General features: G+C 39.3%; 3 protein-coding genes across 10 annotated transcripts; 1 reads left to right on the forward strand and 2 right to left on the reverse strand.

Annotated features, from left to right (window-relative positions):
* Window positions 1-470: 470 nt before the first annotated feature.
* Window positions 471-28,576, reverse strand: LOC134540603 (apolipoprotein D-like). Of its 5 annotated transcripts, none has more exons than XM_063383435.1 (7): window positions 27,803-28,576; window positions 15,373-15,478; window positions 6,144-6,268; window positions 4,054-4,184; window positions 2,783-2,871; window positions 1,199-1,291; window positions 471-740 (listed from the first exon to the last, which is right to left on the reverse strand). In XM_063383435.1, exons 3-7 carry the CDS (start codon window positions 6,258-6,260, stop codon window positions 613-615), a joined length of 558 nt encoding a protein of 185 aa, XP_063239505.1. In that variant the 5' UTR covers window positions 6,261-6,268; window positions 15,373-15,478; window positions 27,803-28,576; the 3' UTR covers window positions 471-612. The 5 variants fall into 5 exon arrangements, with proteins under 5 accessions (XP_063239505.1, XP_063239506.1, XP_063239508.1 ...); XM_063383436.1 differs by having other exon boundaries at window positions 26,944-28,523; XM_063383438.1 differs by lacking the exon at window positions 27,803-28,576 and having other exon boundaries at window positions 6,144-6,263; window positions 15,373-15,480.
* A 3,166-nt stretch (window positions 28,577-31,742) lies between these two features.
* Window positions 31,743-45,728, reverse strand: LOC134540551 (lazarillo protein-like). Of its 2 annotated transcripts, none has more exons than XM_063383365.1 (6): window positions 45,601-45,728; window positions 42,041-42,174; window positions 40,007-40,134; window positions 38,354-38,442; window positions 34,618-34,710; window positions 31,743-32,085 (listed from the first exon to the last, which is right to left on the reverse strand). In XM_063383365.1, exons 2-6 carry the CDS (start codon window positions 42,167-42,169, stop codon window positions 31,952-31,954), a joined length of 573 nt encoding a protein of 190 aa, XP_063239435.1. In that variant the 5' UTR covers window positions 42,170-42,174; window positions 45,601-45,728; the 3' UTR covers window positions 31,743-31,951. The 2 variants fall into 2 exon arrangements, with proteins under 2 accessions (XP_063239435.1, XP_063239433.1); XM_063383363.1 differs by having other exon boundaries at window positions 42,041-42,195.
* Window positions 45,729-53,259: 7,531 nt separating this feature from the next.
* On the forward strand, window positions 53,260-118,581 carry LOC134540552 (uncharacterized). 3 transcript variants are annotated; one of them, XM_063383367.1, is made up of 16 exons: window positions 53,292-53,351; window positions 61,368-62,033; window positions 62,630-62,678; window positions 62,771-62,948; window positions 63,109-63,175; window positions 71,583-78,752; window positions 85,060-85,134; window positions 88,201-88,338; window positions 89,039-89,103; window positions 89,376-89,960; window positions 94,137-94,269; window positions 98,060-98,190; window positions 100,131-100,268; window positions 101,245-101,718; window positions 108,968-109,621; window positions 118,451-118,581. In XM_063383367.1, exons 6-15 carry the CDS (start codon window positions 76,151-76,153, stop codon window positions 109,613-109,615), a joined length of 4,989 nt encoding a protein of 1,662 aa, XP_063239437.1. In that variant the 5' UTR covers window positions 53,292-53,351; window positions 61,368-62,033; window positions 62,630-62,678; window positions 62,771-62,948; window positions 63,109-63,175; window positions 71,583-76,150; the 3' UTR covers window positions 109,616-109,621; window positions 118,451-118,581. The 3 variants fall into 3 exon arrangements, with proteins under 3 accessions (XP_063239436.1, XP_063239438.1, XP_063239437.1); XM_063383366.1 differs by lacking the exon at window positions 61,368-62,033 and having other exon boundaries at window positions 53,260-53,351; XM_063383368.1 differs by lacking the exon at window positions 61,368-62,033 and having other exon boundaries at window positions 53,277-53,351; window positions 88,201-88,275.
* The last annotated feature ends 2,997 nt before the right edge of the window (window positions 118,582-121,578 follow it).

Consider the following 121,578-nt stretch of genomic DNA (forward strand, 5'->3'; position numbering starts at 1 on the left):
TGTTTTTTCCTTCATCATTCCATCCATTGTGGAGACCTTTAACTTCAAACCGTTATATTATTAGTATTTATATTATGTGGGTGTAACAACAAAACACTGTGGGTTGTTTGATGACCCACTGCATACACTGGCCCCAGGAACAATAATATACTACTGAACGGAAATATTGTTGAGATAAAAACTATTTAAAAAAACTGCAAAAAAATAATCAACCTTAAAAGATTTTTTTTTTAATGCAGGCATTGTTTTGTAATTCACACGAACATACACTTATAGCCAAACATTTCTTCATTCTCATCGTAAATTACAATTTCGCATGAAAGTGTTTTGATGATGGTCAAACAAGTGAACTGTAATTTCCTCTGTGATCAACCGAGCAAGAGCTATTTTTGGAAGGGCGGGGGGGGGGGGGGGGGGGTGCGGAAAGAGAGCTTTGGGGAAGAAAAGATGAAACATTTTAACATCTGCACTTCAAGCAAATTGGGTATTTATAAAACGGAAAGAAATATAAGATATGAAGCCTCCTAAAATACAACAGAACATCGAACATGTTCCATCAGAACGTCATTTTGTGTTCGGATTGTTTGACTGGTTTCTTCCTCGTGGCCCTGGCTAGCTGCAGGTCTGGGGAGTGAGCTCCAAGGGAAGGTCAGTCAGGTTGTTGCTGGCGATGACCTGTTTCACCGTCTGCAGCGCCGACTCGCTGGGGGACTTGTGTCTGGTCAGCACCCACGCGAACTCTGCAACAGTCCTCGCTAAGGTCAGCCCCGGTACAATCCTGCGTGCTCACGTTTCACGATTCACCACAGATTCAACCAATAATACCCGCAGGCTTTCAGGCCCATTGTCTGAAGTTGCTCGGCTTCTGGGTTGTAGCCGTGTCCTTGGCGAATAACTCACCGACGTTTCGGTCGACAGTGCAGTCGCCATCATCAGGGAGCAGTTATCTAATACTACTCCCACCTAAAGTCTGATGATGGTGACTGCAATTTCGACTGAAATGTCGGTGAGTTATTCGCCAAGGACACGGCTACAACCCGGAAGCCAAGCTATACTTCAGACAATGGCCGTGAAAGCCTGCGAAAATTATACACGTGGAAATTTAATATTAAGATATATTTACTAGTTCGTAATTTCATGCACCCGTGTGGGAGGCCAAGGTGCTTGTCCCACGAGCAGGAGCTAGTGTCGCACTTACGTATGCTCCTCAAGGCCAGGTTCTCGCAGGACCACACCACGGCGTAGCTGGTGTAGTCCGTGGACAGCACCCAGTACGGCGCCTCTATGCCCCCTGGGAACAAACGTTGAGGGAGAGATAACCTTGGCACTCACCGGTAGCAACAACCCCTCACACTGCAACGTATAACAGGATGAGAAGTCAGCGTGAGTGCCCGTTACAAAAGTCACGAAAAAACAACTGAACTAAAGGACTGGTCAAAATAGTCATGAGAATGTTTAGAAATAAGCTGCAACTGTGATAAATTCATTAAACATTAATTTTACAGCTTCCTTTTACTAGCTGGGTATTTTTTTTGCACCTTTACTTCAGTTTAAAGTCTCATATTATTATTAAAAAAAAGGAGGCTTCCTGTCTATATGATGTGGAAACTATTTCAAAGATTTTTTTTTAACATAAAAGTCATGTTCCTGCAAATGATCTATTTCGTATTATGGTTACTTTCACTTATTATGGGTGTAAATAAACCTGTGATATAAAAATGTTAAAATAAAATTTTGTTTGAAAATTGCTAAACATGTTCTGGATTGTTTAATTATTATTTGTAGACATCCTGAAAATATCAGAGGAGAATGTAACCAATGTAGGGTTTGTGTTGTATCTCTAATATAGTGGTCCTTGGCAAATGATATAGGTCATATTTGATAGCCTTCCACACAAAATATTTTTGACTAAAATTCCGAGCTTTATCAAAAATTTCACGAAGCTGTAATAAGTGATCGCTTCTAACAACATTTAAGCAGTAGCAATTTAAAAAAATGGTCATAATATTTTCATGCTAGAAGATTTTTAATGAAGGTAATAAATATTAAAACCAGTGATTTTGAAAAATTTTGAAATATGTTTTACAAAAGACAAATGTTTAGTTATGAATTGTAAGATGACTATGACATTAAACCTGTTTCCTTCAAGATTACTTCTTTCAATTTTTACCATTCTTCCTTAGTTGCTGGTGATTAGTTATCCGATATTGTTCCTTGAAGACAGTGGTCATCTTCCCCAAACTGGTTTTGAGCAAAAAGCTATGTATGGTCTGTGTCAAGTAACTCGCCTGAAATTCAACATGTTTCCAAAGTAGTACCAGTAGTAGCCATTTCCAAACTGTAAGCATCACACGATGTTTGTTTACGAGCACCGTTGACAGAACGACAGTGGTAGAAGGATTCGTAGACCATAGGTACTACTTTCGGTAAGTGTCGAGTTGGAGACAGACTACCACAGTGCGGGTTGCTGCTACTGACCTTCAGATAACCCCATCAACATCATAGGGATTATAGCGAGATCCGAGACCAATTGGAAAGCTGTAATGCGATTTGCAGAGGACGTCCTGAAGGCCAAAAAAACAGCAACGGCGGGCGCTTAACAGCATATCTAGGGCCAGACTGAATAATGCGAAAGCGGTTTCTGGTCTGGCCCCCTTCCCACGGTAAGAGCAGTAATAGGTTGTTTTTAAGTGGGTAAAAATCCCACACTACCAACAACTTCCATTTTCATCTTCGTTGGTATATTTTTGAAGATTTTTCAACATCTATATAAAAAACTGACCTTCAGACGGAAAGACGACCTTGAGCTTGGCCTCGCCCACGCTGCTGTCCAAGGACGCAGAGCCGAAAATGTCCTTGGGCTTGCCGGAGCTGGAACAAGGACACCAACAGAGGATCATTGACGCAGCTGAGCGTTTACCTGGGAACCGGTTACCCAAGGTACCCAAGGTACCCAACGAGTGGACAAAACACATGCTACAAATGATGGGGGTCAGTTCTTTCAAACCATTTGGGTTCTATTAAGGCAGAAGTTCTGTTGAATACCGACCGGACAAACGAACAGCATTGTTTTTGAAGTGAATAAGTCTTCAAAATTGCTTCCGTAGTGGGAGGCAATTCAAAAAAACTAATGACAACAAAATCGGGGGATACAGTTTGACGTTGCAGCTACATATATATAATCTCCATTCAAAATTTAATTACACCACTGAATAGCTAAAGGATCAAATAATTCGTTAAGCTAAGTGAGGACTGTGACGCCATCCCGCACGGTGGAGGGGGAATCACCGCCATTTTGAGGTTATTTTGCTGCATTTTGAGATTTACATTTAGTATATACCTTTGTCTCGAAGTAGCTATGACGTTCGTTTGAGTTTCAATCGTCAGCTCTCGTCAAAATCTATCAATTGCATATATAAAACATTAGTGTAAAATAGTTACAGTGAATATTTATGGTGTTAAAATAAAAAACTGTAATAAAATAATATATGATGTCTGCCTATACACGACAAAAATTGTATTCACGTACAACACACAGCCGTTCCATGACCCAGTAACACCCCATTTTTTAAGCTAGGCTTAACGCCTTGTCGACGACGAGGTCACAGAGTAGCCTTCCAGAGGTTCGAATCTCATTCCGGCCATTCATATTTCTGTTTTCCTTGTCTCCCCGACATGACTCCCTGGTTAAACGATGGGATGGTACCTAGCGATAAGCCTAGGGCAGATTCCTTATATGATATCCTCCAAATTAATATTTTAGTGCTACCATATCGAATGACCTCATTGTCAAAAATATAGCAGCTCAGTTTAAAAAAAAAAAAGTTATCATAGTTAACAACAAACACTTATGAAGCTTCAGTATTCAAAGATGTTGGAAAATAAATGGGCCATGGCTTACCATAAGGAAACCATTCCATCATTTACTTGGAGTTATATCGGTAAATCATGAGAAATCGAAGTCTGTATGGATGGACATCTATTGGAACCTGTGTCCATGAGTTATAGATCAGATTCCTGTTGGTGGGGACGTCGCACTGCACCGGGGCTCACCTGGAGTCCACCTGCCTGTTGTGGACCTCCACGGTGCCGTTGCTCCTCAGGGTGTAGTTGGCCGTCGAGCATATGCCCCCCGCCTCGAACGACACGTCCACTTTCTGGTGCTCGTACCACAGGCCCAGGTACTGCAACACGCCACGCCACAGGAATCAAGTGCAGGTGCACTGGGCCAATATAACCAGAACATGCAGGCATCGTCATGTGCTGCTGTACGCAAAGTGTTTCAAAGTACTTTAGACGGTGATGGATCACAACTGGACCAGAACAAGTCACCATACAACTCATGCTCAGAACTCAACCGGTGAAAGCACCAGAGGGCGGTGAGTGCTGTGTTATGAAATGACGACAATCAAGAAAAAATAAATGGAAGGACAGGACACACTCCATCAATATTATACCCTTCACATTGAGCTTATAATGGTAACCATATAAACTCAGTTGTTATTTCGCTCTTGAAGATGGCTTCAACAGGGTATGCCGGATGTGGCTTCAACCCAGAAACCAAGCATAGTTAGTGACTAAGGCCTATGATATAAATAATCCTTGTTTTACATTTTATTAAATTTCAGATTATTATTTATTAACACGAACAATCTGTCCATACATATGAAGTAGTTTTCCCATTTTTTTGGAATGTTTCTTATAAAAATGTACAGTTTTTCTGCGATAGCAATGCAACTTTGCACACTTGTCCTTCAAAAAACGAAAAAGGTCACTGTCTATACGAGATTTCTAGAAAACCACCTCCATCACCCATTCCAGTAAATACCCCGTAAAATACAATTTCGGTTCATCATGATCAAATTTCGCTTCTGCATTGTTGACGCTTTCTTCGTCATCATTGCAATGGCTGTTTCATTGTCGGTGCATCTGCGTCTTTTGACAACGGCTATAATTGCATTTTTACCCTTCGGCTTCAAGCGAGTGCTGTTTCCCATCTGACTTATGTTCGCTTTGTCAAAAAGGCACGTTGTGAACATGTACCAGCTTGGAAACGCGATGTTTTTTCACATGGAACAACTATACGTAGCTTGTTGAAAATTTGGCACTCTGTCTAAATAATTTCTACTGTCTTTCAAAAAAATTATCTCCGTCCCACTGAAGGGAAAAAAAAAACCTTTTTCACGATGATTAAAGCCCGGGAAACACCGGTTACATCAGCCAGTAACGTTATAAAGGATGATTCAGAGTTTAGAAAAAATTTGGCTGCAGTTTTATCGCGAAAACATAAAGTGAAAATATTCATGCGACTTATTTATTCATGTGCTTCTCAGAGCTGCTATATGCCTTTAAATGTGGAAAAAACAACGTTTTTATTTTTACAAACAATAGAGAATATATTTGGATTGAACACTGACTTTATGGATAATGCTTAATTGGGAGAATTTCTAGAACCAAAGAAAAACTGGTTGCTTTTTTAAAAGTAACGGAGGTAACAGTATGTTTAAATTATTTCAATGAAATCATTTCCTGGGGCTGTAGACCTTTTAACTTCGATATGTTCTCTATTATTCTCAATTAGTAGTTTTCAGTTCCAACTTCAAGAGCTTATATCAATTTTCAGACCAAACGTCATAAATATGTTTGCAAATTATTTTTAGTAATGAATCTGAAACCAGAGATTTCAGTCAGATTTTGACTAATACATTTTTGTTTGGTTTTAAGGCGATAAGGCCTCGCACATCTTGCAATTGAAAATATTTTTTACACCACTTGCAATAAAGCTACCGTGCTAAGTTTTTTTGGCTTTACATGGTGTAAGACTTAGCTCTGGCTACTTGTTGAAGTCATCACTTGCGGACTGTTGTGATTATCATGACAGTTGTAGTCACCCCCGTGAAATAATATGCTATTTCCTCACGGCGCTTACAGACTAGAGCCTGTTAGTAAAAATGGGTTTGCAACGAGGTATAGAAGGTCTGGTGAATATGATTTATGTCGTGACATGTCAACAATTGCAATAAATAGTTGAAAATTAGAATTATAACATAAAGATGGAAAAATCCAAAATGGCTGGGGTCTAATCCCTCCTCAATAATACTCTTAAATGGTGTAAGAGATTTATAACGTCCGTTTTATTTTACCTTTGCCACGTTGAAGTTCTGCACTACGGACAAGTTCTGGCACCTGTGGTTCAGAAACACCTGTCCATTTGCCACTGCTGCCGTAGCGGCCACCAGCACTAGGAGAATACCACTCATCTTCTACTCTGAAACAAGTAGACATTCACTCTACCTGATCTAGGTACCACTGTGGCTATACAATAGTCACCAAGGCACAAAGTACAGTTCCTATCCTACTGTCCATACAGTATCATCACTACGAGGAGACCACATATCTTCCTCTTTGGAACAAGTAGACACTCATGATACCTACTGTACCACTGTGGCTATAATCGAAGAAGTGTCACAATTAGTCTGCAAGACACGAGGTACAGTTCTGATCCAAGCATCCGTGCATCACAAGGACATCAACTTGGCTGTTTATTCGACCAAAAGTAAGAAGATCACAAGCGAGATATTTCATGGAGATTATTCCAAAGCTTTTATGTGGTAAATTCAAAACTCTATACGTTAAAAAATTTGCACAAATCTTCATTCTGCCAGAACAAAGAAGTATTTCCATTATTTAAGACTAAATGTCTGTGTCGTGTGCCATCAAGATCACCTCAGAAAATTTAAAGTAAACACCAATAGGATTTAACGATTTGTGACTTGGTATCGGAAGAGAATTCGCAGGGCCAAAGCTAATATATGTTATTTGTGTCCTTTAACACCAGCGCGATATTTTCCATGCTATTTTGCCAGTTTCTCACAGCCACGCAACTACTTCGTTTTTGTTTGAGAACTAGTGTTGAAGCGTCACGTCTGTTGTGTTTCCGCGCGCCTCCAACACGAGACAATGTCAGGGAAGCCTACTTTTCACAGACGAGACAGCCAAACGCCCGATCGTGCATCTTCAGGTTTTTTTTTGTTCATTGTAAAAGTTTAGGTTAGCTACATTATAAATACTTTAAAACATTGTGGACGGTTGATTTGGTTAGGATAGCTACATTAAAGATACTGTGAAATCATGTAAACGGTTTCCTAGCCCTGGATAGCTACATATTAAAAAGTTATTTGCTAAGCAACCATAAAATGATTTTACAGTATTTTTTAATGTAGCTGTACTTACCTAATATAACCAACCATCCACAATGTTTTAAAGTATTTATAATGTAGCTAACCTATCCTAATCTACTGCAAAATTTAATGCCACACCGGTTTATACAATGAGATAGAACGGGGGGGGGGGGGGGGAAACCGCGAGCATGAACTTCGGGGAACTTCGGGTGTGGCTCTCTCGTCTGTGAAATGAAGGCTTCCCGACAATGTCATGGCAAGCATTGCGCTGGAGTTCGCGTCCAGGGTAATCTAGCCGCGAGTGTGGCGCGCGCGTGCAGTGTAATTAATCCCTGCGGCAGCCACCTGCGTGTCTGGAGCGGGAAAGAGGTGTGACAGGCTCTCTACACTAGGCGTGAACTAACAGAAAAGTTGCGAAAGACAGGTTTGACTAGGGACTGGAAAAATTCGCGTGTTCAATGACCTCCAGGATAGACTCCACGATCATGTGCACACTCGGGCAAACCTCGCCTGTTCATTGGCTGCTGACTCGTGAGGCGTCTCAACTGGGAGACTCGTGATTCGACACTGCTTTGACTGAGGGTATATAATTGGCCCACAGTCCTCTGTAGTTTCAAGATTCACATACACGCCTGTGTAAAGATTTTGCTCTACGACTAAATACGTTTACAAATTCAGTTAGAAGTCCGAAATAGATTATTGCACTCTGAATGGTCTTAAATTTGCCCTCTGCCATTTGCTACAATTTTTTTTTAAATTTAAATGGTACTAACGTTATTAGACGTTCGTTAACTTTTTTGACGTGACAACATCTAATAAATCGATGAACGTCGGCTGCACGCACGAAAAAGTGTCCCGTTACGCACATTGTCCCGTTACGCGGTGTCACATTACGCTCATTGTACACTTGCGCCGCGTCTATCTCTCTTCCACTAGATTGGAATAACCAACCATCGATTTGACTTTTTCGAGGCACATTAAACTTGAAACACTCCCATTCGTTTCCTACTTTTCCTATCATCGTCCTATCCTTAACAGAATAACACAGATTGGAAGAAGTTAAATAGCAAACATGTATAAAAGTTATAGTTAAAATATCTCTTCGTTAAAGTAATAAACATATTTGAATTAATGAGTGCAAATAAAAGTAAATTTATGAATTAAATTGTAGATTTCATTTCACTCCTTCTTTGTATCCATACAAAATAGTGATAATTCAATTAAAATGATTCAATTTATTCATAAAAGTATGCAATCATTTCATCAATGTTTTGTTATGACGTTGTCACGTTAAACTATCGTCCGTAAACCGACTTTACAGACAACCAATTTGTTTAAAATTAATTCTTCATATATAAAGTATTGATGTATGACATATTGGCGCTCGGTATACGGCATTTGGTAGAAGTAATTTCCTGGATGGAACGGAAGTCGCAAAGAACGGTGCTGCTATATGTGGTGGATGGAGCTAACCAAAGTTCACAAAGCCAAAGGAACTTTTATAATATGAAATTTTTAGTGATTTTTAAAAGCTGGGCAGAATTTTAATAAAATTATTTGATGAAAATCTTGTCCAAAGCCGGGGGTTTAGAATTTTCACAAGTATTAACCGTTTTAATCGGAGTCATATGATTAAATAATTTTAAATTCCGGTCTGAAATAATATGATTCAGTAATCGACGTAACTGCACCGGTAGCGAATTCTAGCGGCGGGTGCGAAAATTGCTTGTGATTCGCGTCAAGAAATTTAGTTGAAAACACAATTCCCGTATATATTTATCATGCACGGTATTATTTTAAAATTTCTGCTGTAAATTTCGTGTCCGGATTTTGTATTATAAGCAGTGTTGTTAAAAGTATTCGGAAAAAGTAATCGGGCTCAATTACAATTACTGCAGTGATAATGTAACTAATTACAAGTACAAATTACTTTACATTGAAGTAATCAGTAAAATTACAATTACAATTACAATTACTTTCCGCTACCATTTTAAAACTGACCTACGATTCAATTTTTTTTACACTTTGTTACATTAATAAACATACATATATGTGATGTTAAAAAATGATTTCATGTAATGATTAAATTTATTATCTTTAATTAAATGAATAATACTTGAGGACAAACTTGTTAGAATAACATCAAAAGACTTCATACCAGTAGCTACCTGTAATAAAAGTAACACTCTTTAAATTTTGGAATTGACCTTACAAAACAAAATCATTTTAAAGTTCTCATCAGATAGATTCCCTCTCTTGATGGCAAAAACATCTTTACCAACACTAAAAAGTCGCTCAACCGGAGCACTTGACGGCAGCGATGTGTTAAATTTTAAAAATGGAGATTTTAGGATAGTGTAATGTTGGAGACACTGCAAGTCACTTTGGCTCTTCATTTTTGATCATAGATGTTGTGCATACGATCGTAGCACTACAAGCGTAAAATTATAAACTTTACTAATACAAAAGTTGACGCCACTCCCGCTGCCTGTTTTAGTTTTTTAATTAAATATTAACGTTGTAAAAGATCTCAGGGGTTTTAACGGGGGTTCGGCCTCGTGGCTGCAGGCAGGAGCGCGTCTCGGTTCGGAAATTACCTGGGCTGTTCAGGCCACCCAGGACGCCTTGTAAATGAATGGTAAACGAGTTACAGGACACTGCACTTTATTCAGTATTGATACACTCATTCGTCGCGAGACTGGCCGCGTCCGTTGTCGGACCGCTGTGACACGCGTATCCCTGTACGTAACGGCGCGTGCGACCAAGATAGATTGCAAAGTTATATCGACAAGCTGAAACAGTGGATTCTCGTCCCTATGAAAGGTTTGGCAGATAAACACGAAATTGGTGTTGCCACAACTTAGGCTGGCTGGTAAATACTTAGAAAAGTTCCTATGTTCAGGATTGTTTGCAGTCTAGCCTGCTACGAAATATTAACGTCTCTGAAATTACGTGGACACGCCAGCTGGAGACGTACACGTAAAAGTCTCTTAGAAATGAAAGTTATTTAGATAAAACACACGTTACAAATTACACGTTTAGAATGATGATAATTAAAAGGCGAAAGTTAGTCAGTATTATTCTCAACACTTATTACGGAGGATCTACGACGATGACAATTAATTGGCTAATGAGCCGAAAATTGCGTACCACTACTACGCGGTCCTTAAACTGGACATGGAATTACGTATGAAAATAAAGTTCCCTGATGGGAAGAATTTAATAAGTTAAGAGTCGCACGAAATATCGTGCGACTGGGTTGGGGTCGGCGCCGAGCAGATTAAAAGATTTACAAAACTTACACTATTGCTGAAATGTTGAAGAGATGCTAAAGCTGATGGCCCGACGTTCGCGGAGCGCCCGACCCCTGCGAGCTCCCAACGGTAACTAAGCTCGAGGCCGCCCTGCGGCCTCGCGCCTAACCACGTGAAACGCGGGAAAACCGACCCGGCCAGTTTTGGACTTAAAGACAAGTTACACAATATATGCTTATAAAACCATTAGACATAATTTCCCTTACATGAATCCTCTTTTAAATTGTTATTAATTTAGTTGTTTTAATTTGACAAAAAATAATTATATAATTAATTAGGCGCATTGCAACACCCGGCCGGGCGCTGACGTCGCTTTGGTGTTCGTCGCGGCGCACTTTCACACACTCGGCGGACATCACGCTCGGGCGTGTTCGATGCACTTAGGAGCAAGTGTTGTTGTGGCATTACGACCTTTGCGGACCAGAGGGAGCACCGGCGGTTGGCGTCAAAGTGTATGATCTTCTTGTTCTTAAGTGTATTCATTATTCGTTCCGAGAATAAAAGTAACGGCAAGTAAATATAAAGTATCGATTACCTTAATGTATCGATTACAATTAATGTTATGTATTCCGATTACAAGTACTAATTACATTTTTTAAATGTAATTCGTTACAAGTATAAATTACTTGAAAAGTAATCGTTACAAGTAATCCGATTACTTGTAATTCGTTACTTAACAACACTGATTATAAGTGTACTTTCAACATTAGAGCACATGAATTTGCTCGTTACTGAGGTTAGATGTTACTCATCTCTGGCGATGACTGAAAGACTCCCTCACTTTTTTTTAAATTTAAGATTTTTCGAAAAGTAAGACTGCGTCCTTCTCTGATGCCGCCATTAACGGGGGATCCTTCAATTTCAAGGCTACATTCAGTGAGAAACTACCCATAAATAGAAACATAAATTCTTTCAACGTTAACACAATCAGTCATATCGAATAACAAATATTTTTCGGCGGTAATATATATATTTTTTGTATTTACAAAAAAAAATTTACACTACATTTTCAGGAAATTTTACATTTTTACACGCAAAGATAATCATTTGGCAGCAGTAGGCAAGCATACGAGTATAAGGATGATGGGTCGCTAAGCAAAATGCCGTCGTTACTTTTCACTAAAATATATGCACCACAGGGATGCATGTAAGGACACATGCTATTCTTCCTTTCACGAAGTACTGCATCGGAAATGCTGTAAGGATCATTGCGACTATTCCAACAGTCAGCAACAATGGCTGACATCTTTTAAGACGCATTTTTCAATGTTACTTTTTGACGTGACAACATCTAATAAATCGATGAACGCCGGCTGCACGCACGAAAAAGTCTTCCGTTACGCCCATTGTCCCGTTTCGCTGTGTCCCGTTACGCTCAATATTTATAATGCTCTTTGCTAACCTGAACCTCCTAGCATTGCTGCAGAGTCCGTGGCGCAAATATATTATTTTTGACTGCATCTTGGTGTTGGGTAAGCCATTTTCCTTCACATCATCCTTGAAACACTCCCATTCGTTTCCTACTTTTCCTATCATCGTCCTATCCTTAACAGAATAACACAGATTGGAAGTAGTTAAATAGCAAACATGTATTAAAGTTATAATAAAATAATCTCTTCGTTAAAGTAATAAACATATTTGAATTAATGAGTGCAAATAAAAGTAAATTTATCAATTAAATTGTAGATTTCATTTCACTCCTTCTTTGTATCCATACAAAATAGTGGTAATTCAATAAAAATTATTCAATTTTATTCATAAACGCATGCAATAATTTCATCAATGTTTTGTTATGACGTTCTCACGTTAAACTATCGTCCGTAAACCAACTTTACAGACAACCAATTTTTGTATTTACAAATTTTTTTACACTACATTTTCAGGAAATTTTGCATTTTTACACGCAAAGATAATCATTTGGCAGTAGTAGGCAAGCATACGAGTATAAGGATGATGGGTCGCTAAGCAAAATACCGTCGTTACTTGTCACTAAAATATAGCGCTACAAGGATGCATGTAAGGACACATGCTTTTCTTCCTTTCACAAAGTACTGCATCGAAAAATTCTGTAAGGCTCATTGCGACTATTCCGACTGTCAACAAAAATGGCTGACATCTTTTAAGACGCATTTTTCAATGTTACATACTTTTTAGGCGAAAGTATCGTTAGGGAGTTATTCCGAAAGAGAAGTGTATGTAATGTAAAGCGACTTCAGTCTCAGTTATTATACAACATTCATCTCCACAGGAACGATAGCGCAGAACACCTAGGTGCAATCTTAAATAAACACCACTTAACTAAGCGCATGAGAGTCCAATGGTCGTTTACTTCCGCGTTTCCACTTATTTTATTTTCCACCGCACGAGATAACGCTACCTATGTCAAGGCCCGCTTATCTTTTTATAGTTTTGAAATCAAAGTTCATCAGATATTGTTCATAAATCTTAAGATCTTTACGTTCGGTTTATTTTATTTTTAGTTTCGTTACCAACGAGTCCATTATATACGGTTGCGTAATTTACAACAAAGGGCGTGAAATCAGGGAAGGGATCAAGCATTGCACATAATGGAAATAAAGTTTTCCTTATTATAAATATTAATATAATATAATTAATTTTTATTTATTTAATAATTTAATATGCAATATTATACATATTATATTAAATGTATAATAATAAATTTCTATATAATTAATATTGTAAATATATATTTTTTCATCAGATACCCTTTAGTGAAAACAATTTAAATATTTTCAGGAAAAAAATTGATATAATAAATCCGTACATTTAAATTTTCGTGGTGGAATTCTCGTGGTTACTATAACGTACCTATTCCCTTGCAATTATAGCCCGACATGTGTTCCCACTTAGTCTATATTTAATGCCGCTTTGCACACGTGTTACTGTAAGCATGTATTTCACACAAACTTGATATGGGTGTTTAATGTATTTGATAACATTAATATATATATTTGCGTTTATGACTTTTTTTTAACGAAATCATCAAACAAGTATTAAAACTAATTAAATACAAAACAAAATACAGAATTTAAATTTTTCTGTAAACTGAGTTATAAAAGTTTACTACTCTCCGATATTATAATGCGAAAACCATTTTTTTAAAATTAAATTTTAAAGAAAACTTAGTCATGACAAATAATATAATGGTCATACTGAACTCCCTCCTTCACGGAATGCTGGTTACGACACTACAAGAGTCCGTCTGCCAATGTTGTTCTGTTTGCTGTAGGTATTTGTAAAACAACTTGACTGTTCGCAAGCAAACGTCACGCGTTGCTATGCAAGTGAAAGATGGGAAATAAGCACCATATAGGTACGTATTTTCGAGACTTGTTTAATTTCAGAACATTACATCCTTTAAGGGCCCTTTAGCCCTAAGGACACTTAGATAGTGCGTCGTGTAAGGTTAGGCCTCGCGTATCTTGCAATTTTAAATATTTTGATACCACTTGCGATGAAACTTCTATGATTGATTATGGGTTTGTTTTGTTTGACGTGGCAAAATTAGCTTCGGCTGCTCGTGGAAGTCAAAACTTGTGAACTGGCGTGGTTATCATGACAGATGCAGTCACCCGCGTGAAGTATTAAGTTGTTTTCTCGCGGCGCTTACAGACTAAAGCCTGTAAGTAAATACTTGGTTGCAACAGGGAGATATTGTTTAAGCCTTGACATGCCTAAAAAATTGGTATGAACTGTTAAAAATTAGAAATATAGTAAACATATGAAGAAAAATAAAATGGCGCGGGCCAATCCCTCTTAAACTTCCAATTAGTTTCAGACTCGCTGATGGAAACTTTCGTGAAAAGGACGATTTGCTCCTGTTCTTATGCATCATTGCGGCTTCGAAGCATTTGTTTTCTCTAGCTGTAAAAAAAAAATAACTATTGTCTGTCGCTCAACCAACCAACGACTGTTTAATTATAAACTCAAAGGATAAAAAAAAATTAGCAATTTTCTTGAATACACACGGTTAAAAATTTTCACATTAAATTTACGATAAACACTGGTTACAATAAATTTATCCAGGGATCTTCATAAATTTACGGGTATGAGGTTAGTTGTCTTTGAACATGACTTCACAATTATTATTTTTTATGTAATACTAGCAAAATATATTTTAAAAAAACACTTGTTAAAAGTCCTGCAGACACACTCTTGTTTCTTCTACGTGTGTGTCTGACCTAAAAACAGCACTCGAAATCGAAAAATGGCCTAGTTCCTACGAACATTCGTTTATTTGAGGTGAATTCTTTGTTGAAAAGTCCGGATATTTTTGCTGTAATTTCTAACAGTGTGTCTAAAGAATTAGGATATCCTTTCACGGCTAGTTTCTCACTGAATACTACCTATAAAAGATCCTCTATTAGGGCTGCATCAATAAAGAACACGTCCCAACTAAGCTATTCGGAAACAGCATAAAGCTGTATGGCCACAGTCCCCAGGCTGCCACCAATTGTCCATCACAGGGGAATCCCTCAGTGCGGGGGAGGTACAAGCCTTTTAAGGGGCTCTTGTCCTCCCATTTTGTAGTCATTAAGAGTTCGAGTTGGAAGAGCGGGAAAGCCCCCCACCCCTCCCCCTCCCCCGGGCCAACTTGTATTTTATTTGTCTTCTGGCATGCACAAGGCATCCCCAATATTCATAGATATTACGACTCAAAATGACAGCATGCACAAATGCATGCATTTAACATTGTGGCTGCATTTGCTGAGGGATGTATAGGGTTGTGTGTGCTATGGACGCAGCCCTGTGTGTCACCACACTTGCCCCTGGTGTCCTTTTGTTTTACCTCCCACCTCCTTCCCTGTCTGCAGGGGTAGGGAGGGGATGTATGTGGGTTGATTGGTAGCACTCACCTGTCGGTTGTCTTCTCTGGAACTGCCCTCAGCTGACGCCTGGGAGGGTCTTATATAGCGCTCGTCAACATGACTGGCTCAATCTCCTGTCAGCGGCTCTTCACACCTGCGTTACGTAAGGATCCATCTTTGCCCCCTTCCCCCCAAACACACCCACGGTCAACAGACTCGCGGCTCTAGAATCTCTTTAGATTACACCGAGTAGATTCTCTGCCTACTCGTGAGGGTGCGCTTGTGTAGCTACTGCTGCTACTACTACTACTACTACTACTACTACTACTACTACTACTACTGCTACTACTACTACTACTACTACTGCTACTACTACTACTACTACTACTGCTACTACTGCTACTACTACTACTACTACTACTACTGATACTACTGCTACTACTACTACTAATACTACTACTACTACTACTAATACTACTACTACTACTACTACTACTACTACTACTACTACTACTACTACCACCGCGACGATAAAACTACTCAGAGCGAGTCAACCAATTTCATTCTTGAATCACCGTGCCATCTAAATGATTTATTTGTGTTCATTTCTGTTGTTTAAAATAAAACGTTGGGATATTATAAGAATGTCGTTGGCGGTTACCAAATACCCCCTTAAAGGATCATTTGGCCTAGCAGATAACTGAAAATACCTTCGCAAATACATCGGCCTCTTTTATCGACCTTCTAAATAGTTGAAAGGTAATTTGTAAATGTCGTCTAAACAAGCCGTTTTTTTAAGGACAATCCATTCCTAATTCGTGGCATCTCATGGACTTGCGGTGCTATCTTCAGTTGGAATGCGACACGAGTCAATAGTTGTGTACAACTCATATGGTACCTAAGTACATTAAATTTTATATTTTTCATGGAATTTAAACTTAGCCTACAAATTTTGTAATTCTATATGGGAATTTAAAGTTATTGGGTGGTTCACATTTAATAGTTTGAGCCATCCGGTCCTCGTGTGTTCACATGTTGCAAATACACGTACTTATAATCCGAAACTCGAGCATGAACAGTTCTTTAAAATACTGCCGTGCACGATAAATAAACGAAAATTAGAGTTTTCAACCAAAATTTCTTGACGCGTACAACACCTAGTTTCCACCCCGGCCGCTAGAATTAGCTGCCAGAGCAGCTACACCGACTAGAAAATAATTTGATTAGCGGAACGAAGTTTTAAATACGTTTCCTTTTTGGCTTTTTGAATTTTGTTTCGCGCCATCCACCACAGACGGCCTTTTTCGTGGTAACAAATTTCCGTTCCATGCGACTTACGTCGCATTCACGCAAATTACTTTAACCAAATGCAGAATACCAAGCGCTAGGATGTTACACATCAAACAATTTTTATGTGGGTGTCTCTCGGTGATGTAGGAAGAGACTTCGACCACCATACAGCCGGCCGAGAAGCCTAAGATTTACATCAAGTTCTGTCCCTGCCCGAACACGCCCGAACATTCACCTTCGGCCAACCTCGGGATTTGTTTTATTTTTGCGCAGGAAAAATTAATTGAAATATTAAAAGTGGTCGGTTAGGTTAGCTACATTAAAACACTTTAAAACACTATGGACGGTTAGTTAGGTTAGTATAGCTACATTAAAATAAACAGAGAAATATAAATATATATAAATAAACCCCCGAGGTTGGCCGAAGGTGAATATTCGGGCGTGTTCGGGCAGGTACAGAACTTGATGTACATCTTAGGGCGCCCCACAGCCGGCCATCTCCTGGTAGCTGCCAACCCGAGAACAGCATGGGCCCACCTTGATCACCGGAGATAATCGAATCTCCCCGAACCGAGAGCGGATCGATTCAGATTCTCCATTGGGAAGAGGGCGGGTCATGTCGTTGGCTCGCTCGTTTCGTAATCGAGAGCCTCTTGTACTCGGTTCTGGAACTTTGGAGCCTTGCCCACGCCTCCACAGCTACTTCGAATACTCTGTGAGGTGTTCAGTGGCCGTCTCATGGGGGAAGCGGTTGGGGTGACCTCCACGTCCGAGAATCCCTTATAGGATTAAATAAAACTTTATACATAAACATAAATTATTTACTACATAACTTTCATAATGAATTCCTAAGACATCAGAAAAGCATTAAAATAAATTTCCAAAATTTAGTACTCGCCATTTCAATGGGAAGTATTCAATGCCTAATTCATCATTCTTCCCGGTCACTTAACCCCCCTGCGCTTCTAAATCCACCGTAAACAAATAATAATAATAATAATTTGAAGCTGTTTCCTCCAGTTATTGAAACATTTTCTAAAAAATCTTACGTTCAGGAGATTTTAAATTTTGTGTTTTTTTCCTTCAAATTTTCATTACATTACCGTATAAAAACACTAACATCTGAGGATACACCAAATTATACTGCACCACGCGAAACTTCCAAGCAATTTTGTTTTTAATTTTTAAAGAGGTTTCAAAGTGTGTTAATATCAGTTCAAAAATTTGAAAATCAGGAAGAACGAATTTAATTTTAATGTGAACATTTCCTATTTTTATTTACTAACTATGGTTAGTCATTGCCTCTCCTCCATAGAAATTTCAATTTGAAGAAATATTTTTAACATTTAAGCATGTGTCTCTAATGCTACTAGATATCTATGTGATTGCCATGTTATTTGATAGCTGAATATATAAATATAACATCTATTAAATTAAGTTTACTTAAAATTTAACATATTGTAGAATTTATATTTTGTAAATCCAATAATGTTAAAAAAATTCACAGCATATATATATATTATTTATATTATATATTCGTGCAGCACAGGGGCGCAACAAATAAATTTCTAAAGGGGGGGCAATAAACCTTATAAAGAATCATCGATCCCCCCTATTGAAGCGGGGGGTGGGGGGGGTCCTTCCCCGGGAAAATTTGTATTTCAAGGTGGAAAATGGTGCTATTTAAGCAATTTTATTATATAAAAATTGGTTACACAGCACTTTCTTTGCCCCCGTTTGCCCCCACTTCAAGGTTTCAGAGGGGGGGAGGGGGAATACCCTTGCCCCCCTTGTTGTTGGGCCCCTGGTGCAGCATATAATTTCAATTTGTTTTGTGTTTTTTACCACCGAAAAAAAGGGGGGGCTTTATTTCTGCATTTAATTTCGAAATGCTCATGCTATTATAGATTTTGTTCTGTAAATACTCATATTTTTGAAGATATACTTCTTTAGGCGCATTATGAAAAACGATGAGAGTGTGAGAGTGAATTTTCACGATCTGCGCGCTTCATGCAACGAAATTTCCACAGGAAGAATAAAGGGCTACATACAAAAAAAAAGGCTACGTACAAATAAAAATTATTGATGTGCTGTTAAATATTATACCTTATTGATTGATATCATTAAAATATTTCTTTAATGAGAATATTAGCAATAGAAATTGTGTTATTAACTTTTTCAAGTGTAATTATATAATTGAGATTATCTTTCATTATGTCAGCATTTGAAAAACACAATTAAATAAACAATACAATGAAGTAAAATAAATTTAATTGTATAATATCTTTTTGGGCTTTTTAAACATAGTCTATTTATATAACAGCCTAGTTTTATATAACTACAAAGTTACATAACGCTTTTACATAAACCTTTATATAATGGCGCGGTTTTTCATTGGGAATTAGCCGTAAACAGTTCAATATTCAGCTTCCAAATATGTTGAGTGTTTCGTATCATTCTTATCTTATCTCCTTCAGGGATACAAAAGAATAGCATTATTCACGTATAGTTGAAGTACTAGAACGGGTGACTTCAGAGAAAATTTTTTTCAGGGCGAAGCAATTTACAAATTATGGATTTACGACACATGGTTACAGTTAAAACACTTACGACTTTACTAGATACTCGCCTTTCGATGTTCACAACTCAAACAAAGTTTGAGATAATATGTATATTTGTAAACTGTCAAACGAAGGCTGGTATTTAAAACGTTTTGCAGCTTCTTTGCAGCATGTAGGGTAAGACGAGGTTGTTATCCCACCCTCTTCCTTTATGAAGAAGGAAAACAAGGACTCTAAATTACAGCAAAGTGAGTACTTTGTACCAAGAACACAGATTTATTAACATAAATTATAAATAGAGTTTAAATGACGAATAACTAAGTTTGGAAAATTATGGGGAAAGACGTGCCACGATCTTCATGCATTCCTGTATTGAGGTGTGAAATCGCACAATATATTATCATTAGGCACTTTTATTAAAATTAAAATATGAGATTTCGTATTCACAAAATATCAATGCTATGTATGTTTTTACAATTAGTAGCTTTTAAATGACAACATTAACAGCCGACAGCCAACCAATTAAACGTTCTCATTAAAATGATAATCAATGCCAGCTAGTATTTAAAATTTTAAATGATCTGATAAAATCGATAAAACCCATAAAAGAAACTGAAATGTATTTTACACGAAATAATCAAATCCACAGATCATATTATTGGTTACTTTAGTGGCTACACTAAGCATATTATTAGTTACTTTAGTGGCTACACTAAGCATATTATTGGTTACTTTAGTGGCTACACTAAACATATTATTGGTTACTTTAGTGGCTACACTAAGCATATTATTGGTTACTTTAGTGGCTACACTAAGCATATTATTGGTTACTTTAGTGGCTACACAAAGTGTATTATTGGTTACTTTAGTGGCTACACTAAGCGTATTATCGGTTACTTTAGTGGCTACACTAAGTGTATTAGTTGTTTCTTTAGTGGCTACACTAAGCATATTATTGGTTACTTTAGTGGCTACACTAAGCATATTATTGGTTGCTTTAGTGGCTACACTAAGCATATTATTGGTTACTTTAGTGGCTACACTAAGTGTATTATTGGTTACTTTAGTGGCTACACTAAGCGTATTATTGGTTACTTTAGTGGCTGCACTGAGATGCCGGAACTACACGTGACACTGGACTTCATACACATAAAGAATGTAAGTAAACTCCACCGCCTGAGCTTGCGGTTCTGACAAGAGCCGCTACTCGCCTAAAATGGTAACTCGTTTGCCGAGTTAAACCTCTTCCTCAACTCGCCCGACGAGTGTCTCTGCTCGTCCTTGCAACTCAATCTGTTGTCAGCCAACCACCAACACGACCCGACACCCGAAGCGACAAGACAGGTAGCGAGCTCTAAGGGTCCGCCTCCCGAGACGTTCACTCGTCCATCCCCCCCAGTACCCAACACTGTAGATACAAGCTGTGCCAGTACGTGCCCACACTGTACGCCAATCCCAGCTGGAGTACCCATAACCTCTCGGCAACTGACAGCGTGACTCAGTGGAGGTGACGCCGTCAACCTGTATCACTTCAAACACTTCCGCCCGCTACCAGGTGAAGAGACAAGTATGTCCGGTAGCTCGTGGTAAACACTTCGCACTCGGATATCTTGTATCACTTCAAACACTTCCGCCCGCTACCAGGTGAAGTGACAGGTATGTCCGGTAGCTCGTGGTAAACACTTCGCACTCGGATATCTTGTATCACTTCAAACACTTCCGCCCGCTACCAGGTGAAGAGACAAGTATGTCCGGTAGCTCGTGGTAAACACTTCGCACTCGGATATCTTGTATCACTTCAAACACTTCCGCCCGCTACCAGGTGAAGTGACAGGTATGTCCGGTAGCTCGTGATAAACACTTCGCACTCGGATATCTTGTATCACTTCAAACACTTCCGCCCGCTACCAGGTGAAGAGACAAGTATGTCCGGTAGCTCGTGGTAAACACTTCGCACTCGGATATCTTGTATCACTTCAAACACTTCCGCCCGCTACCAGGTGAAGAGACAAGTATGTCCGGTAGCTCGTGGTAAACACTTCGCACTCGGATATCTTGTATCACTTCAAACACTTCCGCCCGCTACCAGGTGAAGAGACAAGTATGTCCGGTAGCTCGTGGTAAACACTTCGCACTCGGATATCTTGTATCACTTCAAACACTTCCGCCCGCTACCAGGTGAAGAGACAAGTATGTCCGGTAGCTCGTGGTAAACACTTCGCACTCGGATATCTTGTATCACTTCAAACACTTCCGCCTGCTACCAGGTGAAGAGACAAGTATGTCCGGTAGCTCGTGGTAAACACTTCGCACTCGGATATCTTGTATCACTTCAAACACTTCCGCCCGCTACCAGGTGAAGTGACAGGTATGTCCGGTAGCTCGTGATAAACACTTCGCACTCGGATATCTTGTATCACTTCAAAAACTTCCACCCGCTACCAGGTGAAGTGACAAGTATGTCCGGTAGCTCGTGGTAAACACTTCGCACTCGGATATCTTGTATCACTTCATAAACTTCCACCCGCCACCAGGTGAAGTGACAAGTATGTCCGGTAGCTCGTGGTAAACACTTCGCACTCGGATATCTTGTATCACTTCAAAAACTTCCACCCGCTACCAGGTGAAGAGACAAGTATGTCCAGTAGCTCGTGGTTAACACTTCGCACTCGGATATCTTGTATCACTTCATAAACTTCCACCCGCCACCAGGTGAAGTGACAAGTATGTCCGGTAGCTCGTGGTAAACACTTCGCACTCGGATATCTTGTATCACTTCAAACACTTCCGCCCGCTACCAGGTGAAGTGACAGGTATGTCCGGTAGCTCGTGATAAACACTTCGCACTCGGATATCTTGTATCACTTCAAACACTTCCGCCCGCTACCAGGTGAAGTGACAGGTATGTCCGGTAGCTCGTGATAAACACTTCGCACTCGGATATCTTGTATCACTTCAAAAACTTCCACCCGCTACCAGGTGAAGAGACAAGTATGTCCAGTAGCTCGTGGTAAACACTTCGCACTCGGATATCTTGTATCACTTCAAACACTTCCGCCCGTTACCAGGTGAAGAGACAAGTATGTCCGGTAGCTCGTGGTAAACACTTCGCACTCGGATATCTTGTATCACTTCATAAACTTCCACCCGCCACCAGGTGAAGTGACAAGTATGTCCGGTAGCTCGTGGTAAACACTTCGCACTCGGATATCCAAGTCCCCGATTCAATTTACTCTTGTAAAAGTTTGGTAATGGTCAATTGAAACATAAGTATATAACAATCACGTCCGCCTCTTTAATCACACAGTCACCGTGAGTCAACCTGTAAATTGCCCGATAGAAGCATGTAAGTGTTATAAGTTTTGAGTGTAAGGGAATTTTTGTCTGACACTATCTCTAAAGTAAATCCGATGTAATCTTGTTCTTTCCCCGAAGTCCCCTTGGATGAATGCTTAGTGGAATATCTTCGGTGCACATATTTTGTACATGGCTGGTTGCATCGTGTGTTGCACTTTCATTCTAAGGCTCCTTTATATATACTTATATTTAATATTTCGCAAAGTTGTACTTCATGTCCGTTTGCCCTGGGTGGCTGGGTGTAGGTAAGCAGTTGTGTGCTTAGCATAGGCGTGCGCACGGTAGGTGCCACAGGTGCCTTGGCACCACCATTAGGGTTAACGTTATTTTATTTTTTACGAGCAGAAATAATAAATACTTACAAAAAACCGTATTATTTCCAAAAAAAAAAAAAAAATTGTTTTCCAATCGTGTCGAGTTACAGATATGTGCTCATAACACTATCAGTATATCAATTATCAATCGAACCAACTATACACACGGAAACAAGCCAGGTGCAATTACTTGTGTTGTACACGCGGGCCGCGGCTACGAAACTTCTGAAATGTAAATACTTCTCCTAGTTCTCCTCGAATTACATAGAATGCGCGCTCGGTGTCCACTGTTCACTCCACTCGGCAGGCGCACGGAATAATAGCCGCCGTCCGCCAGGTAGCACTACTGTGTAGTGTTTACTCTTACTGTTTACTCATCAGTTTACTGTTCTAATGAGTACACGAGTACAGCCTGTGTTTGTTACGTGGATCACTCATTAATTAATTATCATTTTATTTTCACTAGTTGACAGTTGTTATAGTTCGTTAATTGCTGTATATATCTGTCTGTAGGATGTATAAATAGGTGATTAAAATTAAAAAGCCGGATCCCGAAAAGGATTACTCGATGACTTATATGCCGTAAAACGGGGTGTCTTTAGCCACCCTGAGGTGACTTTATACCACATAAAGAAAAAAGTTTAAATTCAACTAATTTAATACTTATTATGTTAATTCATATTTATTATTTATGTGTTCGATAGATACACAAACTATTAAGTGAAAAATATGTATGAGTCCCAATAATTATATTTTTTTATGTTGGTAATACTGCTTGTTTACTTACTTGTTACATTGCATGGAATTTTTTTTTTATCTGAAACTTTTATCTGCCGTTTAACCTAGTTATAATGCTGTGGGCTTGGTAAGTGTTTAATTCCATTATTTATTTGTTTGACTTAAGGTTTTAGTAACACATTTTCATTTATTCTTTCATTTGTTTGTCATACTAGCCTTTTACCAAAAATATGTCTTTAAAATAGCTATTTGGGGTGTCTTTGTCCTGAGACAAAGTCACCCCATACTGATAATATTTTAATTGGATTTTTAAAAAAATATTTTTTTGTGTAATGTGTGCATTCTACATGAACAATAACTTTATTATTTCATTATTTCCTACTTTACTGTTGCAGAAGAAGCGACACCATCATAAAATGCCACGTGTGTACAAAAAAAGGTGGGAAGTAGGAACTACTGCAACTACACCTCAGAGACACTTGAAAAATACCTTCATGCAGTGAGAAATGGCACTGTCAGCCAACGAAAAGCCTAAAGAATGTACAAAATTCCTATAGCCAAATTAAAAAATAAATTAAAGAACAAGCACGGAAGAACTGCGGGGGGTCAGAAAGTTTTTTCTGACAATGAGGAGGAAATTTTTGTTCAACACCTGATTAAATTGTCAGAATTTGGTTTCCCTGTGACTGAAGATGATTTCCGACAAATGGTCAAGCAGTACATAAACAAGAAGGGGGCAAATATTTCTTGCTTTAAAGACAACACACCAGGGGCAGATTGGGTAAAGCGATTCTTAAGGGATCACCATGAGGTCAGCGTTCGAATAGCTCAGAATGTAAAGAGTGCAAGGGCAGGTGTTTCAGCCGAAACATTATCAAATTACATTGACCATTTGAAGCAGGAGATAGATGGTGTTCCACCATCTAATATCTGGAATTATGATGAGTCCAACCTTACCGACAATCCTGGAAACAAAAAAGCCATTTGCAGGAGGGGCATGAAGTACCCTGATCGAGTTTGCAACTTCAGCAAAACATCAACATCAGTGATGTTTTGTGGGAGTGCAGAGGGAAAGCTGCTACCTCCATACATAGTTTTTAAAGCTGAACACATGTTGTCATCCTGGATTGTTGATGGTCCAAGTGGAGCAAGATACAACCGGTCAAAATCTGGTTGGTTTGATTCGACAATTTTCGAGGATTGGTTTCAGTCATTGTTTCTTCCTGCTGTGAGGCACTTACAAGGACCCCTATTTCTTGTTGGTGACAACCTTTCTTCACACATCAGCATGGATGTTTTGAAGATTTGTGAAGAGAAAAATATCAAATTCATATGTTTGCCCCCCAATGCAACACATATTACGCAACCACTTGACGTGGCTGTGTTTGCCCCGATGAAGCGTACCTGGCGCAAGATTTTATCGGAGTGGCGGGAGACGTTAGAAGGACACAAATACGCCACTATTCCCAAAGAAAAATTACCAGCACTGCTGAAGAAACTGATGCTACATTTGGAGGTGAGTATTGCAGCAAACCTTCAAGCAGGCTTTGAGAAATGTGGCATTTACCCACTCAGCAAGCAGAAGTTGCTTGAAAGGCTTCCAAATCCTGATGTTGTAGACCCTGATTTGATAGGTGCTGCTTACATGGAATCACTTGAGTCCAACAGGAAGGAGATAATTGGTGATGCACCTCGCCAGAGAAGAAGGAAGCTCACTATAACTCCTGGACGAAGAATTAGTGTCGTTGATGTACTACCTTCTGTTTCAGCACCACCACAACCATCCACATCACAGAAGAGAAGAGCTCAGCGACTCATCTCTGAAGACTCATCAGATGAAGACTCTATAATGGTCATGAATTCGTGTTTTGGCATTTATTCTTCTGAAGATGATTCCAATGACTCTACTCCGCAACAAAAGGAGATAACACAGCAGCAAAATATTGAAGACATTTGTGCAATTTATGACTTTGTGATCGTGCTGTACAATGGCAACAAGTACCCTGGCAAGATTGTGCAATTTGACAACGATGGTCCCACAGTCCTATGCCTTGAAAAGGGGAATACATCATGGCATTGGCCACAACACAAAGATGAGATGCACTACAACTGGGATAGCGTTTCGAAGAAAATACCACCACCAAAACCAGTCTCAAAAAGGAGGAATAATATGTTCTTGGTTCCCTAACTTGATATTTTTGAGTGAAATTTTCTTCTTCTGAATATGGCATTCTTTATTCGCTGTGTTATTCATTCTGATGTGTTATTTATGTTGGTATAATTTATCAGCTTTTTTTTTTTTAAATTGTCAGTGTCTTTGAAAAATTTGCTGAAAACCTACAATTATGTCATTAAAAGTTATAATTATTATGTATTCTTGCCTCACAAACATGTTTACTTAGGTTAATAAACATTGTTTTACCAACTGAAAGGGTCATTTGTCTCACATGTAAGTTTTCAATTGTTGGGATAAAGTCACCCCACCTCAAGGTGACTTTATCCCATTATTTAAAAAATTAATAAAGTTAAGGGGAAAAATTTAAAAAAAGGAAATACACTGTGAAATCGATTCCTCAGAATTCCTACTGTAAGAATAAAATGTTACTTTAAATATATTATTATTATTAGTATTATTATTATTTCATACATTTATTTTAAAAATAAAGAAAGAAGTGGCAAAAAACGAGCCAAAGTCACCCCGCTTTAGGCTCGGGTCCGTGAATGATAGGGCTGTTGTGTAATCTGGCACCACCACTACTGAAGTCCTGCGCACGCCTATGGTGCTTAGCCTTGAAATTGTAATCAAGCTGCATTCATATTGTTACAGCCTATCTGGGGAGAACCGTGTTCGTAAGGGATAGACCAATAAAGTTTAATTACAGTTTTATTAATTACCAATATATACATTACTAATAAATAATTGTACTTAAAAATGCCCTATCACCAATCACTGGCTCTTAAAAATGTATATTTGCAAGTCACTCAATGTCTGTCAAGTTCGCACTCCTTACTGGAGCTAGGCTTCACAAGTTATTCCCGGGCAGAGCCCAGCCTAGCCTCACCACCTCCACCTCCTAGGTATGAACCCGTTAGGGTATACCAGGAGCACTACTTTTATCTTACTAACCATCCGGACACACACCGACTTTAGTGCGTGCCATGGATGGTTTTGCCAAATGAATGGCGTAAAATACCATTCTGTGGACCTTTAACGGAAATAACTTATCCGTTCTGTGTTCACCGCCGTGCCAGCAGCCAGAATAAAACTTTGTCAAGAGTTGCATGAAATCCCTTTTCCCTGTTGTGTCCACACATAAAATGTACACGGCGGTGGTTGTTATAAAACTTTGCTTACATACCACGTGAGATCTCTTGCATGCCACTGTGACAAGACGGTTGCCTGTACCTGTCACAGCGACATGTAAGGGCGCTTATCTCACCGCCATTCGGGTGTTTATTCTCTTCCATCTTGTCTTATTTTTAAAACCATTCTTAGTCCTTCAGTCACATCTACAGCATAATTCCATCACCTGCTGTCTGTTTCCGTTCATTCCATTCTGTTACTAACTTCTTTGTCCATCAATAAAGAAGCTCCTTCTGATTGTCTTTAATGTAAAAACAGCCACAGAAGTTGTCACTTATAAAATCATCTTGTTTCTTGTCGTGTTTCGTGGTAAGCTGGACCGCATTGAGGATTAGCTATTGTCTCTTAACGAGCTTGTGTTGCCCCCCGTGTAGAGGAAACAAGGGAGATCATTAGAGCGACACATGAAAACTGTGTTGTGAGAGTAGCAAATTGTATTAACATGAATAAAGAATGCAACAGAACAATAAACATGCTAATACGACACACTCAGATTGTTTTCTAGTGGGATTATTCTTTCTCGGATTTGTCACACCTGAATACGACTTCTGGCTGTCAACACACAAATAGGGCATATGTCAACAATTAGCATTACACAAAAAATGACCGCGTATTTGACTGATACAAAAGAATAGAAAATCTCTGGAGTTCTTTATCTCTCTTTCTTCTAGACACCAATAGCGAGTCACAATATACATTATATAAGAAAAATTACAAAAGAATATTGACTTGGTTTTCCCAATATATTGTTGTGTTTTAACAGTTTTAGTTTCAAAGACATCTGGTGACTTATAACAAAATCCACGTGTGATAGAGCCCTCGTGCTACTGGGTCCAATACGGCCGGACACTCACTTCAACACTCGGTGGGTCGTCCTTTCCCGGGCGTTGCTAGCCGAGTCACCACTGCAGGTAGCGCACTGGCCATTCAGCGCCCTCCTACCCTAATGACGCCGTGGATGGACTTCGTCGGTGCGCTGTTGTCTCGGAACCGGAAGTTCCCTTGAGGACCGCGAAGAGAGTTGCGAAGGACAGGCCACGAATACCCTGGGCTGGGATGTCGAGCTGTCCGCCCCTGGCACAAACCTTCTAGTGTCTCGAAAGTTCAAACTGCACACTCATATATGATGTGCGTGTGAATACTGGTGTACTCCAGTCTAAAGTTGGTAGTTGTCTCTCACTTCCCTCGGTTTGCCTGTCTCTGTCTGACCACACCGTCATCCACACGCACTTGCCTGTATCATTACCCACTGTTATTGTCCGTCTCTGTCTCGGACACACTATTACCAAGGGCCCTCCTCAACAACTTTCCCAACGAGTCTCTTGGTTGCCACACAGGCGACACTCTACTCGCTGTTGAATACCTCGGCACTAGTCTTTGCGTTTAGGCATTACTCCTCTGCGAATTGGGCTAAGTCCAACTGACGTCAAAATGACTTAAGTCCAGCTTACCCATCGTGGAGGCCAAGTCCCATTACAGGCTTAGGTGTTTGTTCGGGTAGAGTGACGGTCTTCTAGGTGGTCCAGGCAGGGTGGCGGCAGGTCTCCTTGTGGCGGTGCAGCGCTTCCGCTGGTCGCTGAAGCGCCGATGTCGGGGGTTTATATACCACTTGCTTCGCCTTCCCGTATGTTCTCCGACCATCCAGAAGCTCGCGGTCACTCCTTCGCTCTGGATGGTCGGAGGGGAGGGAGGTCGTGTGATCAGTCACGTGGTTACCCCTTCCACTGCGCGGCTCTGGCGGGGGCGCGATCACGTGAAGCGCCTGTTGGGCTGTACCCCTGCTACACATGGGTGTAGCGCGGGTGGCAGTCACATCAGGTGCAAGTGTCACTTCATGTGTAACCACTTCGTTGGAGTATGCTTAGCTACCACAACATTTGTAGCCATTAAAAGGCTTTGTATGGTCGAACACGAAACGACCGTAGGTTCTCTCGCTTTCTTCTTGACTTCATTGAAGTCGATGGTAATCCTGGTTCTCAAAGTTTGTGCGCAGTAGGTGCTTTAATTCTTCACTTCTAAGGGAATATTAGTTCTTGCTAGAAGATGTTGATCTAAGATGGCCATGTTCGGGAAGTTAATACGATCCCCATCATCCAAACTGCGCACAATCTCAGGTGTAGCATCATTTTGGATGTCCCTTTCATCCAAGAATGCTAGTCTCAAGTCAAACTCCAATTGATTGTAGACTGAGCTAGGCTCAACAGTGGTTCGCCCCTCACCTCGCGCCTGTCCTCACACACACACAGTCTCGCGCCGCTCAGTCGCACTCTCACGATCCTGTCGCTCCGCGTCGCGCTACTTTCGAGCGGGTCTCTCACTCTCTTCGTCGATGTCGCACTTCCCTTCACTCTCGGAACTCTCGGAACTCTCGGAACTCTCGGAACTCTCGGGACTCCCTCGGAGGCCAGTGCCGCTGCTTACTTGGGGCGCCCTTCTCATAACCGACGAGAGCGGACGTGACTAAGCTAGTGAACTAAATTGTTTTTATTCACTCTCTAGTAATCAAATGTACCGACCAGTTCCTGCAGATTTTATGTGAAGTCATCAAACAGAATGGTATGTTTAAAGAGTTAACTCAGTCCGTGTTGGGGCATGCTTGCCCTTCGCACGTGCGTGAGGGGTGCAAGGTTGAGTTTGTTCACAGATTTTAGGACTCTCATGAGACCATGATTAGTTGCATTAACTCTTATCATGGACCACTCCCAAGTTTTACAGTTGGGATTAGTTTGAAGTGATTTAGTAGAAATGTTTTGGGAAGTTTGTTTCTCATGACAGGCCAGCACTAAGAGTATGCGTCGGCTCTTCAGATACTGGGAGAACTCGGAGCCCTAGCTAGTGAAGTTGAGAACAGATTGCTTGCCACGTGGGATTGCGCATATCACTTTCCTGTAACTTCGGCTCATTTATGAGCACCGGGCGTGGCAGCTCAACAGTTAAAGCGGATCAGAGTTGCTTCGACTTCGAATTTGCAGTCCATAACACACGTTATGGTTTGGGGGGGGGGGGGGTGGACGAAGCCCAGCCTAGTGCACCAGTTCCGGATGATAAGAGGCAGCATCCAGCGAAGCTCTTGGATGTTAGACAGGTGCAGCCCGGGGTGTGTTGTGTCAACTTCAGCTGGCACAGACACCTCGCTTTGGACTGCCTCCAACCGATGGTACCAGTTGCACATCGTCGGTGTTTTCGATATAACTTTCCCGGGCAGGATCGGGTGTCATATCCAGGAGAACGTGTTTGTTACGCTCATGTAAGTGGTGTACACAGCACTTGCACCAAAAATACACTCACTTTTTACAAAGTTGAGGTCAACTATATTTATGGTCGGGAATGGCCTGCGCTTATGGATACGGGTTCCTTTCATAGTGTCGTCAATTGGCAGCTATATGAAAGTTTGATTGGGGATTTTCTGCATCTTCACCACTCTTTGTCACTCGACTATGAGTGTGCGTGGTGAATAGAAAAGTGTTAGAGACCGAAGTTTCAGTTTGTCTGCACCTGAAAATAGGACGATATTTTGTTGAGCTTTGCCTTTGAGTTGTCTCTGCCCTAAGGACGATGATCATCCTGGGTTTGAACTTTTTAAGTCGGATCTATTGTGCAATGGATGCTGCCAAGTGTTGCTTACGGTTACACGTCGCCCTTGGAAAGACCATACCTTTGTGTGCAAATGCCAGTCTGTTTTCTATGAACTCTCCTGATGGTAGATCGAGGCTGCTCAATTAAGTGTTATGATCGAAATGTATGCAGATATGTTAACAAAGAATCTGTGGAAGTGTAACTTGCTCTCGTACGGATTCCATGTTGGATGATTTTCTGGTTAAGGTTTCTCACCACCACTAGCCTCTGCCTAAACTTAAAATCATGTGTGCAATCATCGACTTCTTGTTGCATAACGGAGTTATTTCTCCATTTACATCGGAGTACAGGATGCCGACCTTCCTTATGGCGAGAAAGGAGCTGGGTGAATTCAGATTGGTGCATTCTTACACACGTCAACTAGCTTATTATATTTGACCTGTTCCTGATGCCCACAGTAGAGAGCTCTTTCCAAAATCTGGGAATGCTCAATTTTTTTCTATCCACCAGTGTCACGTTCAATCTGACTGCAGAGATTTTTTTTTTGTTTGTCTTTTCTACTCCCTGGAGCCACCATGTGTATAATCATGTACTTCTCCAACTTTCCTTTGGCTCCCAAGCTTTGTCTCGAGTCTTGTACCATGTCTTAGGTGATTTGAAATTTCAATTTGTGTTTAATTATATTGATGACATAATTGTCTACAGCAACATGTGTGACGAGCACTTGAACCATCATAGACGAGAGTTTGACAGACTATCTAATCATTCCATTAGCAGATCGAAATTTTAAAATTTCACAATGAAATGCTCCAATAAAAGCGAGAAAAAAAATTGAAAATATACTAAAGCCTGGATTTGGACCTGAATTTTGACAAAGCGATTTTTATTAAAATACTGCCCATCTTGTTAAATTCTAAACTATCAATACAATCAGGTTTCCCTTTGTATTTGTGAACTTTGGTTTGCACTATCCTCCACAAATAGCAGCTCAGTGGTTATATCTATTCGTTTCATGTGACTTCCATTCCATTCACGAAATTTATCCAACGAATGGACGTAAACTGAGAGCTAAAATGTTTACACTTCAAAATTAAACTGTGTACATTAAAATATTAAAATAAAATTGGGTTATCATCTAAAATAATAATAATAATAGTGGAATTCCTTTTCCGTTTCTTAAGTAAAGGTTAAATATACTGAGTAACAAAACAACAAACATTATTTTAAGTAAATTTTATTTTGTCTTTGTACAAATGAGAAGCTTTTCATCACTGTGTTGTGTTATGCATGAGTGTTAACATGTTAACGGAAGGCGGAGCAGGAAAGGAAAGGTCTTTGTCGTTCTTCTGCACGCATACCTGGGACTGCGCGACTGGTTGTGGTGTCGAGGTCGTGTTTGGACTGGGAAGCGAGTCTTCGACGGGGCCCTAGTTGCCGTGGCAGTTCTGCGGCGTGCGGTTGTACGGGAGGCTGCTGAGGCCCCGGGACTGCAGCACCTGGTCCACGGCCCACAGCACGCCAGCGCTGGGCTCCTTCTGGCGCGTCAGCACCCACGAGAACTCTGCGGCACCCACAACCCTCACACACTCAACCCTGCCCCAGGACACACATGCTTGGCTTGCATGACGCTCTACCACTGCCTGTGTCAAGCAACTTCTTTTTTTCTTTTTTCTTTTTTGACGTGCCAACGTCTAATAAATCGATGAACGCCGGCTCCACGCACGAAAAAGTGTCCCATAACGCACATTGTCCCGTTATGCTGTGTCCCATTACGCTCATTGTACGCTTACGCCGCATCTATCTCTCTTCCACACCAATTTTTTTAAAGTGAAACTTCTTTACTGAGGGGGCAACAATCTTCGAGCATTACGAAAATTCCGATCGCACGAGGGGAATAGTCAGGTGCGTGGTGGGGGAACCGGTAGAGCTGGAGAGTGTGTCAGCGGCGACGCCACTCCAACGCATGCGCTAGCGGTCGAATGGGAATACGGCAAGGGGGGGAATAGGTATGTAGCGGAGCATGCTGTATGCTGGTTGTAACGGCCGGAAGAGGAGATAGCAGGGGAGAGAGAGAAATGACGCAGCAGTGATGATACATAATTCTTGTAATGCTGCTTGTGTTTGTCTACTTTTCATTTTTCGTAACGGCTGAAGATTGACGCTGCCATATTTCTTATTTTATTCAAATAACCTACAATTAACTTATTCGTGTGGAAGAAAGTTATTGAATTAGGCAATCGAGTTTATTCATTATCATTCATTTTTATGTGGATAGTTTGATCGAAAGTGAAAATAATTTATCTCTACCTATACCTAAAAGGAAAGAAGTTTTACTTCTGTCGTGCGTGGACCCCGTCCGATCAATTTTTTTTATTTTACACGGTTTGTCTTGGTAAAAATTCAAGATTGCAAACTATACTTTGTAAAACTCTAACACTGACAGACAACGCACAGCTTAAATCGGTAGGTTAGAAGAAAGAAATTTTGCATAGGAGTTCCTTATATAACGTAGGCGAGCAATAAGAACATATTTTTCAAAATTATTTATCTAAGGGGGTTTAATAGGGGATGAAAGTTTAGGAAATCCCATATCGGGCACAATGTAAATGTTTTGTCTTAGGAAACATATTGTGTTCTTCGGTGCTGTCGTCGTTGTGTTATCCATTATACCTGTTTATATTTTTACGTTCGTGTGTTTGCTGCGTTGTACAGGGTCTGTTGTATGACTGCAATTACTGTTCTTGTTGAAAATGTCTCGTCGTTGTTAACCCACTGCGTTCGTATGTGCTGTTATTTATTCATGACTAAATTCCTCTTAAAGAATTATTGTGCTGTCTTATTGTATTGTGCTGTGTTAGTTTCTGCTGGCGTCGTGTTGCCCGTTATGCCCTGTTTTAGTTTCACTGACATCAGCTGGCTTAGGCTTGTTCTCTTATTTTGCATTCTTGAAGTTTTTTTTTTCCATGACAGACTGTGTAAAACTGTAATGACGTATGTCCAAAACATCTTATTAAATCGTGATTCCCCATTGCACGAACCATTCAAAGAACGTGTCAAGTAACTGAACTTGGATTTGAGAAACTTCTCGAAATTTCTGCAAACGGTCTACGTACCCTTGTGTTCCGGTTTTTGTTTGGTCAACAGTATTTGCAAAAACAATTTTAGGTGATTAACAGTTTTTGTAAAGCCCGTTACACAATGGCACAGAAACAGAGCTGGATCACGTAAACGGAGACATATATACCGGAACGTTTCACTATTGTAACAAATATAAACTGCTGAGATTTCATTTCAAAGTAATGAAGTATTAATTTAATTTAAACAATATATTGTTCTTCGAGATAATAGCACGGGGAGAATTTACATTCATAATAAAATCAAACTATAAGGTAACAATAGAAAACTATACATTCTTGTACTTTAAACAATTTTTAACTTATTTAGAACATGAACTTAAATGGCTACCATCGCAGCCAAATACTCGGCTTCTATTGGTCGCACAGAGTAACGTAAATGCAATAGTTGAGCATTGGCGAGCTGATCCGTACGGGTCAGTCTCCGTCTGCGTGCTGTCGTGGAAACTCTGTTCCGTGAGATCCGTCTACGTTTACGTGATCCGTCTCCCGTTTCCACGCCATTGTAGAATGGACCTGAGCTATACGGTGATAATTCGTGAGGCATCTTTGTGCCCAGCTGATGGTATGTGCCATGTATGTAGAGTATCCAAAAAAAAAAAAGTGGGGGGTTGTCCGTAATGTCTGTTTACGGACGATAATTTTACGTTACAACGTCATAAGAAAACATTGATGGATAATTGCATACTTTTTAATTTTCAAATATTATTTAAAGTTTTTGCAAATTTTATTTAACCTGTTTGATATTATAGAAGATTTTCTCGCACGGAGGTTGGCCGGTTCTTGCACGCTCGGCTCAGGCGGAACGTGACAATTATTCGTGCGTGCAGCCGGCGTTCATCGATTTACTATAAGACGTTATCACGTCAAAAAAAAAAAGGGTGTTAGTTAAGTGTTCACGTTGCGCAGACAGTTTCAAAGGATTTCCGAAAGCGCGTTTGAGTAAAGCGGGTACTTACGCATGCTGGTGGAGCCCAGATCTAGGCAAGACCACACTACGGTGTAGTTGGCGTAGTCCGTGGAGAGGACCAAGTACGGGCGCCAGACGTTACCTGCGACACAACCAGTCCATCCTCAGTCGGAGGGGGTTGGCCAAAAATGCCGGGTAAGAATCCGAACCCAGTATTATTGCGAACACTATTTCGTAGCGATACAGATGTTTTCATGTGAATTTCGTGCAATTTTATGTGAATATTTCTGTTCCAATTACAAAAATTAAAAAAATTGGTTGTCTGTAAAGTAGGTTTACGGACGATAGTTTAACGTGACAACGTCATAACAAAACATTGATGAAATTATTGCATACTTTTATGAATAAAATTGAATCGTTTTTATTGAATTATCACTATTTTGTATGGATACAAAGAAGGAGTGAAATGAAATCTACAATTTAATTGATAAATGTATTTTTATTTGCACTCATTAATTCAAATATGTTTATTACTTTAACGAAGAGATTATTTTAACTATAACTTTTCTACATGTTTGCTATTTAACTTCTTCCAATCTGTGTTATTCTGTTAAGGATAGGACGATGATAGGAAAAGTAGGAAACGAATGGGAGTGTTTCAAGTTTAATGTGCCTCGAAAAAGTCAAATCGATGGTTTTTCCAATCGAGTGGAAGAGGGATATATGCGGCGCAAGCGTACAATGAGTGTAACGGGACACAGCGTAACGGGACAATGTGCGTTACGGGACACTTTTTCGTGCGTGCAGCCGGCGTTCGTCGATTTATTAGACGTTGTCACGTCAAAAAAAATACTGTGTACCGAATAGAACGAACTTCTCGTATGTTAACCGGTGACTGCCTGAAATTGGAGCATTTGACCTCCACGGCGCTGCTATCGGCCAATGGCGTGCTGCCTGATGCTCGGGAAATTAAAGTTGGCACGATACTGTGTGCAGTTGTAACTTTGCAGGCTTGCAACCCGGACACATATGTTTTTTTTTCTTTTCTTTTATATTGCTTATTTTGACATTGCCCAACCATTGTAGGCCTGTGAGAATTCTAGATTATTTTTTATGCAAATCGAATATAAAATCGAATGTTTAAATTACTCGCAAAGTCGTATCGAATTGAGAATATTGTTGGCAAAGTGGTATTACGCTTATTTTAAAAAATACAGGATTGAAGTAAAAATAATAATAATCGTTTAACGTTTGTAATGTTTGACCAAGTTTTTAACCGATTTGGCCGTATATATAATATCATTAAATAAAAATTATTAAATAACCATGCTTTCTATTGATTTCTTTAAGCAACCAACTTGGTTCTACATGAGCTAATCTTGGGCTTCCAATGATTTGAAACTTTGCAGCAAACGCGATGCTTCACATCAAAACAGAAACTTGAAATGAAATGAAATAGAACATTTCCAGGCGAAGTCAAATGCTAAATATATAAACTCTTGAGTTGACTATGGTTTTGGGGTCTGTGGACCATGAAACAAAAAACTATATAAAAATTTTACTGAAGTCGCACCATAGTAATGGCTACACTAAGTAGTATTTCTTCGAAATATGCCTAAAAGAGCATCGATTATTTCGTTTAGTTGAAGTTTCACGCATGCCTACCTATCATAGAACAATGAGTAAGATATAGAAGTGCTAAACTTTCAGTGGAAACTGAAACCATGTTTTGCGCGAAATGTGGTGCTGTTGGGTGGGCCTGTAACTACTATCAAAACTACTTGACTACTTATTGCTTAGTTAATGGAAATTAAAAGTTTTTTTTCCCTAACCTAACTAATAACTAAGTGTATTTGGGAGAGGTCTGGGTAGGGAAGACTCTAAGTGCATCTCAGGCCAAAGCCCATACGCTCTAAGCATGCAGGTTGTGAACCATGCAGGAGAGGTAGCATGCATCATGTGCTAGGAGGGGCATTGGTAAGCCATGGCAACGTTTTAGCCATGACTAACTTCCCTCACTGACTATTCTAGATTAAAAATTAGCTATGTTGGGCCCAGGTAAAACCTGCATAGACACAAGGAAAACCCTGGGCATTGACATGCGGGATGCAAAATTTCATGCATTAATTACAAGCAGGTTGGTTACAGGAAACAGAAGGATGATTCTGGAAGAAGGTGCGTGAAGTCGAGTTCCCGAGCACGTGGGTTCAAGTTCCTCCCGTGATCCCGCCAAAGAAACAAATTTTAAATAAAACCTTAGACGGTAACCCAGTATCACAGACATCCACACACAAACTCTTATTTCACGACAAGAGGTAGTGGGTGGCACTCCGCGGCCTGGATATGAAAATTAAATAAGAAATACAATTTAATAATTTAAACAGGAGATTTACCAAGAATTTAAAATTTAAATTATAAATAAGCCTAAGTAGCCGCACCGGCCACAATCTCCCCGGCAGAAAAAAACTGAGCTCAATGGCAATCATCCTAAGCAAAAAGAAACAAAGTTTATCTTTACAGCAATCAACTTGTGTAAAATCAGAACATGATCACAGGAAAATACTCAAAAACACTATAAGAATCACAAGATAGAACAAAAGACAGAAACATTGGCTTTCACAAATAAGTTAACTAACTGCAAGTAAACAAAGTAGGTCAGTCCAAAGAAATACTAAGGGATACAAACTTGCCGCTAATACTGAAAACACTTAACTAGTAGCCTAAATAAAAGGCAGCTAAATTAGTCACTTTACATTCTCCTTACATATGGTTTCAAATGGCTAATGTGTGCTTTGCGTACTCTACTAACATTATCTCCTTCCTGCAGCAGCACCGTTACTGGTCCCAAAAACTTAAGTATGGTATAAGGGCCCCCAAAACTTTTTTCTAGTTTAGCTGATTTGAAAGTAGCTTTATTACTTTGAGCAAACTCTCGACATAGAACTTCATCTCCTATCACATATGGATTGGGTTTCCTATCTTTATTATATTGTTTACTTATTTTCCGACGGTATTTTTCCAAATTCTCAGCGGTTTCTTTCCATCTACCTTCTAACAGCCTATAGGACTACTGACCTTCAAACAGTCCGCTTCGACCCCCCCAGCAATTCAAGAGGGGATGTGGGATGCTCCTGCACAATAAAAGTTCTGCTGGCATAAACTTAGTGCCACTATGTAGAGTCATATTGAAACCCATATTCAAAAGAGGTATTTTACTGTCCCACGTCCTTTGCTCACGCTGATGAAATATAGTCAGGGCTGTCTTAACATTCTTATTCAAGCGCTCGACTAAATTTGGATTAGGATAGTACGAACTTGTAGTGAGGTGTTTTATGCCCCAATTCAAGCACATGGTATTGAATATTTTTCCTACAAAATAACTAGCATTATCTGTCACAATTTGCTCCGCCCTCCAAACTTACCCCACACTCACTCCTGTAAGGATTTCACAATATGTTGCGCTTTCATGTGTCTTAAAGTTAGCAGCAAACAAAACCTTGTGAAGCCGTCTACCAAAATCAAAAGGCAATTATTTCCCGAAACAGAGCGAGGTAAAGGTCCAAAAATATCAATATAAACCCTTTCCCATGGCCTTTGTAATCGTTCAACTGAATATTCCCCCACTTTACTGTTATGGGGTTGTTTAACGCTGTTGCTGTTGTTTATTTTTATTTGACCGCCCACAGAGTGTCGGGGACGGAGTCTTTCCTTGCTCGCAGTGGACGGAAGGGCTTCACTAAGCAAACAGTCTGAGCAGCTGTGAAGAGAGATGAGGGCAGGCTGACCTGAGACGGGGAAGGACGTCATCAACTTGCCCTCTCCGGCGGTGCTGTTCAGTCGAGCCGAACCCACCACTTCGTTCTTTTCTCCAGTTCTGGAACAGCGTTCGAGCACTCTTGTGAACTAGTCCCTTCCGGAATTTAAAAGGAAAAAAAAATAATGGGGTGTGGCTGTGTCTTGGACACGATTGGGTGTTGTACGTGAATACATGTAGGTAACAGCAAATATTTTCTACACAAAATATAAAATATGCTATTTTTTATTTTAATGCCATATATTCACTGTAACTATTTTACACTAAAGTTTTATATAAGCAATCGATAGATTTTGACGAGAGCTGACGATTGAAACTCGATGGAACATCGTAGCTTCTCCGAGTCAAAAGTTATACTTAATATAAAATCTCGAAATGCAGCATAAATGACCTCAAAATGGCGGCGCTTCCCACTCTACCGCGCGCTATGCGTCACAGTCCTCACTTGGTGTAACGAATTCTTTGATCCTTTAGCTGTCCAGTGGTGTAATTAAATTTTGGGATGGAGATGATAGATATGTAGCTGCAACACCAAACTGTATCCCCCGATTTTGTTATCATTCGTTTTTTTTTTTTAAATTGCCTTCCACTATGGAAGCAATTTTAAAGACGTATTGACGTAAAAAAAACATGCGCGCGAAAACAGAATTAGAAAATGACACCAATTCAGCTACATAAGGTTCCAAAGATATATTTTCGGACATATTATTGTAATCCTTAGTAGGCAACATCAGTGTATTTCCTCCATATTACAACAGCCGTCATACACAGAAACGGTAGGAATTGTGTTCCCAGGTACAGTCTGTATTTCAAACCAGTTTGCACATGTGCAAGTATGTCTTTCATCCGAACTTGACATGTTTGTTTCGTGCATTTATTAACGTCTTGACGAAATCAAACAATTGACTTTGAGAACCGACATATTAAAACAATTAAATAAAAGTAAACAAAATAAAAAATGTCCAGTTTTTTCTCAAACAAAATTATAACTTAAAAATTGTATGTGTAAATGTTAGAGTAGTACTGAAATACTACTATTTCCTGAGATTTTAAAGTGACAAAGAATTTTCATTTAAAAATTTCAAAAATTCAATTTGATAGTTTTACTGTGTATTTATTATCTGCTGTTTTTACTGCGTATTACCTGCTTCTTTTACCGCGCATTATCTGCTGCTTTTACTGAGTATTATGTGCTACTTTTACTGTGTATTATCTGCTGCTTTTACCGTGTATTTTGTTTGCTACTTTTACTGCGTATTATCTGTTGCTTTTACCGCGCATTATCTGCTACTTTTACTGAATAGCATGTGCTACTTTTACTGCGTATTATCTTCTGCTTTTACCGCGCATTATCTGCTGGTTTTACTGGTATCATGTGCTACTTTTACTCCGTATTATCTGCTGCTTTAACCATGTATTTTTTTGCTACTTGTACTGCGTATTATCTGCTGCTTTTACCGCGCATTATCTGCTGCTTTTAATTTTTACTAAGTATCATGTGCTACTTTTACTGCGTATTATCTGCTGCTTTAACTGTGTATATATTTTTTTGCTAGTATTAGGTACTGCATATTAGCTGCTACATTTACGCTCTCGTGTTGTTTGCTCAGTGCTGGTGTCTCACCGCGGGTCGTACTCTGTGTTGCGGACTACGACGCCGCCCGTCTGGCCGACATAGTACTCGGCGGTGTTGCAGACGCCCGTCGCCTTGCTGAAGTTGAGCTTCTGGTACTCGTACCACTTGCCCAGGTACTGCAACACACCACACGCCGTCCAGCCGCACGTGCACGCAGTGCCACCAAGTACAGTTGCCGTTCCTGTTACGTTACTATCCATGTGTAACATCTTTGCTTTCTGTGCGCGCCTTTTTCGGCGAGAGTAAATTGGGAAGCCCAAGATGTACATCAAGTTCTGTCCCTGCCCGAACACGCCCGAATATTCACCTTCGGCCAACCTCCGGTTTATTAATGTAGCTATACTAACCTAACTAATCGTCCATAGTGTTTTAAAGTTTTCTAATGTAGCTAACCTAACCGACCACTTTTAATATTTGAATTCATTTTTACCTGCGCAAAAATAAAACAAATCCCGAGGTTGGCCGAAGGTGAATATTCGGGCGTGTTCGGGCAGAGGCAGAACTTGATGGACATCTTAGGCTTCTCGAGTAAATTCGGGAATGGCACGAAATTTGCGTGGAACGGAAGTGTGTAATCACGGTGCTGCCATCTGAGGCGGACGGCGTGAACCAAAGTTCACAAATACAAATGGAAGCCTCACAGTGTTGACTGTTTACAGTGTTGACTTTTAACAGGATGGGCAAGATCTAATGAAATTACTTTTTTTAAATGTTATTATTGAAAATCAGAACCAAAGTAGAGGTTCATTATTATTTCAATTCGTTTTCGCTTTTATCGGAGCCGTTTCATTTATAGTTGAACCTTTTGCCCTGAAAATAGAATGATTTGATAGTCAACGTAGTTGATCCGACAGCGAGTTATAGTGGCGAATGCGGAATCTATGTGTGATTGGTAGGGACCTGAAAAATTTGCGGTTTCGATGACCTCCAGGATACTCTACACAGTCCTCTGTACACTCGGGAAAATAACGCCAGTTCGTTGGCTGCCGACTCGTGAGTCGTCTCAACTGGCATTGCCCATGATTCGTTACTTCTTCGGTTGAGGGTTTCTCATTGGGCCAGAGTCACCCAGACGAAAAGTGAGCCAATAGCAAAAGCAGCTTAAAGGTATACATGTATGAATTTCAGACTATCGCGAAATGAATCTGCGAATTTTTCCGGTCTCTTAGTGATTGGCGTCAAAAAAATGTAGTTTAAAACACAATTTTCATATATTTATCACCACTCGGCATTATTTTTTTTTTAAGAATTCTACATTACATTTTGTGTTTAAGTTACGTATTATCAGGGGCGTAGGAACCGGGGAGGACAGGGGGGACGTGTCCCCCTGAACTTTTTGGGTGGAGGGGACTGTCCCCCCCCAACTTTCTAGACCGTGATATTTTTATTTTATAATATTATTCTGCCCAACTTTATTTGTAATTTCTTCAATCTCAAATTTTATCTTAAGGAAACAATAATAATTTTAACATCGATGTATCCAATGGTTAAATACAAAAACTGCTTAAAAAGCGCTATTTTGCACTTTTAAATCAAAATTTTCCGGTGGAGGAATGGGTTTACATGACATCAAAATCATTATTTGTCCCCCCCCCCCCCCCCAACTTTATGAACACAGCTACGCCAATGCGTATTATAAGTAGAGACCTGTAAAATTTGCGATTTCAAATCCCTAAAGGATAGACTCCATGATCCTCGATGCACTCGTGCAAATTACATCTGCTGATTGGTTACCGACTCGTAACACCTGTTGACTGGAATGATCGTGATTCGCTAATTCTTCTGTTAAAGATTTCTCATTGGCCCAGAGTCCTTCAGATAAACTGTGGCCCAAATCACTGAAGCAAAATAATGTCAAAATTATATGGACTATCCTATCGCGAAATGAATTCGCGAATTTTACAGGTCTCTAATTATAAGTGTATGTGCAACATGAAAACACGTGAATTTTGCTCATTACCGAGGTTAGATGTTGCACATCGCTGGCGAGTACTGAAAGACTTGTAAGCAATAGATAGATACCAATTTGAAGTTGAAGTTGTGGACGACCTGGTGCTGGGGACAGCTGCCGGCGACAGACACTTGCGCCCAGACCACGGGCCTCGCCGCAGCCAATAGCAGAAGAGGAACCAGCACACTAGCCAATGCCATCGCAACTAGACAGCACACGAGGAGTACTGTCATATGTCAACACACACACAACACACATTGCTAGAGACTGGAAAAATTCGCACTTTGGATGACCTCCAGGATGGACCCCACCATCCCCTACACACTCGGGCAAATGCCACCTGCTCATTGGCTACTGACTCGTGTCACCTGTCAACTGGGACGCTTGCGAATCGATACTTATTTGGTTGAATTTTTTTTCATTGGCTCAAAGTCCTTCAGATAAACTGTGAGCCAATCAGAGAAGCAATTTTAAGGTACAGTTGTTTGGATTCTATCATATCGTGAAATGAATCCGCGAATTTTTCCGGTCTCTACACATTGTTCCCTGTTTTAAAACAACAAAAAAAAAAACTCACGAGGGTTTCGATTCTCCAAGGGGTTATTTGCAGTTGTGGGTTTCTGACTCGAAGATGAATGTCGGACTGAAGATAGAAACACTCGCCATCTTCCGAAACGTCAAAAGTTTCTCGTTCAAGTAAACTTTCTGCGCTCGTCTGCGCTGACATTCTGCGCATGCGCGTGTGTATCTGTCACTGTGTTAGTTTGTGCTGTATTTACTGATTCGATTAGGTATATAGCATGTCAATGCTGTTCATGTTCTTTCGTCTTTGGCTTTGTAATTTGTCTCGACTCTGTGTTGTTGTTTATGTAGTATTCCACTTAAAGAATTTTCTCCATGATCTAAGTCTTCTTTGTTTACCGAATAACTGGAGACACGGAAATGTCACTGATATTTTTACATCAGGCTAAAATTCACGATAGTAGGTCTACGTGTAGAAATGTGGAAATCACTCGGATTATTCGGTCGCAAGGTAGAGTGAAAACACGAATGACTTTGCCTTTCTTTGATGATTGGCTCACAATTCCCTCGAAACTGCCCTCTACGACTGTGAGCCAGTCAGCAACTAGCTAGCAGTAGACTGGCTGAATCACGTAGACCTACTCCACAGAAAGGGAGTGTCTGCAGAAAGTAATCAGCCAATATAGGAAAGCATATTTGTGCAGAGTGTATATAGGATTGTGAAGATTAGACTGATGGTGCCAAAAGAATCCGTGAAATTTCCGCCACACTATTCGATCCGATGTTGTTCCTCTTTACTCGTTCTTTTTTGCTCGTTTAGAAAAGTTTATCTGAGACGACAAATCTAATTCAGTGACGCTAGTACAATATTCACACACATGGTGGAATTGGTTATGTATGTATGTACCTAATTGAAATAATGGACACATGAGGTTTGTTTGACTCAAGGTATCTCGTGCTCCTCGGGACTTGAAAGAGTTGGGAGCAAGTTGACCTGAGGGCAATAAGAGTCGGTAACTTTTAATACACGAAGAAAACGCTATTTGTTGTAAAACAATGATGGCGGAAAATATAGCAGACATCGTGAGAAATTTGTTTGGAAACGAAAATTCATCTGAAGATGAATACCATATATTACCATATATTAGACTACAAATTATGAGAGAGCTTGATGAAGGTAAAAAATATAAATATTGCTTTTTGACTTTAAACCGCCTGTTATGTATTAGCTAACCTGTACTAGGAAACGATTGCAAATCTTTTGATTGTTAAATAAAGGACGCCGAATAAGTTATATTGAAATGTTTTTCCGCTTCAATGTCGTCATCTATTAAAATATTACCGTCATCACCAAATGTAGCTTGATAACATATTGACTCCATCGTCAAAGTCGCGCCAAAACAACCAGCAGACGACTTGCCCTCGCAACTCTTCATCGAGAGGAGGAGCATCGAGAGCATGACCTGAGTGACCTGAGAGCAACTTGCCCCCGCGAGTAGAACGACCATCCGCCATGCTGCTTCCGGAAAAGGGCGCCCCGAGAGTTGACAGGTCAAAAATAGACCTCGAGTCAAACAAACCTATGGCTACGATTTGACTTAAAAATGGTAACATTTAACCTCATAACCTAGAATCCGTACACAATTCATAATCGAGGATATTTAACTTTAATATATTAATAGGCTACTAGATCATGTAATGCTAATCCATCATCCATTTCAAGCCACCAAACTTGCTTTCCAGTAAGAAAATATATTCATAAACCATAAATAATTATTATTAATGTAGTATAATAGCAAAAGTTAACCAGAAACACATTAGAATAATCAATTTCCGAAATCTTAAAACAAAATAAACATTTTAATAAGAGTTTTTTTTCTTGCAATGTTTTATCAGTATTTTTATCATTTATTAACATTATGCTAGTAATTTAGTATTTCCTTTTCTACTGTGCTCTAATAGGTGCTTCCCTTAATTTATATATATATATATCTATATATATATCTGTTAGGTCTTAAGTCATCATATGGTTCGCACAAAACCGTCAAAATTCCTACACGACAATCATAAACCATCCCACTAGTATACATAGTCATATGTTAAGTATATGACTAATTCTTAATTCATAATTCTTGTTTCTTAGTCGTAAACCCACCTTTACAACTGTCTCGTTGTTGTCAGCCCACTGTTTGTGCTGTGATGCAACAGTTGTACATATAGAAAACTTTGAGACGTATTAATTTGTATATTTGTTTTAGCAACATATTAGCTGATTGTTTGCACACAATGGTTTGCAGGAAGTGCAAAACTATATTAACTGGTGTACAATGGTGAAGAGATGCAGTGCAGGTAATACTGCGCAGTAACAGGAGTAGAACTGGAGTTAAGAGCGGTATTCCAAGACATTCGAGTAAGGTAGCGAATAAGCACTACCTTGTTGGGATACAACCGTAACTTAAATCGCGGACCGTATTACAGAACGTGCCCTTTAACCCAATCCCTGTTATGTAATGAAAAAGCAACCATTTTAATAAACTGTGCCCTGCGCAAGGCCAGAAACTGATTTCAACGCATTCTGGCGGACGTTTGGCAACCATCGATACATTTGCTGCGCCAAATATCCTACAGATAGCAGCACTATCGTGTGAATTAAATGGGGTAAATTTAATTTTCTCAAGAACTTTTAAAGTTGCGATTATTTGTTTTTAGAAACGTTAAAGTATACAAAATGTATTCCAGGATAGTTTCGCTTTTATAAAGTTTAATTTGGCACATCAACACGCTTGGTACATCTCCTGATGATCACAAAAATGACCATGTACGAGTTAATGGCGCCAGATATGGTTCAGCCATCTGGACGAAATCGACGAAAAAAAGTGAGCTCTGAGCATGCGCGTAATTTGGGCAACATAACTGCAACTGATAGGACACCAAAATCTGTTGCCCGTGTCCTATCGTGCACTAGGAATATGTTTAGGGAAAAGGTGTTGCATACCCAACACCTAAACCCTTATTTTTGTGTCTTGGAATATCGGCCTTAAGTGTCTTGCCAACAGAGGAAATAGTCAAGTGGCCAATGCAAGTTGAAAAAATGACCAAGTTCTCTTACCTGCTTGTTCCTTCCCTTCAGAGATAGACTATCGTTCTGTAATGGAAGGTTGAGCTTCTGAGAGCTTTACAGCTCGTTTATATAGTAGATGTTGGTTGCACCACAAAATGGATGGCAGTTCCAAGCATGTACTCTCATCCCGGTGAGTGCAGTTATATAAGTGTTATGTAAACGATGTTGGCATGAGTTCTTCGCTCGCTTATCTCGCTCTGACCACAGACTGATATATCTCACTGTCATGCCTGAGCAAATGCCAAGGCACCTCGCTTGTTATGGACACAAGGAACGTCTTCATACATTGCCACGAATCCGTGCATCAAGGAAACAAGTGGTCACAGGAAGGCTAAATTCCTCAGTGACAATCGAACCAAATTGCGAAAATCTTCAGCGTATAGAAGTGGCATAGTACTGCATTATATTTACCGGTTAGTTTTTGTTGGGTGTATCTGTATTTGAAGAAAATTTTCAACTCGAGCAATACCCTTTTCATCAATGGTGTATTCACAGAAATGTTACGAAATCCTAGATAAAGATAGGTTCGGGAGTTTAAATTTCCTTGATTGACAATAACGGATTTGATGCACCAAACTGATAACCTTAAACTTGTTACTTCACCATTACCATTAAAAAACTCTGCGGCCAAGAGCGAAAAAAAGCAAAATATTAGTATTACATCTTCTGACTTGGCCTTTTAATTTAATGCCCCAACCGTGCCCCGAGGTCACTTTTCTTAGGGCAGCCAACCGTGAACGTCTCTGGTCAGCGACTCTCCTGACTTACGCGAGAATTATAAGACCGCCGATAAATCATTTGGAATGTAGTCTACTACAGTAAAGGCCTCAAGTGCCGATTTACTATTTATAGCTTTTAGTCTGCCCTAAGTAGTCGCAAGTTAATTTTTTTTTCTTCTTCCAACTTTCTTCGTATCCATAATGGTTTCCAAAGCCAACCGTGTGCTACCGCGTCGGTCTACGAGGCGGCAGCCAGGCAGCTGAATTCTCCCCGCAGTGGTGAGTGTTTTTAATGTTTTTACCCCTTTTCCACCAATCCCGGTGGCGAATTCCGCCACCCTACCTAATGCCTGCATCAGAGGTAATTCGTACCGAATGTCCTTTGTTGCAGTGCGGGTTCGAGAACACCTCTGGAACCAAGTTCATCCTAGAACATCCCACATCGAGATTTTGGCCCAGCAGTTTCACAACACTCGGTGAAATGCCTTCGTCATTTTGCTATCTCTCTCTTCTCATCGTCTGCAGCTCGCTATGCTTGACCGCCAATATATATCAAGTCTACCTACCACCCATGCCACTTTATATAAGTTTTAATTTTTTAATTTTTTTTATTGTTTTATTTCATATTTCAGAACTTTAAATTTTTAATTTCAAGTGCTATCCAATGCAACGAAATTTTTTTGTGTAATTATATGTTAACCTTCATAAGTAACCCTGTTGAGGCCCGGGCCGATTGTCAATTGTTTTTCACCTTTTTTAATAATGTTGTCTTAAATTTGTAATATGCAAACCATATAACAATTATGAAAGCACTGTCAACATAAAATAGAAAATAAATTTTGAATCAGAATAAATCGAATAGCTCGCCAACCAAACCTCGACTTCTCATTTATAAGCCTTACGATCCTCTCCGTCATCTGTAAGTCCACAGGGGCGGTAATAAATCTTGTTCACCCTCCTTAGTGCCCCTCTGAAGTATTATTGACATATTTTTATTATAAGTTTATCTTTTCAGTACGTTTCCAAATTTTTGTATCTTAGAATAGTGTCTATAAGAAATTACTTAATAGTAATTAGTGCACAAAGGAGAGGTGTAACAAGGTCTCGACAATTGGAGGTTCTCCTCCATGAACTTACGCTATGTGGTCATATTTTAATTTTTTTCCTAACCTAACTAAAACTAAGTGTGTGTGGGAGGATTCTGGGAGGGAGACTAAGCGCGTCCCAGGCCGAAGCCTATATGCTCTAATTATGCAGGGTGTTAGCCATGCAGGAGAGGTAGCATGCATCATGTGCTAGGAGGGGATTGGCCAGCCATGGCAGCGATTGGCAGCATGACTAACTCCCATCACTGACTATTCTAAAATAAAAATTGATGATTTGTGCCCAGGTAAAACCTGCATAGACACAATGAAAACCCTGGGCACAGTCGTGCGGGGTGCAAAGGTCATGCATTAATATCAGGCAGGTTGAATACAGGAAACAGAAGAATGTATCTGGAAGAAGAGTTGTACAGAGTAGAAAAGAGTCTACCATGCAGGGGGTTGGGGGCATGGACATTGCTGTCCGCATTGGTTTGGGAGGTACTGGTTGTTTCGGGGGCGACTTTTTGTCGTTTTCCATTGGTCTTGGTCACGGGCGGACGGGAGCTCATGACGCATCGCACACTCTGTCCAGGAGGGGGAGTGTTGGGTAGGGGAGGGGGAGACAATGTCAGCCACCCTCCCCTCCCTGCATAAGCGCGCGGGAAGAAGACGTCAAACCGTCGCATCGTGACGTCAGCACGTCGTAGTTACGTCACCGCGAGGCGTGCAAATTTTCGGCAAAAAATGTTTTTTTTTTTTTTTTTTACGTGAATACGTCTTTAAAATTGCTTCCATAGTGGAATGCAATACAAAAAATGAATGATAACAAAATTGGAGGATACAGTTTGGTGTTGCAGCTACATATCTATCATTTCCATCCAAAATGTATTTATGCCACTGGATAGCTAAAGGATCAAAGAATTCGTTATGCTAAGTGAGGACTCTGACGCATCGCGCGCGGTGGAGGGGGAAGCGCCGCCATTTTGAGGTCATTTTGCTCCATTTCGAGATCTCCATTTAGTATAACTTTTGACTCGGAGAAGCGACGACGTTCGTTTGATTTCAATCGTCAGCTCTCGTAAAAAAAATTCGTTTGCATGTATAAAACATTAGCGTTAAATAGTTATAGTGAATATACATGGTGTTAAAATTAAAAATAGAAAATAGTCAAAAATATATAATGTCGGCCTACACACGACTTCTTAGTGTTTAAACATGATTATAACATACATAAAATGGAGTATTTTATATTTTGTATAGAAAATATTACCTGTTACGTACACGTATTCACGTACAATTCACGGCCGTGTCCATGACACAGCCGCACCCCATTTTTTTTTAAGTGAAACTTCTTTATGGCCGATTAGATGACGTTAGAGGACAATAAAATTTTGAAATATAGGTAGTTGGTGCACTCGATGACGCAGAGCGGGGCGCTGGATGGCACACTCACATTATAGCATACTTGCGCTCAGTCGTACACCGACGTTTCACGTGTAACACAATTTTATTATTTTTAACTTCCCTTTATTGCCGAGAATCCTTGTGATCATCCAAGGCGAGTTCGTAATAACCGCTTTTCCATCCAGACTCGACCTGCAGGTCTCACGTCTCGTCGACACAGATGGATACATTACAAGCCAGGGAAGTTACCGAGGGATGGTAAGGGACTGCCCCAGCATTCGTCCAGAGTTTTTTCTGGACATCAAGAAAAGTCGCAGTCAACAATAGATGTCCGGTTAGCAAGTCCAACGTCATGCGCGATGCTCAGCTAGCTGACTTTCCTTAAGGGTGTGTGTGTGTCTGCCGGTCACGAAAACCACGAGAAATTCACCAAAAAAAAAAAAAGTAACGAGGCTGAAGTTCTGGTCGCAAAATTCACGGAACTCCAACTTCCACCAGCCTTTTTGCTAACTTGTGTGTTTTGTTTTTACGTCTCACTTCAGCTTGTAGTCGCACATGAAATTTAAATATTTGGAGGTTGTCCATTTGAATCGTGTGGAAATTACCTCTGAAACAGGTTTTAGCTTCTAAACATAAACAGGATGTGTACAAACACCTGGTGAACCTATATAAGGACCTTTAAATAAAAAAAGTATCTAAAAGCTTTATTTGAGGGTTATTTTTTGAATATAATTGTTTTATATAAAACCAAAACTAAACATAAGCAAATACCAATACACACAATATTCTACGATTTTCAGCAACCTACCAATTTTTAACTTGGAAACCTTTTAACCTTTCCAGAGTTATTACCACATTATTTTAGTGGAAAGTCTCCAACTATTGAGTAATGTGTGGCTATAAACTGAATTAAGAACGCACATGTATATACATATATATATATATATATATATATATATATATATATATATATATATAGATGCCGTCCCCGCTGCCTGATTTCTGAATTAATGAAATTAGAATTTTAACTCGAGGGCGGGGTTCTTTGCCTCGTGGCTACAGGCAGGGACGCGTCGACAAAGGACTCCCCGGGCTGTTTAGGCCACCCAGGATGTCGTGACGATGTCGTGACGATTAAAAGGAAACACTGCCCTCGAATGGCGGCACTGGTTAGTGTCTTACAGAAACAGTAAAATACCCAACCCGGGTGGTGCAGGCTATCCTGAGACTAGTGGTGTGTGGGTTGGCGGTGTTTGACATGTTGGAGAAATAATTTTAAGAGCTCGCCGGATGGCGGAGCAGCTGAAATACAAGACTAAATAATTAAACTGACTGCAAATTACCGTAGAGAATTGAGAAGTTACAGGTACACGTGGCAGACGTTTCCGCACTAGCTCGCCCTTGACACAAGCGGACACCACATGTGGCTGATAGCCGAAACTAGCCCTAGGATTACCACTGTATGACTACTCCCGACCGGGAAGTGCTCTGAGGAGCGAAATGAATCCGTTAAAATGTAGAGGTCAGGTTGGATTGGAAATAATTACCAGAGTTCCGTTCTTGCTAAGGTGTAGCGGGCACGAGTGCTGGGCGCGGACGCGGCTGTATCGATGTCACGGAAAACTCGCACGCAGCTGCTACACAGCCCAGAAACTCCGTCGTTGTTAAAATGTCAGTGAACGGTTTTAGCTACAGAGCAGCCCCGCGTGGGCAAAGTCCAAACTCCTAGCGGATCTGTTAAGGCGTGAAGCACAGTTCCATCGACGTGGTACCCTTACGAAGGGAAATGACGTAGAATACGAAAAATGCTCATGGGTGAGCCAAAATCAACTAGTTAAGGACCGTGCGAAATCTCGCACAGTCGGTTAGGGCCGGCCGTGGAACGGATGAAAACGGATTTAGAAACTTTACCTATTGAACACTACATGCTAGTTTTGGCGCGAAGGTGAAGGCTCCACGTGCGCAGGGCTGCTGGCCCTGATGCGTGCTTGACTGCGACTGCCTCCACTCCCCGACAACCCGGCCAGGGAGGTCTCGACTTCCCGTGGAAAGTTACGGAGCGCGGGAAGATGGTGACAGCCAGCGTTATAACACAAAAGCACCTGGATCAACATGAATTAATTAGTTAGAGTTTTTAAGGAAATAAAAAGTTTTAGTTTTTCTCTAAATTAAAATTAAATGTGCACTATGTTTTGATGGCGCAACACCACACCTGGCTGGGCGCGTCGCACAACACAGCCGGCCGTGACTAGTGTCACGACATTCGGCGCACTGCCCTAACTCACCCTACATGGCATGCGAGGGTGTGTTCGTTGCACATGTCCTAGTCAGGTGTTGAGGACACACAACAGCCTGTGCAACCAGAGGGAGCATTGACATGCGTCTATATATATATATATATATATATATATATATATATATATATATATATATATATATATATATAAGAGTCACAAAATTCCCGAAAAAAATTCCTAAATGGACTGCAATGGGACTGGAAGTCACGAAACTTAATTCCCAACAGTCGTTCGCTTATTATATATATATATATATAATAAGCGAACGACTGTTGGGAATTAAGTTTCGTGACTTCCAGTCCCATTGCAGTCCATTTAGGAATTTTTTTCGGGAATTTTGTGACTCTTGTGACTTTTGTAGCACATAGACACCTCGATATATATATTGGCACATTCCAATGAATAATGAATGTTTTCCGAATACTTAATAAAACTATTTAAATCTTACAAGACAATGCACAATTTAAACCGGTGGGTCTAGAATAGAGTTGCCAACTGTCCCGTATTGTACGGGATTTCCCGTATTCTGTGACTAAAAGAATTATCCCGTACGTAGGCAGTACGGGACGTGATATTTCCCGTATCTTGTTTAAAGTTCAATTCACACACCTGCATAAAATTGAAAAAGTATTTTCCTGCCTCCGCCGCACCACCTGTTATATGTATTGCGACATTGCGAGGCTCCGTTCACTCCACAGTTCACTGGCCACCAAACAGTTCATGTTGACGCCGACAGGTAGCATCACTCGTCCGCGCTTAGTCTGTTATGTTTATGTTGATATTGTGTTGAGTTGAAAACGGATAGTTATCTTTATTATCATATCTTTATATATTAAATTCATCACTCAAAAAATTATTAGGCCAATACAAAAAATTTTAACATTTCAACCAGGTGCATAATTTATTTTCAGATACAAAAACTGCTAAAATAGCACCAATTTGCATCTAGAAATTCAAATTTTTCCGGGGGAGGACCCTCGGACTCCCCGCTCTATTAGGTGGGGTTCAGTGTCCCTTATGGTCAGGGTAAAATAGTTGGCAACCCTAGTCTAGAAGCATGACATTTCGCACTGGAGTTCCTTATATGTATAACATAGATGAGCACTAAGAAAGTATTTTTTGAAAGTTTGCATGGATGTTTGTCAATTTTGAAGTTAAAAAATGGAAAATGGTGTTTAGGCTTCTGTTTCTAAATAAAAGTAATTTGTATCAGCATTTTTGGTGATTCACCAAAAATTAGGATCAAATAATTTCCCATCGGACTAGTATATAATAATGATTCTGTGGTGTAAAAAGTGTTAAATGGTAGTGAAAATGTCCTGAAATAGGTTCACTAGATATTTGTTATCGTATACACCCGGTACAAAGATATGGAAACACACACACAAAACCCCATACCTTTTTTTTTTTCTGTAGCTGTACGAACCTGATATTATTTGAAATTAAATTATAACCGCGTAATGGAAAATAAACTTCAATTTAAGTGTTTTAGTGCAATAAACCTCGAATCCCCTCGTCATTAAAACAACTTTGCTGATGAATAGACCCGTGAATTATGCCGTGTTTTCCGGAGACAGGTTAGAATCCAAAAACGTATGCATTGTGAAGGTTATTGATTGCTGCCACATTTTGGTTTCTCTTCTTACCGCACGTAACTGGGTAAGATGATTTGTTAGGTATTTGTAACTGGCTTCTTTTTCTTCAAAGCGAGACAAATAACTTGGACCCCAATCATGGGGCTCATTCATTTGCAGTCTTACGAGGCCTGCCTGTGTCCATAAAAGAATGTTTGAGACTATTTACAAAAAAAATCTGTTCTCCCTCCACTATAGCTCGACATGCCTACACAAAAAAAAACAGCAGGGATTGTGTTACTAAGTAGTCAAATTTATATTCCGGTTAGCACATGTTTTTGTAAGCATTTCTTTCATACAAACTTTGACATGGACGTTTCATGTATTTAATAACATTAATATATATAAATTGTTTTAACAAATTATTCAAATAATTGACATAAGAACAAAGTATTAAAACATTTCAATATAAATTTTTATATACCGTCAAATGGGGTTACTTGGGACTTCAGTTGTACTTGAAACAGTTTGGAAGTTTGGACCCATAGTCTATAGTCTCTATAAATGTATACTATCATCTTTGAGATTGCGCCAAAAAACGATAAACAACACATGTAATGTCGTATTTTGGATTTTTAAACATTTTCATGAAACATTAAGGTAGGTGTATATGTTATGTAATATTATCCAAGTGTGGCTTTTCTTCTAATATAATTGGTTTAAATACTTAGTTAACAAAAGCTTAAACAATGTTATTTATGATCTTGATATAATTACTTACACCTCTCTTAGGGCCGGTTTTATGACCCCCGGCTAAATCTTCAGGTTAGCTAGCCTAAAGGTTAGGCTAGCCTCCGGTTAACGAACGAGGGGTGTATTATGACCAGGGCTGCCACTCTGATATTCATGAAAAACCTAGATAACCTACAAAAAAAACAAGACGGGTAAAAAACCCAGATGCGTCTAAAATGCTATCGTTGAAAAAGTTTGCGTACTAATTCAAAAATATAAACATAACTGGTTTTAATATAAAACAATTAATTACCTTACAAGACTGAAAACGGTTAAATACAACCAATACAAGAAAATTACACTGCAGCAAAATGGCTGTATAAATAATTCTTGGACCAGCACATATCATAAAAAAACCTACAAATATATACATGACAAAACATATACCATCACTGCATTCTTTAAACCGGTAATTGTTTTTATAAAACTGCATCATGAACGTTAGTCTTTATTCAGAGTCTGATTCTACAAGATTGGTTTGAAGGTTAATTGTTGCATTGGTTTTGTGTTCTGCAAGCCTCTTTGAAGAATGTGTCTAATTTAATATTCGACTTAGCTTCTTGAAAACTAGTTTTTTGTTTATATTGTTACGATCGTGCTTGGCTGCAGTGCTTGGCATCGCCGCGCTCGTTCGGCCTGTCTGCGCCCCCTTCTACCCGCATCCTATCCCTGGTATCTCGTGTCATACTATCTCGCGACATCCTGACCGTCGCAGCGCGCACCTGCCTCAGATCGAGTTACTTAAAAGAGGCCGCACTGCGGAATAAAAGGACTCAGACATGTTTATCGGCACGTTTTGTGGGAACCCGATGCTTGTTGCGTTTATTGGCGTTCTTTGAGCAGACACCGCGTCCTTCGACAGGACTCACGACGCGTTTCTGGACATTTCGACGGTGAAGGTTGCGCGATATCTCGGAGACATTCCCGATTGTTCTGGACGGGAACCCAAGGGCTATAAAAGGAGGTTGGGCCGACCTTCGAGTCAGTCTGAGTCGGAGACTGAGCGAGTTCTCCCGCGGCGGAGATCCGGGCGATAGTGCCGCGGGTGCGGCAGAGTGGTGAAGTCCTTGGACGAAGGTTCCAGGGCAGGGAGTGAGGGAGTTGTGGAGTCGGGAGTTTTCCCGCGGCGGAGTTTCTGGGCGATAGAGTCGCGGGCGCGGCGGAGTCCCGAACGAAGTTGCGAGCGAGGAGTCGAGTGGGATCTCGGTGAAGAGGAAGTGAGTCTCGGCGGCGGCGGAGTGCGGCGACGGATTCCCGCGGCGGAGACCCACGAGGGGTGCTGCGGCGAGAGTTGCGCCAGAGGTGCGGCCCAGCGAGGTGTATGGAACGAGTGACTGGGGAATAGACATTTCTTTAAGTGTAGTTAATTATTTGCCATCTTAGAAGATTAATTGTAAGTGACAAGTAGTGGTAATAAATAAAACTGTGTGTGATAAAAATCTTTAATTGGGCTATCCTTAACGAACCCGCAGGTAAAACGTAACAATATGTTTTTTTTCTGTGTGAAACGCATAGACTTGTTTGCATTTATCAAACAGATATTGCAACAGATACAGTAGCTACTAGGTACCTTTATTATTGTTTTAGGTATAAAAATAATTAAAATTATAAAAAACCTAGAATTGTTGGAATTCATTATTTAAAAACCCAGAAACCCAAACACCATCGGAAAAACCCAGATCTGGGTGGAAAAACCCATGAGTGGCAGCCCTGATTAAGACCCATACTTAGCCTGCGGTTGGTTAACCGGAACCTGACGAAGCGTGTGGTGTAATAATGGGTGTGTGTTGGTAATGAAATAAACCAGAATTTGGTAACTTTTGTTGCAAGACAGTTTTTTTTTTTTAGTAGAATGTTAGTCAGCTGTTTGTATTGTGAATCGTAATGTTTACAGCTGCAGTAAAGAAATATGCCGCGAACTTTATCTTGCAACAGATATAATTAAATTAACCAAAAACTACTTCGACGTCAAACCTGCTTTGTATTAAACCATAAAATTACAATTTAAGATTCAAAACCGTGTTTTTTCAACTTTACTCTTGTATTGAAACTCATGATTTAGTTAAGTTATATATTAAGCCAAAACTAACAAAGTAATTCTATACAAACAAATAAATAAGGATGAAATTTTTGCTAGAGAACACTTATTTCTTTCATAAATTTCTTTCATAATCATATAATATAGACCCTGTTTCGGGAAAATACTTGTCGATTTTCATTTCACTGGTGTAGGTTTCATTTTTGTACTAATAGTTTCGTTTCACCTATCCAAATTAATCCGATCCTGATGGAATTAGTTTGTGGTACAGGATGATTCACTGGGGAAATAATTATGATTGTAAAATGTATACGAAAGAAATACATTTTTACAAGACCTGACATAATTTGTTTGTATCGTGATATGTTAGGTATGTTGTGTTATGTACAGGATTTTTCAACATTCTAAATTAAAACAGCAAGTATAATGTAAAACAAGACCAACATATAAAGGGTCATGCCGATAGGATCAAGGGATAAACTTGGATACAGGAAACAGAATAATTCCAGTGCTGTTTTCGTTTTGCACTTGCGTGGCAGGTAGATAATAAGTAGCTAAAGGTTTGTAAGATAGGGAAGGGATAATTGGGTAACATTTATTTTCACATTCAATTGTATTCATTGAATTAGAACCACATCTGAAGTCGTATGAAGTGCATTTCATTCCCGGCATATGTCCACTGTATTACGAATAAAAATTCACAGATACAACTTCCACGAAAACACGCATTTTATAGGTAATAATAACCCTCGTTTTGCAATTTTAAAATTCACTAATTTACACATATTCTTAAGCAGGAACATTTAAGTTTATATACATTGCATACGTTTATGTACTTCGTGATCAATTAAAGTCAAATAATAATACACGACTCGACGAGAATAGAAAAGCGTGACTACACTTTCATGTCATGTAAATTTTAATAAAACTTTGACGAATACGGCGAAGCATTTTATATTTAGTAATAAATTATTCCATCGCATCCTGCAAATATTCAATAGAATTCCTCAAATAGTCATTATAACTATCAACAACTAACCTCTCCTGATACATCGCCATTTTATTTTCTGTCGCTTAGCCTCCGGTTAAGCAGCTAGCGGCCGGTTTATCCACCCGCTAGGTTAGCCGGGACTTTAACTGGAAGGTAGACGTTAACAGGGAGTCATAAAACAGAAATTAGAGCTAGCCTGCGGTTAAATTTTAGCAGGAGGTTTAGCCGGGCGTCATAAAACCGGCCCTTAGCAAGCCAGGACATGTATTAGCTATCGTTTTACTGTCAACTTGAGAAAATAAAATACTCACTAAATAAATGTTTGTTAATATGTGGTTGGGCGATATTTGCTAAAAAAAATTGTAAAATTCCGAAAATACTTTTATTCTATGCTTTTTAACTTCCTCTTTTCATAAAACCCGGCAGAGATAAGAAATTCCAAATACTTAAGGAGATATCGCCATTCTTATTTTGCAATACAAGATCTGTGGAATCATTCGACCGTTGCAATTTTTTATTTTGCAGTGTGTTCGTGAATGCGTGATTAATTAAAATAGTCGATTAGGTCAGGTCAGTTACATTATAAATACCAAATATTGTAGAAGAACAATGTAGGAAACTCAGGCCATTTAACATGGCGAGCGCTGGCGACACAGGACTGCAGCGATCCTAGCGGCTTGTCCTGCAGAACGCCCGCGAAATTCAAATTTCCGTTTATTATAATGTGCGATTTCGGCACATTTTTTCTCTCGTCTTTTGAAAACTTGTCATCGCGAAATGAATGTACCATCCTTGTATTTGTATTAAAACAGTGTTTCATAACCAGAACACGTTTTTTTTACAATCTTCAAAGATTTATTGACTATAAGATCTGAAAAATGATGTAATTTCAAACATATCAGATAAACTAAAGGACACATATGAGACAGCATTTAACAATCAAATATACACTATATCGTTTTCTTCGTAAATATTCCGTGAAAAAATTAAAAACAGGTAATTTCCTAAGGAAGAGTTCATCTGGAAAAAAAAATTAAAAATATACAAAAAAAAATTAAGATACTTGTTCCAAAAACAAAAGTGAGAATTCTCAATATCGCTAGTTTTACCTAACAATTTACAAAAATTAAAGTAACTTAAATGTAGCTAACACAATGTAAGAAACTGTTCAAAAAAAATTTACGGTATAATAAATGTAGCTAACCTAACCAACTATTTTAGTTCTTTTTAATGTAGCAAACAAAATTTTCACAACTGTTGAAATAAGTAAAACCTGATGAACTCTTGAAATATAGCAGTTATGTACAGTTAAGTCATTAAATAGAATGAGAAGAACTAAAAAATACCATTTTTAAAATTTTTAGAATTTTTTTTTTAACAAGCATCTGCTTCAAACATAAAATATCTTAAAAATGCTTTCAAAATTGGTTTACATTGCAACAAAAAAAATTTAAGAGCACAATCTTGTAGATATGTAATCATAATATCTTTCTTTAAACTTTTTGGTTATCTCATTTGTTTTAGTTTCCACAGTGATTCTATATAGTTAAAACAATGGGAAGGGAATTGCTTAAAACAATTTGACAAACCCTTACCTCTTGCCATTTTTAACATTAAAAAATTGAACATACATTTCCTCACGTTGTTTACTCTCATGTTCCACTTGTAACTCTGTTTGACCTACGGGATTTGAGTTAGGTACCTGTGTCTGCTAGTAGCCTAGTCATAAGGGCTGACTTTGAACTGAACGTCTCAAGTGTAAAACCTAATATAGTATAAATAAATTATCGTAGACCACAGGATAGTTTAAAAAGTAGCTATCTTGGCAGCACCCCTTATGGGCACATAAATAACCTTCAAAAACGCACTTTTAATAGTAAATTCAGGGATGCGTCTAGAATGCAAGGAACGTAGTTTCCTTTCCTTTTTTTTATTTCGTCAGGAGTCTTCCTGTCTGAAAGTTACCCAATTTACAGGATTTGTGCTGTACCCAGCCTAACCTAACCAACCATTCAGATAAACTACACTATATACTGTAAATGTAGCAAACCTAAAAAATTGTTCAAAGATTTAAAAATTAACATATATTTGTTCTTAACCTTGTGATGGCAGGTTAGGGTTATGCAAATCCTCTTTCTTGAAATGGTCAGAGCAAATGCGTCTGGATTTAAAATGACCAGGTCCATTCTTTCTGAGCATAACATTCAAGTCTCTTCGCTTGCACTTCAACACCCACTGTTTGCACCTTGAGAAATATTAAGAAGATTATTCAATAACTAGGTAGGTATACAGTATAAAAATATATGGTACACCTATCAATAAGTGAAAATTTTTAAACCATACAAAGGTTATCATGGTTATGAAGTAGTGGAGTGGGTTGCTTACAGTGTTTCGTCCTTCGGAAATCTAAAAAACAACTTCGAACAGTTAGCAACATCGTAATTGTTGCAACCAAACATTGAACAAATTTTTCCAGCCATAATAAATAACAACTACTGAAGAAAACTTTTAAAATACGTGAAATAAAAATTGCTAAAATAACATTGTCCCAAATGTGCTTATGCTGTAGGACCAGGCCATGCCAATAGAATGCGCTGCACAACGTGTCGCCTTTTTTTGGCGACTTTCCTATATTGTTCTTCTACAATATTTGTAAATACTTCCAAACTAAGCGGACATTAAAAATAATATGAATTAATTTTAATGGTTGTTTAGTTTAGAGTATTTATAATATAACTGACCTGACCTAACAAACCAGGACAAAGGCTGAACAGTAGGAACTCACATAATTTTTTTTTTTGTTTATTACTTGTACAACAATATCCAAATAACAAAAATAAAACATTAAAATTTGAAATGTTAAAAACACACCTAAGTTCACGTGACAACATTCTCCAATTAAAAAAAAATGTATACTCGTAAACAAGAAACAATGTTAAATGCCGCATGAATGCACAGGTATCGTGATGAAAATTAAAAAATTTGATATCTCCTAAAGTATTTGGAATTTCTTATCCCCGCCGGGTTTTTATGAAAAGAGGAAGTTAAAAATCATAGAATAAAAGTATTTTCGGAATTTAAAATTTTTTTTAGCAAATATTGCCCAACTACATATTTGCCAATAAATGTGTGTTTTTGGGGTTACTTGGGACCAGAGATAAGTAAATTGACCAGATGGAACATAAACATATTGTTTGGGTGAGGGGTTTGAAGTCAGGAGGGGAAAGTTGAGGGGGAAGGTCCCCCATATTGCTTAGTGAATAACATCTTTGATTTCGCCATTTGATTACATTGCGAGTAGTTGAAAGTTTGTTAATTTATGTACTATTAATTTGGTTTTTGAGTGTTGTAGGTGAATATGTTGTAACTTCTCAAAAGTTTGGTTGTTTTAGAAGTGGAATGTGTGATTTTGAACCAGTGTGACAATCTATAAAGCATGATATATTAATATATTATGGCATCGTGATTTGCATATGGTTGTGTGAACAGAAGTTCTAGGAAAACTGAGACCCAGTTACTGAAGGAAAAGCATAAGAAGATAAACTTTCTCAGGTAAATTGTGTTTGATTATTTTAGTTAAATACTATTTTTATCGGCTCTATTAGTTGCTATCTATATTATATTTAAGATGGAATAGACAATGTCGCAATTCCGTAGGCCCAAATGTAATCAGGCGGTATTGAAAAAGCAGTGTTATGCATCAAATGTCAATAACTGTTGGATGGACCTTCCACTATTTTTTTACCGTAAGCGGAGATACAAAATTCATAATACTTTTGAGAAATTGATGTTAATATGAAACTGTACAGGACCCGTTAAGTAAGGCGCAAACTGACATTTTTTGCTATTCTGTGTAGTTAGGTAAGTGTTATCCGGCATACTTTTCAAGTATGCTAACGTTTCTTAATTTGGTGTAAAAACACATTACTTGAATTTCAGCTTGTTTTTACATTAATATTATTACGATGCTTAAATCACGACGTTGCTGTATTCTTGTAGCTGTAGGTAGGTAGCCATTTCTTGTTTGCGAGTATCAAATGTTTTTTCTTGTAATTGGAGAATGTTGTCATGTGAACGTGAGCCAATAGGTGATTACGTATTCATTAATTAAAAATGGTGGCAGCATGTATGCATGTTTTGGACAACTTATATTTAAAAAGGTCAATTAACTACATTATAAATACTTAAAAACACTGCGGACGGTTATTTAGGTTAGTATAGCTACATTAAAAATACTGTGTAATCATGTTTAGGAATTTCTAATTTAATACGTAGCTATCCTGACCTAACAAATCATTCACACAATCTCCCAATTTTTATTAAATGTAGCTATACTAACCTAATTAACCGTCCAAAATCATTATTTTAATGGTTTTAGAAGTATAACAACATGTGTGTGTTTGTTGTTTAAAACAGCTGTTCATGTAAACAATTTCTCAGCTACATAGGTGCCATATTGCTTAGTGAATGCCAGCTTCAAGAAGTATCGGTTATGTTCCATCTGGTCCATTTAATTATCTCTGCTTGGGACACTGTCCCAAGTTATGCTGGTTTCATTTTCTGTTCAAATCAATGCAACAACATCGACTGAAAGCAAATATATTGTGTTTGAGTCGCATATGATAATAATATGAGTGCCTAAATTTTGAACTCGTTACTGCATCTTCACTTGTGTCAATGTGGTTGTTTCAGTGCAGATTTGTATAACAAATAGTACTGATATTGGTAGTAATATGAAAAATTGCACTTTTACTATTTGGCACGTAGCTTCACAATCAAGTAAGGTGTTAAAATTAATTATTTCGGGTGGAAGGCCATTAACATACCTACTAGCAATTTATGTTTTTTGTTAAAGGTCCAATCTGATGCCACTGCAGTACGTTCGGCAGGTTGGGGCCCGAAAATACCATTATTTTTCGGATGATAATTTACAGCATGCTTTAAATGACATTAGAAACAATGAATTATCCTTAAGGGAAGCTGCAGCTAAGTATGGTGTACCGAAGAGCACCCTTTCTCATAAACTTACGGGAAAAAATATGAAGAAATATGGCCGCCCATGTGTACTTTCATTAGCTGAAGAAGAAACATTAACTCACGTCTTACTCAAAACAGCAGATCTGGGTTTTCCGATGTCAGAATATGACACGAGACTGCTTGTCAAAAGTTACCTCGACAAGGCCGGCGTGAAAGAGCCTAGATTCCAAAATTACATGCCTGGTGTTGACCCGGGTTGAAACATTTCTAAAGAGGCAATCCGAGCAGCTGAAAGTGAGGATGAGTGAAAATATTAAGCGAGCCAGGACTGCTGTGGATCAGGAGACAATCAAAGAGTACTTTTCAGAGCTGGAGGTGACACTGAGGGACATTCCCAGTGAAGCTATCATGAACTATGATGAGCCAAACTTGTGTGACGATCCGGGAAGAATGAAAGTTATCGTTAGACGAACCTGCAAACACCCAGAACGTTCAGTAGACTCTTCCAAGTGTAGTGTGTCAACTGAAGTATAAATTAAATGCAGTATGTATTATTGTGACATTTCAAAGCAAGGATGGTAGAGATTATATGTTGTAGCCCTCAAAGAAAATTTATGGGCATTATAGTTACCCCTGTTACCTACCTCCTTTTCCTATTCCACTGTATGGGAAGTAAAGTTTCATTAACTTGTATGATTTATGATGGTTTAATTCAGTTATTTCGAACTTATATCTGAAGGCTCTATCTCACATGTCTGTTTGGTTGGTTCATTTTCTTGTCAGTACTGTTATTTGAGGTCTGTTCTGCTTAATTTATACCTTAAACCTCCTTTGCATTGGGTGTCGGGTTACAAAAATTTCTCACAATTATTTACTAAACGTTATTTTCAAGCTATAAAAGGTCAAGCAAGTGTCATTAAATTTGAACACTTACGTGACTTTAGGCAGTTATCAGATAATGTTTATTAAACATCTTTTGAGAAAATTTGAAACCAAACATTAAATTATAGAGAGGTATAGGATTATAAGATAACTTGAGGCATGTGAGCCCAAGCCACAAGTAAAATTTGGCAACATTTTTTTTTTTTTTTCTGTTATGGCTTCAGTGTACTGATGCTATAATTATATTTTCATTTTCAGGTGAACTTTGTATACAAACTTGAAATGGATGAAAGTAGCCCTGGAAAAGGTAAGGAAAGCTGGCAGTAGTTTTTTTTTAAGGTATATGATGACTTACATTAAGTTAACAATATTTTTAACTTGTTTTTTATTTCTCCCCAGATACTGCAAAGTCAGTTTCAGATGCTTTAATGGAAAATGAAAAATTTACCCAGATGCAGGCATATTTGCCTCTTCTTGAAATGATGATAAATATGCTGGAGGCAGAAGAAAGTGAAAACCATATTCCTCTGCAACTGATGAAAATTAGATATATAAAAACCCTTATACTGGAAAAGAAGTAAGTACCAAAGCTACATATAGTAAATAGGTAGTCAGTTATTGAATTCATTTTTGGTTTTTATTGAATTTTTATCTATACCTATGTTAATTATCAAAGTAATTAATTATAGTTGCTCCAATGTAATTTAAATGTTTTTTAAATCATTAATATTTTCCAGATTGACAACAGTTGATTCATTACGAAAATGTGAAGGCTTCATGAGAATTTATTGGCAAAAATATCAGGTAAGAATTTGATAGGATTGAAACCTAAATGTATTTAAAGTAGATGTATTTTTATAGTTTTTTTCTAAAACAAAGAAAAAGTGAACTGCTCGAAACCAATTTTTTTCAAAAATTTCACACTTTTCTTTACTATTTTAGTTTATTTTTGTATATGAATTTAAGTTTAGATCATAAAATACTACAATTTATTTTGAGTTTAAACATTAAACCTTTGTAACTCTTGATAGTAGATAATATTTAATATCTCATAAGTTAAAATATAGTTTTTTTTGGCAGTGTTGAGATTAAATCATATGGAGTTTCTAGTACTAGTGTGTTTTAAAAGTTGTTGAGCAATGTTGAGCAGCCAATCCATTCTCATAGTATTAGTTAACATAAGACATTAAAAAATCATAGCTTTAATTGTTTGTTTTTTGTACTAAATGGTAAAATGAATGGTACTAATTTTCATCACGTATATTTGTTGCACGAATCGAAAATAATTATTCAGAGGAATTTGTAACTGAGGACAGTAAAAAAAAAAAAAATTACTGTGGTTTTGAAACCCTACACCAAGTTTACAAAGAGCAGATAGGAAGAAAGGCTTTTCAATATGTAGTATTAAAGAATAGGATGTACAAGAGTACAAACAAGCCTGCATATTTTATTATGACTCATTGTTAATTTTACTGTATGATTTTATAAATTATAACTGTTAGTAGCTGCATAGTTACTTCTAAAGGTCCTGGTGAGAGAATCAGCCCTGTTTGTAGTTTGATTGTTGGCTCTGCTTACTCGTGGTGGTTGTAACAATTTTTGAAACCAAATTTTCTTGTGTAATTCCACACAAAAGTGCGTATAATAAGGGATCGGATGGGAAAGAAGTGTGGAAAACAAGTGTTTAAAGTTTTTTTTTGTCTACAGTAAAAAGTCTGTTAAAACTATATTGACATTCAGTAATCCAGCGTCGGACTGGGCCGGAAGGGCCCGGGTGGCTGACCACAAGCCGGGGGCCCGAGATTAAGTTATGGTAGATGGGATACTATCGGAAAATACTGAGATAAACAAAATATATAATTTAATTATCAACGATGTAATAAATTATTAGGTACGGACAATAGCACATCAGGTTACCCACTACCAGTATAAAAGGACCTCCCTTAATAGGCGAGTTTCATATATTGAGGCCTTACTTAAGGCGCTCGAGTTTAAAGTCGGAGATCGCAGAAGGGAGTACCAACTAAATGCAGTGAGAAGTACGGTCCCTAGGCAAAAAAGAATGACCTGGATAATAATTGAAAACATCACTGCCTGTTTACTATTTAATATTTCCGCTTGGCATCGGCTTGGTACATTGAAATACAGAACCATTTACACAAATCTGCAGAAGATCTAGATCTCGCATTAAAGAAAAGGACATCTGAAGTAATCACATATTATAAACACTATATTACGGGTAATTTTACAAATATTTAGAAAGCATTAGTTTTTCCCTAACAGGTCCGTTGATTACAATCCTGGATGACGTAATTGTCAATAACTGTTGTTTAGGCACAATTCCCAATGCTTTGGTCAAACCGGACTCTCGTTTCGACGTAATTATGCGAGTCTCACATCCCGCACCACAGCAACGTGTTAAGTCTGGCTTGCAGTTTACGTAAATTCTCACGTAGCGTAAAAAGGAGAAGTAGAGTTTATTTCGCCACATTACGATTCAAGAAACTAGCAAGATAATGAATTTGAGTTTATGATCAGTCAAGTCTCTCTGCTCATTGTTTTTCCTTGAAAAACCAACCCGGTGTCCGGCTGTTAATAGCGGTTGCGTCGAGACTTACTTGTAGTTGCGCAGCATGGTGGACGATAACCCGGGCTGGGCACTCGTCGATGCGTAGGTGAATGGAACAGCCTTTCCATTTTAGCAGCGGCGCAACAAGCCTGCACCCGCGAGCCGAAGTCGACTCCACCAGCCGCCAGCACCGTCTCCCCGCTCGCCAGCCGCAGACCGTCGCAGGTTAACGCGTCACCATGACGTCATAAGGCTCAGCGCGCCGCGCGGTGTTGGCTCGCGGAAACACACACAAGCGCAGCGCCGCGAATGTCCGTAATGCTTTTGTTTTAATCGATCTTCAAGACGAAAATGAACCAAGTGCCAAACAATCTATCATAACATATTATATAATTAATTACCAAATTAAAAGGACGTTAAAACAAACAAATAATAAAAGTAAAGTTAATGGAGGCGTGGCAAACGCCTCAATATCTCGAGCTCAGTTCAAGGTCAAAGTATAATAACCTGATAGATATTCCAATAATTATTAATTATATTAAACACACATTTAAGAAAGGCGTTCTTTGAAAATCATTTGACACAAGAGACTGATATTAATTATATAGTCTCTCCTCTACCATTAATGGGCTGTAGGTTATTTTATTTTCCTAGTATTTAATACACATGTACATTACCTACAACGTACCTTTAAATATTGTTTTTGTTTTTAAATTACACTTACATAAAATAAAACCATTGAGTGCTTGGTTACTTTGGCAATGATGTCCTATTATTGGCGTTTGTATTATGTAGAACACAATTCAAACATGTTGGATATCTCAATCAATAATATAATAAAATAATAAGTATAACAAATAATATATAAAGCTAGCCAAATCAACATTTTTTTAAAGAGGAGAACTTTCAGCTAAGCAGTTAATTACTCGATTGTAAAAGCTGCTGTTCTCGTCATCCTTGATTAGATCCGATTCTGTGTTTAATATAATCAACGAATCCAACAGTTCTTGCCCAAGTAGAAAGCGAATTCTCGTTTTAATGCGCTTCAACGCTGAAAATCGTCTCTCACAAGTCACCTGCGTGAATGAAATTGTGAGAATTATACAATATGCAACATATAAGGTGGTGTACGTGCTGATATGCATGTTATACTGCGATAAAAGTTTACATGCACATGGTATGCAACTTCGACAGACGTCCAAACCACTTCTGGAAAAACACAAGGCGTCCTTTTCTGTTTGGTCTAAGTCTAAGTCATCTTCGTCGTCTTCTTCACTTTGTTAATCTGAGTCTTGCTTATGTTGCCTGGGTGAAATGTGCTTATCCCAAAGAGTTTTAGACAATTCATTAAAATTATTTGCAAAAGATTTCAGTTCTTTTGACAGCAACTCTCGATGGACATTTGCAATTGATGTGAGAGACTTGAGTGCGTCATTAGGAATCCCATTTTAGTTGATTTTATTGAAGTTTTTCGGGTCCAAACAAGCAGCATCTTACATTAAATCTTCGATGCAAATGAATTTTTCGTTTATTTTAACTAAAGCTGTATTAATAATGACTTTGTAGACAGAAATAGAATAGAATCTCTTTGGGTCTGTAGCCAATAATGTAGCTTCATCTTGGCATAACTCATCATGTTTCATCGGTTTTTTAGATATTCTTCGTAACGGCAACGTGGTTTGTGTGTCGAGATCAATGTTTTCGGCGTGCATCAAGTCTTGAACATCGGATGCAAATAAACTTGCAACTTTGAAAACATCATCGAAAGTATCTAAATTTCTTCGTAAATTCATATCTAAATATTTGATTAATCCCCAAGCTTTAAGATAATCCAATGTAGGGGTTTGGAGATATTGGCTTACTGGAGTTGATAGGTCAAACATTTTCTTGAATGTAAAGGCTGTCAGGATAGTTCCAAATTTCAAAAAGGAATCCATCAATGCCTTTTCTTGGAACGAAACCTTTGGCTCGAACTCCGTGCTCGAAGATATGGCACTTAAAGTTTTTATTAACGCGACATATCAAGTTTTCTCCATAATAGTGGTCAAGGCTTTGTCTTTAGCCCACCATCTTGTTTTTCCAATATTCTGTAATCGTCTCAATTTGTCTTGTCCAGTTGTTAATTCTGAAATTTTGTCCACCCATAGAGATGAGCGCTTAAATGATTCATGAATGAGTACACTGGCAGACTCCAAGAGCCCAAACAAATTCTTTACTTCAGTACAGCTTGACGTCGTGCCTCCTAGCACTAAGTTTAGAACATGTGCATAACAATGTGTGAAAATTAATTTTGGCACTTCTTCCTTCAATTTTGCTTGAAGACCATTATACCCGCCTGCCATATTTCCGGTGCCATCAAATGACACGCTAATAAGATCTTGCAAATCTAAGCCTATCTGGGTTACTGCATTGCTTACAAGAGCTCGGTAATCTTCTCCTGTTGATTTCCGGACAGGGACCATGCTGAGCATCCGTTCTTGTGGGATCCCATTCTTAAAATAGCGTACGCAAATTGCAGCCTGGTCAACAACGCTAACATCCTGACAAGAATCCACATTGAGGCAAAAAGATTTCGCCACCTGGTTTTCTATAACGATTTCTTGTTTAACTTGACGCGCACATATATTTATTAATTTATTTATAGAGGTTTTTGACAAAAAGGTAACAAGCCTACCTTGACCCTTACCTTTTCCTGAGTCTTTTCTTTTTTTTTTACTTTCAGTAATTGCCTCGGATATGTGGGCCTTAAGAACTTCGACAACAGGACAACTAAATTTAAAAAGTTTCCGTTATTCTGTTTCTGGTTGTCGTCAGCGATATCCGTTAATGAGTACAAGGCCTCACTGTTTCCACGATAAGCAATGCCTTGTTTAGATATAAATAGTATTATATAAATTATTCTTTTCAGGACCAGACGCCTATTGGAAATCTCTTGCATATTCTTTCGCGTGAGATGTTTTTCCACATTTCCCCCCCCCCCCCCCCTTTTTTTTTTTGCTGTAAGCAAGCGACCACGGCTAATTGATGACTGGATTTCCTCGTGTTTGACGAGTTGCTCATAAATATATTTTTTGGACGGAGTAACAGCATCAATAAATAGACTTCCTTTTCCTCCTCCTCCTTTTTTTTTTTTGTGTCGTCAGACGCAAAACACATGCAGGCAGTACAAAATAGCTTATTTAATTCAAGAGAATAAGAGACAGATTCTCGTCGAATTAAAGTTCCTGTTGGTAACTTTCGGTAGTAAACCCGATTTCCATCAAAAGGCAAACTGTTTTTATCACCTGAAGGTTGGTTAGGGTGAACAGATAAGAAACTTATTTTCTCAGCAGTCGTAGCATTTTTTCTTGGCGGAGCAAATTCAGAAAGTTTTTGAATTTTACTGTAATCATCGTCTGTAAATGTAAGTGGCTTTAGCGCAACGCTATCGATATTTGCACTAGCTCCGGTATCGCTAGAAATTGAAGTAATCATGTCTTTAAGATTAGAAATGCATGCATTTGCTTCTTGAGATGCTGTGTCCTGCGTGGTTAGTATCGGTACAGAAGCCGCTGCCATGCTCTGTTCTGAACTACTTGCATGCGAAACTGAATCCAATTTTTCGTCTGACTCAAATATTGATGATGAGGGTCCTATAAAAATAAAATATTGTATATACATATTTGATAGCTATACACATTCGCAAAAAATCATTGAAAACAGTTGCGTGGTTTCGGAAATTTAATAAAAATCCGCCTTTTTTCCTCTACAACAATACGAGTAAAGGGAGCCTCTTTACAAAAGTTCAGCTATCTAGGTCCGAGGGTTTGGGCTGAGCATTAATGAGTTAATCAGCCAGGACTTATGTACATAATATATTAAGAGTTCAAAAAATGAGCATTATCTAAAATATTCCGTACCTATCTGTAGCTTAAAATTCATACAACTGAAAAAAATATATAAAAAGACGTAACTTTGGCTTAAAACAGGTAATTTTGACAGATTTTAGAATATAAAAAAGGAATTAAAAAGTGAAACTACAGGTAAAACCAGCAAATATGTAAAGATTTGTTAAATTAGGAAAGAAAACAACTGTATTAAATTAAATCTATTAACCTGGTTGTGTTTGGCTCCGATTTTGAGGATCTTCAAGCTCTTGAGATGTAGACGTGAAGGAAAGCCTGGATTGCTTTGGATTCGAAGCCGCTGTTTGTAATTCGATCTTTCTTTTATTTTTCCGTTTCTCGGAACCAGATTAGTGTTTATATGCCGCTGAATGTGACTGAAACCATCAAGTATATCAATTTGAGTAAGTAATACATATATAATATTAGACGTGTACAAAGGCTCCAAAGTAACATTTTTTCAGAAGGCAATTAAAAAAATATGCAACTTACCTTTTCCATTGTAATGGACAGTTCAGTTTTTTGATGTATTAAGTGTTTAACATAATATAAGGAGAGTTAAAACAAAATACACGAATCACACATGAAAACATAAAAAAACATCAATAAATTCCAAAATAATTACTTAATATTATGAAATTGCACTAACTAAAGTATCGGCGATAACGGCAATACAAACAGACAAAACAATGGAATACAATGCCTGGAGTCAGGGGCGCGCGTCGGGGATTCCCCAACCACAAGATTCTTTACTTGCGTAATGCGTTCCATTTCATCAGAAATATGAGATGATAGTGATAAAACACGTTACGTTCGTTAATTGTTATTTATAAATGTTGCAGTACCGAATCTATCAAGTTTTTAAGAACATCAAAAAATTTAATTTCGTTTTTTTTGATATCTATGAAACAATGTAAAATGTAATGCATTACACTATAATGATACACGTCTAAATAAGTTGATTCGATCAAAAGTTATAGCCGTTAAAAAAAAAAAAATCAAAACTAGTTTCAGGGGGTGGCTTGCTCAGGTTCAACCATTTTTAGAATTTTTCTATTTCATTTCTCTCTAATTGTATGAACAAACTATCTGATCTAGTGTTACATTGAGGTCGCAAGAGCTGGGACCCAGCCTATCCTACTGTTGCCGCAAGCCGCGCAAGCCAGGCCCGTGGGGGCCCGCGCAGGCTGGGGCCCGGCTGGCAAGTGCCACCTCGACTATATGGCCAGTCCGACGCTGCAGTAATCTATCACAGTGATTAATCTGTCAAGGTCGTCCTAAACTTGCCAGATTTAAGCCCTTTGACTATGATAATAGTGATGATGCTATTTGCTTGACACAGGTGAATACAAGATAAGTTTGTTTTAATTTATGGTAGGTTCCACAATTTCTGTCGGAAATGCTTTTGTATAAATAAGTCTTTAAATGGGAAAATTGGCCCCATGGGCCGTTGAAGTGTGTGTGTGTGTGTGTGTGTGTGTGTTAATGCATTCCAAATGACAGACCATTGTTTACTTTTGTAGAGTTTGAAACCATAGATAATATGTGTACTTAATAAATATTACAGTAGCTTAAATTTTATAGATTCTGTATTTGAATGCTTTTATCTGCCTAGTGGCAAGGGCTCAAAAAGTTTATATTCTGACAACATTCTTTTGAAAACCAAGGAAATTGCTAGAATGATTACTTACAGTAACACTGGCAGCTTAGTTAGAGATAGTGGAAGTACAAGAACTTATTGGTGCTGTCGTTTAGAATCTTGTTTCTGTTCTCTCGGGAAAAGTGGAAGAGCATACCACTGGGCTATTTGAGCTTATTTGGTTTAAAATTGTTTGAGGTAAAGTAAGCATTAACTATGGAATCTGAAATTACGACGACGGAATGCAAATGCTTTTGTAAAACTCCTTCTAACGGAAAGATCTGAAAAGTGATGGCACGGGAATGGTTGGAATGTAGTCGCCAGTCACAAAGGTGAAGATGCACTTGGTGAAAGCAGATGGGTCTACCGTGAGCACAGGGCAGCATTTAGAAGAGAAGAAAGGGGGAAACTACCCCTGGTTTCTTATTCCATCGGGCCTAGTCCTACGAAAATTATTTGAAATTTATTTTATATGTTTTATTTGAAAAATGTGTCTAATCATGCAATAAATAGAGTGTAAGTTTAGGTAATTTTAATTGATGGCAGAAATTTTTTATTCTTGAACATCTTGGGTTTTTGTTTTAATAAGAACATATAACGGTATTGTGATGGCTTTAAGCTAAAATTATTAACGAGGTTTCAATTTTTTTTTCCCGTGTCTTTATGACTTATAGTGCAGCATTGTTATAAATAATTAATATTATAGTACTTTCATCATTAAATAAGTTTTTTTTAAATTATTCTTACGTTAAAATTTTACTTTTCATATTTGAACATCCAATCTTAAGAGTACCTATGTATGGCTTGCTTATTCTCAGCAGCAGCAAAAATTTTGTTATTGGTTACAAATCATATTGGTCGGAGATAGGGCTTACACAAGAAATTTTGTTAAAATATCAAAAGAATTCTTGTGTTTTACGGAGTGAATTAATACCAGTCTAAGAGGGGTATGAACTAGTAGTTAGCATCTCTAGTTATAAAGTTTTTTTGTGTTTGTAGATGTTTGATGTGAATGATTGCAGAGTTAGTCTGTGTATACTGATTTTTTGATTGATTAAAAATTTTTTTGAATAAGTACAAGTTTTCGGGGGGGGAAATGGGATTCTTGTTTTGTTTCAGGGCCAGTTAGGAGAAATTCCTGACATGGTTTTTGAAGATAAGTCTTCACAATCCAATTCCACAAAGAAAGATCCTAATAATGTACCAGATGTGCCACATAAAATTCCCAACATGTGTGTGCAGGCTCCAGTATTTCGGGGTGATTGTATGACTCAGCCAACAGCGATGTTTAACATGCAGCCGAAGATGCCTGAGCCTTTGCTCCAAAGAATAGATTATTGCCATGGTATACAACCACCTGTGCCATACCCTCCGGATATAACACATCCAGGGAGGTCTTTTCCTGTCAGCAATGTCAATCCTCATGTGCCAATGGTTACTCAGCGTCAGATGTTTCATCAGCAACACACCAACAATATTACTGTACCTAGGAGTATGGAGATTTCTGGATACGTCAGGCCTAATTTGCATAAAGTTGTCCCCACTGGTCCTGCTTTCAACAACAGGCCTGTTGCACAAAATATTCATGCACCAGTTTCAAATAGACCCAATTCAAATCCTCAAGAAAATTCACATAATGCAAGGAAGAAAGTTTTAAACAATTGGATGGAAGATCCAAGAAATGCCTCTAAACTGCCATCACAGATGTCAGGAAGATCAAAGTATTCACAAAGTTCTTGTAAATTTCAGAGACCTCTTAATAACACATTTCATAATTCACAACACAAAAGTGGCGATAAATCATCAGCTGACAGAAGAAAACAAGATGAACAAAGAAGAAATTATTCATCTGAAAAATCATCAAATAATGATTCAAAAAAATCTAGAGAACATGAAAAGGATTCTGCCAAGAGCAAAAATGAAAGCCATTCTGTGGCAAAATGGGGTGCAATTCCTAACTCTCCAGCCCCAAATAAGAGTCTGTATGGTGCGATTATAGTATCCAAAGATGGAAAGGGAAAAGACAAGCATCAAAAATTAAAAATACCAAAGCTAAAAAAGACTGAAAGCTCAGAATTAACTGTGGATGAGAGTAAGAGTAGTTGTGATAAAGGTGAGGATGATGTAACTCATCGTCTTGAAATGCTATTTGAAAAAAAATTATCTGATGAACTAAAGAAAAAAATATTGAAGGTGTTCACCAGCTCAATCGGAATAGATCTTGAAGAAATAGTTCGTGATCCTAACAAGAAAACTGAAAACAATGAAGTCAAGGGTAAGGATGCTGGTACAGTGAGTAAATGTGAAGCTAAGGAACTTCACAAAAAGAGTTCAAGCATGATAAAGACCGCCGAGAGAAAGGTAAAGAAATTTGTTATAAGTAGCTCTGATGAAGACGTAAAAGAAGTTTCTGTTAAGGAGAGCACTAGTGAGAAAACAAGTGTTGCCCTTGATCAAGCTGCAAGCAAGAAGAGTGAACTTAAGAAGCAACCATTGGTATTGAGTTCTTCTGATAGCTCATGTGATGAAAAAACAGAAAGGTCTTTTGTGGGTAAACTATCGAAACGAGTTGAAGGAATTAAAATGAAGCCAAAAATCTCTAAAAATAAGTTGGTGGATCCAAACATTTCCAAAACGAGTGATGCTGTTGGGGTTGATAAAGAAGTGAAACAAAGCAATTCTGTAGAAATTTGTAAAGATGATAGTATAAAAGAAAACATCAAGACTGCCTTAAGTAAATTATCTGAAGAGACAGAAAATGCTGTTAAAGATACGAAAAGAGTAAGAAGTTCAAGTGAGAGTAGTGTAGTAAATAAAAAATTAGATTATGCTGAATGTGAGATTGGAAGTGCATCTACGTTAAAGAAAACCAAGAAATCAAAGGGCAGTGTAAGAGATACAAATGGTGATTGCTTAAATGAAGAACCAGTTGATTCGGCCAACATTAATGTGAAGAAATCAAGTAAAGATAATGAAAAACCAAATAAGAGGACTTCTGATGCACTGGATATTATTAAGAGTAGTGAGGAATTAGTTGCAAAGAAAAGCAAAATATCAAAAACAGATACCCAGGTAATTAAAAAACCACAAGAAGTAGCTGATGATCTTTCACAGAAAGATTCCAAAAAGATGACTGAAAAGAAGCTACTGAAAAAATCAGTATTGGATGCCACTGACAGTTCAGATTATGTTTATGAAAGATCTTCTAGCTTCAATGAAAAAGTAGCTCTTCCAAAGAAGGCAGTTAGTAAAATTACTGAAGGAAAAGATAGCAGTGATAGTTCGGCAGAAGAATCAGTTGATTCTTCATACAGCATTAAGACTCGAAGAAAGGGAAATGTAAGGACTACGAGAAATAGTCTCGATAGTTCAGAAGGTGAAATAACAGGAAAATTACATTCAAAGATATTAAAAAAGAAGTTATTGGTGAGAAAGAAGAACAAATCTCTAATAGATGATAGTTCGGAAGATGAGAGACTCGAAGAGGAAGAGAAAAAGAAACTGAAGAGAAATAAACGTATGAATGGTCGACATGCTGCAATAACTGAAAAATCTGGCTTAAAGCTTAGAAAGCTTGAAGAAAATAATTCAGAAGTTTCTGATGGAATTTCCTCAGTAAGGAGGTCTAATCATTCAAGTGGCTCTAAAGTCAGCAAATCAGTTCTTGGAAGTAAGACTAATCCTCTCATAGATGATGATAGTTCTGGTAATGAAATTAGTGAAAATAATAATAGAGCACATGCTTTACTTTCAAAGCACTCGAAAAAGTCAAGTTTGCCAATTTCTGATGAAGATATTGGTGAAAATGAACCAGATGGAACCAGACATAGAATAGCTAATAAAATATCTAAGAAGCACGTTATTGAGTCGGAATCAGATGATAGTGGTGATTACAGGTTTTCAGGTAGATCTAAAAAACTGAGTGGCAAAGAAAATAAAACCTTGTCAGAAAATAAAGAGCTTAAACAAAATAAAAAGAATGCAAGAAGGAGAAATGCTCTTGAAATGCTCCAAGATGATATTAGGGAAAACATAGGTAATGAAGTTGCTTTGGTATTTGGACAAAGAAATTGTAAATTAAAATCACAATGTGATAGAAGTGATGATGTGGTAGAAGTGGAAGAAGAAAAAAGAAGAGTTAGCAAGAAAAAACAAACAAGCAGTAGAAATGATTCAAGAAAGTTATCTGTGTCCATAAAAAATTCATCAGAAGAAAGTGATTCTGATGATTGTAACAGTGAATTAGAAAAACATAATTTGTTGAAATGTGGGGAAAATATCACTAAAGTTAAAATTTCAAAAGGAAAAGAATATAATAAATTCACATCTAAAAAGCTGAGGATTTTAGCAAGAAGACCATACAAGAAAACAAGTCAAGGAATTGCTTTTTCACAGTTGAACTTCACAGATTCTTTCTATTTCTGTAAAAATAAGCCAGGGAAGCCAAAAAATTCAAGAATTAATTTGCAAGATGTGAATGGCAAGTTGTGGAGTAGAGTGTTCAAGCTTGGAATGAATTTCCAAATGGATTCAGATGCAAATGACATACCAAATTCAGAGGAGAAAGTTAACAAATTTGAAAACAATAAATCAATTGTTACACATGGTAGTGAAATGATATCAGAAGTGAAAGAAACAATTTCCATAAGTAATACAGACTCAAAAACAGCACTGGGAGTTGTAACAGTTGGTAAAGTAAAGAGTAACTTAGAAAGTAGTTCAGACTCTTCTAAAGCAGAATCAAGTGCTGAAACAATTGAAAAAGGGAATAGCGGTGAGGAAAGTAATAAAGACTGTTCTAGAGCAGAATCAGCTATAGTAACAATTGATAGAGTGAATAGAAATGTGGAAAATTCTGCAGAATCTCAAGACAAGCTTCCTGATCTAAAAGTGTCTAAAGAAAGTTCAAGTTTACACAATAAAAATGAAAATGATAATTGCCTAACAGAGGAGAAGGAAAAAAAATTGGTTGAATGTGAACCACAACAGGACGGCTCAGTCCATGCAGATCAGTTGGATGAATCCGAGGAAGTGAGGGATGATTCTGTAGAAGGGGAATCTCCCGATGGCAATTCATGTTTATTGAATTTGGTTGATGAATGTGATGATACGGATAGTAACATATCTGTATGTGATGATTCAGATGCCAGTGAGAAGGGATCAGAAATTTCACTGCTGGAAGGTGAAAGACTTGTTAAGAAGTGTGCATCAAAGAAATCCAAACTTGGGAGGATGACAAGAGTTAAGAGGAAGAAAAAGTCAGTAACAGGCAGAATGGTGTGTTTAAGAAAAAGGTCAAAATAAGCAAACAATCAAATGAATTGGCAAATGTTTATCAAGAGCGTGCGGTTGAGTCACCGGCTTTGACGAAAGAAAAATCACTTGACGAAAAAGTTGACAATGATGATTTGGCAGATCCTTCATATACAATTGACGGGCGAGCCAAGTATGACTGCAAATATTGTAATTTTTCTGGTGTAAAAATTGTTTCGCATTACAAACAAAGCCATCCAGGTAAAGAGGTTTGTATTTCACGCATTTCAAATACTCTAGCACTAAAGGCAAAAAGTGAGTCTCTAAATGATGTTAATCAAGAACAGGATGAGGAGGCAACAGAAAACACTAATGTTAGAAGACTGAAGAGAACTTTTGTTTGTCGAATTTGCCATCAGTTTTCAGAGTATATTATGGATTTTTACTATCACCTTACAACTCACACAGGTGAGTATGACTTTGAATGTGACTCATGTTCATATTGTAGTAGCAATATTTTAGGTGTTAGAAATCATAATTTACTGCATCACAATGGGTTTTCAAGGACGGTAGCTTTAAATAGGGGCCCTTCACATATTGCAAAATTTATGTATGGCTATTTGTGTTCAGTCTGTAACTTTCTTCAGCTTTTAAAAGAAAATGTTGAGAAACATATGGCTTTGCGGCATCAGAAAGATGAGAGTGCTAAAATTTTTCGTATCAACATGTCCATTCCTCTTGAAGAAAGCACCAAAGAAGTTACGTCTGGAAATAAGTGTTCGTCCGATACCCTCAGGATTGCAGATGAGCAGGAAAGTCACAATGAAACACACAACAAATCAATCGAAGATGTTGCTGAAGACTCTGTTAATAATGTTAGTACAAACATGGAAAAGCCCATATCAGGAAGTCAGTCCAAGAGGATAACATCCGAGAATGTTCCTGCTTCTATGAATCCAGTGGTGGTTTTGAAAGATACTAAACGTTTAATTAAGAAAGGAAGAAACAGTTCTGGTCCTAAAGCAGTGGACGCAGTGACAGAGCATGTATCTCAAGATGAAGGCTCAGTAGATGAAAGGAACGCAGCCAGGGAAGAGAATGCAATGGAAGAAGATGATATTGCAGATGATGCAAGCAAGGCTGAAGTGTGCGAAAACCAAACTGATCTGAATGATGTGCAAAAGTTACCAAGTGAGATGACTGTCAATCAAGTAACAACTGCAGAAAGTTCTGCAAAAAGTGTAGATGTATCTGCTGACTCTAATTCCAATTCAAATGAAAGTTTTGATGCGGAAACATCGTCTACTGCACGTGCAGAGGATTTTATTACCGAAGTGGCTGAAACTCCCCAGCAACCTGTAGATGAGGCAACAAGTGTTAACTCAGATTCAGCAGAAAATCCGGGACCACAGGAAGATACAAACATTTCATCTCAAGCTGTTGAGAGTGAGTTGCAAGATAGCTGTGTATCGGCTACAGCAGTGGAAGGCGTTGCTCCTGATACTAACAGGGCAGTTACCGACAAGGACAGTACAGAAAAGGTTGGGCAGTTTCTGGGAATGGATGTAATTGCTCCAGGGAAAACTGGTGATAAATCACCAGAAATAAGAGAGACTGTTCCATTCAAGCGTAGTAGCTCACTACTGGAAAGAATTGAATTCTTGTGTGCCCAGAGCAATGCAAGTGAAAAACAAATTGAAGCCAACCCTGTGAACAAACTTGCCAAGACAGACTCAAGCAAAGCAAAGAAAAAATTGGCTGAAAATGCAGAGAGGTCTAGTATTACCACAAGAGCTTCTACCACGGCACAGAAACAAGTGTCTTGTTTAGAAAATTCTGACGTAAGTAGAGTTGCAGTTGAAAATGATGGAGCATTAATAAGATACTCCTTAAGTGCAAAACCAGTTTCATCTGCGTATTTGGAATCTGTTGTCCCTAGTGAAAGAAATGATAGTGTCTCAAGAGATCATCCGAGAGCAGATACAAGTGATAACCTTGCAGATAATTCAGAATCAGCAACTGCCAATCCACCTGAACATAATTATCAGGCTGTAGTTTCACCTTTGTTAGGCATGGATACTATAGCTATAAAGCAAGACAACTTAGAGCCCGGAGACATTGGAACAGAGGGATCGGATTCTGGCGGACTGGAGCTGTACGATATTACTAGCATGCCGGATCCATCAGTTTCGTCCATATGCATCGGTCCGATGGAAGCGAAGAACGAAGGGGGAAGGATACTGTTCTGTTGCCGCATCAGCGGGTGCCATTTCCAGTGTTCTCAAGTGGTCAAGTTTGCGTGCCACTACAACACGGAGCACGACAAGGCCTGGGACGGCTTCTGTGTGTTGTGCGGCGAAGTCATCGACGGCATAGCGCCTTACTGTCTGGAGCAAGCAGTGGAGCATCTTCTTTCGTTCCACCTCACCTCCAAGCTGAAGCAAAAGAATCTCTCCGGCAAGGGTAAGGCGAAGACGAGGCGCCCGTCTGCCACGCAAAGAACGAACAAAGTCGTAAGAAGCAGCTGCGCCGATAGCACGACGGCCGGTGTCACCACGACCACGGCCTCTTCGGTCGTCGCGACCAGCGCCTGTGTCACGGCCAGCAACGTGACGTATCCCAGCAGCAGTCCCTCCACTAGTGCTACCGCCGTCCCGGCGACCGGCGGCAGTAGTTTTGCCGACACCCAAGCAGTTGCGGACTTGCTCAAGAACGCGGTGCTGATAAAGAACGAGCCCCTCGATGCCGAAGAAGCGGGGGTGAGAGATGACGAAGCGAGGGTGAGAGACGACGAAGCGAGGGAAGCGAGGGTGGGAGGCGACGGTGACGAAGGGCGGGAACCTGAGAGAGAGTCCCCGGTGAAGAGCCCCGGAGTCCAGGCGCCGGACGCGAGGCCGAGGATCCGTGTGCGGAGGATCAGCGGGGACCGGCTGTCCGTGCGCACGGAGGAGGCCCAGGAGCCCCCGGCGGGCCCCACTGTGAGCCCCGAGGAAGTGCAGCCCAAGGTGGAGCGGACCGACGACGGAGAATATGAGCGTGAGTGCACGGCCGTTCACTTCTACCCTCTCGTGAATCACTTCACAGCCCATCACTGTACTTAACATTCTCTAATGGATTATTTTTATCTCTGATCCGGATTTAGTGATCTCTGTTAATCCTCGCGTGAAATGGGGGGGAAAAAAAGGGAAATATTTATATACTTTTGATTATAGTTGCAAGTTAGTACCTCAGACCAGATTGAGCTGAAGTTCAAATTTGAATTTTTTTTTGTTTTTGTTGTATAGTGTTTCAAAAAAAGTTTTGTTTCCTATTGAACCATGACATTGTAACTTGCCCGAAGATTCAGTTGAGCCAAGCAAATGAGTACAGTTATGATATTGTGTACCTTTGGCCGGCTACTATTGTGGTTGGATGGAAAACACGGTAGGTATCATTGAAACAGTAGTTTTTTTTTTTCCACTCACCTGTAGTGTTCACCATTTGTGACTGGTTTGTTTGTTTATGGGGGTACTGAATTGCTTGCAGCTTATTTTGACGAATTTTAGTGGAACAATTTTATTATTATTTTAATAAGGAAATAAGTAAAAACCGGGTCACACATACAGGAAAATCGTTAAAGGTATACCATGCTTGCTATGCCCCATACAAGACATACACCACAGTCCATATCGGCTGCTACCCCACTGATTGTATCGGGGCTTCCACAGACCTCGTCACAAGTGTGTGACATGTGGTTGGAGCATGCAGATTCAGTGTTGCCATCCTTAAGGCACTTCATCAGTAAAGACAGGCATGGAAAAAAACTGCATTGTTTGTATGCTGGCATCTAGACATAAACCATTATTAATAAATATTTGTGTTCGTAAGAAAATTGAATTATGAAAGATTTGCAAAGTTTTGCAAAAAAAAATGCTAACTTTAACAGTGTTTTTAATATTGGAGAGAATTATATTAACATTTATAAGTAGAAATATGAACTCTCTCATGCCATGTTAATTTTTAAATTTTTGTCATTACTTTCATTTAAGGACTGTCTCTAAAATTGTAGTTTGATTTATGGCTTTGTCATGAATATTACCAACAAATGTTTAATTTGTGTAATATAGAGGGTGAAATGTTGCACATGGGATAATAATTACAAAGATGCAACATTTAACAATAAACTTCAATAAAGTTGGGTACTTAAAAAAATAAATAAAAGAAGGCACTCCATTGTTTTTGTAAATGCTCAATATGAATATTATGTCTGGTTATAAATAAATTTTATTGAATGATGTTGTATATAGGGTAAAATTGGTTTGTTTATCACATAAGCAGTTCTAATATTACAAACATAAAAAATATATATATTTTTTTGTTACTTCAATATTGTGTTTTATAAAATACTAGCGACCCGCCCCGGCTTCGCACGGGTGCAATGCTGATACTAAATATACTACAGAGTCACTACATAGTATAAAACAAACTCGCTTCCCGCTGTCTGTCTGTCTTTATATACAACGTTCACAGCATTTTTCATTAGACAATACAAACATGTTTTCTTTAGAGGTTACTCTTGAAAGAGCAACATATAATTGGCCATGTAAAAAAACACTCAACGCTCAAATCTAAGCCTGCAACATTGAAAGTTATTTATTAATGGTCATTGCAAAAAATATCTTTACCAGAATTTGTAGGCGTTTAAATTGGAACGGTAAATCCGATGTTATCAGAGGAATTCAGGGAATCAATACATCCTCTCCGGTACCACATCCGGTGAGTATTGTGCACTCTATTATGAAAGTTTTTAGTGATTTTGCCAGCAAACGCATGCCATTGCAAAGTTTAGGTGGATTCAGGTTTTTTAATAAAATAACATGACAACCTACTTTGATCTATATTAAATGCACAATGTATTTAAGGTACTTAATTGGATAAGGATTAATGCTGTTTTGCTTAAAATCGCTTTGTAAATAAGCCATTATTTCTCGTAAAAAGTAAATGATAAAAAATGGTTATTGTGGGTTATCCCTAAGAGATAGACATATACCATCGCTGACTCTTTTTTGTAGATCTTTTTAAGGTGTACAATACTGTAGTACATTATTTTGATCAATCTCGTAGGGTTCAGCCAGCTTTTGCAATGTAAGCGCAAAAAAAATGTGTTTATATACGACATCACATTAGAAACCTCTAAAATTATCAGTGTTTCTCTACTATATTATGAATGTATTATACATATTGTCACGTGGCTTAAAATTATCATTAATTAATTTATTTTATTTGTTGGAAATACATTTTTAAATTCTTTTCGCTTTGTTTGATTTGGGTCTCCGCGGGGCTGGAAGAGTGCGAGTCTTGCACGTCTTTGTCTGGGAACGCAGGCGTGACCGCGTTTCAGCCAGGCCAGCTGACACGTTGTTTGCTGCAGTTCTAGAGAAACGCGGCGCAGGCTTGTTTACCGTTTCTTTTGAGGCCAGCTGGGAACGAGGTTGTGCGCACGCGCCGTGCGCAGGGCGAGTGTCGCAACCTGGTGGCCGGTTTTCTGACTACGTAGACATCCCGGCGCGGCCGGCTTGTTGTAATAACTTTACGTGTTTGGAAAACACAGGAAAACTTCCCGTCAGGATGTTTTCCCCGTAGGTGTTTTGCGGCCAAGCAAATGGTTTAAAAGAGATGTAAAATGTTTTCGCGGGGCTGTAATCTTGTGGAAGGCTGTTATGCTGCCCGGCCGTGCGGCGACGTGGTAATGGTTAGGTGAGTGAATTAGAAATGGCATCTGCGTGATGCCGGAGTCTTGGCCTTCCGCAACTTCATGTTTCTTCGTAGTTAACTTTAAAATTCTCGTTTGGTGTATTAGTTGCTCTCGTAAATAATTTGTTTTAAAAACTTTGTGTTATTAACGTGTAAGGAGTTGAGAACTACAGTTTCCTTTTTATTTTAAGTATAAACTCGGTAATTTGTTTGTATCGCGATCCTTGTCTTTTCATGTTTATCATGACGTTATAGACTTAAACTAAATAATTTTTAAAGTCCTTTTCGAGGTAGTGAATGTTCTTGATGATTTTAATAATGAAGTTGGGGAATTAACTAATGACGTTTGATATCACTAGGTGGCCTGGGAGAAAGGATAAGAATAAATAATGTTACTGTGTTAGTTCTAATAATGGAATCATAATCAGAATGTTAGTTAGTAAGTTATTTCTTTATGGGTATTTAAGGATTGTATAGGACGTGGAAGGTGCCACATCATATTTGTCATCACTAATTATTTATTTTCTGAATAAATGTTATGTGTTCTATTGTTTTTAGGTTTATCTTATTTTTCTCAGTATCCTGATTTTCTATTCTTGTATAAGAATACACCTACTAAGATCAATCCTCAGTGAAACGCTCTATGGCTAGTTAATGTTTTGAGTTTATAATTTATCTGAGCTACATTTTGAAGAATAGAACCCCCCCTGAAAGTGAGACGTGACAATATAAACCTTCCTCTTGAATCACTCTATCTATTAAACAAAACTGCATCAAAATCCGTTGCGTAGTTTTAAAGATCTAAGCATACATAGGGACAGACAGACAGTGGGAAGCGACTTTGTTTGATGCTATGTAGTGAAGTGTAATATAGCTGTGCTAATAACAACACTCTTATTTCAACTTCGTGATTTGATATTCGCTTCACATAAAAACAAATAGTGCTCTCACAAGCCTAGTTGAAGTCGTGATAAGTACTTGCATGTAGTTATAAACAGAACTGATTGTTAGTTGTATGGCGTGACTTGACCTAACCACAGCTGGGATGGATATAAATTATGTGTATTTTTATTATTACAGCTGAATTCGAAAGAAAAATAAATACTTATATTGATATAAGTAATGTAATACACACAGTTTAACTTTGGAATTAATATTGTTAAAAAAGTAAATTGTGTTTAAGGGGAAAGGGGGCGTGGTTTGCTAAGTGGCATATCATCTGTGTAGAATAGAGCATGTTTCACTGTTGGATGTGTTTCACCTGTGTAGTTTAGGAAATCCACTTGTAGATCGTTGTAGTATGCAGTGTTAAACCAGGCACAGACTTGTTTGAGGTTTAGACATATTAAATAAAATTTCTCATTGATAAAATGTTTTTTTTTTTTTTTGTATTCAAGGAAATGTGAAGTATTAGTTTTAAGAATGGCTGGGAATGGTATACTGCATTATTTTGATTAGTCTGGTCGTATGCATCTAGGAATATTTTGTTTGCAAATAGTTTGTACTGAAGCTTTTGTTATTTCAAATAGACAGATGATTGAAGGCTGGCAAGTTCACCAACATAAAAGTCGGTTAGAGTTAAATTGTTTGTAGACATATAGAGCTGTTTAGTTTATTATTTACTCTTTGCATACACTTGTGGGGGTAAAAAAAATTCAGGTGGTCTAGAATTGGAGAATCTGTCAAGTTTGCCGAGCATCTTAGGGGGTGACGGGTGGTTGTGTGATCAGTGACTAAATCTCTCGCCTCACCCTAAGCCGGTCCATGTTAAGACCCTGCGGGTTGAGACTTAAATATTTCGCAAGTGGGAAATGTGGTAGTGGGCCGGTTGGATTTTTTTTCTGGCACACCATCGTCTTTTTCACTGTAGGTCGTGGAATCTGGGAATTCTTCCTGTTTCCAGTTGTGTGTAACCTATAGCAGGGGTCGTCGTCTTCACATTCACATTTCGCTGTAAATAAGCTGGGCATCCTAATCCTGACATTTCGGTAACGAGCTGCTGTGGTGTTTCGTAACTTCAGGAACACCGTCCCATTTGATACTTATAGTTGTTTGCCCTTACGACTCTTCTACACTCCCACTACGTAGATATTTTGGTTTTCCGCTAATTGCAGATTATATCGAATAAGTAATGTCTTGGAAATGAGACTACAGAAGCAGTTTTGCTTGTGTTCTCCAGTGTTGAAACCAGTGCCTTTTTAATGAATGACCTCTAAGTGATGAGTCGGGCCTAATATTTGCCTGTCTGTTTACAAATATCTGATAACAGAATTCTGCTGCAGAATACAAAAATCAATTATGTATTGAAATATTCAAAGATATCATTGACAATAAAAAAAAAAAATGAATCAAAGCACATATAGTATCCTAAATTATATTCTTCTAATGTTTAGTGTTTTTGCACGTGACATTAAATAATTAATAATATAGGTAACCATAGTTAATTGTTTGTAAAATATTATTTCTAATTAACAGCTCCTTATTTCATGTTGTTTTGAACTTAATGGAAAATTTTTGTCTGTCATAACATGTATTGAAAGTATGAAATTATGTGGTACACAGTTTTGTATTAACCATTCATACATAACCTTCATCTTGAAACTTTATATATCATTCATAAATCAATACAAATTAGGTTTTTCTGAAACCATAGAAACCTGAGTTTTTCATGTTTTTGGGATAACATGATTTCTATTTATTAACAAATGATGTACTAAAAATAAGTGTTAAAAAGTGAAGACTACAAAAGAATGTTTTATTCAAAACTGTATACCACATGAATTTATGCTGTCAGTACTAGCTAGGACTGACATAAAAACTTGCCTTTAAAAATACTTGTTTAGTAGTAAAAGTCTTTTATGTATATGAAATATGGTTATATTATTTATTTATTTTTAAAAAAAGGTGTAGAAACATGAAATAATAGAAGCAACATATTTTAAGGTACTACACCCTTAACCCAACATGGCTGGTGAAGCGAAGCCTTCCTAACCATTGACTAGGATCACCGGCAAGCGTGTCTCTCGTCAGTCTTGTAAGAATGTCCACATCGTGTTATAATTAATTGTGTTTGTTCTCTTCATTTCCTGAAATACTGAAACACTGCACAGTGATATTACACACCTGTTGAGAATCCTGGCGTCCCAGGCCAACCTATGGTTAATTTGATTTTTACTTAATTTGTTGTTCATTGGCATGCTTAAAACTCATGTCTATTGAGTTTGCTCATTTTCTGTTGCCCAAGTAATGATTTTTTTTTGCTGAATACCATGTTAAAAAAAAATTACTTTCAATATTGTTTTACCGAGTTGATGTTTATTTCTTTAGATAACTATTTTCTGGAGTATTTATGAAAGGGCTCCAAGAATTGGAACAGTTGACATTTTATTTTGCGTAAGAATGGAAAGCTCTTAAAATTTAAAATTTTTGCAATTTCTTGTAATCGCACTATTTGGGACTGTTGCAGTTTATTTTTTTTATTTTTTATTTTTTTTTAAGTGTTACGTTTGTTTCATAAACAAAAATTAAATGTTCTTTAAAGAATTTACAGCCTTCTCTAGTAACCTCTTTTCATTTGTAATTTTTTTGTTGTATCTTTTTTCCTATGTAGAGCCTGCTGCCGTAGACAAGGATGTATCTAGTGACGTTGCATCGAAACCATCTTCCGCATTGTGGCCTGAACTGAGTAAGATATACTTTCTGTGTCTGCACTGACGAGTTGTATTTTGTAAAGCTTTGTGAATGTGTGTGTGGTCATACCTTATGCATATTGGAAGTTAGGAAGCTATCGTACAACTTAACTCGTAAAGTTGTTGTGGAAAAAATGTTTCTTTGAAAATAAGGATTTAAAGTAAATAATTTAAGGTTTATTGTAAATGGGTTAAAATGAAAAAGCCTATCTATGAAACTGTTAGAAATGTGTACTATATTAAGAGAAAACAGAGGTAAATTTTTTACTACTGTAAAAAATTTGTAGTCTAAAGGTTATTTTTATCTGGAAGTCCTTGAGTTGACAGATGATTTTCATTTTGTCTGTCTTGGCTACTGAGGAACGCGGGACGTACAGGTTTTTATAAGTACTTACACCACAAGTGTCATGAACTCAACGAGATCACTTGGGTACTGCCTTACTGACACATACTGTACACGTAGGGTGCAACTGCGTGCTGTACTGTCTCGACATTATTCAAACAACTTGCACAAAAAAAACTCTCTCTCACACTCACTCTCACACACTTTCACCCTCTCTCTCTCACTCTCACCCTCTCTCTCTCACTCTTACCCTCTCACTCACTGTCTCTCTCATTCTTTCTCTTTCTCACACACACTTTCTTTCTTGCTCTCTCACTCTCACTCACTCTCTTTCTTGCTTTCTTACTCTCTCTCACTCTCACACACAGTTTTGTGCTTGAATCAGCTCGGTGCGTGGTGGTAGAACTGTCTGGCGATGGTTGGCTGGTAACTCCCAGTTGTGCAGGACAGCTCGTGCTAGCTGAGGGGACCCAGGGTAAGGTGTGGGGGGGAGGAAGAGGGAACTGCTGGCTTGCATGTGTACCTATGTACGTCTCAGCACTGCTTGCTGTACTTTTCCCACTGTGAGGTCCATTAGACTAGTTCTACTCAATAACGTATCGTGTGAATTAACAAGAAAGGTTTAGTGAATGTAACATTATCCGAGCTGAACTTCTCTGGAGGAAAACTTGCAGCCTGCATTTTTTTTTCGGCCAGTGGTGCAATTTTTGCAGTGTGCTATTTACATTAACAGACAGTGGTGACCAATTTCCACCTACAAACTTTTCCGTAATTCATATTCAGTTGTTAAACGTGGCATGCCACAATTTCATATTGCATGTTTTCTTAAAATTTTTAATTTGTAGATATCATTACAACAAAATTTCAAGTGATGGAATTGAAAAAAAAATTAAATATTCAATGCATCAATTTTCAAGTGTACATACCTTTGGTAATAATAATTAAGCTGTAAGCCAAATTATATATTTAATTTCTTTTCCATTAAGCATATCTTCACATTTTTATTGCCTGATTTTCTGAATAAGGCTATGTATCAAAACATGCTGCTGAGAGAATGTTTAGTTATTTATTCGGTAGGACAATGATTTCCCTTATGCGGGGAGGGCTGGTGGATGACACATTTATTTGCCACATATTTTATTGGCTTATTTCCAGCCCCTATTATTTCAAATTAATAATTTTTCTACAGCCACAAAGTTTGGAGTGGTTATTGAACTGTAATGACAACGTCATGTACTTTGAATTCGGCGCGGCGTGGACGTCACCCCTCCTACCCATTCCCCCTCTTTTCCCCTTTAGATACGTCACGGTTCCTTCTCCTTCCAACTGGTAATTGATCCCCCACCCTTCAGGTTTACGGTGCTTGCGCTGTTCCCCTTCTGGGGCTCGGAATTCGAGGATTTTCGGCGCTGGGTCTCGAGGCCTTTTGAGCTGTAGCCACCGACAGTGTCGGGTCACTTTGCATTTTAGCAGCACGTAGTTCCTTTTGTAACTCTTTAAGTCAGTCAGGGGTACGGTGCTGGCGAGCTCTCGACATGGTAAGCTTCTTCGCGGAACTTGGGTTTGTGTGCTTGGGTACCAACAGGTTGTGGCCCTGTTCTTAACGTCAGGTGATCGTTATGTAGCGTTTTGAAATTTGTTCTAAATTATTTGTTTCGGCTTGCCACTTGGAAATATACGTTTGGAATTTTGCAATAGGGTAACCATGTCAAGTTGTCTCGTGGTACGTACAGTTTCGTGGCTCAATAATTTTTCAATTCCTTTTGTCATTCACAGCTGGCTAGCATTTCTTTGCGAGAGTCCGATTATGGGACCTGATAATGTAAAATATAATGGTTTCATGTTATGCTTATAATTTTGTACAAGTATTGAATGATACAGTTGCAGGGATCAGTATTATACATGTTTGAGCGAATTATTCCACTATGTAAAACTGTTTTGTGTAAGAAACTATTTGTATCTATTTATAATGTACCTATTTACAGTTGAAAGGATAATAATTAAAGGAAACGTAAAGATAAAATTTAACTTTGCTTGTACCTACAATAACACACCTCTAGTAGCCATTCCTAATCCAGCTTAGGACTTTTGTCATTTGTTTTAAGGTACATATTTTGTGAGGGTACTTTTTATGTTTATCCATGAGTGGGTTGGAGGTTATTTGCTGATCTGCAACAAGTACCCTTCAAAGCATAATCAAGATGCCCATTGTTCTATCTGAAGTATTGTGTATATTATTTACAATATGAATGTCGTCCAGCTCCAACTTCCAAGACACGTACCATCCTCGGGAAACAGTTCAGACCACAAGTCGTCAAATATGATGAACCTGCAGCTAAAGTTTTCAGGTTGAATTCAGACTCGTCCTGTATGGACGTTTAGTAATCCTTATGATGGCCTTCCGCTGTAAATTTGTGTATCTCCATCTCTGTATCTCTATCTATATCTTCCCATCTGTACCTTTACATTTGCAAACATTCATCTATCTTTTTACCTGTCACAGGTGTGACAGAGGTATATATAAACACGCGTGTATTCAAATTCATCGTTGTTTCAAAATTTCAAAACAATCTGTGAAGAACTTTGGATTTTAAGATTTTGGATGAACAACATTTACATTGTTATCTGTGTAGATGGATGGATGGATAGGCATGGGCGTGTAGTTACCTGACTCTGGTGCTCGTGTGAAGTGAACGTGTGCGGTGGTCTCTGCTCGCAGGCCCGGCCGTGTGCGACGAGAGTGTTCTGGAGAATAGCACCGGCCGCTGTTCCCCCGTGTTGTGGGGCGAGGGAGGTAAGACGGTGTCCCCTTCTCGTCTCTGCTACAAGCTGGTGTGGCCAGCTCATGAGTTACGAGGTAGTCACTGTGTGTTGTAGCATCTTAGGTTTATAAATGGGTAAAAGCATATCTTTCTAATATTTTCACATATATAGATGTATAGAAATAGGCATTTAGAGGTAATATATATTTAGAGAGAGATAAAAGATATATACATATATTTATCTCCTTAATTCTCTCTCTCTCTCTCTCTCTCTCTCTCTCTTATATATATATAGAGAGAGAAAAGGGGGGGGGGCAATGTGTGTGTGTGTATAAATAAATGAAAATAAGTACGAAAATTAGAGAGAGAGAGAGAGAGAGAGCGAGAGAGATATGCTTTGTATATGTGTACCTACTTCAAAAAAATTACAAAAAAAAAAAATCTGTTGAGGCATTGAAACACATGCCGGCCATTAGCTAGTATTTAAACTAATCAGTTTCTGTAAAATAAATCTTTCATCTCATACTTATGCTCTTTTATAGTAATTTATTTTTGAATTATGATTCTTCAAAATAGTTATTTATGTGTTAAAAAATATTATTTACCTGTGCTAAGCTGGGGTGTGTTGCTAATTATATATGTGTGTGTATGATTCTCTGACAACAAAAATGAGTAAGAAAATGTTATTTAAAGCCTCGAAAAAGTCCTGGAGTGATTGTCTAGGTATTTTGTAGATGTTTGTTTTTCCCCATTCATGTTTCCTGGTTGATATGTTATGGTTCCTTTGTTTTATAGGTGGAGAAGCAAGTAATTCTTTCCCCTCGATAAGAATAGTGAGTGTTGTTAGTCTCAACCCTGAGGTGAGTAAGGTTGCGTTGTGTTTTGTTTTGGTAGTTTTTTTAGTAACGTGACCAGTGCGCCGAGTATGAACACTCGTGTTGCTGTTTAAATACGTAGGTCTTGGACGTTAATGCTATATGTAAATTGGGTGATTTAAGCAAGTCTCGAAATTTAAGCTTTTTTGATGACATTTCATGAGATTTTAACCTTGCAATTTTTTTCCTGTATTTTTGGATACAAGTTTTACTGCGGCTCTTGTGTGGACTTGGACGGGTGTTGTTTTCCTGCGCAGGCGAACAAACAAGACGACAGCGCCGCGGGGTCTCGCAGCCCCTCTGGGGGTGGCGTCACCAAGAAGCCGTGCTCGCGGCTGGTGGCGCTCGGCAGCACGCCGCAGAGTGCCGTGCGCCCCAAGGTCAAGGCGCCGGCCAGGCAGCCGCAGCCGAGCGTCAGCCCGAGCCGCGTGGCCGTGATCAAGCCGCTGGGCAGCGAGGCGCGGCGCAAGGACGCGGCCCCCGCGCAGAAGACCACGACCGCCCAGCGCTCGGTGAAGAGCTCCAAGAGCCCGGACGCGTACCGCGCCATGCTGGAGCCGGCGAGGCTGCAGCGGCTGTTCAAGTGCATGCACCCGACGTGCGAGTTCGCGACGGGCGCGGAGGCGCGGTTCGTGGCGCACGCCCGCGTGCACGAGCGCGCGCTGGGCCCCGCGGCCAGGGCGCGGCTGCAGGACTGGAACCGCTGCGCCTACTGCTGCGAGGCGTGTGCGACGGCCGGCGAGCTGGTGGCCCACGTGGTGCGCGAGCACGGCTACTGCCTGTACCAGTGCGCGTACTGCTTCTTCCGCGCCATGTCGCCCACCTACGTGCTGCTGCACCAGGTCAGTCCCTGCTCCACTTCACATTCTTCTCCGTGCAGTGCGCTTTGAAACCCTGTCATGGCTCCATTCCCGGGTAGGCAGGCCACTAAGAAGCATACATCCCTGATACGCAAAATTATCGTTTACATCTGCCTGCTGTCAATTTACAAAAATAGCTTGGAAACATAAATTATAAATTTTGCTTATAATTTATGTAAATAATTCAGGAAAGAAAGTGGCAGGAATATATGAATCAGATATGACTGGAATCATTCCCTTGATGGGAGAAGCAGCTATGTCACCACAGAACCATGGACGGGCTGGTGCAGTTGTTCCACACCCGCCTCGTCTCGCCGGAGACGAGAGGTCTGTCCCAGACTCCAGCAGCAGGGATCGCTAACACTCCACACTCCACACTCCACGCTCCCGTTGCATAGCTGCCAACTTATACGATTTTTCCGTACAATGTACGAATTTGCGCCCTAATGTACGATTGTACTATTGGTGTAAATTATTGTACGATTTCCAAGCTTTTTCCAATTTTTGTCTCATTTGGGTGATTCGTAACAGTAAATCTATACTGATGTCATACAATTACGGTATCGAACATGCGACATGCGGTATCAAGATCGTACACAACAGAAGACGTTTAGTAGATAATAAAGAAAGCTCGTAATACTGTATTTTCGGAACTAGCATACTCCATTTGTAGTAGTTATGCCATATTTTCACTACAGCGTACCGTAATATTCACTCATTGTACGAACGTAACCTTGAACGCCATTGGCAGTGGAAAATTACCGTGTTTGCTACAGGGAGAAGCTACACATACGCGTACGGGAATTGTTTGTTTTCAAGCATGCACGGAAATTCGCAGTAAAAATGGCGAGTAAACAGAAAAAGAAATCTTATAACCAAGTATTTTTAGATTGTCATAGTAAAGAAATTCCGTGGGTTAGGCGTTCAAAAACTGGCGTCAATTATGCTTTCTGTGCTTATTGCTCGTGTGAAATAAATATTTCGCACGGGGGTAGAAATGACTTGAAAGTTCACGAAGAAACAGTGAAACACACAAGGAATGCTTCACTTGGAAGTTCAACTAACATTAGTAATTTTTTTAGTGTTCAAAGTGACGATTTTAGTGTTATTCGAGCAGAATGTTATTTCACATCATTTATTCTGGAACATAACCTGCCGGTGTCAGTAGCAGATCATGCTGGACCTTTGTTGAGAAAAATGTTTCCCAGGAGCGAAGAATCTAAGAAATACAGTTGTGGACGCACCAAAACCACTGCAATAATTGCAGAAATGGCAAGTGAGCGTCAAAATGTTACAGCAGGTATGTTGAAAAAAGTTCCATTTTCAATTGCTACAGATGGGAGCAACGATGATTCTAAGCTTTACCCAGTTGTAGTGACCTATTTTAGTGAGAAAGATTCTCAAATCAAAATGGATTTGCTTGAAATTGTACCGTTAGAGGGTGCTGCAACTGGGAAAAACATCGGGAAAATTATACTCAACAGTTTAGAAAAGCATTCCATTCCTGTTAGAAATTGCATTGCCCTAGGTTCCGATAATGCATCGGTCATGATTGGCCACAAAAATGGTGTAGCCGCAGAACTTCAGCAACACCATGAAAATATTATTGTTTTGGGATGTGCATGCCATTTACTGCACTTAGCAGCAGAAAGGGGGTTCCACAGGGCTTCATGTTCGTGTAGATGAAATCCTTGTTGATATTTACTACTATTTGCATAAAAGTGCTAAACGTAAAGAGCAGCTCAAGAATTTGCAAATCCTCTGTGACAAAAAATCAAAGAAATTCTTGAAACATGTCTCCACTAGGTGGCTATCCCTGGGAGAGTGTATCAGTAGGTTAATAGATTTGTGGCAACCCTTAATGTGGTTTTATAAAGAAGAAGTAGATAGTAAGCTTGAATGTTCAAAAGGTTTTTTTACATTTGTACAAAATCCCTAAGAAGTTGCCAGGTAAAGTCGAAGAAAGTTCTTGCAGAGCTTCAGATGAAAACAGAAATGCAGGCTTGCGTTCAGGTGAAAGTTCCTTAAAAAGAACTTCAACTTCAGATAACTTTTGTTATGGCAAGAAGATCAAGCAGTCATGTGAACCAGAAGAGCAAAAAACCATTTCAATTTTGTCACGTCAAGAGAGAGTTTTCATGTTTCTCACTGATGACCTAAATAAAGCAGTTTGTTATTTTTTGTGGCATGTAATTCCTGTTTTTGATAAGACAAATGTTATCCTGCAATCTCAAACACCTCACATACATCTTCTTAGGGGATTGTTGACAGACGTGTTAAAAGAATTGCTTGTGAAATTTGTAAAACCTCATGTCATCAAGACAACACCAGTACTTGATGTTCTGTACAATAGTGCTACAAACCAGAAGTCCGATGAAGACCTAGTTGTGGGTTGCAATGCATCAAAAGTAGTGGCTACATTGACACAGTCTGACAAATCTAAGTTTTATGCATCAGTTAGGAATTTCTTTAAACTCTCATGTGATTACATTATTTTGAAATTTCCCTTGAAAAATGAAATTTTAAAGCATGCTGAAGTGGTTAATGTGAAAAATATTGAGAGCTCATCATTTTCTTCAGTGAAGTATTTTGTGGACATGTTTCCTGCTGTTCTACTTGTCAAGGATGGGGAGACACGTGAAGAGGCACTAGACATTCTTCAACAACAGTTTTGTTCTTTGCAGGTGGACAATGACATCCCACTGGATTCAGTGGAGAGAATAGACAAGTTGTGGTCTTACATAGGGAAAATAGGTAGTGGTGTTGGTGGTCTTAGGTATGACAGAGTTGCTCATGCAATGCTATCAGTGTTGGTTATTCCACATAGCAATGCTGAGTGTGAGAGGGTTTTTAGCAGCATTAAAAAAAATAGGACCACTTTCAGAGCTTCCATGTCAGACAAAGTTTTAAACAATATATTGTTGGCAAAACGTACTAACAGCATTTGTTATGAACAAGACTTCGATGAAACTTTTCTCAAGAAAGCTAAATCTGCCACACATGTATCCCTGCTGCAGAAAAAATAAATAACGTATTCAAGCACCATGATATGTATCCAGTGACATGCACTTAGAATCATTAAAAAAAAGGTATGTTTCCAAAACCAAATTATTACCATATTGTTTTTTACAGTTTTTTTCGTGAACATTATATGTGCAAAACAAAATAATTTTTGCCGCGCCTGTATTACGTATAAAAATTGCCTTTCAATGATTGTACTATAATTGTACTATTTTCTTTTGTAAATTGTACTAATTGCTTTTCTGTAAGGTTGGCAGGTATGCCGTTGTGAGGACAACGTCTCTAGACGAAGACTGGCCCTTTTGGGCCGTACCACCAGGGCTCGGCAGTCAAATCGCCCAGAAAGGTTTCAACCGCATCTCCTGTTGCCCGCAGATACTACCCATTCACCATCTCTGGTAGTTGAGGATACCTGAGGCGGAGCTGCACCCGGCAGAGTCCTCGATGCTGGTCTTGCGACCACCCACCGGTGCCACGAGCAGGCAGAGCGGAGAGGCTATATATTCGCATCCAAGCACCCATTCTGTGTCCCTGTTGGGTCATGTCTCGGATACTAGAACTGGCAACATGGAGGCCATTCCTGTTACCCCTGATGGAGTCAGACCCACTCCCATGCTGCTCCTTTCTAAAAGTTATTCTGAAGTATATAAATGAAAATGAAATTATTTGGACAGCCTTTGTTTTCAAACGCAGATCATTTAATAAATGGTTGACATGCTGCTATTCTAGTATGTTGTAACAGCAGGTTATCCACATACTGGAGAGTTGGAGGAAATAAGGGCAAAGTTAGGTGAATTTTGAAAATTTGTTGGAGGAATTTTTGCACGAATTTTCATGCTCCAGACTATATTCACTCGGACTGAAAGAATTTTATTTCCACGGGAGTGTTTTATGTTTTAGTGCAGTGTCATAAACACTATAAAAATTTTGTATGTAAGGTTCTGTTGAAATAGATCTCCATTGGGTATGGTGGAGGCTGGTTTTTTTGTTATTTATTTCAGAATATTGTAAGAAATAGGGAAATTGGTAATTTTTAATGGAGAGTCTGAAAAAAGTGAGAAAATTTTAAATTACAGATTAGTTAGTTTGCCCTGCGGACAGCGCGGTAAGAGTGTCGTTCGTGCTCTGCCCCTCCAGAAGTCGAGCCACGTCCGGGAGGCGGTCGCCATCATCATCGACCAGAGGCGGCGGAAGATGCCCGAGCTCAAAGACTTCCCCGACAAGAGAGAGAACAGGAAGAGCGTGGTGCTGCCTTACGTCTGCGCACAAGGTACCTCGCCGTTACTCTTCCTGCTCCTTGAAGCTGTGTGCCACCTAGAGACTCGGGTGATATCTTCCTGTGGTGTGCGGCTGCCGTGCAGGTTAGGAGTGAAACTTCGCACTTGGTAATCCACTCGAGCAATCGAACAAAATATTCAGAAGTTAACTTGCAATAACATGTTAAGGAACACTCAAACACTAAATTTTCTGAATTCTAAATGAATATTTAAAGAAAAAATTACTTTTCTTTTCCAGCACAATGAAAAATGCAGCATTGCATTGATGCCTGAGCGCAAGGAGTTGGGTTACTCAATACTCCCCCTCCCCTCCCCTCCCCTCCCTTCTCCACCATGGAGGGCCCCAATTCCTGAACGTTGCACTTTTCGTTATGCTCTCAATCACACAAAATACATCCGGCAGATAATTTTTTAATTTCATGAAATCATCATTTTGTGTATACATTTTACACGTGACTTATTTCTAATTTTACTGACATGAAAATCTCTTGGTTAATGGTCATGGCATGATTATGAATGAACCAACTGGGTGCGTGAGACACAGAGCCTTCAACTTTTTTACAGGATGTCTGCAGATCACGAATGTTACTGAGAAGTAAAGATATTGAAGGACCTTTAACGAAAGTCTCGAAAAAGTCCCAAAATAAACAGTAACCATGCTGGAAGTAAAAAAAAATTTAATTTCAGGCCGCCTTTTGCTGAATTGCGTTGGGATTTTTTTAACGTTCATTTCATTTTATAGTTGTACTTTGAGCATAAGTAGATCGAGTCTGTCCGCTGAAATCGTTTGGAATTGTTTCTGAAAGGATTTTACCTTTCTAGCATAAAAATCGGCATATTCCTGCGATTAGTAGATCTATTTTGTATTAAGTTTAATTTTGCTTGTTATATTTAAAAATGACCCTGTCACATAAAAAATATGTGTGCGTGGAGTCCACAATGGCAGAAGTGACACTTCTTGCTTATTGTATCGTTAGGAATAGGAAACATAATTTCTCTTTGACTGAGGTCGTAGAACAAAAAAAAAATTATAAATGCAAGTATGCAAGCACTAAATTATTTCACAAGTATACGAGTGTGAGAGTGTGCAAGTATGCAGTGTGCAAGTATTCTACCTCTCCCCTGGCAACTCCTCACCCGGTTCCCCCCACCACGTACCAACTATTCCCCTCATGTGATTAAAATTTCCGTAAGTAATTTAATTTAAAGGTTCTGAAAGTCGTGAAACTGGTTACCAGGTATTTGTAGACATCCTGTTTGAAACAGTTGTACTTCAACGTAGTATTCCCCTTCCCCCTCTGTATTACTTTTATGTAGTTTGCATCATTAAATTTTTATATGAGGTACCTCTGTATGTCAGGAAACAGTGGGAACAATTGGCATGTATATAAAGCTATTGCTGATGAGTAGGGGCAAGTATACACGGTGAATTGCAGTAACACCGAAATGCAAGTTAATACACAATATAGCACCGAAATACAATGTTTATCATGGAATTAAGTAGCGTTTAACATAAATTAATTTCAAATCACAAAAAAAAAAAAGTAATCTTTTAATGTTGTTATTTCCAGACAAAAAATTCTACCAAAGCGCATGGATAAAAAAAAATTATTAAATTTGTTTTATTATGTATCTCTTACTGAATAATTTTCTCGCTACTCTATTTTATTGTTCCGATTGTGTGGGTTTTAAACCAATATATTGCAAATTATTTTATCGTAAAAATGCAGCATATAAATTTTACTATTATTTTGGTGGAGTAAGGATTACAAAACTGCTTTTATAAAAATGCAAACAATGTTCTGGGGATCTTTAAGGTTTCACAAGGATATGAGAAATGAACTGAAACAAGGTGTGATTCCGTTTGAATATAATTACTCCATACTTAGGAAACTTATGACAAATATTAAAAAATATTAAAATACAATATCAATTACGTACTTAGAGAGCTCTCAGGTATATTCAGAAAAAAAATATATGGGCCAGCCCTAAATTAGATTATAAAAAGGTTTCATTAAAAAAAAATACTTAAACCAATAAAAAAAAATACATAAACCAATAAAAAAGATACAAATATGTTTAAACCATCCCAGTATATATTCTTAAAGTCCAGAAATGATGTTTATCTGAGGAACTTAGTCTGACGGCGTAATTTAAGAAAGTTCAAAAAAGGTTAATAGATACAGTAGCACCGGATGTCGGTGCTTCGCTTCCCGGAGATCAGTAGTCAACATGATGCCAGGGTGCCTGTGTGTTGTTGGGGAAGGGTGGTGAAAATGCCAATTCGGCATCTGGCTCTTGGACCCTGTCTGCGAACAGTCCGAATCAAAACTGATCAGAACTAGTACACAGACAGTTATCAAACTGGGCAGAAAATGCCCGCAAAAAGTTAAGGGTGGGTTGGAGAATGTCACGGATCGTAACTCACCAGACAGGGAAGTTGGCTTCTATTTTCTGAACTGTAGCAAGACCGGATCTGCAGCTTGAGGATACGCGGCAGGCACGGACGTTTCCATTGTTTCAAAAAAAAAATTATTTAAAAGAAAAAACTATTATTCATTGTACTATACAGACGGACTAAACTACTTAAAGAAAATTTACAGGGATAGCATCCCTTGTCTAATTGACTACATCGTAGGTTGCGGCCGGATGGAAGTCTTGTAGTGCGTCTCGTCGATCCGCTGGTAATCACAAACAGTCCGTCTGCAATCGCGACGCGAAGTGTCTGGCGAAGAGCCGCGTCTCGTAATTAAAAGTAAATGTTCAATCAAAAGTGGAGGGGGAGACTGGGGGGTCCAGACCAAAAGGTTCCGAAGTTCCCCGAGTGGGAATCACAAAAAAAAACTCTGACTTTGAAATCTCGAAGTTGGTAGAACTGGCCGATTTTAGCGCTACCTATTGAGGGGTGTCTGAAATAAAAAAGAATCGACTCGCCCAAGATGTCTGCTATAACCTGGGGCTAAAGCCGCAGTCTGGTGCTGCACTCTGGCGGCCTACAGGGGAAGGTAGCTGTGAGGTTAGTAAAGTTGCCGCCAGATGTCGCGGGGGTCAGCTTCACGAGCTGGCGGCAAGAGAAGAAGTTACTATGTCCGCCGCTAGATGTCGTGTGTGGTCCATACTTGCACATATTTTTTCTATGGCAAATTGACCTTGGAGTCGGTCACTGCCTGGCGGGGATCACGTTAGGTCAATGGTCCTGGGCTAAATTCTTAGAACCGAGAGGGGAGCTGGGACAGGGTGGGGGGGGGACAAAAACGCAACGACGCTGGGAACGAGCGTCCTAGCCGTGACTTTCTAGGAGAGAACCTAAGACGTATGCGTGACAGGAAAAGCTATGGTAAGCTCGTCTCTAAGAAATGGTAACAACTCGTCCAGAGCTGCTGTATGCAGTTTTAGTCATGCAGGGTAGTGATGTTACAGGCCGGGGACGTGACTCCAAGCGGGAGAAATGTCAAACGGGCTGCCAACGATTTCTTAGATTTGCAAAAGATCAGATAGGTCCCTGAGAAAAGGTGCCTCAGTCTACTGGCACAAAGTTTATGTACGTAGAGTACACCGGCCTAACAAAGTGTAAATCACCCAATTGTAACCAAATTATAAAGAAAAAGAAAATTTCCAAAAATAATTTAAAATTATAATAACAATTTAAAAAAAACTGTCGAAATACCTCATTTCCGGCACAACAATGGCACCCGAATCCTCTGTTTTAAAAATGAATCTGCACTAGAAATAAAGCCATGAAATGATGTGTGTGATGAGTGAACGTGGAGCGTATTTGCGCAGGGACGTGCGGGGCCAGGTTCTACCCGTGCGAGGACTACCTCACGCACTTGAAGACGGTGCACACTCAGGTCACCATCTACTCCTGCCACCTGTGCGAGTGCAAGAGCATGAAGCCCGACGCGCTCCTCTCGGTGAGTGCCCGCTCCCACTCCGACACTTGCCACGCTCCTCTCGGTGAGTACCCGCTCCCGCTCCGACACTTTCCGCGCTCCTCTCGGTGAGTACCCGCTCCCGCTCCGACACTTGCCGCGCTCCTCTCGGTGAGTACCTGAGTGCCCGCTCCCTCTCCGACACTTGCCACCGGCAACTAAACACGACGGAAACATTCAATAAGTGTGTATGAAACATGATCGGATGTCAGTTGTCATTATCATGGTCTCATTCACTAGTACAGTAGTGAATTGTTTGTGCGGACTGGCAGCATTAGTTGTGTAACATTGTAAACTGTTTGTTGTACAGGAAAAGATTTTAAGGTTTTTTTTACACATGGTAGAAGGGGGTTGAAATGTGGTTCAGTATTTGTCATCTTGTAAGGTTGATTATCGGGACAAGGGAAAATATGTCTTGTGAGCAGAGAAACCTCCAGATTCCTGTCTGGGTCACACCCCATTTCTTTATTTCACAAGTGGCAGATGCTGCCATGCAGGGTATGAAAAAATCCTGATTTTTTTAAAAAAATCAAAAAAATCAGATTTTTTTGATTAAAATCGGGGTTTTTTGATTAAAATGTGATTTTTTTGATTAAAATATAAAAAAATTGTAATCTGTGTAATATACAGTACATTTTCATGACTGTTTTCATTACTTGACTTTGCTCTGCAGTACAATTAATAACAGATTAATTCTTTTTATAAAGACAACTAGCCTAATTTTCCTTCTTTGAAATAACCACATTTTACAATGCATAATGTTTTATGGAAACATTAATGATGTCTCTTAATGAAAATTTTTAGTACAGTAACATAGTTAATATTAGTAAAAAAAAATATGTCTTATAGAAAATAACTACATCATTGAAAATATATCATATTTAAATGTAACTTTGTCACTTTTGTCATCCCTTATAGTCTTATAGTCCAATTGTTCTAAATAAAGTAATTTAAACCAAAACCACAATTTACTTTTTTTCTTCTCAGAATAGCACACATACGAGAGTATTCAAAGTAAAACTTCTACATAAAATATTACTTATTTAAAATTTTAAACAAAAATACAAGTTTTGCAGTTTTTTCTGTACCAAGTCGATTTCTTAATGTTGACTGAACCAAACCAGACATACCAAAGAACTGAAAATTTCCTTCCTACAGTTCTAAAAATAGCATTTCATTGTTGGAATACAAACCTGTTGCCAAGAAGATATATGACACACACACAACACAAACACATGAGGTAGAGGAGAGAGGAGAGAAAATGAGGTGGCATTTAAAGGTACATTCCACCCACCTATATTTAACAGGTGTTTCAAAATAACTATATGTAAATACATTGTAGAAGAAATTAAGTACTATTCAATTTTCATTCTATCTTTGCAGCAGTCAATTTTTATGTAAGTAGGCATGATTACTTGGTTTAAACAATACAGTAGGTATAGGAAATATTAACGTTTGTTGTGTTACAGTTGGTACGTGTGTTTTTAGTATGTATTGTAAAGTTGGTGTAATTTCCGTGTTGTGTATTTGTTGTCATGTTAAAGAATGGCCTGCTTGGCGTTCAGTCATATTGTGGTGTTCACACAGTAAAGTTATGGAAACGTCTACTGTCTTATTTCTTAACAGTCACAACAACGTTCATATTATCATATTATAAATTGATTTTATTCACTTATTTTTAAAAAAAATCATATGATTTAAATCATGTAATTTTTTAAAAAAAATCACACAATTTAAATCATGATTAAAATCACGATTTAAATCATGCTGATTAAAATCAACATACCCTGCTGCCATGTGAGTTGTAGTGAAAATTAGATAAATGTAATAACGATAAACGAGCATGAGATGTGCGCTCAAACCCTCTCTGCAACTGTGATCTGCCCTCGGGAGTGAGGGTGCTGGTGTTGTGTGGTTGGCAGCACTACAAGTGGCACAGCCTGAACCAGTACCAGTGCATGTACTGCCTGCACGGCGCGGACTCCGCCATCGACATGAAGCACCACCTGTGCACCTTCCACTCGGACCAGCCCAACCGCGCCATCATCCGCATATTCCAGGTGAGCGTCCCTCACTCATGTTACATTCTATTAGAAATCATGAAATAATCAACAACTGCTAAAGAAATTCAGCCTGGTACATTAAAACCCTGCCTAATTAATGTGTTATTTGAATGATTCTTGATAATGGGAAGATAGATTTCAATCATATTTACGGACATACATCATTGCTGGTTTTCACTGTATGTGGTATTTAGTGGACTGCAAGAATCGACAAGAAAGTTGAATGCACAAAACACACAGAGAACAATCCGCAAGATCAGCCGATGTCATGTTAGATGTCTCCCACGATGAAACGGTTGCAACGTTTCGGGAAATGGCACTTGTTCCTGTTATCAGGAACACTGATGGTGGACTTTCAACATTTTGACATTGGCTGATTTTGGCTTGTTTTCTGTGTGTGTATTCGAGTAACAGGTGATTTGCCTAAAGGCGGTTTGCCTAAACATGAATTCGTTACGGCGATTTGCCTAAAGTCATTTCGCCTAAAGGCGTTTTGCCTAACGTCCAATTGCCTAGGGGCTATTTGCCTAACGTCCAATTGCCTAGGGGCTATTTGCCTAACGGCGATTTGCCTAACGGCGTTTTGCCTAACCTAAACTAACCTAACAGCATTTTGCCTAACTCCTATTTGGCCAACGGCGATTTGCCTAACGGCGATTTCCCTAACGGCATTTTGCCTAATGGTGATTTGCCTAACAGTGTTTTGCTTAACTCCTATTTGACCAATGGCGTTTTGCCTAACGGCGATTTGCCTAACGGCGCATTGCCTGACGGCATTTTGCCTAAACAGCGTTTTGCCTCAAATTAGGCAATACGCCTTTAGGCAAAACGACACATGCCCGTGTATTCATCTTTCTTGCCGATTCTTGTAGTCTCTCAATGACATACATTTTGCTGGACTGTCACTGAATGTGGAATATTGTAGAAGTGGAGTACCTTGTAGAGGGAGTCACGAGAGCCGTGGTCTGCGCAGGACTACACGCACCACTCGCACCGGCAAGTGGAGGACCTGCTCACCATCGACCTGGACGAGGGCATGGACTACACCAACCTGTTCGTGCAGTGCGCGGACGACGAGGAGGACCGCGGCGACGTCCCTCCCCCCGCGCCCGCCCCCGCGCCCGCGAAGCCCCCCATCAACCTGGAGGGCCACGACCTGTTCCACTGCTGCAACAAGGGCTGCATCCACACGGCGGGCACGTTGCACGAGCTGCGCGACCACCTCTCCGTGTGCGACTCTGCGCGGGAGTCGGCGGTGCTGGAGTGCGCGCACTGCGGCAAGCGCCTGAAGGCCATCGCGTCGCTGGTGGAGCACCTGCAGAGCCACGGCTTCAAGGCGACGGTGAGCGCCGTGGTGGAGCGCCACTGCCGGCAGCTGCACCGGTACCCCGCCACGCGCGTGGAGCCCGTGAACGCAGACTCCATGTGGTTCGTCGTGCGTCCTCGGGTGAGTGCCATATTTCACAAAACCATACTTTGTTTAATGGTTTTATATTACAGTAAAACCTAGGGATGGGGCGACCGAATCCAATATCCGCCGAATCCTAGGGGTTCGAAGATTCGGCGGGTCTGATATAGGATTCGTCAAAGTATTCGGTTTTTTACTATTTACGGGAAAAAAATACAGTAAAACTCGCTTACGAGGTTCCGCATGGTAGGTTTTTCCGTATAAAGCGTTTAAATTGCCCGAGGTCTCATCATTTACGCCATTAAATGTGTGATATAAAGTCCGTTAAAATTTTTTCTGAAACTTCCTGTCTCAATCTCAAATAATGGCGAACGTAAATATGAAGAAAAGACAAATGAACAACAACATACGAAGAAATATGGATGATGTACCATAACTACAGTACAAACCCAATAGTTATTTTAAGATAAATACCATAATAAGAACTAAAGATTCTTTGTAGAATACCATAATTACTACAGAAGCATGATAGCTACCATATTTGCACTATAGTTACCGTAACAACCGAGATGTATATTTACCGTGATAGTAATGTATTATTTATTTATGACATATTAAATTAAAGAACATTGTTGGAAAAAAAAAAGGATGTTAAACTTTGATATGTACGGTTGGCACATGTTGCTAAGAAATAATGCGATATGAAAGAATGCAGTACTACTACGAAAAGTGAAAATGGTACTCGTGGATTTTTAGGTTATGGCAGTCTCTTTTGTTTTTCAGTAATATCGGCCGAAAATTAACAAGCGTACTGTATCGGAAGTCGGCAGAAATGCCGATTCAACTAAATATTGGCAAAATCGGCTTCTTCAATACAGCTCTACATTTAATGACATGAGTAAACATATTTCAGACATCAGGATATTGAAAAAGACTTTAATTTCCATGTAGGTTTATGTGTGTATGTTTTTTTTGCAAGTGTAAATTGAATTTAGTAAAATGCTTTTATTTTTATTACTTTCAATTGATTAAACATTAATGACCAGTTACAGATATTTATGACAGTAATTTTGAGGTTAAGCAATTTTACTAAAGCATTCCAGCCAAGCAGGTTGCCAGCGAGAGACGCTTCTCTTCTGCTGGAAACACTATCTCCAATCGTAGAGCTAATTTAACTCCTGAAAGTGCAGAACAAATTATTGTTCTGCATGATAGATTAAAGAACAGAATTTAATAAGACTCTGTGACAATCTCTCTCAGAATTATTGTGCTGAAAAGTGTAAATGTTGAAACAATGTGAATGTACTTTTCAAACAACATGATTTTTGGAGCTAAGTTTGTTGAAGCTCAGTAAGGACTCCAGAAAAATTGACAAGGATGAAATTTTCCCAAAGATATGTTACATTTACACAAACATATACTTGGTTATGTTAGTTGGATGATATCAGTTACTAATGAACCAATAGAAACAGGTAAGATTCAATGGAAAAAAATGTTATTTTTTCTAGCAGTCCAAAATGTAAACACACACTGTAAATAGTTACCCAAAATTAATAAGCCCACTTCATTTTAATACTTTATTCAAACATTATACTAAGTTTAAGATAAAAATAATTTCCCAAAAGTGTAACTGTACCACAAAAGCTCGAGCTCGGCTCGAAGTAAAATTCTTAGGCTCTCAGACCTCTAGCTTATTTATAGAAAAAATCCTAACCGTTAATCTGTACTAAAACTGAAATTTCTCAAGAAATAATTTTTGTCTTTATATACACTTAGGCTATACCAGAAATGTACCAAACTACATGTGATAAAGTCAAGGGACTTTTAGTGCAAGCAGAATACATCTCACTTACATTAGATATGTGGACATCATCTGTTAAAAAGATTCGGGTTTGGGTTCGAGATTCGGCAATTCCAGTCGAGGATTTGAGTTAGGATTCGGATTCGAGGAAATCAGGATTCGCCCCATCCCTAGTAAAACCCTGTTAAGAAGTTTTACAAGGGACTGGATGCTTAAAACTTCTTAACAGGGAAAACTTCTTAAAAGGGAAAAGTAATTTCCAACGTAAAAATCGATATTACTCAAATGACATGTGCTGTATTCACACAAAAATACTTTTACTATCATTGGCATGCTGGAATAACAGAATAATTAATTACATATTTTTTTTGATCAGTAAATTGAATTATTAAAACTGTATTTAATTTAATAAGCACATTAAAATTAGTATTATCAAAAACCTAGCAAAAAAAAAAGCAATAACTAAAATTTATTGTTTTAAAAAATACTTGGTTAAATTTGTTTGTTTCAACACATTTTTGGACTAATGCATCACAAAGTTTAAAACTGTATTTAAGTTAATAAGCACAATAAAAAAGAATTATCAAAACACTGGCAAAAAACAATAACATTTAGTGTTTTGAAAAATACTTGGTCAAAGTTGTTCGCTTCAACACATTTTCTGACTGATGCATCACAAAGTTTTCTAGTTCCCACAAACTCTTCTGCACACTATCTGGAACATTGTGTGTGCCATGAACGAATAATCTTAGCTTCTCCAGGTGGTCCAGGGCTTCAGAGTGAGTAGGCATGGAAGTGGGTTCCTCTTCATCACTGTCACCATCGTCGATCTTATCCTCAGCTACATCCTTGTGCTGAGCACACAAATCCTCTGTGTGTGGCTCACATGGTAGAATTGAATCATCAACTGAGGCATATTCTTCAAAAGTGCAAGAGAAATTTAATTTTTCTTTAAGAGTTTCCCGATTTGCACTGCATGAAGCACCTGCAATTGGGTCACTGTCCTCAATTGAATCGTCAGGGAAAATATCGTCAACTTTCTGGGCACCAAAGCCTGCTTTCTTAAAGCAATTGCTGATTGTACTTGACTCGAGCATTTCCCATGATGCAGCCAGAAAATGCATTGTGTCCAGTGTGCTGGGGATCTTTAAGGTTTCACAAGGATATGAGAAATGAACATAAACAAGGTGTGAATCCGTCAGAATATAATTACTCCATACTTAGGATACTTATAACAGATATTAAAAGATATTAACCATTATCAATTACGTACTTAAAGAGCTCTCAGGTATGTTCAGAAAGGAAAAAAAAAAATATGGGCCGGCCCTAAATTAGATTATAAAAAGGTTTCATTTAAAAATTACATAAACCAATAAAAAAATAAAAAAATGTTTATATGATTCACTACTTTGAACGTCGTAATATAAAGAAAGTTCCAAAAAAAAAAGTTACCACCAATTGACTGGCTGCTCGAGTAGTAATGAAGAGATGATACTCGGGACACTAAGGAAGCTGTTGAATGGATCGCAGTTTCGGAGAACAATGGGAAGACAGCGGTGCTTTGTCTGAAAAGACCTAGGACGCATCCGGAGCGAGTGTCCGAATCGTAGTAGAAAATCCAAGATAGAAGGACAATGCTGTGATGCAGCGATTGGACAGGAGAAGAATCTACTGGTCTGACGAAGAAGAGGTCGCCCGTAGTGTTTCATGTGTCGAAAAATAGGGCATGTCTAGCATGACTGCTCGAATCGTGTGAGTAATCCGGAGCAAGGACATTAATGCGACAGTGGGATTAAGAAAGGTGACAACTCACAGGATAAAGGACCAGGAAGTTGCCTATGGTATTCTGCATGCTGACAAGGGCATGTTCAATGGAGATGCCCAGAAAATGAAAGTGCCCAGCGGGGTTGTCCAATGGAAAGGGAAGCGCCACGGCAGCAAATGCAGAAGAGCGAGACCCATAGTAATCGCAAAGCGGACCTATGGTCCCGAAGGTCGGAGGATGGTCGCAATGTTACGTTTGTCGAGACGTGGGCCATTTCCAGTTCACTTGCCCGATGCGTAGGATGGCTTCGCAGCATGGTCCACAACAGCACAGTGTTATCTGTTCAGGATGAAAAGATTTAAGGAGGAGGCAGTGTTACGAACGCGAGAGACAAGAAGGTTCGAAGCGGGTTGGCTGCCCCGCATAGCCACTGATGCCATGCACCGTCCATTGACGTAAGGCATGCCACGCGTGCCTGGCCCAATTACAAGGGTCATTTCTACCCCTCCTCCCTCCACTCCCCACGCATTGCCCTGCCTCGGGCTATTGTCACTTTTAGCGGATTGGGAATTCTGGGCTTATAGAAGCCACCATTGTGGCGTGAATAAGCATCGCCGGGATGACGCGACACGTCACAGTCACTCTCGTCCATTCGAGGACACACCAGGGTATATAAGCAGCGATGCCGGCCTCCGCTGCAGTTTCCAGTTAGTTCGGAGAGTTCCGCGAGTGAAGGGAAGTACGACAAAGAGGGTGAGAGACCCCCTCGAGAGTGGCGTGACGCAGAGTGATGGAATTGAGAGAGTGCTACAATTCACCTGCTAATTTTTTTTTCCCATTTTCCTATTTTCCTATTGCTGTTGGTTATGACTAAACTTCGATATTTTGGGTGGCTTTTCAATAAAAAAAATTTTTCTTATTTTTTTGGATAATATTGTAAATGCAGCAAGTAAGGTAGCGGTGGATCGATTGTAACTTTAGATTAAAACTTTGTTTCAACTAGTTTGTCCCTAGCATAAATGGTCTTTCAATTGTATATGAAATATTTTTTCGGAACTGTAGTGTAATAAGTTTAATTATTTGGTGAATATTTCAAATGGTGGATAAAGTGCTTTATGACAATTATTGTGTATGACAATTGTGTGTTAATAGTTGATTTGAACTGCTGCAAATGATATGTTTTTGATTGTGTATGTATGTATTCTATGAGGTTAAAGTGCAGTGGTTTATCTGGAAATGGTGTTTGAAGTTTCAGAACATGTAGAACGTGAATCGGGGAGACGGCCGAGGAGACCGGACCGGAGACGTGCAGTGTCTGTGTTGCGCAGGAGGAGGAGGCCGGACGGAGACGTGCAGTGTCTGTGTTGCGCAGGAGGAGGAGGCCGGACGGAGACGTGCAGTGTCTGTGTTGCGCAGGAGGAGGAGGCCGGACGGAGATGTGCAGTGTCTGCATTGCGCAGGAGGAGGAGGAGGCCGGACGGAGACGTGCAGTGTCTGTGTTGCGCAGGAGGAGGAGGAGGCCGGACGGTGACGTGCAGTGTCTGTGTTGCGCAGGAGGAGGAGGCCGGACGGAGACGTGCAGTGTCTGTGTTGCGCAGGAGGAGGCCGGACGGAGACGTGCAGTGTCTGTGTTGCGCAGGAGGAGGAGGCCGGACGGAGACGTGCAGTGTCTGTGTTGCGCAGGAGGAGGAGGCCGGACGGAGACGTGCAGTGTCTGTGTTGCGCAGGAGGAGGAGGCCGGACGGAGACGTGCAGTGTCTGTGTTGCGCAGGAGGAGGAGGCCGGACGGAGACGTGCAGTGTCTGTGTTGCGCAGGAGGAGGAGGCCGGACGGAGACGTGCAGTGTCTGTGTTGCGCAGGAGGAGGAGGCCGGGTAAGAGATGTGCAGTGTCTGTGTTGCGCAGGAGGAGGAGGCCGGGTAAGAGATGTGCAGTGTCTGTGTTGCGCAGGAGGAGGCTTGACGGAGACGTGCAGTGTCTGTGTTGCGCAGGAGGAGGAGGCCGCGTAAGAGACGTGCAGTGTCTGTGTTGCGCAGGAGGAGGCCGGACGGTGACGTGCAGTGTCTGTGTTGCGCAGGAGGAGGAGGCCGGACGGAGACGTGCAGTGTCTGTGTTGCGCAAGAGGAGGCCGGACGGAGACGTGCAGTGTCTGTGTTGCGCAGGAGGAGGAGGAGGCCGGACGGAGACGTGCAGTGTCTGTGTTGCGCAGGAGGAGGAGGAGGCCGGACGGAGACGTGCAGTGTCTGTGTTGCGCAGGAGGAGGAGGAGGCCGGACGGAGACGTGCAGTGTCTGTGTTGCGCAGGAGGAGGAGGCCGGACGGAGACGTGCAGTGTCTGTGTTGCGCAGGAGGAGGCCGGACGGTGACGTGCAGTGTCTGTGTTGCGCAGGAGGAGGAGGCCGGACGGAGACGTGCAGTGTCTGTGTTGCGCAGGAGGAGGAGGCCGGACGGTGATGTGCAGTGTCTGTGTTGCGCAGGAGGAGGAGGCCGGACGGAGACGTGCAGTGTCTGTGTTGCGCAGGAGGAGGAGGAGGCCGGACGGTGACGTGCAGTGTCTGTGTTGCGCAGGAGGAGGAGGCCGGACGGAGACGTGCAGTGTCTGTGTTGCGTAGGAGGAGGCCGGACGGAGACGTGCAGTGTCTGTGTTGCGCAGGAGGAGGCCGGACGGAGACGTGCAGTGTCTGTGTTGCGCAGGAGGAGGAGGAGGCCGGACGGAGACGTGCAGTGTCTGTGTTGCGCAGGAGGAGGAGGAGGCCGGACGGTGACGTGCAGTGTCTGTGTTGCGCAGGAGGAGGAGGCCGGACGGAGACGTGCAGTGTCTGTGTTGCGCAGGAGGAGGAGGAGGCCGGACGGTGACGTGCAGTGTCTGTGTTGCGCAGGAGGAGGAGGCCGGACGGAGACGTGCAGTGTCTGTGTTGCGCAGGAGGAGGAGGAGGCCGGACGGAGACGTGCAGTGTCTGTGTTGCGCAGGAGGAGGAGGCTGGACGGTGACGTGCAGTGTCTGTGTTGCGCAGGAGGAGGAGGAGGCCGGACGGTGACGTGCAGTGTCTGTGTTGCGCAGGAGGAGGAGGCCGGACGGAGACGTGCAGTGTCTGTGTTGCGCAGGAGGAGGAGGAGGCCGGACGGGGACGTGCAGTGTCTGTGTTGCGCAGGAGGAGGAGGAGGCCGGACGGTGACGTGCAGTGTCTGTGTTGCGCAGGAGGAGGAGGCCGGACGGAGACGTGCAGTGTCTGTGTTGCGCAGGAGGAGGCCGGACGGAGACGTGCAGTGTCTGTGTTGCGCAGGAGGAGGAGGCCGGACGGAGACGTGCAGTGTCTGTGTTGCGCAGGAGGAGGAGGCCGGACGGAGACGTGCAGTGTCTGTGTTGCGCAGGAGGAGGAGGCCGGACGGAGACGTGCAGTGTCTGTGTTGCGCAGGAGGAGGAGGCCGGACGGAGACGTGCAGTGTCTGTGTTGCGCAGGAGGAGGAGGCCGGACGGAGACGTGCAGTGTCTGTGTTGCGCAGGAGGAGGAGGCCGGACGGAGACGTGCAGTGTCTGTGTTGCGCAGGAGGAGGAGGCCGGGTAAGAGATGTGCAGTGTCTGTGTTGCGCAGGAGGAGGAGGCCGGGTAAGAGATGTGCAGTGTCTGTGTTGCGCAGGAGGAGGCTTGACGGAGACGTGCAGTGTCTGTGTTGCGCAGGAGGAGGAGGCCGCGTAAGAGACGTGCAGTGTCTGTGTTGCGCAGGACAAGCGGCGGGCGGCGAAGGGCGCCAAGGGCCCCGAGAAGAAGTCCTACGAGCCCAAGGACATCCACAAGCTGCCGGACAAGGACATCTTCAAGGAGCAGGTGTCGTGCAGCATGTGCTCGTTCGCGACCAAGGTGCGCGTGAACATGGTGCGCCACCTGGAGATGCACGAGGCGGAGAAGCGCTCCGCCGGCAGTGCCGTGCGCTCCAGCTGCCCGGTGAACCCCGTGCCGTGCCTGAACCGCGCGGAGATGATGTTCGACAAGATGGAGAACCTGGCGGCCAGCTCCCAGGCCATGCTGGGCGCGGACAGCCACCCGGGCTTCGTGCCGGAGCGGTTCCGCTACGTGTGCGGCGCGCCGGGCTGCCACTACATGGGCTGCGATGAGGACATGCTGCGGATGCACGTGCGCACGCTGCACGCCGGCGAGACGGACTACGTGTGCACGCACTGCGGGCGGGCGGTGGGCGTGGGCGCGGACCTGGCGGGCGTGCTGGAGCACCTGCGCATGCACGGCGGCCGGCTGTACCGCTGCACGTACTGCGCCTTCTCGCACTACACGGTGGCGCAGGTGGAGCAGCACAGCGCGGCGCGGCACCCCGACCAGCCCGTGCTGCCCGTCATCATCCGCAAGGTCGTCGACTGAGGCCTGGTCAGTGCCGCCTGTCCTTGGCAATTCCAACTTTTGTATTCATAGTTTTTGTGCTAAATTTTTTTTAAATTTACTGTGCAAGAAATTTTCTTGAATGGGTTTTACTGTACTATCGTTATTTTTCCTGTGAAGCCCAATAAACGTATTGTGGGGATGGACAAGTCTGTAAATATTTGCTTTGTGTGAAGTCCTCTCTTGAAATTTTTTTTTAGATCGAGCTTAGATCAAGTATTTGCAGAACTTAAACCTCACTGGTGTTTATGTTAATGTACCATTCACACCGTAGTTAAGTCCACAATTTCTTCTACGGGATAGTGTTTGTGATTTTACCAATCTATGATTTATTTTTAAAAAATACATATCTTTTTCCCACTGAATTCTGAAACCTAAGAAGTTTGAAGGCATTTGTCTTTTCACACGAATACCATATTATTCTCCAATATGAATATTGAATTTGAATTGTAAGAGTGAGAATAATTTCAATGCAGTTTAAAAAAAAAAAAAGTATATGAAAAAGAAATGATGATTTTAAAGAGTAGTGGCTTCTGGGAAATAGATAAATAATAACTGTAGTGAGTTGTTGATTAGTTAGTCGGCTACAATAGTAGTGCATTTAATCTTGTTAAAATATTTAATTTCTATGAAATAAAAATTTTTAAAAAAAATTGGTAGTTAACCAAATCAATCCAACCTTACACTGAAATTATTATTTGTGCTACTGTCCTCTATTTTGTTTCAGAAAATTTTAGGCAACCGCAAAATTCAGCCAAATCCTATCCATTACATGAAAAAACTAAAAAAAATAATATTTGTATGCTGTATTTGTGAATTAGTGACAAAATGAGCGCATATTTACATTTTAAACCCTAGTTATTCACTCTTTTTGACAGCCAGCAGGGCGAGCATGGTTCTCTTTTTCGCCCGTCATAAGGACGACGCGTCATCGGTATGACGCTTCGCCACTAAAAGCGAGCATGGATCTTATTTCGCCTTCCAGCAAGACGCCTTAGCCACGACAGACCCGTCATACGTAAGGCGCAATGGCTTGTCAGTCGTAGACCCGTCATAGCCGTCATAACCCCGTCATACAGCCGACTACGTGTGTAACTTTCATTTAATACTGGGAAATAATTCTTTCAAATTAGTTAAATAATATATTTTCGTGATATTTAAGGTTTTGCCTCAATTCTATTTACTCAGAAATTACGTGTGTGAGATATACGATGTATCTAAAAAAAAAAGTTATGTTTTTCTCTGAACTAACTTCGAAACAACTTGTTTCCGATAATAATCACGCCGCATAAATAAATAGCTTCTATGTTTCGTGTGAATAAGACACATTGATTCTTTTTTCTCATTATTTTTAACGGCACAATACTGAGTTTAACAAAATATATCATACTAAAAAAAACTGCCAATCTGCCTACTTTTGTCATATAACATAATAAAAAAATAAAGCTCAGGACAAAATAACGTAATATTTCAACAAGATAGAAGATTAACATCACATTAGTTAAATATTCTGTATAAAAGTTAAGTGTTAAACACCTATAAGCGTGTGGCTTATTAAACTTCTAAAAACAACTAATTTTCCTTTCAGCTTTTTACGTGTAATAAAACAAATCACTTGTAAAAATAAAATACATGCATTGATAAGATTGAAAATACACAAGAATGCCGCTGATAAATAGTACATAGTAGTCTGATGGTTATTTTAAAGGTTCGTTTTATTGCATTTTAAACAGAAAGCATTTCCTCCCAAGATTTAGTGACTTTAAGGTTAGGCATACTCCCCACCCTCGTTGGTGGCTAGGATTGCTCCTGCTGTACCACATATTGAAACGTATTTTATTCACCTAATATTTGCTCAAATACTATCAGTATGATTAAATTGTAACAATGTAGGAATAATAGTGTTTCACGTAGAGTTGAGAGGTTTCGTGTTTATAGTTCATACGAAAATTGTAATTTGTGAGAGGAGCGGCTTGTCAGGGTGGCCACTCTTCTGGGATAATAAAATTCCTGGTTTTTTCCAGGTTTTTTCAAGGGTGGTTTTTATCAATATTTGCATACAATTTGCATTTTTGTTACACAAAGCACACACAATATGATGTTTTATTGCCGTTAAACAATAGACAACTTAACTATAGGCTTAAAAATTAAATCAATGAACTTGCTTTAAACAAAACCTACCACCAACAAAAAATTTATAATCTCACGTCACAAAAATTACTTGACACCAAACGCACGTGTTTTGCCCCTCTTGCGTGGCTGGCTAATGCTGTTCTTCCCATCCATGCTACCGATATAGATTTTAAGATTACAGAAATTGCAAATAGCGTTCGTCCCGCACTTTGGATCTTTCTCCACCCATTCAAACTCTTCCGTACATTTGTCATTGTATGTGGTGACCGAACTCGTTGACATTTTGATAGTCTGCGCCAATTACATGTTAGATTAAAAGATTCAAAACAACGTCCCGCACAACTAAACTTTAAAAAAAAACTCGAGAAAAGTATCCGTGATACCGTGACGCAACAACATGAGCGCAAAGTAAAAACAAATATACATACAAAACTAGTGCTACCAACATGCCGTGCGAGAAATTACTACCATCCTACAACAACATTTTCAGCCAAAATGCTGTTGCTTTTGAATACAGAAACATAATAAGTATGGAAGTCTGAATTGTTAACGGTTTCTTACGTACTACAAAAGTTTTTAAATGCAATATGAACAAATTAACTTTCACAAAATATAGCACACGAGCACACTGTCGTGCTTCGACGGGTGGTGAACGTGCTCATTTAACAGCCGTATGTTATTGTGATAGTTACTTCATAAAAAAAATTCCCGGTTCTAATAAAAATTCCTGGTTGATTCCAGGTATTCCTGGTTTTTTTCAGAAATCCTGGCTATTTCCCGTATTTCCCGATTTCCCGGTTGGCTGGCCACCCTGGCTTGTGTGAAAAGAAAGAAAAGAAAGGTGGTTTAAGGGTATTTTTAGTTCCTCTACTCTTCTGGTTGTTATAAAATGCAGACACAATACTTTCAACTACAGTTTACTTAATAAATTATATTCAGGCATTTAATTAACAACACCGAATTCGTGTTATATTGTTTCAAGCTTGCAAGAGGGCAAGAGGCTAAATAAATAATATTATCAACGTATTCACCCAATACATATGCTACGGTACAAAATAGTATGAATAAAACTTGCAGTGCACTAGAAAATATGCTATAAACAAGTCTAAGAATAATGTAATTAAATATAACAGTAGTATTTTTTGAACAGTAAGGTATTTAAGGGACGTATAGCACACCTAGTTGTTTGGATACCTTCAAATCGGCAAATTAACTTTAACGGTGACAAAAATTACCACATAATGATTAAATCAGGTCTAGTATTGTAATGTTTCACGTCGAATCACAAAAGTGTTTTTGATTTTTTTTTTTTTTTTTTTTTCATCATATGATTTAAAGTATAACAACTGACCATTGAAAACAAAATTAATAATAACGGGCAACACGTTTCACAAGATCGCTAAATAATATTGTCATATTAAAAACTACAAACTTTCACAGTTTCTAATACACTGCTTAACCTTTTTATATACTATTTATGTATTTAATAATCATAAACGACTTGGCTATATAAAATAATTTTATTATATTTTGAGACTGAGACGTGACGGGTGTTTTACTGGGCAAAATATAGTCTGTAAAACTTATATTAGCGGAAAACCAACAGGCGTACAATGAAAAATGATATAAATATTGAATATAGTTGTGGAAAATATATAATTCGATAGACACATCATGCCTAAGTTTTATGAATGTTTACTATCTTGTTTTCGTGTATGTAGTTTTCTATTGGCTGTAAATTGCTAGCAGATACACCAACTGCCAAATAAAACACATCCTTTCTGTAAATTCAATGCCAACCTCTGCATATTATCGATTGCCAAGCCGTCGTAGGTAAGGCGCCTTAGCGATGACGGGAGAGATATGACGATGGGATCCGTGCTCGCATTTTCACGCAGCCGTCACAACTCAGCCGTCATACCGGCGACGCGTCGTCGCTATGACGGTGGCGAGCGAAAGAACCATGCTCGACCTGCAGGTGAACTGTATTTTGGGTCAGCAATATTACAAACAAATTTCCTGTGGAATCTGGAACCATTACAAAATTGTTTCTTTTTCAGTAAATACAATCAGCAAGTTGCTTTTGTGTTACTTGGTGATATTAATCGTGTTGATTTACACCATTGCAACTATGTATAGCGCTCACCTTTTTAATGGCCATTGCAAGGAGTCCCCATGTTTTGTATTGTCCCTGTTCACTTCTGATATGCATGACAAAACAAATATAAAGGGAATTTTGTTTCAGAGTTTGAAATATAAAAAAAAAAAAAGTTTTATTTTCAATTTTCAAATGTTCACTCAATTTATTTCTGCTAGTTTTTTGTGAGACTAGTGAAAACATTTTGAAAACATTTTGTACATTTATAAAATTCTGCATTTACCGTATATACTCGTGTATAGCGCGCCCTTTTTTCCCCTCAAGTAAAGGAAAAAAATAAGGATGCGCGCTATACACGGAAAAAAAAAAGTGTGTAGGTGCGGCGGGGAGTGGAAGTCGTTAACTGCCGGTGACGAGTGACGTTTCTGGCCAGCCCCCCACACATACGCACAAGCAACAAGGCCTATCTTTCACACACACACACGCACGCACACAACCTGGTCTCTCTCTCTCTCACACACACACACACGTGCGCACGCAAGCTCGCAGGTCTCTTGTTTATTTTTAGACCTCCCCCTCTACAGAAAGCCAATGCAGCTAGTAAAATAAAAAAGAGAGTGAGAGAGAATGTTGACACCAGTCCCCCCCTTCCACTTCCTTCGCTTTGTCGCAGCTGCTACCGGTGAGTCATATAGTCCTCCGTGTCACATTCCTGCCTGCCTCCCTCCCTTCCTCCCGCCCACGTACCAGTTGTGACGATACAGCGCTTCATTATCTTCCGTCTACACAGCAGAGTTTAAGTATTTTCCTGACGCATCACCACACATCAATTTAAATTATCATTTGTTTCATACGTAATTACTTAACAGGTACCACAAAATGTTAGTACAATTTATTTACGGGAAAAACAAATTTTTTTTCTTTGGAATTTGTTGCAAAAATCGTGGTGCGCGCTATACACGAGGGCGCGCTATACACGAGTAAATACAGTAGTTACCGTGTTTTCTTGCATAATCGTAGCACATTTTACCTAAAATCAAGTTGGAAAAGTAGGGGTGCGATGATTATGCAAGAAAAAAAAAATTGTTAGATAAAGTTATTTATGAAAACAAAACCCATTCATGGAAAGTACGTTTATTTAAAAAGTGAAGTTTAAAAGAGCATGCCAAACAATTTAAATTAATAAGTCGTGCAACAAAAACCTTTCTTCAATTTAAAATAGAAAAACCAAAATTGTGACGCGAATGCAAGCCACTTGAATCTGTGACGCGAACTAACGCGAAATTATGGTCGTTGTACCCACTTCCCACGAAAGAGTGCGGGGTATCAGATGTAGTTAACTCGGCCCGTGACAGCGCGCGTTTCATGCATCAGCGAGATATCGATATTCGACTACGTGTGCGCGCTCTATACGGGAAGCAACATAACCAAACACGAATGATGCCAACTAGCGCTTTCTACATTATTGTAAATGGTACATCGCGACGACGCAAACAGATAAAGGTTATAAGTTATAACTAGTGGTGCACCGATGCGGATACCGATGAATCGTAATCGGCGATTATGGGTAATTTCCGATTAATCGTAATTGGCGATTATATTAACGATTACTTTGCCGATTATCTACGTCCCGGCGTATGGTAATTAAGTTGGTTTTTACCGTGTAATATTTTGTTACACATTTTAGGACGAAATACGGTAATATTTGTATATATTACAAAATTCATCTAACTCAGTCATATGATTACAGATATTTCGTTAAGTTTAATAAATCTCATTGCCTCGAACAATAAAATATACATTTTTCCTACAAGTTTATTTACGTTTCGTCTTTTGTTCTGTGGTTCTGTCTTTTGTTTAGTGGCCTTGTACATTACCTATAGCCAGAGACGTAAAATAGATGGCACGCAATAAAAATACAACAAGCAGTTGCAGTGGATTCTATGACAATCGATCTTTTCGAGTCGTAGTAGCGGTTCGAAATCGTGGTCCCGCTACCTTCTAGAGTTTATCACTGCGTTTTACAAACTCGTTATGGGCGTCTTTGGTAACATTATCCGTTGTTGTGTTGTTTGTATCGGTAGCCTACAACTCACGTAGTTTCGGTTCCCTACCACGTTCGTGCAACTTCGGATTTCTCTCAAAAATTGAAATTAAAAAAAATGGAAGGGTTAGGTTAGGTCAGTCACAACATGCTTGTTTTCATTGGAAACTTCTGATTTAGCGGCTGAAGAGGCGTTAATACCAAAACGCAAAACTTCGGAAATCTTCGGAAATTCTTGCAGGGAACCGAAACTACGTGATTTGTAGGCTTCCCTTATTTGTATGTGACGTGAAAAGTGAAAAAGTATTTATAATTTTATATATTCTGTCAACATAAAACTAATTCTAGCACATGTCATTTTATTTGAGTCATTTTTTATATAATTATAGTGAGATGGCGAGTAGGGAGAAAAAAGTGAAGTGTGGAAACTTTTCTATAACCTCAAGTGAACAAAATAAAGCAACATGTTTACATTGTTAAACGGTAATTTTTCGATGCAACCTTATGTGATAGTCGATAATAATGCTAGTTTTCCGCAACAAAAACTTACCCATTGTAAATTACAATTATTAGACTGTAGTTCAAGTTGTTTACAATAACAAATATAAATAGAAGTTAATTTAATTTACACTTTGCAATGACTTAATAGTGTATTTTATATATTTTTATACTGTTATTATAACTGTATTCTCAATTTTACCTAAATTCACATGGGAATAAAAAATTTTGTGTGCATTATTACACTTCAAAAAATTTGTTCATTATAATCGGTAACTGAATCGGTATCTGCCGATTATTGCTCTCATAATCGGTAATTGAATCGGTAATCGGTAAAGTCATATCGGTGCACCACTAGTTATAACTTTTAAAAATGTCTTTAAAAGAATTTTACATGTCAGACAACTTCGAATTTCCGTTAATTAAATAAGTATGTGGTAATGTCCGAATAAATATTAGATTTATACTTTAAAATACATCGTTTTATACGGAAAAGATACCTACACAAAGCGCTCGGCATCTAACAGCGGGACCAAAACAACATGTGACGTTTACGCGAGAAGTTTATTTATCCCAATTTTGACGTCCTAAAATATAGGTGCAACATTATGCGAGTGCAACGATTATGCGATAAAAGAGGGTAATGTTTTTGTGTTGCTATCCCATTAAATCCTCTAAACTGTGGATTTATACGTCCAAATGACTTAACCTCAACTGTGAACGTTAATATTTTCAAACTCGCAAGGGAATAACTATGACAAATATTCTTAAACAATAGAATATTCATTACTTTTAAGTATTAGTATTCAATGTATAATCGGATATGAATAATAAACTATTCACATTTAAAATTTAAATATTCGCATAGGCTTAGTAAACAAACAAAAAATAAACTTGCTTTTCTTTTGCCATTAAGAAAACAGTAATATTTGGGCATTTTAAAATGTCATGTCACACATTTCTAAAACAGTGGCAATAAACTAAGAGTAAAATTTGTAAAAACAATATATCAACAAAAATTAATCCTCCACCATTTTTATCAGAAAATCAAAGCCTAGAAGCATGCTGTATCACTTTTGTTTGTGCTTTACGATACACTTTATTGCAACTTAAGTATAAAAAAAATGTACGTTTCAGTCATTAAAAATATTTTATGTTCGTAGTTCACTGTTATAAATCTATCATACAGCAACCCATTCTAAAATATATTTGTTCTTCCATTTTTTTTAAAACGTAATGGTAGAATTCAAGTCTTAGGTTTTTCAGGCAATGTTACATTTAAGTTTTCTTCAAGAAAACTGCGAAAATGTGAATAAATTAAGCTGTGAAGTTTTTGCAAAATAGTGGTACTTGGGTTTATGCTCATGTGTCAAATATGTGTAGAGTTTTAAGAAAAAATACCACGAACTCGACTGTTGAGTCTAGTTGCAGCTTCTTGCTCGACTTTGCCGTTGTTTACAAGCACTGTCTCTCTCTTATCGTGGGAATACTTCAAAAAGTGACAAAAACCGTCTTAAGTTAACTCTGTCAGTTTTATCGAACAATATTTTAGGTGTTGGAACTTGGTCAGAGTAGCTAAAATTGTATTACTATTCTGCTGATTTAGTTATTGGCTTGGATCTTTTTTACAAGGTATACTACTTCTCTTTATTAGGCATATGGTAATTTAATCTCATTTTTGCCACTTTTTTGTTTGTTTATTTTTTTCATGTCGAGAGCATTAGTCACCTGTCAGCTCATTTGTTGGATATTTTTTTGTGTAATAGGCGATAAGAATTCTATTCTAAACATTCTCGTTGCTTCTGATGCTGTTTGAGAAAGTTTTTCCGCATCCAAACAGCATCAGTGGCCTGAAAAATAATCCCTTGATGTGTACAAGCTCCAAAGCACTAGAAGTGTGAAACATAATACAAAGCTACTATGTGCCACACAATTTTAATAATAATAGTATTTTAGCTCCATTTCAAAAATTATATTTCATGCACATATGAATATTGCTTATGTTATGGTTGTGTTCAAGGTGCATTGTGGTCTTGTGTTTTAGGAATCGAATGGCAGCTTCATTATTCCACGGTGGGACCGCGAACGTTCCACTCCAGCGTGATGTGCAGTGATGTGTTTTTTAAAAAAAATTGGAAAATGAAATGGTTCTGAATAAAAACAAGTTTTCTTTTTCGTGTATCTGTGATTTATTGCGAACTCTTGTACAAAGATTAGCAATACACTGTGTTTAGTTCCTCGTACGGTGTGAATACGACATGTGAATGTATTTGTAAATATGCTTAGTGTGTTTTTTAAAAAGATGACGTGTGTTTGAATGTATTTGTAAATATGCTTAGTGTGTTTTTTATACAAATATGTGTGTTTTGTTTGTAAGGTGAGAAAAATTATTTATTTACTAGTATAACTTTTGTACTTGTAGAAATTGTGAATAATTTATTTAGTGTACACCTATAAACTTGAAGCAGTTGCTCCGTTTTTTGGCACTGTACAGCATTCCTTCCCCTCCTTTCCGCTCCAACTTCCCCTTCCTACCCCCCTCTTCATCTCTTCCCCGCCGCCTCACCAGCGCTCTCTGTGGGAGTGTTTTCCCGGCCCCTAGCGTACTCCTTGCAGTCGCTCTGTCTCTGGACTCGAAGGCTGTCACTGCGGCGGTGGCTCTGCTTCTCGGTATGTACTCGGCTGTGAAACTTAACGTCTGTATTTAAGTATTGTTCTTGCTTGCGCGTTGTGGCAGCACCTTCATTTTTTTATTGCTGCCATGTAATGTAATTGCCACCAATGTTTGGACCCTTCAGGTCATTTGATTTGGGTTTGTTTTGCTCACGCCGAGTACTGCCCGTAACATGTTGTAACATCTCTGCGGTTGTATATGTGCATGCCACGATGGCATTGGACACTTCTTGTCAAGCTGCATCATAAGTTCCCTTTGATTTTGCCTTCAGTTTTTTCCGCCTAGCGGCCCATATTACTTGTTCTGCTACTTTACAGCGCTTCGCCTCCATGTCCGCTTTACTCTTGCTTACCTTGTTTTATTTGTGTGAATGATTGTACATATTTATTTCGCGTCCGGGAGCGCATTAGGATTTGCCCCAATGTTAATTATAAACTGTAATTATTTATGTCTTGTTCCATTTTCGCTCTAGAGGTATTTTATTATGAATAAAATTGTAATGGTATTTTTCTAAAGCTTTATATGTTTGCTTTGCACCAGCTTCCCACTGTTCTTGGGTTTTAATGTAAACACCCCCCATCCCCCAACCGCTTTTGTCTATGTCAGTTGTAGTCCAGTCGGCTTCAAACTATATGATATATATTTTTTTTGTTATATGGATGAGACACATTTCTACAAAATACAGAAGTTTGTTTTGCAGCTTTAGTTTTTTTTTTTTTTTTTTTTTTGTAGTAAAACATTTTTTTGTAAAACTACAGAAAAATATTTCTAAAATATGTCCTCTTTTCTGAGTGAAATGTGATAAAGTAATTGTGCACTGTTTGTGTTTGGACTTGTAAATATTGTGTGTAATTTATTGTATAGTGTTTGAAACATTCGAATTTTGAACTTCCCACGCTGTTTTAGAAGAAATTCGCGGATATTTAGTGATCTAAAAAACTGTTATACATTCTTTGTTTCCATGGAATATATTTCGTGTTGGGGTTATGTTGTATTATTTCTCGGCATCTGCTCATGTTTTTCGTTGCTTTAGGTGTTTTTGCTGGATATAAATTTTGATTTGCTGTGTCTAACCTTGGTTATATTGGTCTCCGTTGTGTTTATTTCTTTGTTGTCGTGCCTTTTTGGTTATTTCGTCCTTTGCTTCTGTGTGTGACCATGGCAGATATAGGCTCGGCACTCGTGCGTATCCGACTAGCAGAGGCTCGGCTCAAACGTGCCGTCGACCTGTCTCAAAGTGTTGTTGACAATGCTTCTAAGCAAGGCTTGTTTCGGGCCACAGTTCGTGATCCACCCCAAGTCCGTGATAAGTTCGAGGTGGATTTTGTGGTTCTTGGGGCAACGCAAAATTCTGACATCGATCTCTCAGAACTGACGGCACGTATGGACGATTTCGAAGAGAAATATTTTGAAGTCATGGCGACGGTAAGTGCCCTGGAGGGGTGTTCGATGGAGAGCTCAACATCGTCAAGGCCCAAGGTGAGCAATTCTAGGGTAGCTTTACCAAAAATTACGCTTCCAAGTTTTGAGGGTAGCATTAAAAATTGGCCTAACTTCTCCAACCTATTTTGCACTCTCGTTGCTAACAATGGTGACTTTCATCTGTTGAGAAACTGGCTTATCTGAAGACTGCTCTCATTGGTGAACCCCTCAGCATGATTCAGGCCTTGCCCATGTCTGAACAGGGTGGCTACCAACCGGGAAAAGTCAGGAAATTTTTCAAATAGTCAGGGAAAAAATTAAATCTTGTCTAAAGTCCCTGCTGCAGCATTTTACAGCTTAATATTATTCATAGTCTTTGTTAATTGTATGTAGTGAATTATTAACCGAAATTCTGAATACTATAATTTATACGAAGTTTGACATTTTAATGAAGCCATTTTTCATGTCGCGGGTCCATGAAAAACTCTTCGCTGTGTTTGTGTTGCTGATAAGTGATAACAACTGGCTGGCGTGCACGCGCAAGCATTGTATTGCCACCATAGTCATGGCATGTGTACCAAATTATTCTATGCTTACTAGTTTTATAGCTCATAGTACACCGAGATGACCAAGATAGTTTTATTTTTGTTTCTCGTATTATTGGCAACTGTGGTACAAGTACACAAACGTTTTGGGATGAAAACGTGCACTTTTTTTTTTGTTCCCAGTCGTGTAGTGCTTCTCTACATTTTACTTTTCAGATGTAAAATTTATTTTATTTTGCTGTCCTCTTTGTGTAAATGTTTTGAATAGTGGCGTGTACAGGTTTTCAGTATTATTTAGTTAGTTAGTCGGGCTTTTTTCTGAAGATAAAAAGGAGAGAATAGAAGCAGAAGACAAAGATGAAAAAAAATGTGCGCGGGATCAGATACGAACGTGTGAGCTTGGGAAGAATATTGCCGTTGCTGAAAGCTAAGAGTAAAGGTGAGTAATGTGTTAAAGTATTTATTCGGTTATATTCAAATTTTTAGCCCAGTTCTTTTATGGAGTAAACCATTTTTTTAATGAATTCCAAT

This window comes from Bacillus rossius, chromosome 17 (assembly GCF_032445375.1).
Source record: "Bacillus rossius redtenbacheri isolate Brsri chromosome 17, Brsri_v3, whole genome shotgun sequence".
Taxonomy (NCBI): domain Eukaryota; kingdom Metazoa; phylum Arthropoda; class Insecta; order Phasmatodea; family Bacillidae; genus Bacillus; species Bacillus rossius.

Excerpts from the sequence above, each read along its gene's own strand:
- LOC134540603 (XM_063383435.1), bottom strand. The coding sequence starts at position 6,260 with ATGAGTGGTATTCTCCTAGTGCTGGTGGCCGCTACGGCAGCAGTGGCA. Across the intron at positions 1,292-2,782 it reads GGTCGTCTTTCCGTCTGAAG|GGGGCATAGAGGCGCCGTAC; the intron begins GTCAGTTTTTTA and ends GTTTGTTCCCAG. Across the intron at positions 741-1,198 it reads CCTGGCCTTGAGGAGCATAC|AGTTCGCGTGGGTGCTGACC; the intron begins GTAAGTGCGACA and ends GGACTGTTGCAG.
- LOC134540551 (XM_063383365.1), bottom strand. The coding sequence starts at position 42,169 with ATGGCATTGGCTAGTGTGCTGGTTCCTCTTCTGCTATTGGCTGCGGCG. Across the intron at positions 40,135-42,040 it reads ACAACTTCAACTTCAAATTG|TACCTGGGCAAGTGGTACGA; the intron begins GTATCTATCTAT and ends GGTGTGTTGCAG. Across the intron at positions 32,086-34,617 it reads TCTGGGCTCCACCAGCATGC|AGTTCTCGTGGGTGCTGACG; the intron begins GTAAGTACCCGC and ends TGGGTGCCGCAG.
- LOC134540552 (XM_063383366.1), top strand. The coding sequence starts at position 76,151 with ATGGATTTTTACTATCACCTTACAACTCACACAGGTGAGTATGACTTT. Across the intron at positions 100,269-101,244 it reads CCATCATCCGCATATTCCAG|GACTACACGCACCACTCGCA; the intron begins GTGAGCGTCCCT and ends TGGTCTGCGCAG. Across the intron at positions 101,719-108,967 it reads GGTTCGTCGTGCGTCCTCGG|GACAAGCGGCGGGCGGCGAA; the intron begins GTGAGTGCCATA and ends TGTGTTGCGCAG.